Below are 144,179 nucleotides of genomic sequence, written 5' to 3' on the forward strand. Positions count from 1 at the left end.
TTGCTTAGTAATCATGTCCAGGTATGAGCAAAGAGGGTCTAAGAGAGTATGAATTTTTGAATACACCTCTTTGGACAGTGGTATGTATCCTTTGGATGTAATTATAATTATGAAGCAAGGGTACTGGCCGGTGAGTAGAAGGGACCTTACCGAATATGAGCGTGGTTTGGTAAGGATTTCCTATGGATGGGATGGTGAAGCAAAATTAGAGGAGTTTTGATTTAAACTCAAAGGAAACAATCCCCTAATGGATGCCTCTAATTTGATTATGAAGTATGTTTTAAAATAAGCACCAATAGAATAAGAACTTATTATTAGTGTTTAAACCTAGAGTGATGACCAGTTTTTGACTAATGAGATTAGGGAAAAATGATACAAGGCAAGACGAATCTCTAAAGCTCAATTCTGTGCAATGGACAAAAGTATGCTTAAACTTGTGATTTTCACGTTAGCATGGGTCAAGCATTTTGAGTTAAATACCTTGTCCAATTGAAAGTGGATAAAGTGTCTTAGTATAACAAGATAGTTTAGTGAGTGTGTATACTAAGAATTTCATTTTAAGTAACAATCACTTCCCAATCCTACAGTCATCACAACCTCTTTAACCTAAGCCTAGTAACTAAGGAAACATTTAATAAAGTAATATTAATTTAAATCCATTTTTCCTTAGGACCTACGGGGTTTGCTTTCATGATAAGCCATATCATTTTCTTATCTAAGCCACGGGCATCTCCAAATGAACAATTAAGTTTAGTGTGCCTCTTTCTTTTGTAGTGTAAGCAAGTTATGTATGTGCGTGACAGAGTATGCTTTCTGATTTTATGTTTGCTTGAAGAAGCATGATTGTGGGATTTATAATATGAACCCTTTTTGAAAAATTTATTTCTTTTGAATCTTAAGGGTTTATTATGATTATTCTTTTCATTTTTAATTTCGAGTGTTATGCAAGAATAATCATTTATTTCTTTCTCTAAGCAGATGATTTTCAAAATCTTCTTAACCTTTCTCTTCTCAAGGATAGCATGATAATCTTTTAATTCTTTTAATTGTATAGCTATCCCCTTATGCTCAATTTTCAAAAATGATTTCTGCTTAGATATCTTAACTAGAAATTTATTCATTTTCAATAAAGTCTTTTCTAGTTTTTCAAATGACAACATGCTTTTATTATCCAATTCAGCACATGATTCATCATAAGAATTAACTCAATAATTTTCATATAAATCATTGCATGCATGTTCAACAGGACTATCACAAATATTCTCAGATGATTCATCATACGATATGTTGCAATGCTTTTCACAGGAATCATCATATGCGTCATTAACAATATTATCAACAGATGATTCAACATGAGACACAACACAACATTCAGAATAAGAATCATCAATCGAGCTAGGGTGAGAATCATATACCTCATCGCTGATTACTAGCTTATGATTTACCTTATTTTCCTAGGTCTCTCCATATCTCTTATCCAACTCAACCCATATCTCCTGTGCACTACTACATGCCACAATTTCATGAAGAATATTAGTATCTAAAGCACAGTACAATAAATCTATGTAATGTGAATTTGCATGCATTAAATTTATATCATTTTTTACTCGCATACAAATTTCCTTATCAATCACCTGTCGGACCCCCCAATTCATAGATTTTACAAATATGCTCATTCGAATTTTCCAATGGGTGTAATTTACACCACAAAACAAAGGAGGACTGGAAGGTGACTGTCCTTCATCGAATGGGGATACACCAAATCGAGCCATTGCGATCCTTTTGCAAAAACGTTTAAGTCTAGTGCAATGAGGCTTTGATACCAATTGTTAACTTTGGTGTATTCTCAAGAAGGGGGGGGGGATGAATTGAAATTTTAAAATTTATTCCTAAGTTAAACAAAATGTTAGCAGAATATTACAACCTGGGGTCAGTCTATGCAATCCCAAATGCGCAGATTAATATAATATACGAAAATTTAAACTATACGCATCATTCACAATAAAGCATACACGTGCAGTAAATAAATTGCAGAAATGTAAAGAACACGCACGATATGTTATCGGGGTTCGGCCAACTGTGCCTACGTCCCCGCCTCTAGCTCCCAAGTCTAAGGATTCCACTAATGACTCACTTAACAAGTGGAACGACACCTAATATAACCAGATAAATTAGCACAGGGCTGACCTCAACTTTTACAAACTCTCCTTGCGAGGCGGAGAAGGCCCTAGGTCAAATTCACAGGGCTGACCCCAACCTGATCCTTCCGAGCTAGATCAAACCCCTTCAAGCCATGCCTGGAAATGCAAAAGTATTTATCACAATCAACTGGTACAGTGATTAAACTTTTATGTAAAGCAGATATGTACCCAATTACGCACAAATAATAATCAATCCACACCAAACATGTAAGAACTGTAAGCTCAGTGGTGTATATGTGCAATTCTATACTCAACAAGATATGATTGCTAATATACTCAAGAGTGTTCTAATCAAGCTATTTCTTTGAAACAAATCATGACAAATCTCAATAATGAATCATAGTTTCAAAGATGCTCCAACAAAAATGTTTTCTTCAATGAAATATGCTTAAGAGTTGTTTGAAAGAATAATATAGTTTGTTATAAATATTTTGCACACAAAAGAATAAGCCCAAATGAGTATTGCAATGATAATGCAAACTCACTTAACTCTATGATTTTTCCTAACCAAAGATTTATCAAATGAAATCAGGGGAAAAATCAAGCTAAACCCTCAATATGAAAATCACAAGCACAAGAGCAAGTGAAGGTTTTTAGCAAGATGGAATAATTAATAAAACACTCACACAACTATATTTCTCAAAAGAATGGATATATTATGAGTGTATGGGCTTGGAATGAACAAATAGGGTTTTGGAAATTTGAGAGATTTTTTATCTAATCCTATTTGCTAATCCTCACTTAATCTTGGCAAATGAACCCCTATATACGGAAAAGGGTAAATTATGACTGTTAGGGGACACATAGGGTATTCTTAATTTTGTTTAAAAAGGTTTAGCAAAATTAACCCTGTTTACTTGATTTTAACCCCGGTAAGAAATAATTTTACCCGCAAGATTCGGGTGGTTGAACCGAGGTTTGGTCGCCCGAATAGACTCATCTTGAAAAAGCCATTTTAAACAGTTTGGTCGCTCGTGTGAAGGTTTGGTAGCCCGAACAAAAGTCAGTATCATTTTGTTTGATAGTTCGGGTGCCCGGCTCACATTTCGTTAACCGAACTAGGCACTTCGGTTGCCCGACCCTTTTTTGAACGTCAATGTTCGGTCGCCCGAGTAGTTGAAAAGTGCTCTGAGAAGCGTTCGAGTGCCCGAGGAAGATACGTTCAAAATAGGTTCGGGTGCTCAAATACCAAGTCAACATGTTGATTGGTTCGGTCACCCGATTCGCTGTACACGACATGGGTTCGGTCGCCCAAACCCTCTCATCTTTTCCCATTGAGTTCATTTTAGCCTTATTTTGATTCCCTTGATTATAATAAGTGATCTAGGGGACTTTGTGCACTAAGTGTTGGGACCTAGGGTCTTTTCTAAGGCCTTTTAAAGTACGCCAAAAAAGCTGGCATCGGTTGAACTTCGGTCGATCGAAGGGTGTTCCCTAAAGTCTCTATGGTCTTTGAGCTTTAGTTCCTACATGCATGTCATGCGTTAATTATTACAAACCGTTCCTATGTTACTATTACAGACCCAACTTATACAAAATATAAATTATAATGAATCTCCATGGTCTTTAGACTTTGAGTCTTCATGTGCCATTAGTTGACCTACTAATTATATACCTACGCACAAACTCGAAAGTCATCAAATACTAAGAGTATTTGTCATTATCAAAACCGGGTATAACCTATCAGGTCAACACATGTATTTATGAAAATAGCACCACTAAAGAGAATCATGAGGTTTGGGAAGCAGGGTAAGTTGAGCCCTAAGTTTATTGGTCAATTTGAGATACTCGAGAAGATTGGGTCAGTTGTCTATCGGTTAGCTCTATCACCATCTCTATTCAGGATTCATGACGTATTTCATGTTTCCATGTTAAGGAATACGTCCCAGATCCTTCCTATATTATCAGCTATGCAGAATTGGAACTCGACGATGTTTTAGCATATGAGGAAACTCCAGTACAGATCTTAGATAGGAAAGAGCAAGAATTGCGCAGTAAAAAGATACCACTAGTAAAAGTTCTATGGTGGAATCACACGATAGAATAAGCTTCTTGGGAGCTTGAAGATGAAATTAGACGGAAATACCCCCACTTGTTTAGTGAACTACAACAGTGGTGTATGAGTTAAAATAATAATGATTTTATTTTGTTTAGTACAATGTTATTGTAATTTAGAGTATAAGATAGGTAATATTTTGGTTTTGGTAGAATTTTATTTTATAATTGCAATCTCCTAGAACTACTTATGTAACCACAGTATTCCTCCGCATAAGTGAGGATAAATAATAAAATAAGTAGACTGTTTTGCCTTTAAGGGATGATGAGTTGTATGAGTAGTAAATTTCAAGGATGAAATTTTATAAGGAGTGGAGAATGTAATGACCCGAAAAATAATGGTATTTAAATAATAAAGAGAGAAGACAATAGAAATAATAAAATAGGGCGGCAGCAAACTTCGTCGACGAGGGTGTGCTTTGTCGACGAAAAGATACCAAGAGGCTATTTTTCAAGTTCTGAATTTCGCCGACGAGGAGATAGCATTCGTCGACGAACCTCCTTCTTAACCTCATTGATGAGATGACGTGGTTCGTCGATGAAGCTCAGAGTATAAATAGTGCAAACCTTGGATTTTTACGCAGAAAAATCAGCAGAAACTATCTCTCTCTCCTCTCTACAGTTTCTCCCTCGTGTCACTTCGATTTCAGCTCCATGAGCCGTCGAATCGACGATTTGAGGCCACCATGACACTCCTAGGAAAGTTCTCTCCAAGTCTGTCGGAGCGGATCGTTGGTGGGACGAAATTGAATTTCATCCCAGATTCAGGATAAGACCTTTTATTCAAAATTAGACTTTCCAGCAGTTGTAGGAAATGTAGTAGACATGAAGATAATGATATTTTGTTCTGGGAAATGTTGCTTTCAGGGTGTTGAGTGGGGAACCCTACGGGTATAGGACCCATCACGATAGGGGATTTTCACTGGAAGCAGGTAAGGGAAATATGTTATGCTAGGCAATTCTATTATGATTTAGTAGAAATCATATGTTTTTAGCAAATTATTATTCAAACCATATATACAATTTTCAGAGCCTGATAATATTGATATCTAGTTGTGTGACATGAGTTTAATATTATATCAGTACAGGGTTTATATAATTTTCATAATACCATGATTTACAGTATGCGTATAAAAACTTGTATTTTACAGTATTTTCAGATTACTATGATATACAAACCTCAGAACCATAACATTTAGTTACTACAGTTAATCAAATATTTCAGTTATTTAGTTATGTAGATATCCCAGATATTCAGTTATTACAGTTTATTTGGATCAATTTATATAATATTATGGTTATTTCAGTTGTTACAAATCATGGTAAAAGTGGTATTTTAGAAAAATCAGTTATATATATATAGTATCAGACCCTGATGGACCATATTTAGCCAGTAGAGCACGGTACCGTAACTATATACAGTTTAGAGTGCAACCACATATTCAGATAATATGTGGTATTCAGAGTCAATTGTGCCTATGTTGTGGATAGGCTCCCTATTAAATATGGGTTGAGGGGGCTAATTTGACTGTCGGAGTATAGTGATTTGTCCTGGTAGGCCAGCCAGTTATAGATCCCGCTTATGAGCCGCACAACCCTGTCATGAGGAGTTAAATCATGACATACAGTTATCCATTAAAGGAAGTTTTCCAATTATTATATGTACATACAGTTTTACAAAAATAGGCAATATACTTATGTATATTAGAAGTATTATGAATAGAAACCTCAAAAGACAGATATGTTAAGCAATGTGGATAAAGGTGGTGTTATATATTATTTGTACTTGTATTTTCAGATTCAGTTATCCATGATTATATGAAATCAGATTTGTATAAAAATGTAACTCATTTGCCACACACTAGCAATAGCATGTTTCATCTTACTAATCGTTGACTCATCCCAATAAATTGACATCTTTCAGGTGACCCAGTTAGGCAAGCAGATCAGGCTTGTAGGTAGAGAGGCTACAGTGCTGCCCTGTCAGTGGAGTGAGTATTTTTAGGAGATTATCTTTGTATAACTCTAGTTTCAGTTAAGGGTATTTTGGAGGGCAGTTGTTTATGTATATCTTAGGAATACTCTTGCACTTTGGTATTGTACTGTATATATGTGATTGTGGATTTATGTGAATTCAGCTTCTCGCTGCTTAAGCCGTAGTTGAATTTAAATTAGCAGGTATCAGAGTAGTGTAAACTTCAGTTTATATGTAAATAAATAAATAAAAACTACAAAATGTAGCTTAGGTCGTTACAGTTGTCTTCCAGAACCATGTTAACCCCATATCCTTCGTCTCCTTAAGGAATGTAGATTGGTTTCAAACTTACGCAAAATAGAAAGAAGAAAATAAGAAAACAATTTACTAAACACAGTTCAGATTCAATTTCTTGGGTTTTTGAGAATTTATGACGAAATTAAAACAAGCAAAACCTAAACTAAAGACATAACATGCTTAAATAGAAAAATAACTACCATGCAATTAAACAAATGAGCAAATTATGCCAACCCAGTACACTCCATTCAATCATTCAAATAAATAGTACGCGATTAAACAAGCAAATTACTCAACTCTTTAGACATTCAAATAACGAACTAAGACAGAAGACTTTATTAATCTCATAAGCATTCAACAATTAGATAAACTTAAACAATGGCCTAAACAAAAATAGACTACACCTAAACAAAACCTTAAACAAAAACAAACTCAACATAAATAAAATATTTAAACAAAAATTAACTACACTTAAATAAGGTCTTAAGCAAAAATAAACTAACTTAAACAAAGTCTTAAACTCAACCAAATGCTAAATAAAATAAACACACATTGAAATGAGCTTAAATGAAAATTAATCCAACAATAATAAGTTTCATTAAATATTTAAATGACATTGAAGTTTAAAAAAAATAATTAATTAGAGTAACAAGAGAACAAGAGAGAGAGTGAGAGAACTAAAACAAAAATTAAGCTAATAAAAAAAAAGTTTCTTCAACAATAAAATAAACTTAACACATTACTTAAACAAACATTTAATTCCAATATTAACTTTAAATAAAAGCAAAGTAAACTCAACAATAAAATACACAAAACAAATATTAAATTAACACAAGGTAAGAGAGAGAGAGAGAGAGAGAGAGAGAGAGAGAGAGAGAGAGATGAAATAGCCGTGAGGTAAGCCTTCTTGCAATTGCCTCTGTGTGGCGCAGCTCCTAAGAACTCTCCTACAGTTGCCTTGGAAAGAGACCTCCTAAAGCACACCTAAACCCTAGACTCCTCCTTTTTTTTTATTTTTTATTTTTTATTAAAAGCCCTATTCTCCCTTTTCCATAATAGCCCCCTACGGCCTTTTTGTTTCCCCCCAAGATAGCTCTTGTTTTTGAAACCCAGCGCACGACTGTCCTTTATGTTTGCATGCATGACCCATGCAAAAGCATGGGCCTCTTCACGTAAATACACGACCCAACTCACGAGACCCTCCTTCATGCACAACCCATCTTCCTCTCTTAGTGCATGGCTTGGCTTCCTCTCACATAGTTGCTCTCCTCCCATCCAAAACTCTCTTCTTTTCTTTTTCTTTTTCTTTATTCCAGCGCATCCCTGCCCCTATGTAACCCTACGACTTACCTTCCTTTTTGCATAGGCCTTATGTGCATGACCCATGCATGAAGCTCACGACTTCTCTCTTCAATTCCTCTTCATGGGCTATCTCACAGCCATTCTAGAAACATCCCAGCTTCCCCTTTGCATGCATGGCCCATGCATGAATGGGCCTCACGTGCTCCTCGCACATGCACGGTTGCCTTCTTCTTTTCCTTCATATATATGTTTTTTATTTTTGTTTCTCCTTTGAATTTCCAAAAAGGCCCTGCAATAATTAAGTACAAAAACTCGTAAATTTACAACAAAGATAGGATAAAAATTCAAATATTGTAAATTGAGGTGAATGTTTAAATACTGAACATAATTAGGTATTTAATCAAAATTGTAACACTTAATTAATGCATTTAAATACTTAATTATGCAACTTTGACGCGTAATCACATGCCCCAACTAACATTTTTCTAGTCTTTAGCAAATAACATGAATGCGTTCAAACTAGGGGAGTAGCAACCATAATTTTAGTATTTTGTTTTTTAAATCACGTGCTATGAAAGATGCTTAATGAGTTTAGGAACACAAGAAACAGATTAACCCAAGTTAAGTATCAACTAAGAGATTATATACCATTTAATAAATCAACCGAGGTAATAAAGCTAGAATTCCAGATTGACTGTCAATAGACATTAACAGCTTCAATCACAACAGTTAATTTGAGACAACCGCACTGTCTTACTCTAATTAAGAATCATTGTAGTGGCGGATTTCACACTATTACACTTTAAAGACACCCACTTTTAATTAATTAGGACACCAGTAGTAGGTAGCTGTTTCCAGTACATGAATGTACAATGGTGACTTTCACGCTACTACACTTTAAAAGGCACCCACTTTCTTATTTAGTTAGGACCCCAAGAATAGGTAGCCCTTTCCAATACACAATTGTTTCCCTTTTTTTAATTCTTTTTTGTTCTTTTTATCTTTTTTTCTTCTTTTCTTTTTGCAATTGATCCCTGGCTTGTTTCTTATTTTCACATGCTTCAAGTTTTTTTCCTAAACCATTAGGATATGGTTCATTAGAGTCTCAAACAATTGAAGTATACATCAACCAAAACGATCTAAGGTAGTCTTTCTAATTCTTCTGACATGTGTAGTGTGTGTTTAGCAAAACTTTCAGCATCCTTTCCTTGGTTGAAACTAAGTGAAATGGATAAAGTTCTCTTTTGATTTAAACTCTGATTTGCACTACATCCTACATATTTCATGTCCTCAAAAAGAAAAGAAAAAAAATTAGCATGAAACATTCACAAATAAGGAATTTAGCATGCTTTGAGGTCAATACCAGTACTTTCAAAAGAAGGACCAAACTGACATGCAAAGATCATATGCAAATATCACATTAAAACTCATTAGATGGAAGTACTCAATTGCACATTCAAATTCTCTCCCCCCAACTAAAATATAACATTGTCCACAATGTGAAAGCATAAAGGAAATGGAAAAGAAGTGTTCGGGTGAAGCAAACCAATAGAAAAACAATAGAAAATCACAACCAACAATTGCAATATAAAAATAAAATAAAGATGCAAATAATAATAATAAATAAAACAAAAATAAAAATAAAGACAATAAAAGAGAAAGATCAGAGGACTCCCCTGGGGTCTTGTAGAAGCAAAACCTCTTTATGTGGATCGAAGGGAGTCATAAATGGCTTGAGACGTTGTCCACTGACTGTGAAGCTATGGCCATTTTTTAGATTTGCAATGTCTACCGCTCCATGATAATGGACCTCTTTAATGATGTACGAGCCACCCCATCGGGACTTCAGTTTCCTAGGAAAAAGAAGTAGTCTATAATTATAGAGAAGCACTTGTTGATTAGGGAGAAGTTGTTTGTCTTTAATTTTCTTGTCATGTAGCAACTTCATTCGCTCCTTTGTTAAGTGGGCATTGTTGTAGGCTTCTCTCCTGGATTCTTCAAGCTCACAAATTTGCAACTTTCTTAAACCTTTGACATCGTCAAGTGAAAAGTTAATCTATTTTATAGTGCATAAAGCACGATGTTGACTTTCAACAGGTAAATGACAAGTCTTACCATAAATTAACCTGTAAGGAGACATCCCTAAATTAGTCTTGAAGGTAGTTCTATAAGTCCAGAGTGCATCAACCAATTTTTTTGACCAATCCTTTCAATTAGGACGAACCGTCTTCTCAAGTATGATCTTAATCTCTCTATTGGCCAACTTCGCTTAACAATTAGTTTGAGGGTGATGTGGAGTAGAAACCTTGTGGGTCATTCCAAATTTTTGCATAAGTTTTTCAAAAGGTTTATAACAAAAATGCAACCCTCCATCACTAATAATCACCTTGGGCATGCCAAAACATGCAAACAAGTGTTTAAGAAATTGGATGACAACCCTATGATCATTTGTCCTACAAGGTATGACTTCCACCCATCTTGACACATAATCTATACCAACTAAAATGAAGGAATTCCTAAAGGAGTTCGAGAAGGGTCGCATAAAGTCAATTCCCTAACAATCAAAGATTTCTAGAGTTAAAATAGGGGAAAGAGACATTTCATTCTTTGCTATAATTTTTCCAAGTATCTAGCAAGGCTCACAGGTTTTGCAAAAATATTCAACATCTTTAAGCATAGTAGGCCAGTAGAGTCCACTTTGCAAAATTTTTGAAACAATTTTCTTTGCGGCAAAGTGGCCTCCACATGCTCCGCTATGACAAAAATGCATCATAGAGGTAAACTCCTCATTAGGCACACATTGACGCACCAACTAATCAGAACAATATTTAAACAAATAAGGATTCTCGAAATAATAATGTCGTACCTCTGCAAGAAACTTATGTTTGTCTTGAGCTGCACAATGCTCTGGAATTTGGTCGATGACAAGGTGATTCACAATATACGCCAACCAAGGAGCGTGTGACACTGTAAAAAGATGCTCGTAAGGAAAATCATCACTTAAGGGAGGAAAAGATAAAGACATATCAAGTAGCTACAAACAAGAAAGATGATCAATTACAACATTTTCAACTCCCTTTTTGTCTCGAATGGTAATGTCAAACTCTTGAAGAAGGAGAATCCATCGAATCGATCTGGCCTTAGCATCCTTCCACTTGCTTCACCACCTCCTTCATGGTGGGATTTAATCTCCGATGTGCATCACGAGTTGGTCTCACGTGTCCTTCCAGAAAAATGTTGTGGGTACAGATTGAAGGGTCAATACCCTTGACGTATGTGATAGTCCAGCTTATTGCTCCTCGATGCTGTCTTAGTACCTGTAATAACTCAATTTCCTGCTTCGAAGTAAGATGAGAGGAAATGACCACCGAGAATGTGCCCTCAGCTGGGCCTAGAAAAACATACTTCAAGTCCTCAGGTAGTGGCTTTAACTTAAGTGCAGGGACTTCTTCTTCTAATGACTTCATGCCTTTCAGTAAGTCAAGAGCTTCAAAAGTTGGCTTACGCTAACTAATTATGTAACTTGCATCTAATAATTGAGGGGAACCATCTATCTCTGTGAATTGTTCATCTGATTCTATCAAATCTCTAGACAAAGAAACTGTCTCATAAAAAACATCAAGCTGCTCGGAAGAGTCATTCTCGAATGCACTATTAGAATCAAGTGCCGATAACAGCTCTGAAATGTCAAAGTCATCTATCAAATCAACTGCATGTACCTCTGAGTCACCGCAACCACTCGGCTTCTTGCAGGTATTGGACACATTCATCTCCAATGTCATATTCCCGAATGTGAGCTTCAGTAGTCTACTCTGACAATTGATAAACACATTAGAGGTAGCAAGGAATGGATGTCCAAGAATGACGGGTGCCTGGTAAATGGTGGAGATTGGATGTTGCATATCCAAAACGACAAAGTCCACTAGATAATAAAATTTTTCCACCTAAACCAACACATCTTCAATAATACCCCGTGGAACCTGTACTGATCTTTCAGCCAACTATAGCATCATAGAGGTCTTCTTTAGCTTACCCAAACCCAACTCCTCATACATCGAGAATGGTAGCAAGTTCACACTACTCCTCAAATCAAGTAGAGCTCTCCCAATGTGAGATTCACTGATCATAATGGAAATAGTGAGAGAACTAGGATCCTTGAGCTTTTGAGGAGTTTTACTTAATATTAATGTGCTAACTTGCTCTGTCAAAGAAGTCTTCTTCTTTACATATAGTTTCCTCTTCACTGTGCACAGATCCTTTAAAAATTTTGCATACGAAGGAACCTATTGTATGACATCTAAAAGCGTAATATTAATCTTCACTTGCTTGAAGATTTCTTAAATTTTAGTGTGATATTTGTTCTTCTGACCAGCTGTCAACCTTTGAGGATAAGGTACCACAGGTCGGTACTCCTTACTAGTCTTGGCCTCCATATGGACTGACTTATTCAATTCTAGGCTTGCTTCCTATGATTTTTCTTTGCCTTCATCTGTCTTAGTTGCAACTTCAGAAGTCAGGACAACTATTTGCCTCTCAGGTCGAGAAACTTCTTTTCCACTTCTTAGAGTAATAATGACCATCGTTGTCTCAATAGAATCACTCCTTACCTGTTGTTGTTGATGATATACTTAAGAATTAGGCTAAAGCTGTGTCGGAAATTTCCCTTTCTTAAGGGTACTCAATGTTATGCCCATCTTATTAATGGTGCCCTAGAACTCATTTATGGCCTAAGTGTTTTGACTAATAGTTGTGACCTGAATATGCATGAATTGATGAAGTGTATTGGCTATCTGTGCCATACTATCATCAAAAGACTTCTTCAGTGGAGCGGGTGTTACATTAGATTGAAATCTTGGAGGTGAATAGTGCTGAGAAATCTGATGTGATTGATACTGATGTTGAGAAGCAACCGGATGATATATCGGCTGCGAAGGTGGTGCATAAGACTAAAAAGGTTGCTGAAATTGCAAAGAAATTTTTACCAGACTGATCATTCCTCCATGAAAAATTTGGGTGACTCCTCCATTCCGGATTATAAGTGTTCGAGAAAGGCTGATTTGGTGCTCTGTTAACCCAATTTGCTGATTGCATCTAATTAGACCTAATCTCCTATAACAGTGGCATAATTGGACAATCCTAAGTCTTATGGCTAGAATCGGTGCAAAGAAAACACACCTCCACTAGTTTCATAGCTTTCACATTCTCTAATTCCATAATCTCTACCCTCCTAACCAAAGCAACAATACGAGCCTAGACATCAGTTTCCTCTTTGACTTCATGTTTACCTCCACCACCAATTGCTCTAAGAGGTTGTACTGCTAATTGTGCCCGATCAAATCATGTATTCCATTTTTGTGCAATTTCAGTTAGGTAATAAAAAAATGATAGTGCCTAATCCGGTTCATTGTTAAAGAATTCCCCATTGCACATGGTTTCAACAAACTGCTTGCATTCAGGAGTGAGAGTGGTATAAAAATAGTTGACCAGCCTCCAAGACTCAAACCCATGATGTGGACAAATGTTTATCAGCTCATTGAACCTTTCCCAACAAGTTTGGAAAGTCTCATCACCTTTCTGCATAAACTGATTGATTTGATCTTGTAGAAACTGGGTTCTCTAAAAAGGAAAAAAAATTATGTAAGAACTCACACTGCGTATCAGTCCAACTAAAAATAGAGTTAGGCCTCAAAGAATTAAACTAGATCTTCGCTTTATCCTTTAAAGAGAAATGAAATAAACGAAGCTTAATATACTCATCAGTTCCAGTTCTAGTAATGAAAGTAGTGCAAGCCAACTCAAAATTTGTCAAGTACTAGCAAGGACTCTCAAAATCCATTCCGTGGAACTGAGGTATCACTTACAACATCTCATGCTTAATTGTGAAATTAGGCGCATCATTAGGTATAGCAATGCAAGATGATGTAGTGGTTTGTGTAGGCTGCATAAAATCTTTAAGAGTGCGTGGTGCAGCTGTAGCCATAGTTTCTTCAAAAATCTCTTCCATAAAAAGATTGTATAAATCAAGTTCAGAATCCTCACTTATAAAAGAAACAGAAGAACTATCTGACTCTGTGTTGTGTGTGTCACTACTAGTACTGAGTGAAATTTGTATAATCTATTTGAAATGTTTCTGACCCAAGGCATCAAACATCAATCCAAATAGTAGTCATTCACCAACACAATAGAGAACACACAAAAATGACAAAGATAAAGCTACTCATGAATTTTTTTTATTCTTTTGTTTTTTTAGATTATAAGAAAAATCAAAATAAAGGGAAAAACACTAGTTTGAAACTAAATCTGACAATTCCTCGGCAATGACGCTAAAAACTTGACTCATTCTAAAAATAAGCAGTGCAAAGGCTATCTCAAGTATAGAAGTTCTGTCATGTAATAATTAACCCAAAAGGCCAGATCGTCTCCTTAGGAAATGCAAATTGGTTTCAAACTCGCACAAAATAGAAAGAAGAAAATAAGAAAACAATTTACTGAACACAGTTCAGATTCAATTTCTGGGGTTGTTGAGAATTTGTGACAAAATTAGAACAAGCGAAACTTAAACAAAAAACATAACATGCTTAAACAGAAAAATAACTACCATGCAATTAAACAAATGAGCCAACTATGCCAACCCAATACAATCCATTCAATCATTCAAATAAATAGTACGAGATTAAACAAGCAAATTAACCAACTCTTTAAACATTCAAATAAGGAACTAAGACAGACGACTTCATTAATCTCATAAGCATTCAACAATTAGATAAACTTAAACAATGGCCTAAACAAAAATAGACTACACCTAAACACAGCCTTAAACAAAAACAAACTCAACGCAAATAAAGTCTTTAAACAAAAATTAACTACACTTAAACAATGTCTTAAGCAAAAATAAACTAACTTAAACAAAGTCTTAAACTCAACCAAATGCTAAATAAAATAAACACACATTGAAATGAGCTTAAATGAAAATAATCCAACAATAATAAGTTTCATTAAATATTAAAATGACATTGAAGTTTAAACAAACTAATTAATTAGAGTAATAAGAGAACAAGAGAGAGAGTGAGAGAACTAAAACAAAAATTAAGCTAATAAAAAAAAAGGTTCTTCAACAATAAAATAAACTTAACACATTACTTAAACAAACATTTAATTCCAACATTAACTTTAAATAAAAGTAAAGTAAACTCAACAATAAAATACTCAAAACAAAGACCTTCCTTAATGCACAGCCCGACTTCCTCTCTCAGTGCATGGCCCGACTTCTTCCCACGCACGCCCACGTGCTCCTTTTTTTTCATTTATGGCATGAGACTCTTTTGCTTTTCATGTGCATGGCTGCCAGCACAGCAGCAGCTCACGTCTACTCTCCTCCCATCCAAAACTCTCTTTTTTCTTTTTCTTTATTCTAGTGCATCCTCGCCCCTATGTAACCCTATGGCTTAGCTTCCTTTTTGCATTGGACTTACGTGCATGGCCCATGCATGAAGCTCACAACTTCCGTTAGCTTTGGTGTATTCCTAAGAGGGGGGTGAATTGAAATTTTAAAATTTATCTCATAGGTTAAACGAGATAGCCGTATAATACAACCTAGGGTCTTTCTATGCAATTCCAAATATGCCGATAAATATAATATACAAAAATTTAAATCATATGCATCATTTACACCATAACATACACGTGCGGTAATTATAAAGTGCGAAAATATGAATAGACACACGATATGTTGTCAGGGTTCAGTCAACTGTGCCTACGTCCCCGCCTCTAGCTCGCAAGCTCAAGGATTCTACTAAAGCTCACTTAACGAGTGGAGCAGCACCGGTTACAACCAGGTCAATTCAAGGGGCTAATCTCAACCAACACGCCTTACCAGGATGGCGCACCTAACTTTCCTAACCGGGTTTAAGCCAATTTGGGACTATTCAATAGGGCTAGTCTCCCTCTTCAGGCCCACGTCTGGAATACTACATATTTAAAATTTTAAGTACAAACAAACACTTCTTACATAAGCTAATATGTACCACTATACACAATATAATCAATGCACTACCAAAAGATAGGATTTGATAAGCTCAGTGTAGTCTAAGTGTCTACTCTCAAATAATTATGCAAATATTGCAATCAGTATGTAAGAGTGTAAATGATATCATCTTTGTGTCAAAAAATGATTTCAATCACAATGCACAAACAAATATCACAAGCACACTTCAAATATCTCAGCAAATAATTTTTCTCAATATAAACCACAAGAAATATTCAAAAATGGTTTGTAAAATATTTATTTGATCTTTGTAATAAAATGATAATCTCAATCAAAAGGTATGACAACAAAGATCTTCAACACGCTAACAAATATCTCAAAATATTTTTCTCAAGATAAATCACAAAAGATATTTGAAATCGGTTTGTAAAATAGTATTTATCTTTAAGCACATTTCAAATACCTTCAACAAATATTTTTCTCATAATAAACCACAAAAGATATTTGAAATCGATTTGTAAAATATTATTTCACAACCAAAATACAATATGAACTCTTAAGTATTGCAATGAAAATGCAAAATTCAGAAACCCTAAGAAGTTTTTCTATAGAAGGCTTATTTACGAAGCCCCTTGGAAAAATTAGAAGCTTACTCTCAAAGAAAAATTAATCTCAATCAAAACAAACAAGTGAGGGTTTAAGTTTGGTGAGATGAACACAAGAGCACTCTCACTAAGTGGTATTTGCAATATAGATGAATAAGAATGGAAGTATATAGCTTGAATATGAAATATAGGCTTTTTGAGACTCAGAGGATATTTACTAATTATTTTGTTAATCTCATACTAATTTTTCCAAATGAGGGGGTATATATAGAGTTCCCTAAAAATATAACTATTCAAGACATGTAGGGTATTATTAGGATTGTTTAAAAACATTTTAACACCATTAATCCTGTTTAAAAAATTTAACTGCAGTTAAAAATAATGTCCAACCCTGAGAGCACCGGTCGACCAGACTTGAAGTTCGATTGACCAAGTAACTAAGTTCAGTCGACCGTGGAGAGTTTGAACTGAGAGTTCAGTTGACTTGACTTAGTGTCTTAAGGGCAATTTTCCATTTCCACGCGGTTTGGTCAACCAGGTGATTTTGAACAATAAAGTCAGTCGACCAATGCATTGGATTCTCCCATGTGTGGGTTTGGTCGACTAGGGTGTTGCCCATTTAAATTTGGTCAGTCGATCGAGGAGTCAAATGTGGGAGTTCGGTCGATCAAGTCATATGAGCTTGGTACAGTACGGTCGACTGAGCTATGGTCAAAATGTTGACCACTTGAGCAGTTCGGTCGACCAACAGATTTACACTATGAAAGTTAGATCGACTGAACATGCAAAAAATGCATTTCGATTCCAACTCCCTTATACATTCACCCTATTCATATGATGTTTATTTTTAATGCAATAGACAACTTTTTCATGCAGATTTGTGGGTCCTAAGGTCAGTCTAAGGTATTTGAGAATTAACCCCAAAAATCTGGCGTCGGTTAACCTTCAGTTGACCGAAGGGTGTTCCCTAAGGTCCATCTATGGTCTTGAGCTTATCCATCCTACCATGCAGGTAAGACATTAATTATTACAGACCATATTCTTATGTTACTATTACAGACCCAAATAAAGGATTAAAGTACAATACAACATGAAATAATTTTCAGGGTCTTCAGGTCTTTACTTCATGTGTCATGTGCGTGCACCATATGATACTTCCAATTGGTCCTGCACACAAACTCATCAACTATTAAATATTAGAGTATTTTTCATAATCAAAACGGCATATGACCAATAAGGTCAACAACTTCCCTCTTCAGTGCCTCTTCATGGGCTATCTCACTGCCATTCTAGAAACAGCTCAGCTTCCTCTTTGCATGCATGGCCCATGCATGAATGGGCCTCACGTGGTCCTTTCAAATGCAACCTTCTTATTTTCCTTCACACATTTTTTATTTATTTATTTTTGTTTCTCCTTTGAATTTCCAAAAAGTTGTTAAGGAGCTGCAACTGGATGATATATCGATTACGGAGACGATGCATAAGATTGAGGAACTTGTTGATACCGTGAGGTTGATGGACCGGGCTGATCTTTCCTCCATGAGAGGTTTGGATGATTCCTCCATCTTGGATTGAAAGTGTTCGAGAACGGTTGATTATGAGTTTTGTTGACCCAATTCACCGATGGCACCTGATCAAATCTACTCTCCTGCCATACTGGTAGTAAATGACAATCCTGTCTATGGTTTGAGGTCTCACAGATAGAGCAATCATCAACTTTCAAAACCTTCAAGCTTTTCCATAACCTCCAGTTTCTTAGATAACGCAACAACAAGAGCTTGTAAACTAGGTTCCTTTTTGACCTCGTATCTGCCTCCACCACTGATCGCTCTGATAGGTTGTGCTTCTATTAGTGCCCGTTCATGACGTGTGCTCCATTGTTGGGCACCCTCAGCTAAATAATCGAAGAATGATAAAGCCTTATCTGATTCCTTGTTGAAGAACTCCCCGTTGCACACTGTCTAGACAAACTGTTTACATGCAGGGGTTAGAGTAGTATAAAAATAATTCACTAACCTCCAAGATTCGAATCCGTGAGATGGACATATGTTCATCAGGTCCTTGAATCTCTCCCAGCATGCCCGGAATGTCTCGTCACCTTTTTGCATGAACTGACTGATCTGCTTCTGTAGGTACTGAGTTCTCTAAAAAGGGAAAAACTTATGTAAGAACTCGCGCTGCATTTCAGCCCATCTAGTAATAGAGTTAGGTCACAGAGAATTAAACCATATTTTTGCCTTATCTCTCAATGAAAAGGGAAATAAGCGAAGTTTGATATATTTATCAGTTCTAGCCCTATTAATGAAAGTGGTGTAGACCAACACAAAATCTGTCAAGTGTTGGTACGGACTCTTAGAATCCATCTCGTGAAACTGGGGTATCTTAGATAACATGTCATGCTTAATGTTGAAGTTTGGTGCATCTTGTGGTAACACAATACAGGAAGGTGTGGATGTGCATGTAGGCTATAGAAAATCCTGAAATGTACGAGGTGTAGGTGCAGTCATGACTTCCTCAAAGAATTGGTCAAACAGATTGCTCAAATCAATTTTATAATCACTCGTAAAAGTAATAGGAGAACAATCAGATTCTGTGCTCTATGTGTCACTACTGATACTAGATGAAATTCTAAATAGTATTTGAGTTATCTTGAATCCAGGGCCTCAAACATTAATGTAATAGTAGAAATCCACTAATACAGCAGCAAACAAGCATGATCAATTTTTCTTTTTTCAAAATTTTAAATTTTTTTTATTTTTTTTATTTTTTATTTTTTTAATTAATGAAAAATCAAAAATAATTGGAAAAAGACAAAATTTGAAATTAAAACTGGCAATCCCCAACAACGGCGCCAAAAACTTAACTCACTCTAAAAATGACTAGCTCGGAAGTTATCCCAAATATAGGAGTTATGTCGTGTAATAAATAGCCCAAGGATCAGATCGTCTCCTTAGGGAATGTGCTTAAATTCCAAATTTTACACATTTCCAATCGAAAATAAAAAGTCACTGAACTCAGTTTAGATTCAGGTTCTTGGATTGTTTGAGGTTTTCTTTAACAAATTAAAATAACGTGCAATTTAAACTCTAACCTAACACGCACTAAATTAAATAACGAGAAACGAAAATCCTACATTTAAAATTCCGAACCAAACAAGAATTGAAACACGCTTGAACTTTGGGATAAAAACTAAAGGCGATAACTTTCCTACTTAATTAAAACATGCAAGAATGAAAACGCAATTAATCACAAATTTAAATAACACTAATTTAAGTGCAATTAAGAACTTAAACAAGAATCCGAGACTTCAAGAAATAAACCATAAACAAAACACTAAAAAAATCGGACTTTAATAAGATCAAACTCAAACTAAATCAAACTCACCAAAATTTTTATTTTAAGGAAGACAATTAATATAGATCCTAAAGAAAATATTTTTCTTTTTGTATTTATTCTCCTTTGTTTTTTTTAAGAAATCAAACCGAACATAGTCAAACAAAAATTAATTCAAGCAAACAAAAAACAAAACAACTTTAATCTAAAGATAATACTAAATAAGAAAAATAAATAAATTAAAGTGACTTAAATAAAAATATCTCAATATACAATCCAAAATAGAAAAACACTTAACAATATTTAAAGAAAGTATAAAAGATGAAGAGAACAGAGAGAGAGAGAGAGAGAGAGAGAGAGAGAGAGAGAGAGAGAGAGAGAGAGAGAGAGTTATTTTGAAGCTTGCTGCAGCTGGCCGTGTGTGCTTCGAGTTGGAGGTCTTAGCAACAGCAGGAACTCTCGGCAGGGCTAGCAGCAGGGACTCTCGGAAGGACTAGCATCAAGGATTGAGAAAGCTGGCTGGAGTAGAGAGCAGCAGAAGGAGTCTTCTCGGGTAGATAAGGAATGGATGCAACACAGGAGCAAGGGGAGGAAGGGAAGAAGGAGAGGGAGAGGAAGAAGGAAAAGGAGGAGCTCTCGGCTATTGCCGGCAAGAGAAGGAGACAAGGAAGAAGAAAAGGAAGGGAAATAAGAAAAGAAAAAGAGAGGAAGAGGGTGAAACATCGGCGCTGAAGGAAAAAAAAAAAAAAGAAAATATATAGGAAGAGGAGGGAAGCCCTATGCACGGTTTGGAGAGGACCCGGCTGCATGGCCGGGTTAAATCACCTTCTTCTTTTTTTCTTTGCTTCTTGTTTCCTTCTTCTTGCATTCCTATGAACAAGGCCAAAATTGACTATCCTAGAGCTTGTATCTCTCAAAGCTCGAAACACAAAAGTCGTAGATAATTTTCTCATCTTTCTTTAGAATTTTGAAGCGTCTCGATCGGAGCTCGGATGGGAAATTTATGTGCGAATTACAAACTAACTCTGATTTTAGCTCTCGATAATTTCCCTGCGGTAAAAATATGTCAAAAATTCATAAATTTCTTAATAAAACCTAAATATTACAAATAAGAAACTGTGTTAAAATATTAAGAGTAATTAGGTATTTAATTAAAAATATAAGCCCCAATGCGTGAATTAAACCACCTAATTACGTAGTTTAAGCGCGTAATCAATATATATATATATATATATATATATATATATATATATATTGTAGCTAAAAGTTGAAATCCTAAGACAATTCTTATTTGATAACAGTGAAAATTATGAAGGGACTGTGTGGATGTATGTATATTGTTGATCCACGCAAATTCATTATTTTTTCTTCTCTATTTTAATTTTTTAATAATTTTTGTATTTGTTGTGTGTTTGTGCACATAACCTTATGGCATAATTTCTTAACAATTGGTGTCAAAGCATTACGTTCATGCTAGGTTTTCTAGGGTTTGCATTTAGATCACAGTATGGATGAGTAGGGTGAAGTCCCAATTTGTGCGTCTGGGCGCATAACCTTTTGTTTATTCAACAAAAGATTTACAGGGCTTTAACAAGAGAAAACCCAAAGAATATGGATTAAGATGATTAGATGGAACTAGAACAGATTGCCTTCAATACTATCCAATTTTGGTTAATTAGCAAATTCTGTCATACTCGTGTGATGGAGGAGAAAATTGTCAATGTTTTATGGATAAAATTGGAGAGCCTATATATGTCAAAGAGCAATACTTACAAATTTCTTTTGAAGAAGTCGTTATTTCTTCCTAAGTGTAGGGATCTAAATCAGCCTATAAATCAATTTAAATAGACGCTCAGCAATTTGCTTAAACTGGACATGAGGATCGAAGATGAAGATAAAGCGTTAATATTGTTATCCTCTCTTCTTTCTTCATTTGAACTCTTGGTTACAACACTACTCAATGGGAAACCCACTCCAAGGTATGAATATGGTTCATTTGATGATAGTGGCAAATTGCGCAGGGACTCCGTAGGCGTAGGCACATTGTTGAATCATATAAATTCGTTATTCTTCTTCTCTCTTTTAATTTTCTCTACTTTTTGTTTTTTTGCTCTACGTGTGTGTGTGTGCGTGCATAGTATTAGGCCGTGATTTCTTAGCAGTTTCCATACTCAGGAGTGAAATTCTCTATATTATTATTATTATTACTGTTAAATCTAGGATAGAGTTCTCTGCATAGTACACAAGGCAAGTAAGAGAAGAAATGTCCTACCAACTGCTGAAACTGCTGCATTGTTTGAGAACAACATGACAGCATGACTTTCCAGAAACAAATTCATATGTATTGAGTTATATATTCAACTAAGCAAGCCTTATTGAGAAAAGGTGTAACAAAAAGCCTATGCATGTTTTAGTGCTTTAACTTTTTGGATGATTCAAACAAACATATTTTCCTTGACCATGCATACATTCTGTGGTGAATGGAAGATAGTCCACATGTCAGTACCCCAAATCACCAGCTCTGCTGCCTCGTGAATTTTAGTTATTTTATAAATGAGACATTACAATTTAACATGGCTTTTGGGTTTTTTTTTCATCATAAGACAGAAGATATGTATCATGTGGCGCATTAATCAGTATAGATATCAAAACAACAAAATTATAATCAACATAAACTCCTCTAATGAAAAACCTTATTTTGGTAATTAGTTATCTTCCTGTAATCGTAGTTATGGTGACCTCATTTATCGAGCATTTGCTGTTGCCTTGTGATGGGAGATCATAGTCTGAAGAACTTTGGAAAGAAAATGTTGGTTGCTTTGGCTGTGAAAGTTCTGAATCACCACTTAGCATAAGAACTACAGCCGACATGGTTGGCCTGTCCACAGCATGGTCCTGAACACATAGAAGGGCAACATGTATGCATCTAGCTGCTTCTGAAGAGGAGTTCGTATCAGCCAATGCTTGATCCACTAGGTCTAATTCCCTGTGTTCACTCCATAACTGCCATGCCTAAAAGTATTAACCCTGCATCATCAGTACGATTCTGTATCCAATAGAGAATACAAAGGAATGATCGAAGCATTTGAATTTGGGATTAAGGTGGGACTTCACTCACATGACCAAGAATGCTTATATGCTGCTCATTATAATAGAAGCCAGTATTCTTCTTGCTGCTAACAATCTCTAATAGCAAGATTCCATAACTAAAGACATCAGATTTCTCAGAAAATATTCCTCCCATAGCATATTCAGGGGACATGTAGCCACTGCATTGGATTAAGATATGATTAAGACTAATGCTTGAATTCTATGAAGACACAAAAGTTATAATCGATGCTTTGATGCAAAGGGCTAAAACTATTATATCCAAAGTTACAACACTTATGGCAATTCACATGCCAAGGGATGGAAAATATTTCTAGAAAAGAGAGCATACATGTTAAGATGGAAAACGAAGCAAGTCAAATGATGATATCATAGACAGAATTCTACATAGCATAGTCTCATAGTCCAGGGAGGTTAAAGAGAGAACTAAGACAATCAAGAATCAACCTCAACATCTCTAACTTTCTATAATCTATTATTGGTCAATATATTCCATGCATTACACAATTTAGTATTTTTCTCTTCTTTACAGCACAGTAGCATGTTTTTTGCCGAAATAAGAGAAAACTTGGAAACTTGTTCATTATATGCTCCAACTGTGTGCATAATTTATTCCCAGATAAAATGAAAAGTTTCCCCAGTTAAAATATATAGTGGAAGAAAATTAAGTATTTTCATGAACAGAAGGTCCACATTGTATTTCATGTTGTCATTTTAGTGAAAAGGGAAAATTTTTTTTAGCAGAAACAGCAGTTTATAAAACAAAAGGAAAGGATGCTTACAATGTTCCTACAACCCTATCAGTATTTGCTAGATCTTGAGTCCTTCGAAAAATTCGTGCCAATCCAAAGTCTGAAATTTTAGGGTCCATATGTTCATCCAAAAGAATATTGCTTGCCTTCAAATCACGGTGAATGACTCTTAAACAAGAATCGCGATGGAGATAAAGAAGTCCTCGAGCTATTCCCTGGATAATATTGAAGCGTTTGGCCCAGTCAAGCTGCATTCTTTTGGTTGGATCTAGTGGAAACAATCAACAGCGGCCCAAGAAACAACGTTAGTTCTAATATGCATATATTGCTAATTGACTAGTTATAGGTACATATAGTTATATAACTTCCATTGCAGCTTAGTAAAGTGTTTTGTGTAACTAATATAATATTACGACTACTACATTGGTGCTATGAGCTTACAGAACTACCATCTTGTGATGCTTTGGGTTCTTGACAGTAGCATCATATATTTTCTTTGATGAATGAAAACACCCTTATTGATAGGGGTGGGCAAGAAAAACCGAAAGCATAACTAAACAGAAAAACCGAATTAAAAAATCGGTTTACCATTTTTTTTTTTTTTCGGTTCGATTTTTGTTCGGAGTTCTTAATTTTTTTGGTTATCAGTTCGGCTCTGACCACAATAACGGAACCAAACCACTATTGCTATAAATATACATATTATATATAATATCATATAAATTTTTAATAATTTAAATTGAAAAGTTGTATTAATCTAATATTCATGTGTTAAATTTTATTTTAAATATTTTAAATTTACATGTTGATTATCATGAAAGAAAATATATTATTTTTAGTGATTTTAAAATTTAAATTATACTTAAAGGGTCGGTGTAGTTAACCATTGGCTATTGGTCTAAAATGCAGTTAACCGAATTTTGATTAACCGTTTTAAATGGTTTAGTTTCGATTCACATTTTCTAACAAATTGAAACTTCGTTTCGATTGATGGTTTGGGGGTAATGATTCAGTTAACCGAACTATACTCACCCCTACTTTTTGATACAAAATTCCACGGCACAGACACACACATTTGGCCTTATACACAATCTTCAGTCCGGAGTTTTTGCTATATATATAAAGTAGCCAATACTTTGCTCAGGTAATTGGGAGTAGCATTTTCTTTTATCTTCCCTCTATTATATGAAATCCATTTTGTTCATGATAAATGGGACAGAAAAAAAAACCACATGCATGAGGCGGAGTATAAAGCATCACATGGCTATCAATTCCATGTTCGTCATATGAAGGAGATGCATGCTTGGGTGCAACTTAATGGGATTGAATATAGGTTGCAAATAATGCAGGATAATTAGTTGAGTGTGTTGTAGCTGGAGACAGGAGAGCCAGAAGTTGGAGATGCGTGATGAGTTGGAACACGGTTTGCAATTAATCCACATTTATCCCATGATTGTAAACCTCCCATTTGTGATTGATTATGTTTAATTGTGATTAAATATTAATTTAACTATCAGCCCTATAAATAGAGGGCTGAGGAATGTAATAGGTACAAGTGAGAAACTCAAAGAGCAGAGAGGAAAAAAGAGGAGGAAGAGAGGGAGAGAGAGAGTGAGAATTGTAATTTTTCGAGAAATAGTGAATTTGTGGTGTGTGCTCCACGCACGTATATCAATATTGACCGAACCACATTAGATTTTTGGTGTCACATCTTTCTGGTTACTCACAAGTTCCTAACAAGTGGTATCAAAGCCCAGTTGGCATAGGAAAGCCAGATCAAAAGTGATCCCAAAATCAGAGCTCTGTCTAGTGGATCGAAACTAAGTTTTGAGGCCACCATCATATTCAGCTCGTCGATACGAAGAGAACCGTGTAAGTCGGAGCTTGAACGAAGTCCAGACGAAGGCTTACGCGCCTTGCCGGAGCAAGAAGTTTCGACACGCTCCGATGACCAGCTCCTCACACGCCGCACGCGTTGCACGCGTCTTCTTCTCTTAGACCACCTCGACCCAACCCAGGGGAAACCCGACCTGATCCGCATACAGTCTCACACGGGGTCAATTCGAGAACCGGTCCCCCGACCAAGATCCGACCCACCGCCTCAGCGCCACGTCAGTTGCCACGTCATTCGGTGGACCCCATTGCCACGTCAGCAGGTGGACCCCACCCCCATGTCAGTAGGTAGACCCTACTGCCACGTCAGTTGCCACGTCAGCATAGTTGACCATTTGACCAGGTTTGACCTAAAACTTTGACTGAGCCTTTTGGAATCGTTTTGGGTTCGTTTTTTTAGCGACTTGAACCATTTCTAGGGTGTTCGATCATTCCAGATCTAACCGTGCTATCCATTTGAGTTAATTCCATCTCTAGATTAGCAAATCGAGATGTCAAATAAAAAGAGCTCAAAAATCAAAATATTTAATGGCAACAATTTCGATTTCTGGAAGATGCAGATAGAAGATTATTTGTTTGGGAAGGAATTACACTTACCGTTGAAGGGTAAGCCAGCATCCATGAATGAGGACGAGTGGGAGTTGCTTGATCAAAAAGCCCTCGAAACCATCAGAATGACGTTGTCAAAATCTATGACATTCAATATCAAGCATATAACATCACCAAGTCTCTAATGGATGCGCTCTCTAATATGTACGAGCAGCTTTCAGCCGCAAACAAGGTACATCTTATGAAAAGACTATTTACAATGAGCATGTCTGCAGGTGAAAGTTTCAGCAGACATTTGAATAATTTCAACGAGTTGTCGGATCAACTCGCCTCAGTCGGGATAACGTTTGATAATGAGATTCAGGCCCTATTGATTCTTAGTCAGTTGCTTGAAAGTTGGAATGGTGTTGTTACTGCCATCAGTAGCTTTGCAGGAAAATCTAAGCTTGTATACAAATGAGGTCATCACCATGATTTTGACGGAGGAAATAAGAATGCAGTCGAACCATGACTCCACTTCGAGTTCAGCCTTGAACATGGAGAGTCGAGGCAGAGGAAACATGCATGGACAATCAAACAACTACGGTAGATCTAGACCTAGGCGGTCTAAATCCAAAAATCCTAGAGGTACTCAAGCCACAGGTTCCCAAAGTACAAAATTTATTGAGTGCTAGAACTGTGGAAAAATCGGTCATTACAAGAACCAGTGTAGAAGTCAGAAGAAAGAATACGAGACAAGGGCAAAGACAGAAGTAAATATTGCTTCCGAAAATGATGAGATGTTGATCTGTTCTTTGGAGAGCAAGCAGGAGTCTTGGGTCTTAGACTCCAAAGCCTCATTTCATGCCACTTGCTGCAGAGATTACCTAAAGGAGTACATACTGGGTAATTTTGGTAAGGTGTACTTTGGCAACGATCAACCTTACGACATAACCAGCAAGGGAGTTGTGAAGATCAATATAAAAGGGTCAGTATGGAAGCTGAAGGATATCAAATATATTTCAGACCTGAGAAAGAATTTGATCTCAGTTGGTCAGCTGGCAGATGAGGGATACACGATGAAATTCATTGGCGATGAATGGAAAGTTTCAAAGGGTGTATTAATGATTGTGCGAGGTAAGAAAAACGAAACACTTTTTCTAACCTCTAATACCTCCATGTCTATTTCAGTTGCTGCAAGAAATAACGACAGCAACATCTGGCACCAACGACTCGGTCACATGAGCGAGAAGGGACTCAAGGTGATGCACTCAAAGGGAAAATTGAGTGGTCTATAGTCAGTGTAGATTGACATGTGTGAGGATTGTATAGTCGGGAAAGAGAAGAGGGTCAGTTTCCAGTAAACACATATGCCCCAAAGAAGAAGAGATTAGAACTAGTCCACTCAGAATGTGTCACAATAACAGAATGCCGAGAATCCTCAGGTGAAGGAACCTGTGGAGTAGATCGTCGCACCACCGTCTCATACTCCAGCTCCGGAGCTTAGGAGATCTACTCGATCTCATCTACCAAACAGAAGGTATATTGATTACTTACTTCCTACAGATGGAGGAGAGCCCGAATGCTATGATGAAGCATGACAGGTGGCAGATACGAGTAAGTGGAAGCTTGCAATGAAGGATGAGATGAAATCCCTCACCTCCAACAGAACTTTGGAAGTAGCTGAGTTGCCCAAAGGCCTTCACAACAAGTGGGTGTACAAAATCAAAAAGGAGCATGATGACTCCAAAAGGTACAAGCATCGATTGGTAGTCAAAGGCTTTGAACAGAAGGAAGGGATTGACTACACCGACATCTTTGCACCAGTTGTAAAGCTGACAGCCATCAGATTAGTTCGCAGGAATCGAGTAGACACGAAGGTGGTGACTACAGAGAAACTGAAGTTGTGTTCAATTTCAGTTGGTCTTCATGCCTGAAGACATATTTTAAGTACATAATTTATTCATGATACTGATTGAGGAGGCGTCAGAAGTCTCTATCTCCAAGTGGGAGATTGTTGTAGCTGGAGACAGGAGAGCTAGAAGTTGGAGACGCGTGATGAGTTGGAATGCGGTTTGCACTAATCCCTATTTATCCCATGATTGTAAACCTCCCGTTTGTGAGTGATTATGTTTAATTGTGATTAAATATTGATTTAAATATCAGCCCTATAAATAGAGGGCTGAGGAATGTAATAGGTACAAGTGAGAAGCTCAGAGAGCAGAGAGGAAGAAAGAGGAGGAAGAGAGGGAGAGAGAGAGAGAGAGAGTGAGAATCGTAATTTTCCAGCGAATAGTGAATTTGTGGTGTGTGCTCCGTGGACGTAGGTCGATATTGACCGAACCACGTTAAATTTTTGGTGTCACATTTGGTTGCTCACAGGTTCCTAACAGAGTGAAAATCAAGCTATACAAGAAACTAAAAGAAAAAAATGCCAAAGTCAAACTAACCGAAAAGGAAAGTATCCAAGCTCTTGTTTGGCATGTATTCATAAATCAGTAACTTCTCTTCTCCTCCAATGCAGCATCCCAATAGCCGAACTAGATTTCTGTGTTGGAGTTTGGAGATCAATATGATTTCAGTCTTGAACTCTTCAAAGCCTTGTACTGAGCTGCTGGAAAGTCTTTTCACTGCAACTTCCCTCCCATTTTTCAGCTTTCCCTGTACATAGCCGACCCAACACTGTCACTGTGCAGCTGCATGTGTATGTGCAGACAGTATATTAGAAAGAGAAGTTAATGTACTTGTAATTACCTTATAAACGGGTCCAAATCCCCCTTCCCCAAGTTTGTTTGCCATGCTGAAGTTGGCCGTAGCTACTAAAATTTGGTCCATGTCAATCACTGGTAGCTCTGTCACATCTTTTCGTTCTATGTTACATCCTTGTGGGCGGTCTCTTAAAGAGTCAGGGTTGTAAAATAAATTGATGTCTTCCATGCTTCTTACCTTTTTCCCTGATGTTAGAGATTGAAGCATAGAACAAGGATAGTTACTCTCACCAGACCAGCCAGATTAGTAGGGCTTGACCCTAAAAAAGCTTTACAATAATACCATAGTTTCAATCGACCCTTACTTTTTTCTTGTATTGAATTGACCCCTATCAGAACGAAATTCACTTTTGCAGCTTAAGAACACAACAGATTTATAGAATTCCAAAACTTTTTACATTGATTTCTCTTAATTTTTTACCTTGATTTCTCAAAATCTCAGTGAAGAGTCCTTGTTACCTTTTCCACCAAGTAGGCCTACAGCAGTGGTATTTTGTTTCCACTTACGCAAGCCATACACCAAGGCAACCAAGATGATGAAACTAGAAACAGCTGCCACAATGAAGATGAGTTTTGCTCGGTTTTTTCTGCCTGAAAAATATTTGTTCAAGGTAATATTTAAATTAGAATTAAAATGTTTTCATGAAAAAATCAACACTTAAGACCCGTTGCCCAAAGTTCTAATCCCAAAATTTTGTTACCTAGTTCTGAATATGCAAGCCGGAGGTAAAGATCTTCTGCAGCAGATGAAAACTCCTGAATGTCCATAAGGTCGCTGGTCCAAATCATACAACCAATTCCAGCCACAAAAGCATAAGCTGTGCACGAGCAGTTATTCAAGCACCAAAGACTGCAAGCCTCAGCATCCTCAGGCAGCATATAATTTTCAAAAAGATCTGGCAGTATCATCCTACTCAACTTCCAGAATCCATCCATTCTACCTCTACCTGAGGCTAAGCTAGTTTTCATATTTTGGTCACAAAACAATTCAGTTCGCCTCACGCACCCACCAGTCCAGTTCCCATTGCTCCACTCCGTGCTCGACTTTGGTTTGAATCCTTTCAAGCACTTACAAATTGGCAACTCATTTTTATTGCAAACTCCATAAGGTCCACACATTCCATAAACATCACATGGACTCTGGGGTGTCTCCCAATGAACCTCAAATTCCTTCCTGTCTTCCTCCCACTGTGATATCTGCAGATATCCTGATGCTGATAAGAACATAATACGAATATGAGAGCTTCCCAATGCATCGAAGGTGAAATATTCAGTTCCTTCTCGAGTATCTGATACAAGGCGAAATCCATTCTGATATATCGCATCCATTTCCGGCATCCCAATGAACTTCAATCCATTCCATGGCCCACCTCTCCAGAAAAGTGTTGTTCCATTCCAAATGAAAGGTTGTGGTGGTACCTGAAGTTTAGTTCCTAGGAGAAAGTTTCCTGGTGATGGATCATCTTCACATTTCCAAGAAGTCAAGAACTGTTTCTGGCCAGTTCTAGTGTTCATCCCTAACATCATGCCCGGAAGAAAAGTGTCACAAGGATTTTTCATGCTCTCCCACAGTTTTTCCTTTGAAACAGTATCTTCAATGACTAAGTTCCCATTGTCTAAGAGGACTGCAACCTGTTTATTAGACAGAACCGGGACGATGCTGGTTGACCAGACTGTGTTGAGCTTGCCATCCATAAGCCTCAAATTTCCATCCACACCCATTGTTAGACTTGTAGAGGAGTCTGCAGCTGCCAGTGGCTTCTCCCTGTTTGCCACCCAAACAACTTTGCTCGTTGAGGTTTTCTTGTACCAAATCCCCACATATAGTTTACTAGAATTACCAGGACTGAAGAAGCCTAATTCAAAGACTTCGCCGACAGATACAAGAGTTTGTCCCTTGGAGATGTTTTGGGATGTAATCAAGGTATCCATTGCTGTGCAATATTGAGATGGAAATGGAATCAAGATGTACAAGAGGACAGTGGATGTAACGAGAGTGCTAGTAATGATTGATACATCCATTTAAAAATGAAAACGGGGTTCATAAGGTGGAGGAGGATGAAATCGTATATTGGTTTTTCAAAGTTCCTGATTCTAACTGCTGCTGGAACCCTTTTCTTGGAAATTTGCATTTTGATGTTTGAAGATTATAAAAAATCAATTTTGTTTTATTTGCATCACCTAAGCCTCCAATTTAAAAAATTCCATTGTTGAAAAGTTCTCTTTGTTCATCCAAAGAAATTGACAAACTAAATTCGTGGGCATGACAGTACGTCTCATCTAATCTGATTAAATTTATAAAAGGATAAATTACACAAATTACATGAGGGAGTCCTAAAGTTTCAATATAAAATTAAAAGGTTCTGCTATATTTAAAACTTCAAGGGCTGCAATTCTACACAACTTGAAAAACTTGTGTTATAATTTACCTTTTGTTAAATACTATATACCCGAGATTTACATTCCATGAAAAATTTATATAGTGCTGATAACACGAAAACCTCCACTGTCCTTCACTAGACAGATTAAAAAAAAAAAGACTACTCGTTTGAAAATAACGTTACTTTTTTTTATTGTTAGCATGCATGTTCTGGAGCCTATTTTTTATTAAGGGGAAGATGATAAAATAATGGTAATATTCATTTAAAGTCAAAACTCAAGATCAAAGACTGATCCTCCAGAATGCAGTGTTGACTTGTGCACTATTTTGGGGATCATCTGAAGAAATTTGAGAACCCTGTACCATAAAATGTGAAAAGAAAGTCATACAATGTGAATTAAGCAGCAATCTTAGGTTATGTTTTGTTCGTGCAATATCTATTTCTAAGCATATAATTGAATAAGTGAAAATAAAATAAAATTTATGACGGCATACTGGATATAATAATTTACTAGAAAGTCACTCATGCGGAAAGGTTTCACTATATCTAACTTTGATGAGTGAATAAACGATGATGCATTATCATTTGTTTTATGATGAAAACATCTTTTCTTTTGTAAGCTATGAAATTATTATACTATAAGACTTCATTTGGAACTTGAAAAATATTAGGGAGAAGAAAGGAAAATAAGAAGGAATCTATTTTTTCATATTTGGTTATCGAGGAAAGTAAGAAATTTTTTTTTTTTTTTTAAATGCTCCAAATTAATTAACAAAAATTTCATTTTACACATCATTAATTGATATTTCTTATTTTCTTATTATACTAAAATAAATTTTTATTTTATTTTATTTTTTTTTTTTGGATTACGCACCGGGTATTCACGTGTCCGTTTTACGGTACACGTGACTAATCCTGCGCCCCTTGAAGTTGACCCCACAAATCCAAAGGGAAGGTAAATTCAGGAGTCCAGGGACGGAAATGAGTCCAGGAGGGTTTGAACACCTGATCTCGTGAAAGGCACTCCTGCAACCCGCACTACCACCTGAACCACACCTTTTATTTTTAATAGCATTTGATATGGAGATGCAGCTCTCATGGCAAGCCTAGAACAATATTGGGGGCTTAAGTCTGTTTCTAAAAGAAAATTAGCTAGGGAGAAGAGAGAATAATTTTTGTGAATTTTGTAGTAATACATAAAAAATTGATCTTCTCATTTGAGCAAACAAAAATATCCATGTCCCATCCTACTGGTTATGTAAACTTTTTTTTTTTTATCACACTATACAATTTTGGTGAATGTCTTTGTTAAAGTGTTGTGTAAATTGGAAGACCTAATAGTTATGGTAAGTCTCTCACTCTATTTATATTTCCTGCCAAGTACATCAGAAAGACCATAATACCTTTGATTGTTAGTTATTGAACATAGGTAACCTACTAAATAACTAATAATCAATAACAATCTCAACTTAGAACATAGATATCATATGCTCCTAACTTGTTACAAACCTATTTAACCAAACTATCCAAAATTTTAATTAACACATTGATCAGCAAGTTGGTGTTTGGATTTTGACATGATCAGAGGCAAAGTGAATAACATATTGATTATCACACATATATTCCACTTGACTAAGAATGTGGAAAACAAAGTTCTTCTGATATGTTCTTTAGCCAAATCAATTCATACATATTGTGTGCTGTGGCCCTATATTCTAAATAAGCACTTGATTGGGTCACAACAATTTTTATATATTACTCTTCCAAGATTCTAGGTCGCCGCCAACAAAAACACAATACCTTGTTAAGTAACATAGGTATTGTGTAACCTAGAATACAAGTGTGATCCCAATCCTAGTACAATAAATATCTTCCCGATGCACCTTTAAAATATTGCAAGATATGAACGATAGCATCTCATGGCACATTCAAGGAGAATCTAAAAATTGGCTTATTACACTTGCTACAAAAAGATATGTTAGGTCATGTGAATGTAAGGTAGTTTTAACTATCTAACAAGCCTCTACATGCATAACATGTATCTGTATATAGGTGTATTATTACATTGCCCATGCTTATCTAAAAGATCTAGAACATACGTCCTTTATCACAAAATGGTTTCCATGCCACATCTAGATACTTCTATATATATATATCCTATAAGGATTTCAACAAAACGAAATCTTTAGTATGAAAGAGAAGCCATTTTAGACTTTGGATACCCTCTCAATAATCACAATGTCATATGTGTCGCAACCTCCTTGAGAAGGGTCCGGAATGGTGAGGGATAACAATATTGATGATTTGTTGGAGTTGTCATTGACCTGTTATTTTCTTAAGTGCGATTAGTTCACCTAATTAGTACTTGTTAATTTATATTTAGACTAATCCTAAGACAAAGAAACCAGTAGTCTCGATTTGATTTTACCAAATTTGCGATCAGGAGTATAGTTATGTGAGGGGATGGTATTAGCATCGCTTACACACCCGTTTTATGAATGGTACCTAACTATGGATTATCCCAATTTGAATCATATGGTCCTCAATAAAACTCTTAAACAAGTCCAATAAATATTGAAATTTTAAAAGAAAATGCAAAAATAACTGCGATTTAGGAATGTCTAAAAAGACCTCCAAAGGAAGGGATCTTATTAGACAAATCCCTGTCATAATTGATTTATATGAGGTATCATTGGGACGCACATGTGCAATCACACACACAATATGATGTATACAAGTATTAAATATATAAAAAGATCAAGCAAATGCATAAATTCTGGGAAGTGCTTGGATTGGAACTTATAGGATTTGTGGGAAGAACTTATGCTAGCATTAAGAAGCATACAGTTCAAAGTGGAACATGTTTACAGGGAGGTGAATAAAAGTGCATATTTCTTTGCCAAACAGGGTGAATCTGGTATTTCTCGATTATATAGTTGCCAAGATGATCTTCCTCAGCAAGTCAGGGGAATGATTCGATTGGACTTGTTGGGTTTTCCTTCTTTGCGCTCATGATGTTTTGTGTTAATTCACTTTTAGTGGTTTAGTTTCTTAGTTTTTTGGTTGCTGGTGTTTGGTTTTTTGGTTTGGTTTATGTTAGTTAAGTTAGTTTTAGGGTCTTGGAATTTTGTTTTTACTATCCCAAGTCTCAAAATTGTAACCACGGTTTTCCTCTGCCATAAGTAAGGGGTTTTCTAATAAAGTTTAGGAGATGCCGCCCTCTTTTACCAAAAAAAAAGCACAATTGCATAAAATTCAAGAAAAAAGGATTTTCAAAACATTCCTAGACTTTCAACGATATGGTGCATAGAAGTCATGGGATGGGGCTGTCACGTGTCAACCACGTGAGGTGACAAAGGAAACAACCAAGTAATTTTATTTTTTATTTTTTATTTTTGAAATTAGGAAATAACACGTGGTAGAGGGTGATGGGTGCAAGGAGCTAGAAACAGATCACTACTACGCAGCAATCCAGCTATCCACCCCTCGAACGCACAGTCCTAGTGATACCACGTGTCACCGTCCAACCTATGTCCCATTAACTTTTTTTTAAGGATCAAATGGAGAATTAGGTCAATACTCAAATTGATATTGCTCAATTTTACATAAATTAATTCCAATTTTTCAATTCAAACATATTCTAAAATTTTGCTAATTGATTTTGTCATATAATTCTCCCTATTTCTTAACCATTATGCAGCATTTGCTTAATCAAACCCAATTTTAATAAAAAAGACCATAATCACATACATACATGAGAATTGAGGGTTCTACCTCTTAAACTTTTCCCTCTCTAGCCACTGTCTTCATCAGCAAAGCTCTCCCTTCTTCAGATTCTTCTTCTCTGATTTTTCCTTTAATCTTTTCTCTTTGCTAATTCTCAGTAACTCCCAGTTGCTCCTCTTTCTTTTCCCACTTCGCAGAGCCTTGTCTCACCTTTTAAATCTCTTAATCTCACCTTTAGCATTTCTTTTCTCAATATCAATTTTCTTATCCCCCTCCATTCCTTCTTACGAAGTTCCTATTTGTAGGCCAATGAGGAAGCAAGGAAGGACCCTGATTATTAATTGATTAATTGATTTGATTGATTGATTTTTTTTTTATTTTTTTATTTATTCATTAATATATACAATAGGCTTGCAATTTCAAAAATAGCCCAACATGAACTTTGTGCTGGTACAAGCCAAAAAAATTACCCAGCATGGGTTTTGTGCTGGTACAAGCTAAAAAATGCAAAAAAAAAAAAAAAAAAAAAGGGCCCACATTTAGGCCTCCTAATCAAATGCCACCAACTGAAAATTCTTCTTCTTTTGTGTGTACAAGTGCGAGACTTTGAGAGGCTGGCCCCATGAAGCGCCAAGGCCATTGAGGCTATTTTTTTTCTTTCTTTTCTTTTTTCTATGTATTTATTATTTATTTATTTTATTTTTAATTTTTTGACTACACTAATGAAAAAAAACATTACAAAATAATCTATTACATACATGTTTGAATAGGGTAATGAGAATAAGCAAAATGAGAGACCGCACCTAGGAGAAGACCTTAAAGGGCATCAAAATTTAAAACAAAAAAAATATAAATTTTACTAAAGCCTCAAACAAAATGAGATGTCTACAGCTACCCTTCTTTATTGGTTTGTTGTCTAAGATGATAGGAAGACATGTCTCTTAGCATCCTATAGTATCACACCAATAAAGATAGAAGACACAAGTTTTGGATCGAACGTTATATAGTAAAATCTAGCAATAGAGAATGTGTGGACTTACAAAGGTGTATAGAATCTAGTTCAATTCAACAAGCTTACAGTGTAAAGTGTAAATTGTCCTACTTTATAAAGAGAACACTATCTTGGATTTGGGAACTATGTCACGTGCCTTCAAGGTACAACTTAGTAAAACGACTACTCGAATTTGGAAACTAATGTCACATGCCTCCGAATTAGATTAGCCAATATAATTTGAAAACAACTACTTAAATTTAGGAACTAATGTCACATGCCTCCGAAGTAGGCAAACCACCATAACTTGAAAACGACTACTCAAATTTGGGAACTAATGCAACATGCCTCTAGGAAAAAAAAACCATCACAATTTGAAAACATCTACTCAGATTTGGGAACTAATGTCACATGCCTCTTAAGTACAAAAATCATCACAACTTGAAAACAACTACCCAGATTTGGGAACTAATGCCACATGCCTCCGAGGTAGACAAACCATCACAACTTGAAAACAAATATTCGGATTTGGGTACTAATGTCATATGCCTCTAAAGTAGAAAACCTATCACAACTTGAAAACGACTACTCGAATTTGAGAACTAATGTCACATGCCTCTGAAGTAGACAAACCATCTTAATAAACTTGAAAACAAATACCCGAATTTAAGAATAAGTGTCACATGCCTCTAACGTGAACAAACCATCACAACTTGAAAACAACTACCTAGACTTGGGAACTAATACCACATGCCCCCTAAGTTGACAAACCATCATAACATGAAAATGACTACCCAAATTTTGGAACCAATGTCATATGCCTCCAAAGTAGAGAAATAAGATTTAAGAAAAAAATTACTCAGATTACAAAGAATCGGTCCCTATAACCTAAGTAGAACGCAAATCATTTCAATCTACAAAAGACAATGAATTGAAGATATGATAAGTGAAATAAACACTATTCACAAAATCTATGAAAGAAATTTGTATGATATGAACATTATAATGCATGAAGTGAGGACACATCTTAAATTTTCTTATGCAATGATAAAATTGTACAGAATGCATATGGAATATTTCTTATCACTGTTGATGCTACATATACAATGCATGAAGATGCACAAATCTCCTATTCAGGAATGTTCGTGAACCAATATTCAATCAACAAGTGAGATTTTGAAAAAATGTTTTCTGTATCTCTTTTTTGCCTTAATAGTCTTTGAATTCCAATCTGTCAATTATGCCCCTATTAAAAACTTTTAGGGAAACTATGCTCTTGAGCAGAAGATATCACTAGTGTTGTTTGATTTGACTATCTCTAGCTCTTGGCTTTTACAAATATGTCAAAACTTGGCATTACATCTATCCTGGGCTACTTGGAACCAAGTTACTTAAGTTTAAAGCTTAACATGTTAGTCTCAAGAATGCTGATTAGTCGATACTTCCTTGAACTTTTTTGGATGTTGCAACCCTTTAGGGACTGTATTGTTTAAATAATTTTGAAGCTAAATAAACAAGCATACAATCAGATAACACAATCTCATTAGGAATATGAATGAAATCTTCAAACTTGTTTTATTTGTCTTGTTTCCGTGCTTGCTTTGCAAGGGATTGCGTTACTAGTACTTTGATGTTGTGCAACCTTGATGCCAACTTAGATAATCAAATCAATAAGCAAACACCTCTAATTTTCCCCTACTCCAAACTCACTGATAATCTCCATTTTTTTTCTTATAGGAAAAAAGCAGAATCGGGACTGTCCACTTGTTGTACATGCTCCTTCATTATTCGAGCTAGATTTTTGGTTACCACAAAAGTTATTTTGGTTCTTCCCAGTAGCTTTGCAATTGGATGAATTTGCAAGTACATTCTTCCCTCTATCCCATAATTCCCTTTAACTCCTTTTTTTTCCTAGGAGCCCTTTGTTGCCATTTCTGGTTTTCAATAAAGGTTGGCACAGTCTAGGCAATGCCCTTTTGGGTTTTCAATGTCTAAACCAATTGGGCTTCCACTATAAATTTGATGCTTACTTCGGGTGTTTTAATTAGTATTTCAACCTCAAGGTGGACTTTAAGGCACATGATGAAACATAGTCTAATGTATAGGTTTCCAAAAGAATAGGGAAACTAAAGATTAAAAATCCTTCCCCAAAATGGTATTTCTATCCCTAGAGGAGCCAAAAGTTGACTAACCTTGTTCTTTTTAAACTATCCACCTATGCACCTCATTAGGATCAGGTCCTATCGTAGTTCAAACTTTATTGATCTTGGCAATTCATTTGAGGTAATGGCAATTACCAATCAAGTTAGGACTTCCCTTTTGGACCATAATGTATGCTAGGGGTATAGGCTAAAAAAGAAAAAAGATTTAATAAGGCCTAAAGTCATAAATTTTGTTAGGGTAACATTAATCGAGGATCACCTATGAAGTATGCCTCTGATCCTTCCATCCTATTCTCATTTTTCTTTTTTTCTTTTTTTGTTATATTACTAAATATTTTTTTAAGGGATCTTGGTTCCCTTTTTCCATTTGGGCTCTCCCCTATTTTCTTTCTTGGAATTCTCTTGGGGCTTAATATTAATTTTCTTACAACTGCCCTAATATTTGGGGGGGCGGTGATCTCTGACGCTGTATTCAAGAAATAAATTTAAATTTACATTCTTAACAAGCCTTGTAATGAGCCGAAAAATAATGGTATTTAAATAATAAAGAGAGAGAGAGAGAGAGAGAGAGAGAGAGAGAGAGAGAGAGAGAGAGAGAAATGGAATCAGTAACAGAAGGCAGTAGATTTCGTCAACGAACGCGTCAAGAATTTCCAAGGTTCGTTGACAAATACAGGAATTCGTCGACGAATGTCTTCAGGATCTCGTCGACGAGGTCTCGTTTCATTTATGAGAAAATACCGAGAGACGGATTTGGGTTACTCTGAATTTCGTCGATGAAGGGTAGGGTTCGTCGACGAATTTACTAAAGGACTCGTTGACGAGGTGACGTGTCTCGTCGACGAATCTAACCCTATAAGTTGTAAAAAATTGAATTTTTATCACATTTTCAGGCTTCTCTCTCTCCTCTCTCTCTCTCTCTCTCTCTCTCTCTCTCTCTCTCTCTTATAGACTCTCTCCCTTCTCTCTTTGATTTCGGCCCCGCCAGTCGCCGGATCGATGATCCGAAGCCACCACGATGCTCTTGGCGAAGTTTTCTACAAGTTTACCGAAGCGGATTGTTGGTGAAACGAAGTTGGATTTCATCCCAAATTCAAGGTAAGACATTTTAGTCCATTTTTAGCCTTATGATAGTTATAGGAAATGATGTAGGTGAAGAAATACTGATATTTTGTTATGGCAAACATTATTTTCAGGGTATTATGTAGGAGGCCCTGCGGGTGTTAGGCCAATATACCATAGGGGCTTTCAATAGACAGGTAAGGGAAATATGTTATGCTAAGTTATTTGAGAATGTTTTCAGTATAAAATTATAGATATTCCGCCAGAGTATTGTTTACAGTAGAGATTTATACAGTTTATCAAATATGATTAATATGTGTTAAAATTACCGTGTGGCTTGAGAATATAGATATAGTATAAAAACATGTTTTACAGTATTTTTCAGAGATGTGTTTTACATAATATACAGATAGTGAATGTATTTTTCAGTAATTACAGAATACCATGATTATACAGTTGATACAGATACAGTTTACAGTACCATGATATATAGTTTTATAGTTTATTACAGAAACACAATTGATATAAATATAGTTTTCTACAGCGTCATGGTTTATACAGTTATTACAGAATCATGGTAAAACAGATAGTGGTATATAGAGATGTATTATATAGTATCAGACCCTGTTGGACCATATAGTTTACGGAGCACAATACTGTAGCTACATACAAGTTATAGAGTGCAACCACCTATTCAGATAATACGTGGTATAAAGGTCAATCGCATAGAGCCCACGAGTGGACATGCTCCCCATCAGATATGAGTTGAGGAGGGCTGATTAGACTATGGAGTATAGTGATTTATTCCTGGTTAGCCAGCCAAGGTAAATCCCGCCTACGGGCCGCACAACCCTGTCATAAGGGGTTAAATCATAATACACAGTTATCCACAGAGAAGTTTACAGTTATTATTATGTTTATACAGCTTTACAGAAATAGAAAAGATATACATATACTAGCAGTATTTTGAATAGAAACCTAAAGTATAAAAATGTTAAGCAACAAGTAAAATATGAAGATTATATTTCTAGTATTGTGCTTTACAGATTCAGTGATACATGACTATACAGTAATAGATTTTCTTAGTATTGTAACTCAATTGCCACACACTAGTAATAGCATATTTTGTCTTACTGAACTTTGGTTCATCCCAGTGTTGAATTATTTTTCAAGTGAGCCAGTTGGGCGAGCATACCAGGCTCGCAGATAGAGAGGTCACAGTACTACCCTGTTAGAGAGAGTGAGTATCTTTTGTGAGTATTTTCGTATAGCCCTCACCGGTTGAGGATATTGGGGGAACAGTTAAATATGTGTATTTTGGGAAACCTCTTAGCACTCTGGTATTGTATTGTATATAATTATGTATGGATATGTTTATTTGATTTCCACTTCTTCCTACTTAGGTTAATGATTGGGTTTTCCCAGTATGATATCAGAGCATGTTAAATATCGTAGTGTATATATATATATAACCCAATTAAATAGCAGGTCGTTACAAGGCTGGCAAAAGATTTCTTTTTATTTTTTTTCTTTTAGGTAACAAAAAGATGACCTACCATCCTTTCAGTGATAACCATTGCCTCAAATGAATTGTTTGTGGCAATGCACTATTTGGTTCTTTTGGATATACTGGTCGACAAAAGATGGTCACCCATCATTTGATCAAAATACAATCATTACACCCATGAGCCACTAACCGCAATTAAAAGATTAAAAAGGCAAGAAACCTTGCTCATTGATTTCATCAAAAGGTACACATTACATCATGCATAATTTTTTTTTTTTTTTTACAATATCTGAATTGATAGAATGTAGCAGGTCATCTCCATCCATATTGGCTAACAATAGCGCTCCTACGGAGAATGCTTCTTTACAACACAAAGCCCTTCATAATTAAGAGTCTATTTCTCATAAGTATTATTATGGATTGGCAAAATCTTATTTAGGACTAGTTCTCCTCCTTAAAACTATCGAGGATGCAACAAACCCAAATTGACTATCGAAGTGGGACCTTTACTAGGCACCATTTGTTTTCCCTCAACATTTTTAATATTTCAAGAGGTAAGTGCACCTCTTCTTTTTTATGCTTCTGCCTCATTGACTGGATTCTTAAAGCTAATTATTGGCTCTAGGTCTTTTGTACTGGTAAATCCATTCCATGCATCCCTGCATGAAACACAAGAAAAACAAAACAAGACTTGACAAAAGTGACAGGTAAAGGATGATGTAATGAGATGAGACAAATATACTGAAATGCGTTTATATCATTCACATTCAAAATGATCTAAACAGAAAGAGTTTATAGGGCACTACCCTGTTTTGAAAAGAAAAGGATGAGGAACTTCATAAATATTTCAGAATTACATTGATCCTACCACCACTATGTACTCAAGCTCATGCAATTATTCAATTTAATACCTGCCGAGGTGGGGTAGACCCAATTTTCCACCATTTTTTCTATGACAGTTCGACCTAACACTGAAATTGACAATCAGTCAATCTTCCAACCCAACATAGAATTCTACCAAGCGAGCATCCATTAAGTTTTGTAAAATTTTTTGGAATGTGCTGCATTTCTGCACTAAAAGACTAGTCTTTCTTGACAACAACAACAATGGGATCTTGCACCACAAAGTGCCCCTTCTATCAACATTCCTAGTTGGTGAAATTCTTCAACGACTTCATCCAGTGAGGTTCAGACTTGCTCTATCCTTCCTCTCCTATCTTCATTATTTTTCTTTCTTATGGCATTTACAGTAGCCCCTCCAAGGTTGGGCAGTGGACTACCATGCACATTGGGTTCCTTTTCATTGTCAAAAGCCAACCACTCTACATCCCTGAAAGCTTACACTTTGTATTTAAAGGACCAACAATTTGTAATCAAATGGCCTAACACCCCAATATGATATTCACATTAGGCATCAGGGTCATGCCCACTCAGGTATGAAACTTGGTATCGGGGTATCTAGCTGACCTTTCATCAATTGTGGGAACAATTATGCATAAGTTATTGAGATGGGCTGAATTTCTATTCTCCATGTATTTTTTGGAACTCTTCTTTCTAAGGCTTGAACATTCTGCGGCCTAGGAGTTAACAACAAATCCAAAGAAATTATCTGTGGTTGTGCCGTATGTTGGGCTACAATATTTACTATGGGGTTGAATAATGTTGTTAATCTAGGTGCAATCCCAAGAGGGGGGGGGGGGAGGGGATGAATTGGGTATTTAAAAATATTTCTGTGATGACCCAAATATATATATGATTAAAGCACAATAATAATAAAGTAATAAAAATGGTCATTAAGTTAATATTAATACAGAAGTGTTTTTCTGTAGAATCCTTGATTCCATGTTTGATGCTTAAGAAAGACCTTGTCTTAGCAAGTGCTCAAAGACCATTGCGGCTCAGTTGCTCCCTAGAGGTCGGCCTGGTCAATATGGAATTTCATAAGATAAATAGGATAGACACTGTTTGTACACGTAAATAAGTACATATACATAAAATAGTATTTTGACAGGCATAATTTATAGAAATACCTACTAAGATAATAATAATATAGGTATCATATGTGGGGCCCACATGAGTCCCGAAGTTGTGTGGAGGTTTACATAAGTCTCGAAACTGTGTAGGGCTCATAAAATCGTATGAGGATTATTGGAGTTACGTAGGATCCATTTGGATCTCGAAATTGTGTGGGGCCCACATGAGTTTTCAAAATTCAAATTTAATTCTTATTCAAAAATAAATAATAAAATAAATAAATACTAAAAATAGTTTAAAAGTAATAACAATGATAATAATAATGATAATAATGATTAAGAAAAATAATAAAATAATAAAATAATAAAATAATTAATTAACTAATTGATTAATTAATTAGGTAAGTAATTAATTAAAAATTTATTTAATGGGAATGATGGCAAACACTCCCACATGACCTTCATCCCTATCCTATACTCAACCTATACCTTGCCCATTCTTTAATTTTAAAAAAATTATAATTTCACACATCTCCCCACACTTTTATAAATTTCATTTCTTTCCCAAAATTTTCCTATAAATAGGAAGCTCTCAACCTTCATTTTTGACAACAATTTTTCCAAGGAAGAGAAGGATTAGTGAGTGAAAGAATTTAAAGTGGAGAGGGAATTTTTAAGTATGTTCTCACTCACCCACTCTTTCCGATCTCATTTCTTAAAAATAGTTATTGTGTTTGTAGCACAAGATAAAAGAAAAAGGTAAGTAAATTTGATTATGTTAGTTTTTTTTTTTTTAATTTAAAATTCATACCCGAGTTTATTTTATAAGTAAATTTCAATTATGTTAGTTAGTTCCATAAAATTTCCATGAGTTTATTTTTACATATATTTAATTATACTAGTTTTATCTTTAATATACTTGCATTTATTTTTGGGTTAAGAAATGTTCTAATCCCCTCGGGTAAATTTTCAGCATTTCTTCCTATTAAAAAAAAAATTATATATATTTTTAATACAAAAATTGTATCACATGAGTTTATTTTTACGTTGCATTATTCATGAAAATATGAGTAAAAATGAGATTTTTACGAGATTATTTTAAATTGTATAAATTATAATAAGATGGTTTTAAAACCCCTTATGGGAAAGTAAGTTCAAAGTTACAGATACTCGGTACGGCAACTTAAAGTTTAAACGGATCAGAGTGCACCCACACAGTTTACAGAGTAGTTATCTATTTTAGTGGATTTCTCCTGAGTGCACACCTGGTTCCGGACTAGGACTTAATAAGGAAAATCTCACTTAAAGTTTACGTACGTTGATTTAGTTTGGTCGGCCAGCCAGCTAAGTCCAGTCTTTGGACCACACAACCCAGTCATGGGGGTAAACATGACTTACGACAAATAGGCCTAAGCGTGGTTTTTACAATATATGTTTATACATATTTAATCACGTGTATAGAATTATTAATGAGTTGAAGGAAAAGTATAAGTTTATATGAAAAGGGCAATTCTTGTGCCTAAATGACGATTTAAATGAAACGTATAAGGAAAATTTTATGTATGTATATAGTTAAATATTTTTATAGTTTTAAAGTTAATAGTTTAATTTAACGGTCACAGTATATGGTTATTAAATTTTATTGTTATAGTTGATGAAAAAAGTTTTACGCAGAAATTTTTAGATTTACATTTATTTTAGAAGAAATTTTGAAGTTATAGTATTAAATATTATTTTATGAAATTTTTAAAAGCTCATTTTGGCCACACACTAATAATAATCTTATTTACTTACTGAGTGTCGTCTCACCCCAATCATATTTCTATATTTCAGATAACTCTGAAGGACATATCAGAAATCGGGCTTAGCAAGCATGCGGGTGGGGATAGAAAAATAAAGATTGATTAAAAATACTAGTATGATGTCAGATATTTATGCTTGTGTAATTTTTCTTCTTTTAAAATAAATGATTGTAATATGGATAATTAGCGCTCTGGTTTAATAATAATTGAGTTTATTTACTTCTGTTGTAAATCAATGGTATAAAGTAAATATCCCAGACCCTTCGGGGTTGGGGTGTTACAATTTCGGTCTCTTAATCCCTAATTTAAAAATCTAACAATACAAGCACAAATTTGGATATATACCGATTCCAGTATTATACAACTTAATTGATTTATTCAATGGATATCTCAATTAATTCAGTATTACCCAAATATTCTCACGTATTTTAGATATTCATATATATCAATATTTAAAACATGCACAGCAGATATAATATGAATATAAGTGCGGAAATATAAATAGAGTTAGAGAGAGAGCACAAACACAATATTTTTAACGAGGTTAGGCCAAACCCGGCCTACATCCTCGCCTTGGGCAAAAACACCCAAGGATTCAACTAATCTAATCCTTAAACCCAGGTAGGGCTTCTCGTTACAAACTCACTGCTTACAAGAGGAACAACTTCCTCCTACTCCACTGCTTACAAGAGGCACAATTTCCTCCTACTTAGCTGCTTACAAGAGACATAACTTCCTCCTTCCTGATTCACAACCTGAACCGTCAGTGTAATAGAGTGATAAAATTCCTGAACACTCAGATGCTTCTCAAACAAGCTAATGAGTACAATAAAAATCCTAACACATTCACAATATATAATTTGAAGCTCAATGGAGTGTATGTGATGTGTTCAATAAAATTTTTTGCAATATCAAATGTATGATCTTTGTACAAAAATATATATGACAAGTTTGCTCCAAAGATCTAAACCAAATATATGATCTTTGTATATAAAAATTCTCAAAAATCTAAACCCAATGCAATATTTCTCCAAAAAATTATTTTTCAAATAATATGTGTGCTGGAGATTTAGGGTTTGCTCTTACATAACATTTGCAAAGATAATAGGATATGAAATCTTTGAATAAAAAATATGAACATGAGTCCTTCAAAAATCTAAGCTCTAGAATAAACTTTTCCCAAAAGATTTATCAAACAACGAATATATGAAAAGCTAGGGTTCTTGCTCTCAATAAAATATTAAATAAAAATATGAGAGAACAAAAGAATTTTACAATGAAGATTAAATGCCTAATTATAAAACATTGTATACAAACCTCAATATCAAAACGTGCTTTGTAAGATGTGGGTGTGAAATGCTCTTGAAAAGTTGCGAGAGTGCATGAAATATGTATGAACGTGATAGAGTGTTGGCAATGTATGCAAAAGTTGCTTAACTTCTTGTTATCTGCTAAAATTAGGGTTCTAGGTTGAAATATATAGGCAATCTCCCATCCGGATGCTTTCTGACAGTTGAATTAAAAAAGATATTTTTAATTAAACAAAATCCATTCGTTTCAATGCTGGAGCATCGTTTTACCCGATGGACTTGTCGACGAGTGCACACATTCGTGTTGACCTAACAAGGTCTTTCAATTGGTTTTGGTGATAACAGAAATAGGATGATTTAACTTGAAAATGTTGAGTTTTGGTGTTTCAGGAAATATGGATCAAGTGTGGTTCAAAGCAAACTTCAAATATAGCTCAAGTATGGTGTAAGAGAAGATCAAGTATAAGTCAAGTATGAAGACAATTTTTCTATGATCCAAAGAGAGTTTAACATATTTAAAGCTCAAGCAAATTATTCAAAGAATCCCAAGAGCAATGAGAAACTCAAGCATGATGGCTTAGGAAACATATTTGTAAGTATTTCAAAAGCCAAAATATCATTTGAAATATGTTTTTGAAGCTTTTTCAAGAGTTTATAAAGATTTAAGGACCTATTTAAGAGTATTGAATTAAGTTTTATAAAAATAATAAGAGAGCAAATTAGTTTTTAAAAGAAAGATATTTATAAAACAGGATTTTTAAAGGCTCAGATGACTGAACTTTTCAGTTCAGATGACTGAACTTTAAGTTCATACATCTGAGGAATTACTTTAGACGTTTGAAGATTAAGTTTAGACGTCTGAAGAATTAATGGAACAAGACAGAAAGTTGCAGTAGCAGTTCAAACGTTTGAACTTGCGATTTTAGACATCTAAACTCGGACTTCAGACATCTGAACCCAGACTTCAGACATCTAACCCTGTATTTAGTTCTGTTTTAAAGGGGATTCAAGAACATCAGACGTCTGACCTCGAATCCTCAAATGTCTAAACACTGTTCAATGGGCAAAAATTTTAAAACTCTTATTTTTAAATTATAGACGTTTGAACCCCAACTTTTCTAACAACTCGAGAAATTCTTTAAGAAAACTCTTGCAACAAGGAAACCTACTTGGAAGCCTATAAATACATGGTTCTTGTGAATCAAAAATTATCCCAAGCATTGAAATTCTCTCAAAGCTCTCTTGCTCTCAAAATTTCTTTTAATCAATCTCTTGCAAAGCTGAAAGTATTATTGTTCTGATATTTTTTCATCAAATTCTGAAGAATTACTGATTTCCATCTAGAGAAAAGGATTTTGGTGAATTCTTTGAAAAGCTTCAAAAGTTTATTTCATTCTTGATATTTTATCTTTTGAAGTACATAGTTTTGATTTGTACTAATCAGCTATTTGTGTGAGCTTCTGTACACCAGATTTTGATATTTCTCTTGTAGATTTTGGACGATTCTAGGTTGTTGGAACGTTGACCAAACAAGGGTAGATTGTTTGGAGAAGGCGGACTCTAGCCTTGATCAAAGGAGTAGTTGTAAACAGGTTTTGTTCCACCCGGTAACAGAACTGTTATAGTGGAACCCTTCGGTGTTTTGCCAAGGGCGAGGACGTAGGCTGTGTTGAAGTCGAACCTCGTAAAAAATCTTGTGTCTTTCTCTCTATTTTACATACTATACTTGCTGTGTTGTATGATTTAAAAGTGCAGGTCACAGGTTCCAAAGAGAAAGAAACAAAGACTCTTGGTATTTATAAAGTACGTTTCGATTAAACATTTGTGGCAACCCAAAAGGAAGTACGTTGGTTAATCTGCGGAAATCTTGATCATGAGAAGTGTATACTAAAAGCTTATTCAAAGAAGGTGATAAACATTCATAGGGAAATCAACAAAAGCAAAATTATTCTTGATTGAGTGATTGAATTATTTTAGCTTTATTGATTGTCTTGTTCATTTAAATTACAAGTATTCTAAAGTGTGATTATCAGTTATCTGTTGTTCTTTCTTTAGTATCTTAAGAAAAAGATTAAAAATTATCAAAATTAAAAAGATTTCAATTCACCCCCCCCCCCCTCTTGGGAAGCTATTCCTAATTTCAATTGGTATCAGAGTCTAGTTATAGAAATTCCTAACAAGAAACTATAAAAAGATCTAATGGCAAATATTGGAGTAGCACCCTTTGGTGAAGGCCAATCCTCAACCCGTCCACCAATCTTTTGTGGACACAATTATACCTTTTGGAAAAAGAGAATGGAAATATATCTCCAACACATGGATTGGAAAGCTTGGGAAGTAGTTATGGATGGAAATCTTATCCCTACTAAAATAGTTGATGGAAAACATATTCCAAAAGAAAAGAAAGATATGACTGACCTAGACTATAAAATGCTTCAAATAAATGCAAGTGCTATAAATGCGTTATATTGTGCATTAGATGCTAAAGAGTTTAACCGAGTCATGGCCTGCAAAACAGTTAAGGAGATTTGTGATAAACTAGAAGTAACTTGTGAAGGAACCATTGATGTTAGAGATAACAGGATAGACATGTTAACGAGTGAATACGAAGCATTAAAAATGAATTCTGATGAAACGATATCAAGCATGTACACTAGATTTACTCACATAATAAAATCCTTAAGTGCCTTAGGAAAAACCTATACTACATATGAAATTATCAAAAAAATTCTAAGAGGCAGACCCTCTATTTGGCAACCAAAGGCCACAGCCATCACGGAAGGTAGAAACTTAAAGACTACTTCCTTGGATGAATTTATAGGTTCACTTCTCACATATGAAATGACATTGAAAGAAAGAAATCCTGAACCAAAGCATAAAAGATCCTTAGCTCTAAAATCATCTAGCCATAGCACTAGTGAAGAAGAAAGCGAAACAAGTGACTTAGATCAAGATGAGTTGGCTTTAATTATTAAGAGACTAGGAAAATTCTATAGGATAAATAAAAGGTTTCCTAGAAAATTTAATAAAAAGAAAACTGAAAAAGGAGAGACAAGTAGGAAAGAAAGTAAAGGTAAGAATGAATTACCAATTTGTTATCATTGCAAAAAGTCAGGGCATATCAAACCGGACTGTCCATTATTCAAGAAAGACAAGAAGAAAAAGAAGGAAGCAATGAAAGCTACTTAGGATGACTCAAGCTCCAGTGAAATTGAAATTGAATTAAGTGAACAAAAGATGGTGAATATATGCTTTATGGCGAACAATGAAGAGGTAAACTCTTACTATTCTTCAACCGAATCTCAAAACGAGTCTTGTGATGAGTCATGTGATAGCTTGCCTTCTTATAAGGAATTACAAACTGAATTATTCTCACTTTATAAAAGATTTATAAAAGTGTCTAAAAGAAATATAACTTTGAAAGATCAAAATCAAGAATTAATAAAGCAACTTGAATCATTCAAAGCTACTGAAGAAGAAAGAAATACTCATATTAAGAAGTTGGAAGAAGAAGTAAAAATAGAAAAACAAGAGTTAAATAAAACCCATAAAAATGACTTGAATAAAAAAAATTTAGAAATAAATGAACTCAAAAAGATAGTTGAGGATAAAGAAAAGATTGTCTATAATTTTACTAAAGGTAAAGAAAACTTTGAAAAAATGATTGGATAGCAAAGGCTTCATGGAAACAAAGAAGGAATAGGATACAATGGTAAAGCAAATAAAAGGAATAAAAAGTTATACATGGAATATTTTGTTAAGGAAGCTAAGTTTTATGCTAGCACTTCGTCAAATAACAAACATGAACACACCACTTGCTATATGTGCAAGACTAAAGGTCATGTGATGTTCAATTGTCCATTAAAGAGAGAATATGTTAAAGTTCAAGGAGAATGGAAAACAAATAGTGGAACCAACAACAAAACAAAGAAAGTCAAAAGAATTTGGGTTCCAAAAACTAACACATAGTGTCCCTCATTGTAGGTTTGTCTTAGGACAACAACGACAGCGGACAAATGGTACTTGGACAGCGGATGCTCAAGGCATATGACCGGTGACAAGACCAAGTTCATTACTTTAAAACAAATGGATGGGGGATACGTTACTTTTGGTGACAATGCCAAAGGTAAAATTGTTGGTATCGAAAAAATCGGTAAAAAACCTTTACTCACTATAGATAATGTGTTATTAGTGGAAGGACTAAAACGTAATCTTTTAAGTATTAGTCAACTAAGTGATAAAGGATTCGAAGTAATTTTCATGAAAGAAAAATGTGTTATCCAAAATCCTAAAAATAAAGAATCTTTGTTTATGGCTCATAGGATAAATAATGTCTATTGCATAAATCTTGAGAAATTAGCAAATCAAAACATAACTTGTTTAACAGTTATGAATGAAGTAAGCTGGTTATGGCATAGGAAATTAGGTTATGCTAGTATAAACCTACTATCCAAATTATCTAAGAAAAATCTTGTAAAAGGACTACCAAATACTAAGTATATAAAAGACAAGATGTGTGATGCATGTCAAAAGGGAAAACAAGTAAAAACCAGTTTTAAGAAGAAAAAATACATATCCACCAAAAGACCTCTAGAACTCTTGCATCTAGACTTATTTGGTCAAACTAGAACCTTAAGCTTAGGTGGAAAACAATATGCTTTTGTTATTGTAGATGATTATTCAAGATTCACTTGGGTAATCTTTTTAACAAACAAAGATGAAGCTTGTAACCAATTAATAACCTTATGTAAGAAATTACAAAATGAGAAAGGTTACAATGTAACAAGTTTTAGAAGTGATCAAGGAAGAGAGTTTAAAAATAAGAAAGTTGATAAATTTTGTAATAAACATGGAATAACTCATAATTTTTCAGCACCTAGAACTCCACAACAAAATGGAGTTGTTGAAAGGAAAAATAGAATTTTACAAGAAATGGCAAGAACAATGCTAAATGAAAATAATTTGCCTAAATATTTTTGGGCAGAGGCTGTAAATACTACATGTTATATTGTAAATAGGGTATCAATAAAATCAAAAATAGATAAAACACCATATGAACTTTGGAAAGATAGAAAACCTAATATTTCCTACTTTCATGTATTTGGTTGTAAATGCTTTATATTAAATACTAAAGATGATCTAGGAAAGTTTGATGCAAAGTCAGATGAAGGTATCTTCTTAGGTTATTCTACAATTAGTAAAGCTTATAGGATTTATAATAAAAGAACTTCTACGATCATGGAATCAATTCATATAACTTTTGATGAAACAAATGGTTATAACATCAAAGATATGAATGATGAAAAAGAAGTTATGTCTCAAAAAGAAAAAGACCTTGAAATAAAAGAAGAAAAGGATAATGATGCTTTAAATGAAAACTTTATAGAAAATTTGAATCTTCCTATAGAGTGGAAATACGACAAAAATCATCCAAAAGAACAAATACTTGGTGAAACATCAAAAGAGATAACAACTAGAACTTCACTAAAAAATATTTGTAATCATTATGCCTTTTTATCTCAAGATGAACCAAAAAATATTGAAGATGCTTTAAATGATGATTCATGGATTATAGCTATGCAAGAGGAATTAAATCAATTCGAAAGAAGTCAAGTATGTGAACTTATACCAAAACCCAAAGATAAATCAATTATAGGAACTAAATGGGTGTTTAGGAATAAGAAGGATGAAAATGAAGTTGTTGTAAGAAATAAAGCTAGACTAGTGGCACAAGGGTATAATCAAGAAGAAGGAATTAATTATGATGAAACTTTTGCACCTGTGGCAAGGATGGAGGCTATTAGGATGCTTTTAGCCTATGTTGCCCATAAGGATTTTAAGTTATATCAAATGGATGTAAATAGTGCATTTTTAAATGGATATATAAATGAAAAAGTGTATGTTAAACAACCTCCAGGTTTTGAAAATTCTAAAAATTCAAACCATATATTCAAATTGACAAAAGCTCTTTTATGGTTTGAAACAAGCTCCAAGAGCTTGGTATGAGAGGTTAAGTAAATTTTTACTTAAAAATGAATTTACAAGAGGAAAAGTTGATAGTACCCTATTCATTAATCCAAAAACAAAGATATGCTAATAGTTCAAATATATGTGGATGATATTATATTTGGAGCAACAAATGAAGATCTACGTAAAGAATTTGCCACATATATGCAAACAAAATTTGAGATGATTATGATGGGGGAGTTAAATTATTTTCTAGGACTACAAATAAAGCAAGCTAAAAATGGAACTTTCATAAATCAAACTAAGTACATCAAGGATATGCTTAAAAAGTTTGACATGGAACAAAGTAAACCTATAGGAACTCCTATGAGTACAACTACAAGTATTGATAGAGATGAAAAAGGAAAACAAGTAGACATCACACACTATAGAGGAATTATTGGTAGCTTACTATATTTAACTGCTAGTAGGTCGGATAATATGTTTAGTGTGCGTATGTGTGCAAGATTTCAATCAGCTCCCAAGGAATCACACTTAACAGCCGTCAAGAGAATTCTTAGGTACTTGGTAGGATCACTTGATTTAGGGTTATGGTATCCAAAGGACACGGATTTTAATATGATAAGTTATTCAGATGTCGATTATGCCGGTTGTAAGATTGATAGAAAAAGTACAAGTGGCACATGTCACTTTCTAGGACAATCATTGGTGTCATGGTTTTCAAAGAAACAAAATTCTATAACTTTATCAACCGTTGAAGCTGAATATGTGGCAGCAGGAAGTTGTTGTGCACAAATCCTATATATGAAACAACAATTAAAGGATTTTAATTTAGAATATAAAACAATTCCAATAAAGTGTGATAATACAAGTGCCATAAATATATCTAAAAATCCAATTTCACACTCAAGAACTAAGCATATAGACATAAGACATCATTTTTTGAGAGATCATGTTCAAAAGGACGATATAATTCTTGAATTTATAAATACAAGTGATCAATGGGCTGATATTTTTACAAAACCTCTAAGTGAAGAAAGATTTATACATATTAGGAGGGAACTTGGGTTAATCCACAGCAGAGAAGTATATTAGTAGTAAAATTTCAGAATTTATATGCACTTCAGACGTCTAATGTTCACACCCTAGATGTCTGAACACTGTCGTAGAAGAGTTCAGATGACTGAACCTAGGACTTCTGACATCTGAACTCATACTGACTTTTAAAACTTTTAGGTTTTTAAAACTTCAGACGTCTGTACTTATCTTCAGACATCTGAAGTCGCGGGATTTATATATTTTCAGCGCACTAAACCCTAACTTCAGACTTTTGAAGTTCCTTGCTTCATTCATCTGAACTTCAAACTCTTCATCTTCCCTCACTTTCTCTTCATTCCGAAACTTCTATCCTACTCATATTCATCACACGAAACTTAGGGTTACTGAAACTTTGTGTCTTCATGCCTCGAATCAAGCAGACTGTGAACAAAGGTCCTTCATCAGGGAGGGAAACCCAAAATATTGATAAATGGTTAATTTCTCCTCGAGCTCAACTCCGTTATCAAAATTCTTTGAGCTTTGTAGAACCAATCTTAGGTAAAGTCTTGGATGTATCATTCTTTGTCACTGAATTTTCATATATCCTTACATTGTTTCGTGATATTTGATGATTTGATTTTATCACTCAACAACCCAAGGGTTGTTTTCCTCATTTAGTGAAAATTTTCTATGCCAATATGCAATATGAAGATGGGATTTTCTCTTCAGAAGTTAAAGGAAAGAAAATACTACTGAATTCTGAAATATTATCTCCCATTCTCAAAATTACTCCAGGAGAGTTTAATTGTCCTATGTTTGCTCAATCTTGGATCCTTGAACAAGGTTTTACTCCTAAAGCTTTTCTTCCATTAATCATGACAAATGAACCTGTCTATTTTGCACATCCTCCATTGTACAAGCAACTGAATTTAAAAGGCCATATTCTCCATAAACTAGTTTCAACCAATATCATACCAAAACAAGGCTCTTTTGATCTTTCTTATATCGAATGCTTTGTTCTTTGGTGTTTGCTTAAAGGCAAGAAACTAGACTTGGCTAGTTTAATTGTTAGGTGGATGTGGACCAAGCTAGAATCAAATCGAGTTATTCTTCCTTATGGAAGAATTCTCACTCTTCTCTTTACTCACCTTAACATTACCAATATTTCTGAGTTTTTCATAAAAATAACCCGATATGATCTTTTTAATGAAACTTCTCTCAAGAAAATGGGATATGATAAGGGACGTTATGGATGGTATTTGAAAGCTGCAAGGACTACACATGCACCACCTGCATCTGCAGTAGCTTCAGCTTCAGCCTCAGCCTGTGCTCCAGTATCAACAGTTGCTCAATCTTCTTCCACACAAGAACTTGGCTCATCTCCAGAAGCACCTTCTTGGTTCTTATCCTTTCAACAAGATTTCTCTAGTTTCTCTTCTGAAGTACGCATTGGTCTTCAGAATATCAAAGAAAAGGTCACATCACTTGACAAACAGGTCACTCATATAGAAAAATATCATGCCAAAACCACTAAGAGCAGTGATCCCATGGACATTAGCTCTGTTCCTCAGAGTGGAGATGATGATGATGGTGATGATAATGATGATGATGCTTCTGTAGAAAAAGAAGGAAATTCTGAAGATGAAGGTGATGAAGAAAATACTGAAGAAGAAGGGACTCACGAAGAAGGAGGAGGAGAAGAAGAGAAAGGAGATGGTTCTGAAGAAGAAGACTAGGAAAGCTAGATGTTCTCTAGTTTAGGTTTCTATGTAACTTTTTGTTTACAAGAATCACACCTTATGTATCTTAAATTATCTGTACTCTTGCTAAAATGTAACTTTTTGGTGTATGGATCATATATATATATATATATATATATATATATATATATATATATATTTGGAGAATGAATTTTGATGGTTCTTTATCATTGTCTTACTCTTTTTTATTAATGACAAAGGGGGAGAAAGAGTACTTGTGCTTAGTAAAGATAAAGTAAAAGTACATGATTATGTAAAAGTACATGAACTTGAACAAGGGGGAAAAAGAGCATTTAGTAAAGATAAAGTAAAAGAACATGTGAACTTGAAAAATGATACTTTTAGGCTAAATAGATAAATGCTATATATGAATGAACTGCAACATATATGTGAATTTGATCTTGATGATCCAAGTGTGAACTTGATTTTGAATATATGTGAATTCACATAAGAACTTGGTTCTTGGTTATATAGGAATTACATGGATATATGAACTATATGAACATAAAATTTTCTATGGATTATAGCAAGGGGGAGTTTTTATATATATATATATATATATATGGCTTGCTTGTTAATGGTCATAGTAAGGGGGAGTAATTCATTTTACATAAATCTTTTATCTTTACTCCTTGTTTGTTATCATCAAAAAGGGAGAGATTATTGACCTAACAAGATCTTTCAATTGGTTTTGGTGATAACAAACAAAGGATGATTTAACTTGAAAAGGTTGAGTTTTGGTGTTTCAGGAAATATGGATCAAGTGTGGTTCAAAGCAAACTTTAAATATAGCTCAAGTATGGTGTAAGAGAAGATCAAGTATAAGTCAAGTATGAAGACAATTTTTCAATGATCCAAAGAGAGTTTAACATATTTGAAGCTCAAGCAAATTATTCAAAGAATCTCAAGAGCAATGAGAAACTCAAGCATGATGACTTAGAAAGCATATTTGTAAGTAATTCAAAAGCCAAAATATCATTTGAAATATGTTTTTGAAGCTTTTTCAAGAGTTTATAAAGATTTAAGGACCTATTTAAGAGTATTGAATTAAGTTTTATAAAAATAATAAGAGAGCAAATTAGTTTTTAAAAGAAAGATATTTATAAAACAGGATTTTTAAAGGCTCAGATGACTGAACTTTTCAGTTCAGATGACTGAAGTAGAGACTTCAGATGACTGAACTTTAAGTTCATACATCTGAAGAATTACTTTAGACGTCTAAAGATTAAGTGTAGACGTCTGAAGAATTAATGGAACAAGACAGAAAGTTGCAATAGCAGTTCAGACGTCTGGACTTGCGATTTCAGACATCTAAACCCAGACTTTAGACGTCTGAATCCAGACTTCAGACATTTGACCCTGTATTTAGTTCTGTTTTAAAGGGGATTTAGGAACTTCAGGCGTCTGACCTTGAATTCTTAGACGTCTGAACACTGTTCAAAGGGCAAAAATTTTAAAACTCTTATTTTTAAATTATAACCGTTTGAACCCCAAATTTTCTAACAACTTGGGAAACTCTTTAAGGAAACTCTTGCAATAAGGAAGCCTACTTCGAAGCCTATAAATACATGGTTCTTGTGAATCAAAAATTATCCCAAGCATTAAAATTCTCTCAAAGCTCTCTTGCTCTCAAAATTTCTTTTGATAAACTCTTGCAAAGCTGAAAGTATTGTTGTTCTGATATTTTTTCATCAAAAACTGAAGAATTACTGATTTCTCATCTAGAGAAAAGGATTTTGATGAATTCTTTGAAAAGCTTCAAAAGTTTATTTCATTTTTGATATTTTATCTTTTGAAGTACATAGTTTTGATTTGTACTAATCTGCTATTTGTGTGAGCTTCTCTTGTACACCAGATTTTGATATTTCTCTTGTAGATTTTGGACGATTCCAGGCTGTTGGAACGTTGACCAAACAAGGGGATATTGTTTGGAGAAGGCGGGCTCTAGCCTTGATCAAAGGAGTGGTTGTAAACAGGTTTTGTTCCACCCGGTAACAGAACTGTTATAGTGGAATCTTTCGGTGTTTTGCCAAGGGCGAGGACGTAGGCTGTGTTAAAGCCGAGCCTCGTAAAAAATCTTGTGTCTTTCTCTCTATTTTACATACTATACTTGCTGTGTTGTATGATTTAAAAGTGCAGGTCACAAGTTTCAAAGAGAAAGAAACAAAGACTCTTGGTATTTAGAAAGTACGTTTCGATTAACCGTTTGCGGAAACCCAAAAGGGAGTACGTTGGTTAATCTGCAGAAATCTTGATCAAGAGAAGTGCATACTAAAAGTTTATTCAAAGAAGGTGATAAACATTCATAGGGAAATCAAGAAAAGAAAAATTATTCTTGATTAAGTGATTGAATTATTTTAGCTTTATTGATTGTCTTGTTCATTTAAATTACAAGTATTCTAAAGTGTGATTGTCAATTATCTATTATGCTTTCTTTAGTATCTTAAGAGAAAGATTAAAAATTATCAAAATTGAAAAGATTCCAATTCACTCCCCCTCTTGGGAAGCTATTCCTAATTTCATTCGTCAACGAGTGTTCAACACTCGTTCAGCGACGAAACCAGGGGATTCGTCGACGAGGCACTGACTGAAATTATTGAGGACTTAAATTGGATGAAGACGCAAGATAAGGACTGGGCAGAGAAAGTAGGCTAGAATTTGGAAGGCTAGGTAAAGGAAGAGACTCATCAAGTTCGGTAAGGCTCGAGGAATCAAAATAGTATGATGTAGACTCAAAGAATGCAGCATCAACACAGACAAAAAAAGAAAAGAAAAAAGGTGTAAAGTAGGTTGTAGCATCACTATCCCTTTTGAGTACAAAAGTAGCCTACAAAAATATGTTCCATGGCGTTAGGATTGAAGTTAATTCATTTTGGACGTAACTAATGGACAAATGAAACCCATAAATCTACATGGAGGAAGTGTGAACAAAGAACCCTTGGGAAAAGAACAAAATACGGTATTTCAGTACCAAGGAAAGGAAAACATTCTATTAATAAGTGAGCAAGCAATAAGCACACATCACCCCAAAAATTTTTTTGAAATATTAATGATATTATAGGATATGAGTGGCTTTGTTAATATGTTTGCTTTTTCACTTTGAAAATCCACTTTCTTATGAGTGTAGGCTCAAGATTATTGGTGGATTGTACTGAAGTTAATCCCATAGGTGATGAATTGGTTATCGAAGTAGTCCTTAGCATTATTATTAAAAAGTATTCTGGCAAGTACATCACATAAGACCTTGTTTCATAATAGAATGCATAAAATATATTGAATAACTTAGAATAATCTCTCATTAAATAGAGCCAAGTCATCAAAAATCAGTCATTGACAAATGTAATAAAATATATAATCCACAACTTTGATGTGATACAACTAGGACCCTACAACATTGGAATGAACTAACATGAAAAAGGCTAGCCACCCATTTATGGAGTTGGCAAGCAAACAGAAAACAAAGGTGCTTTGTCAACTTACGAGACTTGCACTCAGTAATTTATAATAGGAGTTAGCTATTTTCTATTGACTTTTTGAGTCCAATCTCTGGTTTTGATGCTAATGAAACACAAAGATCTTATGTGTGCATTTAGTTTGTGAGCAAGTTTACAATACATCACACACATGAGAGTAAATTTATGGAAGCCTAAGGAACTTAAAGATCATACTCCTAGAACATTCTATGAGAAAATGAAGAGTAAAAGAAGAAGACTTGTTTGTGCTTCATTTGTAATTGCATTTATTATATTTGGGTATTTAATATTATGGTATATAATATTTGCATCTGCATGCATGATATGAATGAGCTCAAATGACCATAGCTTGATCATAGGGGACCATAGGACCTTAGGTTCGGTCAACCAATGTCGAATTTTTGGGACTAATTATAAAGCTCAAAGACCATAGATTGACTTTAGGTCCCCAAACATCACGTGACAAGGCCCCTATAACTTAGAAATTACAATTATGTGAACATGGGTGACTTTAAATGTCAATCAGGACTTAAATGCACACTTTTAGTGTGTTCGGTCGACTAAACCCCAACCTTCATAGAAGCTTTGGTCGACAGAACCTGCTAGGGTCAAATGTTGACCATTCGGTTGACCGAACCTAAACTTATATAGACTTTCGGTCTACCGAACCTTCTAGGGTCAAATGTTGACCATTTGGTCAACCATTTTTAAAATGAACTAGCATTGCTCGGTTGACTAAATTGGCGCGTGGCTGATTCCCAATGCTCTGGTTGATTGAACCTCTAGTTAAAATTTGACCTGATTGACTGAAAACTCTCGGGTTGCCAATTTTTACTGAGGTAAAACAAGGGTTATTTTTTATTAACCTTACTCAAACATTTTCTAAAATCCCTAATATGTTCCTGACAGTCAGATTTTCTAAGGAGTCTATATATACCCCCTCCATTACTCATTTTTAACAATCAGATTAGTGAGAAAAATTCTCCTAAAATTTTTTATCTTCAAAAGCTTTATTGTACATACTTTCTTATACTCTTTTATTTGAAAATCATTTTGAAGAGAGAGTTTGATTAATTCCTTTACTTCTTTCACTTGCAAGTTCTTTGCATTTGAAGGTTGTTGAATAGGAACATTTATTTTTGGGTATTCGGTTTTATAAAGCATTATACTCTCACTTGTGTTTATTTGTTGAAAACCTTTTGAAAGTGAGCTTATAAGTTTCTACACATATTTTCTTGGTAAATAATCTTTGGAGAAACACTTTTTGATTTGGAAACCTTTTTGCACATAGATTTCAAACGCTTGTATTCTTGTTTGTGCAAGATCATTTGAAAAGCATAAACCCTAAGTTCTCCTGTATTTTCTTTGAAAAACATTTTTGGAAAAATAGCTATTAAGGGTTTAAATCTTCGAGGTACTTATCATATACATCTTACTCAAAGATTGAGAAATTTATTTTTTGTGAAAATATCACTTGAGCTTACTTCATATCATATGTGAGTGCATTAGTTGATTGTGCATAGTGGTACATATCTGCTTGTATTAGAAGCAATCTGGTTGTATGAAATATTTTATTTGAACATTTGTTGTATTTCCCGACGTATGATCGGAAGAGGGAGACTAGCCCTATGAATAATCCCAGACTGGTTCAGACTAGGTTAAGAGAATTAGGTGAATCATCCTGGTAAGGTGTTGTATAAGGTGCCGCTCCACCCATTAAGTGAGTCATAGTGGAATCTTTTTTCTTGTGAGCTTGAGGCAGAGACGTAGGCAGTATTAGCCGAACCCCGATAACATATTTTGTGTCGACTCTCTATTTTATTTTCGCACTTTAAATTTCAACACATGTATGTTTTATGTTTGATTGGTGTACATGTGTTTAATTATTTGATTATTTGATTGGGTTTATGATTACATAGAAAGACCCTAAGTTTGTGTAATATTGTTTGTGGAATTTGAATTGACCTAAGAAAATTTTAAATACCCAATTCACCCCCCTCTTGGGAATACACCAATTCCAACATTTTCATTTTTCTAACAAAAGATGTTTGACTAATTGTGGACTTGAAGTGGAGTGCAGCAACAATGCGCAACATGCAAGCAATAGAAGGGGAAAGTGGTTTAGAGTAGTAGAGTCCACCAACCTTATGTCCTTTTCCTATTCCCCCTAACTGTAGAAGATGGGTAGCTCAAGAAAGCTTTTTAGAATACTAGAGGATAGGCGAAAAAATAGTTGTACTTATCATATGGTTAGGATCAATAAAATTGATGGCCTAAGGAATAATGTGAGAGATACTAAATGAGATGCAAGTTGTAGGATCACCTTTTGGTAACATGCTTGTTGTTGTAGTGATGGACCCAAGTTTTTTTTCCAATAGGGGAATAAACATATATAGACAAAAAAATAAATATATAATTTTTAATATTTCTCTAGGTAAGTAATTAAAGAACACATACATTATCATTTAACATTAGTAATAGATGCTTTAAATAACACCATTTACCATAAAATCTCAATCTTTCATGTTTGTTGCTTTTAAAATAAGGATAACTATTTTCAATGGGGGCATCTCCTCAATTTATCAGAAAAATCTATTTATTTTCAAAATTTGAGTGGGGCACCTACCCCTACTCACATATATGTAAGTTTGCCACTGCTTGTTGGACAACTTGATGAAACTCGAATGTTACTCTTCCGAGACACATATGGTGCATTGTTTGCCTATGATTGAACAAATAGGTTTGGAATATGTGGTGACTGATAAAGGGGAACATACTTTTGGGGTTGATGGACTCTGTCCCACCACCCTCAAAACCAACCAATGAACAAGATAGAAAACATTGGAACAAAACACAAACATGAACAAGATAGAAAACATTGGAACAAAACACAAACACAAAATACAAATCTGCAACAACCCTCACCTGTGATGAACAACCTCCAACAACATTAACAAAGTCTCATCAGTGAAGAAGATTAGATATTTGGGCAAAAAATCCAAGATCTAGAACTTCAATTTTAGGATAAAAAACAAAGTTTAATGAAGCATCATGCATTGGCTTTTGTAATGATTAGTGGGATCTAACTATTTGTAAAGTGATTTGAAGACATACACTAGTCAGCTAGAAGATATATATTAAATGAATGTTATGATCCCTAACAATTAGAATAATAATCGACTGAGAATGTTTATAAGTATCTGAAAAAGGAAGCTTAATGAAGCTTCATGCATCGGTGTAATCATTAGTGGGATCTAACTATTTTATAAAGTGATTTGAAGGTTTGCACCAGTTAACAAGAGGTATCTTTCATAGGAATATTGTGATCCCTAATGATTAGAGTAATAATTGACTAAGAATATGTATAAGTAGCCATGCAATATTTGCATGAAAACAAAAAAGCTCGACACACACAAAATCTAGAGCTAATAGACTATTAATTTGATCTTTGTGCCTCTTTATCTCTATCTTTCTCTCTTTTTCCTATTATCTCTACCTTTCTCCTAAACTCCACCTTTACTCCCTAGCATTCTAATTTAAGTCCATTCACCTCTATTTATTTATTTATTTATTTTTTGCCATCCCATGACTCCTATATTTTAGCTATTTAATTACTTATTTCCTAACTTTGTAAGGCATCCCTAGCATTGTTGGGTACTCCATACCTCTAAGGTGGATAGGCATAAGATCCCAAAATTCAGCTTCTCCATATCACCTTGCCAGCTTAATCTAAAAAGTATTAGATTAATTTTCATTAACTACTAACTTTTAACACATTAAAGAGTACCTTGAATTTTAAAAACAATATTTACAATTTTGGGACTATTTGATATCACTATAAAAAATTATGAAAATGAATCAAAATCTAAATCTAAAACTCAAGCACTAACAACTTGTTTGGTTAATATTTCTAACTAAAACAAGTTAAATATTTGATGGAGCAAATGCTCATTTTTGTCTTTCAATCAAAAAAAGATTTAAAAATTATGATGAAAATAATAAAAGTGCAAAAGAATACATATCTAAAATATTTATAATAAAATATTATTATAATTATTTTACTTAATTATCATATTTTATAATGCACTTTATATGAACAAGAAAGTACACGAAAATTGAAATATAATTAAAGAATTATCTTTAACGGCTTTTATTATTTAAAAAAAAAATTGAAACATTTTATGAATATTTTATTTTAATTATATTTTAAATTTTAATTAAAAATTATGTGTAATATGAATGATTTAATTTATAAAATATGTGTAGAAGTGTTAAAATATTCTAACATTATGTATCTAAATAATTAAAAATCATAAAAATTTAATTTTAAACTAACAATACGATCAAACACATTTTTAAAATAGGCCTTCTCTATTCGTTCCTCTACGCTCCAGCCTTCACCCCAACAAATCCTAGAGTAAGGTTGCCATCCCAAAAATCTCTTTTTAACTCTACCATCACAACGGGCTAGAATCATCGTCTCTGCTTGTTTTCCATCGAAGTGTTCCATCTCTTCCCATGGAAACTCCTAGCCTGAACCCATAGCCCCCGCCATCACCGGCGTAGAATGGATCAGAGCTTAACAGTAAGAAAAGGAAAACAAAGTCCGACCAGTGACTGAACTGCTGCATTGTTCAAATCTTCAAGGACATGATATCATGACTTTCCACAAGCAGGTTCATATTTATTGCGCTATATATATTAAACTGGGTAGACCTTATCGGGAAGAGCTGTTCATAAAAATTTAGGGATATTTTGGTGCTTTTTTAATTTTTTAGATGATTCATGCTAACATCTTTTCCTTGACCGTGCACACATTTTATGGTGAATGAAAGATATTCTCATATTCCACATGTTGGCATCCCAAATAATCTCTGCTCTGCTGTCATGAATTTCGCTATTTTGTTAATGAATCGGCATAAACTCCCTTTATGGGAAGCCTTAATATGGTAATCTGTTGGGATTTGAGAAGTCTATTGTGGGACTGTTATAGATGAATGAGCACCAATTTCACCAAAAAGCTTAAGGCTTTTGGATCTTCAGTCCAACCATATATATAATCACCCATGTTCTATTCTATTTTTCGAATGTAGGACAAATTGAAAAGTGAAATTCTCAACAATCTTCCCTTCACATGTGAGTTTCAAAGACTCCACCTTGAATGGAAGTTATTACTTGATCAATTTTATGTCATGCAACCAACTAGGAGCCACTATTCTACCATGAGAAAGAACATAAAATCATGGGAGTCCCACTCATTTGTTGGGGATTTAGGAGCAACAATCACACCACAAATAAAATAAACAAGAAAAATGAATGCCAAGATTTAACATGGTTCGTCCCAAATTGACCTGCGTCCACGGAACACACCGATCTTCACTAAAATGGAGAAAATACAAGAGGAGGAGGAGACAACTGCACTCCACTCAACTCAACTCACTCTTTCTCACACCTCTCTCTCTCTCTCTCTCTCTCTCCTTCAACTCAATTATACACTCACATTTTACACGCACACACATCTCCATTTATATAACCATGAATGGAATGGATAGAAATGGTAGGTGGTAATGAGATTGGTGGAGGTGGCTAGTACCGACACTAAGCTCAACAATGCACTGACGCCACTACAGCTCAACAAAGCTGACACTGTCTCCATTATAACTCATCAATCTCCCACTTTGAGACGGAGACACCATCTCAACCAATATATAGGTAAATGATGTGCTCAAATTTGTCTTCAAGCATGAAGACCAACTAAAGTTGAGCACAATTTCATCTTCTCTATAGTCACGACCTTTGTCAACATGTTTGTTGGTTTCCTGCCAACTTGGATTTTTTTTTAAGTGCCAGCACTCCGTCCTTTAGTAGAGATCTGACGAAGTGATAACAAAGTCCAATGTGTTTGGTTCTGAAATGAAATGCAGAGTTCTTTGTTAGATGTATTACACTCTGACTGTTGCTGTGTAAAACATTTCTCACCTGCTCTATTCCGAGCTTTGTCAACAAACTTTGAAGCCAAATCATCTTTTTGTTGGCTTCTGTCACCGTTACGTGCTTAACTTCTATAGTGGAGACAATCTTTTGTATTTGTGACATCCAACTAATAGCTGTTGTGCCAACAGTGAACACATATTTGATGGTGCTTCTGCGGTGATCAACTTCACTAGCAAAATTGGCATCAACATACCCTTGAATTTTAAAATCTCCTTTGTTGAAACATAGACACTTATCAATAGTGCCATGTAGGTACCTCAAGATCCACTTCACTGCTTCCCAGTGAGTCTTCCTTGGATTTGACATGAACCTGCTGACAACTTCCATTGCTTGGCCAATGTCTGGTCTGGTACAAACCATGATGTACATGAGACTTCCAATGGTTAAGGCGTAAGGTACCTTAGCCATGAAGTCATTCTCTTCATTTGTCTAGTGATCCTGATTCTTGGAAAGGCGGAAGTGACTGGCCAATTTTGTATTTATTGCTTTAGTGCTGCTCATGTTGAATCTTTGTAAAATACGACTAATATACTACGACTAAGATAACCGCAACGTTCCCTATTGCTTATCTCTAGATATCCGCATCTTAAGTATCTACTTTGCTGAACCCAAGTCCCTCATGTCAAACTTCTCTGACAATTGGAACTTCAATTTTCTAGATCTCTTTTATATTTGGTCCTGCGACTAGCATGTCATCGACATATAGCAATAGAATAATAAAACTAGACTGATACCTCTTGAAGTAGTAGCAGTGGTCAATACTGTACTTCTGAAAATCTTTCCTGCTCATAAAGCCGTCAAATTTTTGGTACCATTGTCTGGGAGCTTGTTTGAGATCGTACAAGCTCTTCTTCAATCTATGCACAAGATTCTCTTTACCTTTCACTGAGAGTCCTTCTGGTTGGTGCATGTAAATCTCCTCATCTAGATCACCGTGAAGAAATGTAGTCTTCACATCCAACTGCTCGAGATGTAGGTCTTCCAAGGCAACAATGCTAAAGATTGATATGATGGTTGTTAGCTTCACAATTGGTGCAAAGATGTCGATGTAGTCGATTCCTTCCTTCTGTTCAAAGCCTTGGATTACCAACTGGGCCTTGTAGCTCCTGGAGCTATCATGCTCCTCTTTGATCTTGTACACCCATTTGTTGTGAAGAGCCTTCTTATCTTTGGGTAACTTAGCTAGTTTTCACGTTTTGTTGGAGGTAAGGGACTTCTCATCCTTCATCGCAAGCTCCCACTTGCTCGAATCTCCTGCCTGACATGCTTCATTATAGCATTTGGGTTCTCCTCCATCTGTAAGAAGTAAACAATCCAAATACCTTTTATTTGGTACATGGAGTCGAGAAGATCTCCTAAGCTCTGGAGTTGGAGTAGGAGGCGGTGGTGCGACGATCTACTCCACAGGTTCTTCTACTTGAGGATTCTTGGCGTTTTGCTGTTGTGTCTCCTCCACCTGAGGATTCTTGGTGTTTTGCTGTTGTCTCTCGAAACCTTCTAGGACATCATCCAAGTCTACTTAGGTTGTTTCATTCTGAACTGGTTCTGTGGGTTCTGTTTTGTGTCTGTCCTTGTACATCACTTTTTCATTGAAGATCAGGTCCTTGCTTCTGATTACCTTCTTGTTTTCATTGTCCAAGCGAGACCCATACTCATCTTCACTATAGCCGATGAAGGTGCATTTCTGGGACTTTGGATCAAGCTTGTTTCTGAAATGATTACTAATACGCACATATGAAACACAACCAAAAACTTTCAAATGTGAACGTTTCACCTCTTTTCCGCTCCATTCTTCTTCTGGTAGTCTGTGGTCTAATGGTATTGATGGACTCTTGTTGATCAAGTATGTTGCTGTGTTGACTGCCTCTGTCCAGAACTGTTTTGGTAGGTCTGACTGCATATGCATGCTTTTTGCTCTTTCGGTCAACAATTGGTTCATCCGCTTGGCTACGCCGTTATGCAGGGACATATCTGACATAGTTCTTTCTATCTTGATGTCATGGTCATAGTAGAATTTCTTGTTTTCACCACCGTTGTCGGTTCTCAGCTTCTTGATTTTTAACTCAGTTTCATTTTCAATCATTACTTTCCATATCTTGAAAGCATCAAAGACATTTGTTTTATATTTTAGGATGCAAACTCATACCTTCCGAGAATGATCGTCAATAAATGTCACGAAATAATTCCTTTCGCTTGTGGATGAGATGGTCGTCGGTCCCCATACGTTTGAATGGACTAGTTCAAGTCTCTCCTTCTTTGGGGTACGGGTGTATGTTTAGAAATTGATCCTCTTCTGTTTTTCGAGTATGTAATCCTCGCACATGTTAATCTCTACTGACCGTAGATCACTCAATTTTCCCTTGGAGGTCACATAAAGTATTCTGCTTTTCTTACCTCGTGTAATCATCAGTGCATCCTTTGATATCTTCTATTCATTACCAATGAATGTTGTGGTGTATTCCTCATCTGCTAGTTGTCCAACTGAGATCGAGTTCTTTCTTAGGTCTGGAATATATCTGACATCGTTCAGCTTCCATACAGACCTGTTCTTCTTGATCTTCACAATTCCTTTGCCTAATATGTTGCAAGTTTGATCATTGCCAAGGTATACTTTACCGAAATCACCTGGTGTATACTCCTCTAGGCAATCTTTACTGCAAGTAGCGTGAAATGAGGCTCCAAAATTTAAGACCCAAGACTCCTTCTTGCTCTCCAAAGAGTATATCAACATATCACCTTTTTATGAAGCGACGTTTGCTTCTGTCGTCGCCTTATATTCTTTCCTTGCACCTTTGCACTGATTTCTGTAGTGCGCGATCTTTCCACAGTTCCAGCATTCAATATTCTTTGTGCTCTAGGAACCTTTGGGATTTCTAGATCTGGACTGCCTGATTCTAGATTTGTCGCGATTTTTTGGTCTCCCATGCCCGCTACCTTTCCATGAATCTTTTCCTCGGCTTTCCATGTTCAAGGCTAAACTTGAAGTGGAAGTATTGTTTGACTGCATCCTGATCTCTTCCGTCAAAATCATGCTAATGACCTTGTCATACTTCTGCTTTGATTTTCGTGTGGAGCTACTGATCGCAATAATGATATCTTTCCAACTCTCAGGCAACCGACTGAGAATCAGTAAGACTTGAATTTCACTATTAAACGTGATTCAACTGAGGCGAGTTGATCTGACAACATGTTGAAATTGTTAAGATGTTTACTAAAACTTTCACCTGCTGGCATGTGCATGGTGAACAACTTTTTCATTAATTGTACCTTATTGGCGGTTGCTCGTACATATTGGAAAGTGCATCCATCAGTGATTTGTTGGTTGTCATGTGCTCGATGTTGAAAGCAATAGACTTTGCTAGCGTCATCCTCACAGCTCCGAGAGCCTTTTGGTCAAGCAATTCCCACTCGTCCTCCCTCATGGATTTTGGCTTTCCCTTTAGTGGTAAGTGCAACTCCTTACCAAACAAGTAGTCCTTAATTTGCATCTTCCAGAAACCGAAGTTGGTGTCGTCAAACATTTTGATCTTTGAGCTCTTTTCGTTTGACATCTCAATTCGCTTATCTAGAGATGGAATCAGGTCAAATGGACAGCACAGTTGGATCTCGGAACGACCAAAAGCCTTGGAAATGGTTCGACTCGTTCGAAAAACAGACCTGAAGTGGCTTCGAAAAGTCTGGTCAAACTTTTTGGTCAACAGTCTATTAAATTTAATGGAATATCCTCTTTTTAACGGAATATGCCGTTACCGTTACTAACGCTGTTTGCTGATGTGGCAAAGTGGGGCCCAAATGATGATGTGGTATATGATGTCTTAGTTGACGTGGCAAAGTGGTTCTTGGGTGATGACGTGGCAGCTGACTAGATGACATGTGGCGGTGACGCGAGGGCGCGTGAGGTGGCGGCTGATGGGGACACATTGACGCAGGAGAGAGGTGTCAAGCTAACGTTAGCTTTGTCTTCAAGTTGTAGCAGGCGCGTGAGGTGCATCCGTGGGCTGCTTGGCGTGTGGGGGCGCATGAGGTCACGTGCCGATGACTTGGTGGCGCGTGAAGGCACGTGGCGATGATGGCGGCTGCTGGAAGCGTGTGTGGGTGCATGTGGGCTCGTGGAGCCTCCTTTTTGAACTTCGATTCGCTTCGCTGGCTTCGTTTAGTTGAGAGGAACACCCTAGTGTGCTCAAAACTTGATTTTGAGCTACTTGAATTTCTGGGTGGCGGCAATTTTGCTTCAATCTGACTCTGATACCAATTGTTGGGGATTTAGGAGAGCAACAATCACACCACAAATAAAATAAACAAGCAAAATGAATGCCAAGATTTAACGTGGTTCGGCCCAAATTTATCTTCGTCCACGGAGCACACCGTTCTTCACTAAAATTGGGAGAAAATACAAGAGGAGGAAGAGGCAACTGCACTCCACTCAACTCAACTCACTCTTTCTCACACCCCTCTCTCTCTCACCTTCAACTCAATTATACACTCACATTTTACACGCACACATATTTCCATTTATATAGCCATGAATGGAATGGATAGAAATGGTAGGTGGTAATGGGATGGATAGAAATGGTAGGTGGTAATGGGATTGGTGGAGGTGGCTGGTACCGACACTACTGCTCAACAATGCACCGACACCACTACAACTCAACAAAGCTGGCACCATCTCCATTACAACTCATCATCATTTACGGGATTAGCATCCGTAGGATCTACCACTGTGTTCCTATAAGATCAACATTCATAGAAACGCATGTATGAACACTTGAGTTGAAATCGAATTGTTGGCTTTGATACCACTTGTTAGGATTTGGTGAGCCGTGTATATAAGCATCTATCTTTCATTCTATTTATCCAGTGTAGGACAAACTTACAAGTGAATTTCTCAATATAATCAACTAGAAAAACTTTACGTATTTATTGGTTGATTAATTTATAAGAAGATAGAGATGATACAATGTTTGTTTCAATATTTTGGAATAAATATGAAGCAAGAGAAAATAAAACAACAACAAAACCAAGCCTTAGTCCCACTAAGTCGGGTCGGCTATATGAATCCTTTTCCACCAATTTATGCGATCATGGACCATTTCTTTTGATAGATTTAAGGATATTAAATCCTTACTCACTATCGCCTCTCAAGTTATTTTAGGTCTACCCCTACCCTTTCTACCGCCCTCCACAGTAATTAAGTCACTCTTCCTCATAGGTGCACTATTTGGCCTACGTTGCAAGTGCCCATACCATCTGAGTCGTCCCTCCTTTATCTTATAGGAGTTACACCTAACTTATCATGAATATGTTCATTCATTAATTTATCTTTCAATGTTATACCACTCATCCATCTAAGAAGCAAGAGGAAAAAAAAAAAAATAACGCTTTTGGAAACAACAATGCCCATGTCCTCAAACACCAACCTGTCCAACTAAACTGATTGACTCAAGCTCGAAAGAAAAAACCGAGATATTCACCCTGTCAGACCAAACTCAAGAAACCAAACTCATCCAACCAAATTGGATGGCACAAATCTCTTGGAACATCATTCAGACCCACCATTTGGTGTAAATCTTATGTTATTTTCAAGAATCAACATAAGATCCCTAAATAGAAAACCTTAAGATGGTAATCAACTTAAAAAAAAGTATTCTTGTTTTGGGGTTTGATTAATTTAAGCCAAAAAATTATAAGAAGTTGATGACATGTTTTTTGTTTCAATATTTTAGAACAAATATGAAGTCAGAGAAAAAAAAAGTCTGGTCCTGGCAACAACAATACCCATGATTTGAAAGACCAACTTGCCCAGCTTAGCCAATGGACTCAAACTTGAAAGATTCCTTGTCCAACCCAAACCTAGGTGATTAACCCATTCAACCAAACTGGTCGGGCCATACCTCTTGGACTTTCATTTAGATCCGCCATATGTTGAGCCAACAATTAACTAACTCAGTTTTAAATTAAGTATATAAATAGATACATTATCTCTCTGCTATCACTGAGATGGTGACCTCATTTACGGAGCATTTTCTGTTGTGTTGTGGTTAGAGATCAGTGTCTGACGAACTCTGGAAGGAAAATGATGGTTGCTTTGGCTGAGGGAGTTCTTATTCACTACTTAGCATGAGAACTACAGTAGACATGGTTGGCCTGTCCACCGCATGGTCCCGAACACAAAGAAGGCCAACATATATGCATCTTGCTGCTTCTGTATAGGAAAAAGTATCAGCCAACGCTTGATCCACTAGGTCTAATTCCCTGTATTCACACCATAACTCTCCATGCCTAGAAATAATTCTGCATTTTCAGTGTGATATTTGTTAACACCAAAGGAGTCCATGGGTAGGCTTGACACACATGAGTGAGCACCAACTTGACCCAAAAGTTTAAGCCTATCGGGTTTTGGGCCCAACTATGTATATATGCACCCATCTTCCACTCAATTTTTCTAATGTGGGACAAATTCCCAAATAGAATTCTCAACAATCTCCCCCTCACTCGTGAGTTCCAACTGCTCCCCCTTAAACGGAAACCGTCTTCCTTATAGGTGTAACCCCAATTCCCCAATAGTTCTCAAGTGGGCCTTACCACTAGCGTCTTACATGCCTCGAATTGCATTTCACGTGCCTCGGAACCAATCCTACCTCCCACGTCTTGACGCTATTCGGATCCATCCCAGGCCTAAATGATCCTTATTGGTCTCGGTCACACACTTGGTCCTGCAACTGTTAGCACGTCAGGAGAATTAACTTCACATCTCGACTTTTTACGATGTCGCTCACCTAGAGTTATGAACCATCGGCTCTGATACCACTTGTTAACACTGGAGGAGTCCATAGGTAGGCTTGACACAAATGAGTGAGCACCAACTTGACCCAAAAGCTTAAGCTTATCGGGTCTTGGACCCAATCATGTATATGAGCACCCATCATCCACTCAATTTTTCAATGTGGGACAAACTCACCAAGTGGAATTCTCTACAATATTGTACCCAATAGAGAATGCAAAAGAATGCCGAAACATTTGAACTGCAGATAAATTTGAGATTTCGCTTACATAACCAAGAAGGTTTAGATGGCGTTCATGTGAATTGAAGCTGGTATTCTTCTTGCTGCTAACAACCTCTAGTAGCTAGGTTCCAAAACTAAAGACATCCGATTTCTCAGAAAATATTCTTCTCATGGCATATTCAGGAGACATATAGCTGTTGCATTTGATTAGAATATGATGACAACCAGTGCTTGAATACTATGATGATATAACACTTTTAATTATTAGTTTGGAGAAAGAAGCAAAATTTACATCAAAAGTTAAAAACTTTTGACAATTCACATTCCAGAGGGTTGGCAGTGATACCAAATTGACACTATGTGTTACGATGGAGGTTGAAGCAAGTTGAATGATATTTAGAGTCACAAGATTTCTACACATCGTAGTCTCATACTCCACCCAGGCTGCAATAGACAACTAGGACAAGACTCTGCACTCAAGAAGCAGCCTCAACATCTCTATCTTCTATGACCCCTTGCTTCTTTCTGCCTGAAAATTGTTTGTTTCAAAAAGGTAATATTTAAAATAGAATTTAAATTTACACTAGCGCTGTTCCTAAACTTCTAATGCAAATTTATTGTTACCTAGTTCTGAATATGCAAGCCGGAGGTAAAGATCTTACCCATCAGATGAAAACTCCTGAATGTCCAATAGGTCTCTGTTCCAAACCATACACCCAATTCCAGCGACAAAAGCATATGCAGTGCAGGAACAGTTATTCAAGCTCCAAAGTCTGCAAGCTTCTGTATGCTCAGGCAGCATATAATTTTCAGAATGGTCTGGCAGTTTCATCCGGCTCAACTTGCAGAATCCATCCATTCTATCTCTATCAGAGGCTAAGCAAGTATTCATATTCTTGTACAAAACATTCAGCTCGCCTCATGCACCCACTAGTCCAGTTCCCATTGTTCCACTCTATGCTTGACTTCGGCTCAAAGCCTTTCAAACATGCACAAATTGGTAAGTCATTTTTATTGCAAATTCCATAAGGTCCACACCTTCCATACATATCACATGGCCTCTGGGGCATCTCCCAATAAACATGAAATTTCCTCCTCCCTTTCTCCCACGGCAATATCTGCAGCGATCCTGATGCTGATATGAACACAATAACAATGTAAGAGCTTCCCAATGCTTTGAAGGTGAAATATTCAGTTCCTTGCGGAGTATCCAACACAAGGCAAAATCCATTCTGATATATTATGGCCAAATCCAGCATTCCAATGAACTTCAGTCCATTCCAAGGCCCACCTCTCCAGAAAATTGTCGTTCCATTCCAAATAAAAGGTTGTGGTGGTACCTGCATCATAGTTCCTAGGACGAAGTTTCCTGATGATGGGTCATCTTCACTTTTCCAGGATGTCAAAAACTGTTTCTGGCCAGTTTTAGTGTTCATCCCTATCATCATGCCCGGAAGAAAAGTGTCACAAGGACTATTCATGCTCTCCCATAGTTTTTCCTTTAAGACTGTATCTTCAATGACAAAATTTCCATTGTTGAAGAGTACTGCTGCCAGTTTGTTTGACAGAACTCGAACAATGCTGGCTGACCAGACTCTGTTGAGCTTGCCATCCATAAGCCTCAAATTTCGATCCATTCTCATTGTTAGACTTGCAGAAGTGTCTGCAGCTGCCAGTGGCTTCTCCCTATTTGCTACCCACACAACTTTATTTGCTGCAATTTTTTTTTGTACCATATCCTGACATACAATTTTCTAGAATTGCCTGGACTGATGCCCAGTCCAGAGATTTCGCTGGCAGAAAGGAGAGTTTGTCCGAGTGATGTTTTGGGATGGAATTAAGGTATTCATTGCAGTGCAATAATGTGATGGAAATGGAGTCAAATGCACAAGAGGAATGTGGATGCAATGAGAGTGCTAGTTATGATCGATGTGCCCATTTGAAAGATGAAATGATGTTCACATTAGGAGGGTGAGAGATTGGGGGTCATGTATCAGTGTTTATGCTGGCTGAGTCGAGAATGTAACCTTTTCTTTTCTTCTTTTCCGTTTTTTTAACCCTGTTCGTGGAAATGTGCATTTTGACGAGTTTGGCTTGGGAAATTAATCTTATCACAGATCAATTTTTTTTGGTAGGTATTAATTAAACATCCAAACAATTGCATTGTTGAAACATTCTCGTTATTATAGCTGTCCAATGAAATTCGCTGAACTAAATTCATGAAGTTTGTTTTCCCCGGCCATGACAGTATGTGTCATAAAATTGGATTAGTTTTTTAAGTATAAATTATATGACAAGTCGTATAGTTTCAATGGGTTCTGAACAGTGATATGGTGAGATCTCAGGGACTTTTAAGTAGCTTCAGTATGAAACTTTAAGTGCAACTTTATAAATTAGACTATTGCCGTTGTTTTACATTTCAAGAAAATTTTAAAGGCTGCTAATAACATGAAGCCTCCACTGCCTTTCACTAAACAAACAAAAAGAAATTGGTTTGTAGTTAATTTTTTATTGTCAGCATTTCTGGAACCTGATATTTTTGTTGTTGGACAAGTGATAAAAAATGCTTACATTATTTGAAAGTCAAAATTCAAAATTCAAAATCAAGGCAAATCTTAGGTACAGAACCTCAAGAATGCAGTGTTGACCTGTCTGATATTTTTGGAATCCTCTGAAGAAGTTTGCCCACCCTATCCTCCCAATGTGAATGTAAATTCATGCAATGTGAATAAATTGGTTCACGGACTCTCTATTCTTTACGTTGAGAGTAAAATAGAAATTATACAAGAATATAATAATTTCTAATAAAGTACCTAATGTGAAAGCTTGCATTATTGTATCTAACATGAAATAGGATAGAAATATATATTTTCTATGATACAACTTTATAATAATTATTTTTTATTTATTTTATGTTGTGGCACAGATTCTTGTGGTGAAATTTGGTAACATTCCCCATCTTCCATACATGAACCATATGCATGCATTGAGTCACTCCATGGGTGCAAAATTCTATAAACCTCTTTATTTTTATTATTTTACTTGTCATTCTACTCATAGTCCATTCTATTCCAACATACCAAACATTAGCCCAATGTTTGGTAACTCAATAATGGAATTGAACATTGAATTCAGATTTTGGATTTGGGTATGGGTAAATTTATACTAATATAGTATAAAATTGTATTGAGTTTCTTTCAAAACCACACAAATCCAAATCCAAGCCTCAAAATCTATCTCGAAACATGACCTTATATAATATGTAGAAAATTGAAAAGCAAGTTGTCTTTTTTTTTTTTTAATTAAAAAACATTATTTTGAAATTCTAGAAAAAAAAAAATTTAAACTGTTATGCACAACTAAATAAACTCTTTGTTTTCTACCTCTCTAAGATGAATCTTAAAAAAACTAAAAATAAAACTGAAACTTCATAATTTTTTAGAAAATATAAAAATTAAAAATGAAAACAATTTTTAGCCAAAAAATTATGAGAACGTATTTAGATGACACCAAATTTATTTAATATTTAAAAACAAGTGTGAAGCCCATGATGGAGTAAAGGACACCCAAAAAATAAAAAAATAAAAAAATCCTGGTTGTGTTGTGGGTATATAGATACATTATCTCCCTGCAATCATAGAGATGGCGACCTAATTTGTGGAGCATTTGCTGTTCTGTTGTGGTGGGAGATGATGGTCTGATGACCTTCGGAAAGAAAATGCTGGGTTCTTTGGCTGTGGAACTTCTGAATGACCACTTAGCCTGAGAACTACAGCCAACATGGTTGGCCTGTCCACAGCATTTTCTGGAGCACAAAGAAGGCCAACATGTATGCATCTAGCTGCTTCTGAATAGGAATATGTATCAGCCAAGGTCTGATCCACGAGGTCTAATTCTCTGTATTCACTCCATAATTGCCATGCCTAAAAATAATCCTGCATTGTTAGGATGATACTGTATCCAATAGAGAAAACAGAAAAATGATTGAAACATTTGAATTCCAGATTAACGTGAGACTTCACTTACATGACCAAGAAAGTTTTGATGGTGTTCATGAGAATAGAAGCTAGTATTCTTCTTGCTGCTAACAATCTCTTGTAGCAAGATTCCAAAAATGAACACATCAGATTTCTCAGAGAATACTCCTCCCACGGCATATTCAGGAGACATATAGCTGCTGCATTCGATTAGAACATCATTACGAATAGTGTTCAAATACTATGATGATATAACTCTTCTAATTGTTCATTTGAAGAAAGAAGGCTAAAAATTTACATCTAAAGTTACAACTTATGACAATTCACAAGCCACAAGATAGAAAATGATTCCAAATAGATTGTACGTGTTAAGATGGAGGATGAAGCAAGTCAAATGATCTGAGTCACAAGATTTCTACACATCATAGTTTCACAATCCACCTATGTTGCGACAGACAACTAGGACAAAATTCTGAACTGAAGTATCACCCTCAACATCTGTATCGTTCTATAGTCAATTATAGGTGAATAAATTCTTTGAATTACGTCATTTAATTTTTTTCTCTTTTCTAGAACAAGTTTTATGCCTTTTTATGTTTTTTTATTTTTATTTATTTATTTATTTTTTAAAGAAAACTATTAGAATAGAAGAAAACTTGGAAGCCTTCTCATTATCTGCTCCAATACTAAACATTTTATAAGAAACTTTTTGTGACCCAGATCAAATATACGGAGGAAGATGAGATATTTTTCTAAGAAGGTCCACATTGTGTTTTAAGGGGCAATTTTGGTGAAATAAAGGAGTGAGCAGAAGTATCAGTGCACTTAATATAGGGAAAGGAAGCTTACAATGTTCATACAACTCTATCAGTATTTGCTAGATCTTGAGTCCTTCGAACAATTTGTGCCAATCCGAAGTCTGAAATTTTTGGATCCAATCATCCAAAAGAACATTGCTTGCCTTCAAATCTCGGTGAATAACCCGTAAACAAGAATCATGATTGAGGTAAGAAGTCCTCTAGCAATACCCTGAATAATCTTGAAGCTTTTGGGCCAATCAAGCTACAACCTTTTTGTTGGATCTAATGGAAACAAACATAGAAAAAAATACAAGTAACAAGATTAGTTCTAAGGGATTATCATTAATCAACTAGTTTGAACATACTAGTTATATAGCCTTCATTGCTACCTAGTGAACCACACTAACAAATATGATGTTGCGACCATATAACTACTACCTTGTGCTGCTTGACAATATCATTTTTTTTTTCTTAGAGGTTTTATGATAAGTAGAAATAAGACAGAATATATGAAATGTAATTTTAGTAATGATAGGAGGAATATTGGAGATAAAGTTAAACTGGATGATGAAGAAATAAATAGCACTTGTAGATTTTGATACCTTGGATCTATTATGCAACTCTATTATGCATAGAGTTAAAGCAGTTTGGGTAAAATGGAGAAGTGCTTCAAGTGTGCCCTGTGATTGTAGAATACCCCTTAAAATTGAAAGAAAAGTTTTATAAGATAGCTATAAGACCAGCTATGCTATATGGATTGGAATGTTGGCCGACGAAGAAACATAATATTCAAAAAGTAAAAGTTGCCGAGATGAGAATGTTTAGATGGATGAGTGGTATAACATTGAAAGATAAATTAAGGAATGAACATATTTGTGGTAAGTTAGGTGTAGCTCCTATAGAAGATAAGATAAGGAAGAGACGATTCAGATGGTATGGACACTTGCAACGTGCCAGAAGAGTGAGTTAGTTACTGTGGGAGACAGTAGAAGGGGTAGACCTAAAATAACCCGAGAGGAGATAGTGAGTAAGGATTTAATATCCCTTAATCTGTAAAAAAAAATGGTCCATGATCGTATAAATTGGCGGAAAATGATTTATATAGCCAACCCCACCTAGTGGGACTTTAAGGCTTGGTTTTGTTGTTGTATGGAAGAAAACTTCCCTTGATGTTACAAAATACCATGCATACAATATCTGGTCTAAACATTTTTTTTTAATTACACAAAAAATCCAAAATTCTCTATTCTTAAGTAATTGGGAGTAGCGTTTTGTATTTTCTTTGCTCCTTATATGAAATCCATTGTCCATGATAAAGGCCAGTAAAAAAAAAACATCCCAATGCATGCTCACTCATGGGCAGAGTATTGAGGAACCACTCAACCCAAAAGCATCATATTGATATTAGTTCATATGTTCGACATACAAAGGAGATGCATGCTTGGGAGCAGCTTAAGGGGATTATCCAACATAGAATGTGGTCAGTGTAATCTAGAATAACTACATATACATATTAATTAGCAAAGGAAAAATTCAAGCTCTATGAGAACTAGAAAGAAGTGCAAAAATAAAACCAACTAAAGAGGAAAGTATCTAAGCTATTGTTTGGCATGTATTCATATGTTTGACATATGGAGGAGATGCATGCTTGGCAGTAGCTTAAGGGGATTATCCATCATAGAACATGGTCAGCGTAATCTAGAATAACTACATGTATAGATTAATTAGTGAAGTAAAAAGATTCAAGCTACATGAAAACTAGGAAGAAGTGCAAAAATAAAACCAACCAAAGAGGAAAGTATCCAAGCTCTTGTTTGGCATGTATTCATAAATTAGTAACTTTTCCTCCCCTTCAATGCCGCATCTCAAGAGCCTAACAAGATTTCTGTGTTGGAGTTCGGAGATCAGTATGATTTCAGTTTTGAACTCTTCAAAACCTTGCACTGAGCTACTGGAAAGTCTTTCCACTGTGATTTCCTTCCCATTTTTCAGTTTTCCTTGTACGCAGCCCACTGAAAACTGCAACTATAACTGCGGGTTATATTTTTGCATACGATGTATTAGAAAGAGAAGCTAATGTACATGTAATTACCTTATAAACTGGTCCAATCCCCCTTTCCCGAGCTTGTTTGTTGTGCTGAAGTTGTCTGTAGCTCCTAAAATTTTGTCCATGTCAATCATGGGTAGCTCTGCTTGATCTTTTTTGCTATATGTAGTTTCTACGTTCACTTCCTTGTGGACTGTCTCGTAAAAGATCACTGTTGTAAGACAAATCAATGTCCTCTTGCTTGTCAATCTTTTTCCTGAATTTAGAGATTGTATTATGAAACAAAGGGGAATTATTCTTGCCAGACCGATCAGATTAGTAGGGTTTGACAACGAAAAACTCTTTTCAATTATACTGTCATTCGAAATGCAAGTTAAGAAATACAATAGATTTAGAACATGCCAAAATTTTTTATGTTGATTTCTCATTTCCAGCTTGCAAGAATGTTATCTTCATCTAACATTTTGGTACCTTCATCTAATCTTTTGTTTCTATTTGTGCAAACCATAAAATAAGGCAACACTCTGACAATGAAGATGAGTTTTGTTCCTTGCTTCTTTCTGCCTAGAAAATGTTTTAAAAATGTCATATTTAAAGTAGAATGTGATTTTGACTTTTAAAAATCCAACAGTAACACCGCTCTCCCTAGGGTTTTAATGCAAAAATTATTGTTACATAGTTCTGAATATACAAATCGAAGGTAGAGATCTTCTCCATCAAATGAAAACTCCTGAATGTCCATAAGGTCTCTGGTCCAAAGCATACACCCAATTCCAGCAACAAAAGCATATGCAGTGCAGGAACAGTTATTCAAGCACCAAGGTCTGCAATCCTCAGCAACCTCAGGAAGAGGATAATTTTCTGAAAGATCTGGCAATTTCATCCCTCTCAACTTCCAGAATCCATCAATTCTGTCTCTACCAGAGGCTAAGCTAGTATTTACATTCTTGTCACAATATAATTCAGTTCGCCTGATGCACCCACCAGCCCAGTTCCCATTGCTCCATTCTGTGCTTAACTTTGGCTCAAAGCCTTTCAAACAGTTACAAATTGGTGACTCATTTTTATTGCAGTCTCCATAAGGTCCACACATTCCATAAACATCGCACGGACACTGGGGTGTCCACCAAATAACATCAAACTCTTTCCTGTCCTCCTCCCACCGTAATATCTGCAGCGATCCTGATGCAGATATGAACATGATACCTATATTAGAGCTTCCAATGCATTAAAAGTGAAATATTCAGTTCCTTGAGTATCTGATACAAGGCAAAATCTGTTCTGATATATTATATCCAAATCCGGCATCCCAATGAACTTCAGTCCATTCCATGGCCCACCTCTCCAGGAAAACGTTGTTCCCTTCCGAATGAAAGGCTGGGGTGGTACCTGCATTGTGGTTCCTGGGATGAAGTTTCCTGGTGATGGATCATATTCACTTTTCCAGGAAGTCAATAACTGTTTCTGGCCAGTTTTAGCGTTCATCCCTAACTTCATGCCAAGAAGAAAAGTGTCACAAGGATTGTTCATGCTCTCCCATAGTTTTTCCTTCTTGACAGTATCTTCAATGACTATGTTTCCATTGTCGAAGAGCACTGCAGCCAGTTTATTTGACAGAACCCAAACAACATTGGTTGACCACACTGTGTTGAGGTTGCCACCCATAAGCCTCAAATTTCCATCCACACCCATTGTTAGACTTACAGGAGTCTGCAGCTGCCAGTGGTTTCTCCTGTTTGCTACCCACACAACTTGTTGAGATTTTCTTGTACCAGATACCCACATACAATTTACTAGAATTGCCTGGACTAAAAGAATCCAGTTCAAAGATTTCCCTGGCAGATATGAGAGTTCGTCAGATGCTTTGGGATGTAATCAAGTTACCCATTGCAGTGCAATATCTTGATGGAAATTGAATCAAGATGGGCAAGAGGAATATGGATGCAGTGAGAGTTTTGGTAGTGATTGATACTCCCATTTGAAAAAAGAATATATTGTTCATGAAGAAGATGACAGATTTGGGGTCAAATATCAGTGCTCATGGTTCCTGGTTCCAACTCCTCGTGGCTATCAGTCAAGAATGTAGCATTTTTGTTTTGGAACCCTTTCCGTTGAAATGTGCATTATGAGGAGTTTGAGCTAAGAAATTACGCTTATCGGAAACCAGTGTTTTTTTTGGTGGGTACTGACTAACATCCAATCTAGATCATTGCATTGCTGAAATATTCTCTTTGTTTATAGCCAACCAAAGAAATTGACTAATCTAAATTCATGAAGACTGTTTCCCTTGGGTGTCTCATCAAATTGCATTAGTTTTTTAAATGATAAAATATACTGTAAGTCTTAAAGTTTCAACGAAGTATGAAGCTTCACTCCCTAAGTATGAAACTCTAACAATGAAATTTTTGAAGTAGAATTTTCAGGAAGTGAAGAGTAACTTATGGTATAAAGTACCATTTTTTGTCCTCTGGCTAGCTATGGTACAAACTACTTATTGTTAAATACCATACAATAGAAGAAACAAATAGATAAAACCAAAAATTATATAGTGATAATAACATGAAAGCCCCCGGCGTGTCCTTTGCTAAACAAATGAAAAAAAGTTGCTCATTTAAAAATAACAGTTAATATATTTTTTTTCAGCATTTTCTTGATTCTGATTTTTTTTTTTATTGCGGGAGAAATGATAAAAAAAAAAAAAATGCTTATATTACTTGAAAGTCAATATTCAGAACTCAAAACTCAAAATAAAAGACTGATAATCTTAGGTAGGAATGCAATGTTGACCTGTCCAGTGTTTTGGGAATCCTCTGAAGTAAGACTAACATAATGTAAATGCAAAGTCGTACAATGTGAATACAATGGGAATCCACAGAATATCTATCTATTCTTAAGGTGAAAATGAAATAAAAATTATGGGAAAGAGTATAATAATTATTTCATAATAACTGTTATTTAGAAGTAATTAGTCTTTATTTATTTTATGTTGTGGCTTATAGAGTAAATTTCCATGAGTTCTACACAAGAACCATTTGCGTGCTGTGAGTTGCATTATTAACTTCTTTGCGATGAAGAATGAAACGGAGTGATCCTTATAACTTTATATATCCACTAAAATTTATTTGGTAAACAAGAATGTAATGGAATAGAGTAGAATTGGTCCATATGTTGACATCTCATTTTGTCCGGGGCTTGTATAGCCTATTTGGGTCTTTTTATTAGTTCATTTTTTTTTTTTTACTTTCATACACAATTGTGTAAATTCATTAATTCAATAAAATGAGAAACTATAGAAAAAAAGAAAAAAATTGAATATATTACAAATAAAAAGGGTAGCTCGGTGTATAGAGTTCCTGCATATACGGGATCCGAGGAAGGGGCGGACCACAATGGGTTTGTAGTACGCAGCCTTACCTTGCATTTTTGCAAAAGACTGTTTCCACGTCTCGAACCCGTAATCTCAAGGTCACATAGCAACAACCTTACTATTGCACATAAGCTCCCCTTTTTGAATACATTAAAAATAAAAAATAAAAAAAAGAAGAAGAAAAAGAACGGAGAAAATCCAGTGGGCTAGCATCTTTAAACTTGCAAGCACAAAAGGAAAAGAAGAAGAAGAAGAAGAAATTGGACATGTGAGATTGCATAATTAACATGTGGGCAAAATTAGAGTTTAATGCAGAGTAAATTTGATGGAATGGTTTTACTAGATCTATAAATAGTGAACTTTAGAAGGGTAACAGACAGACAAACGGAGAGAAAAAAGAGAAGAATGGCTCATTGGGGAAAAATTAGAGAAAAGTCTTCGATACCAAGGGTGTAAGGAAAAAGGGAAAACTAAGAGATTTTGAGCTTTAGAGTATTTAGAATAAAAAATTGATGACTTACCTAAGAAAGAATTGAAGATTGAAAGGTTCAAGTGTAGAGGCTGGAAAAATGGTTTGGTAATAAAGAATTAGAAGAGTTCGTGCAAGGATAAAAGCGCAATTTTGCAGACAAAAAATCCGAAATTAGGATTTTGTAATTTAAGTCTGAATTTAAATGAAATCTCTAAGTAGAATTCGATTTTGGTTCCAAAGGAATTCTTCAAAAATACTCCCAATAAGGCTAGGTACTGAGTCCAGGTTTGAAAGCCTAGATCTGAAATTTGGATCCATGTTAAATCCCTAAGACTTGTTGAATGTTGCCACGTGGCAAATGATGTCAGCTATAGTAAAAAAAATATAAAAGAATAAAATACCAGTGCCACGTGTTGTCATCCCTAGTTGACGTGTGGTAGTCCTTTCCCCAACGGAGTCGACCTAAGTTGATTCGTTGACTCGGTTCAGACCTGTTCAACTGGTCTGACCCGTCCCGAGTCGCCTGTATCATTTTCTTTAATTTAAAAATAGAGAAAAATAGTAAAAATTAGAAAAAAAAATCATAAAAATGTTAAGAAATTAGGAAAAAATAAATAAATAAAATATTTGAGTTGTTTTGACTCAGATAAAAAAAATGGAAAATTAAAAATACTAAAATAAATAAAATGAGAAAAAATCTTCAAAAATCCTAGAGAATTGTAGAAAAATGTTTAAAATTTTTCATAAAATTCTTTAAAAAATTTGAAAAACCTGGAAATGTTTTAAAGACTCTTTTTGCTCAAATTTGATGATTTATTATATATATATATATATATATATATATATATATATATACAGGTTTTCTATTTTGGTGTATGACCGTTCCAATGATTAAATAAAGGGTAAAAGAGGTGTTTCATATCTCACTTATATTAGTTTTGAGTAGGGGTTTTTCCAATAAGATTCATTCCTTTAGAGGTTGTATTAGACATTCCTAAATGCAGATTGAAACTACTAGTTCTTTGACCCAAAATCAGTTTAGAAACTAATTAACAAGTAGTAATTAGGCAAACTAATCGCACCGAGGAAAATAACAAGTTAGTGACAACTCTATTGAACTTTTATTATTTTTATTATTATTATTATTATTATTATTATTATTTTTTTTTTTGGATTACTTACTGGGTATCCACGCATCCATTTTACGATCCACGTGACTAATCGTGCGCGCCTTGAAGTTGACCCCACAACTCCAAAAAGAGGGTAAATTCAGGAGTTCAGGGGTGGAAACGAGCCCAAGAGGGTTTGAACACCTGACCTCGTGAGAGGTACTCTTGCAGCCCACACTACCACCCAAACCACACCCTGGGGGTGAACTTTTATTATTATTATTATTATTATCCCTCACCATTATGGAACTTCTTTGGGACGTTGTGACAACTTAAAGACTTTGCGGGGGAAAAGAGCTGAGAGCCGAGCTGTTAAATAATCATGAATTATCCCAAATATGAATTTAATGGTTCTTTTGATTACTCCATGATATTTTACATGTAAATATGAATAATTATTATGTACTTGTGAATATTTTATTTGTGTATATAGCTTTTACATGTATGTTGTGGATGAATGGATAAGTATGCACATGGTGTGGTGATGTGTTGAAATTGGGGGAATAGACTTTTAAATTTATGTGAGCATATACACTTTCACGAGCTCTATACCTAGACTTTACCCTTTTAGCAATAGATAGGGGTGTAGTACCATTAACTTTTGTGAGATAAGTTGTTTAGAAGCACACAAATTGTTATGCTCAGTTTGTACTTTGTCCAAGCCCATTGAGTAAGGATAGTGGACATTCTAGGAACTTATTGTTGATAGGAAACCACACATATCTGACTTTTGTTTGCTCCCTTCGGATAGAGCCTCGAAGAAAACCTGTAAGCAATAGATCCACCTGGGGTCAGTATAGGAGCTTCATCATTCTATGGTTATACTGTGATGCTGATGATCTCTTGAGCCAGAACTCCCTGCATTCTGAACATTGTATTCTCTACCTTGAGTCTCTAGCTCCACCTACACCACATCACATACTCATTGCTACTGCAATTTTCTGATACTTGTTTCTCTTGTTCCTGAATACATTGCAAAAATGGTTTTCTTATTAAAAACCATATCTCTATTGTCACTATCTTATTTGTCTTCGGATCCTAGAGTTTGAAGCCTTTCACCCCTTTCTGATACCCTAGAAATATACATTGTATATGCTTCACATCAAGTTTCGATCTCTCCTTACTAGAATCATGCATGTAGGCTAAACATCCAAATACTCTCAAACTAGAGTAGTCTACTGCGCTGCATGTCCACTCCTCCTTTGCTACTTTCCCATCTAGTGCTGCTTTTGGTGACCTATTAATCAAGAAACATGTCATATTCACTACCTCTACCCTGGAAGTTCTGTGTAAGCCCTGCATTCAACCTGAGACACCGAGCTATTTCAGCTATTGTTCTGTTAATCCTTTCTGCTATACCTTTTTGTTGTGGTGTCTTGCGTATTGTGAAGTGTCTCTTAATCCTATGTTGTTCATACAACTCAACGAAGAACTTTGAATGTGTACTTATTACCATTGTTGGGCCTGAGACATTTGATCTTTCTTTCTATTTGGTTTTCCACTTCAGCTTTTCACAACTTGAACTTGGCAAATGTCTCTAACTTGTGCCGCATAAAGTACACTCAGACCTTTCGCGAGTAATTATCAATAAAACTCATGAAATATATATGTCCTCCCCGTGATGCTACCCTTAATGGCCCCCAAACATCTGTACGAACATAGTCTAGAATTCCCTCCATCTTGTGTGTGGCTATCTTGAACTGTACCGTATTATGGTTCCCAAGAACACAATACTCGTAGAAATTCAGTTTGCATATTTTGACACCCTTTAATAGATTCTTCTTATGAAGCTCCATCATCCCACATTCATCCATATGACTTAACCGCATATGTCACAAGACTGTACTATCTTACTCAGACTCTACAGCTGCAGCTCCACCTACAGCTATGGCGCCTAACAGTGTATAGATATTTCCTGCTAATTGCTGCCCCTTCATCATTATTAAGACACCTTTACTCACTTTCATTACTCCACTTGTAGACTTGTAAACCAATTACAATATAAAGTGCCAAATGAAATTAGATTCTTCCTTAAATCTAGTATATGCATAACATTACACAATGTTCTAACAAAACTATCAAACATTTTAATTATGATATTCCTTATTTCAACAATTTTGCATGATGCATCATTACCCATCTGAACAGAATCAGAATTTACTAACCTGAACGTATTGAACCAATCTTTATTGGGTGTCATCTGATAGGAACATACCGAAACCAAAATCCAAGAATTTGTGAAATGATCTAAATCGGATGAAACAGAAAGCATAACTTCGTTATCATTCTTTGAGCCTTCTTCTTCCACTGCATTCGCAGATTTTGATGGACCCTCTTTATTCTCTGTATTCCCCTTCTTTCTCTCTAGACACTCTTGTTTTATATGCCCCCTTTTCCTGCATTTAAAACATCGTATGTCATTCTTCTTCCTGGAATTGGATTGAGATTTATTGTTACATGGTCCGCTTCGAAACTTGCTTCTCCCACGTTCCTCGTTACCCCTCACCACAAGTCCTTCACCTTGTAAATTCTTATCGCTAGCTTTCTTTGTCTGATGAAAACCTAAAAGAGCACTTGTGTTCTCCTCCAATTTGAAAATTTCTTTTCTCCACATCAGAGTTGTAACTAAATTTTCATACGTAGGAAAAGCAAGTAAGAAATTCAGTAACATCAACGCCTTGTCTTCGTCTTCGAACTTCACATCAACACGTTTCAAATCATTGATGATCTGGTGGAACACGTTGATGTGCTCGTTCAAATCCGAACCCTTTGACATATTAAGACTATACAGTTTCTTTTTAAGATAGAGCTTCTTCATCAACGACTTAGACATATACCAAATTTCCAGTTTCAGCCAAACTGCCACCGGTGATTCCTCATCCATGATGTGATACATCATGCCATTAGCCAGTGAAAGCCTGAAAGTTGTCACAACCTTCGCTTCCAGTTCTTTCCAACTAATGTCGTCTATGCCTTCCAGCTACTTTCCTTATAGCACATTCACCATGCCCTCCTGCACTAACAAATCTTTGATGACCCTCTTCTGCCATAATTTAAAATTTCCATATTCGTCAAACTTGACCCTGTCGAACTTCGCAGAAGAAATCCCAACCATTGTAACTTGGCTCTGATACCAATTGTTGTGCAATGAAACGCTTGCAGTGCAATGCATCAATCAATTTGAATAATACGGAAACACACAGAAATATGAAAGCAAAAAAAGAAGAAGAAGAAGGATTTAACATGATTCGGTAGAATGCCTACGTCCATAGGAGCAAACGGTGGTTGAAATTCACTATCATGCAAAAATAGGGTTGCATCATTGTATTTATGGTAACCCTAGATGTACAAAGTGATTAGAAAATTCCCCAAATACTCATATATCAAAATGTGAAGGATTTGCCCCCGCATTCCCAACCTATTGATCTTCTTAGTTTAAATTTCAAAAACAATGCCGAACGAAATCATTGACGGTTTTCCTTTACTAGAAGAAACTGTTGATGTACCTATGTCAAACCGTCAACAGTTTTCTCCCTAATTAGCTACTGGAAGAAGCTGTCGAGGTGTTTATGAAAATCATCGATGGTTTTTCTTTAGACCAGCTTCCTTGTTTTCTTCAGCTTGCTCTCTTTGTACATGGATTCCACTCGATATGAGCCAACACTAATTTTTATTTTTTATTTTTTATTGGAAAGAAAGTTAATTATGTTATTAGTTGTCACTTGTTTATGAATGACATGGTAGATTTAGCATTAAAACTAAAACACTATTATTTATCTATATTTTATAAAATTTTATGGACTATATTTCTTTTGCATGAAAAGTGTAATATTATTATTTATCTATATCTTATAAAATTTTATAGTAAGGACAAAAAGTTAAAATATATTTAAAATAATCATTTGATTAAATAATTTTATAGATATATGAAAACTAAATAAACCCAATAATTTGTTATGAATAAAAAAATTAGCTTAGTAGCTCTGTAACATTTTCTATTTTATAAAATATAAACATTTCAATGCACAGTCAATGAATCTGCCAAAGCTACTAATTAATTAACGCTTAAAAAGCTTAATTCTTTTTATTAAATAATTAGATTAACAATACGGTTTTTTTTTTTGTGTAATTTTTAACCATGAATTTCATTGTAAGTTGTTTTGGGAAGAAAAAATAATGAAGGATTTTTTCTATAAGTAATTTTTATTTGAAGGGAAATTACTCAATTATGAACTTATTTCATTTATTTTGAAAAAAAAATAAAATATTTTACTTATGTAATTTATTGTATATACGGTCATTACTCTAATAATTTCTTCCCCCAAATCTATTTCAATTTGCAAACTCAACCCGAAGCTGATAGTTTATTTTTGAAAGTTTTGTGTTGGCGTTTTGTGCAAAAAATGGCTGTACGTTATAAAACAGAAGCTTTTATCCGTTTAGGGGTAGGAAAATGCTTGGCACGCCCACAGCGCAGGGAGCGCACTTTCCCATGCAACTTCCTGGAAAGCAGAAGAAGAAAATGCCACCATTTTAATGAACAAATTTCAAAATCCCCACCCTTCTCCAAAACGCTTCCCTTCTGTACCTTCCTAGTCTTCCCCACACCCCCTTCCTCCACCCTTACCCAACCCTTCTCTCTCTTCCCAGCTTTAATATCAGCCATCTCCCTCTATTTAAATCCCACAAAGCTTGCTCACTTGGTTACTACGAGGTGATATACTTATACATATATACAGAGATTTAATTTTAATGGCGGGAGCGGCGAGCAAGGTGGTGTTCGAGGATTATTTTCCGGCGATGGTGGAGAAGATGGGGGCGGAGGGGTTCATGAAGGAGCTGTGCAAGGGGTTTCGCCTGCTGATGGACGGCGACAAGGAGGTGATCACCTTCGAGAGCCTGAAGCGTAACTCGGCGGTGCTGGGGATGGAGGGCACCACCGAGGACCAGCTCCGGTGCATGCTCCGGGAAGGCGACCTGGACGGCGACGGCGCTCTCTCCCAGATGGAGTTCTGCATTCTCATGCTCCGGCTGAGCCCCGGGTTGATGGACGGCTCCAGGAAGTGGTTGGAAGAAGCTCTCTCCAGTGCTTAATTAATTGGCCAGCTCTGTGTTCTTTACTTTTATTTTTTTGTTCTGGTAATTGGGAGTATTTCTATCTCCTTCAATCTCCGGCTCGATTTAATTTAATCTTCTGTGATGAATTGCATCTCGCTTTGATTATTTCGGTATATGATTTCCAGGACCGGCTTTTTACAATATGGGGTTTTAGGGGAATGATTTAATTAGAGCATCTTAATATTTTATTTAATTTTTATTTTTATTTAAAATTAATTTTCCTTATTTTTTGAGATATAAAATTACTAATTAAAGTTTTATATTTAAGATTACATTGAGATTGAAAAAGAAATTAAATTACATTTATTTTACTTTTTAAAATATAATTTCATTTACTTTTCAGATAATGAGAAAGTTGGAAAGAAATGACATCATAAATAATGTTAACATTAAAAAAAAATTGGAGGCCCAACTTTTGAGATAGTGGAAAAATCAATCTATGGGAAGAGATGATATCATAAATAATGTTAATATTAAAAAAAAAAATTGAGAGCCTAAACTTTTGAGATAATGGGAAAATCAATGTATGGGAAAAGATGACATCATAAATAATGTTAATATTAAAAAAATTTTTAAGATTCCCAAAAATTTTGAGACTCTAGGCAAAGTGCTCAATGGCCTTATGGTCAGGCCGACACTATTGATTCCACATGTTCTTTGTTTTTTTTTGGTTTAGTGGTTAGGTTCTTATGTAATAATATTCCATGTCTTAATGTTCTAAAATTAATCCACATTGTGCTATTGTTATATATGTACTTTACATTTATTTGTGTCCCCTTTAAAAAATTTTCAATACATATATATATATATATATATATATATTTATTAAGAAAAAAAATAATTAAGTAAATTGCCCCGAGTAGACATTATGTTAGGTATGAACTATGAGTTGTACAATGGAATTTAAATGCAGCAAACAATGAAGAATGTATATGGAACACACGCAGTATGTCTGAAATCAAAACTTAACAACACAAAATTTACGTGGTTCGACAAAACCTACATCCATAAGAGCAATTGACAAACATTTTTACTATGAGAATGTAAAAGAACACAATACAATACAATACAATACAATACAATGATCTTCTACCCTCATAATATGCCTATAATGGTATATTTATAAACACTTTGGAGGCTTCCCTCCAAACACCCAACCATATTAACGTTCACATTTACATTTTGAAATCTGCCTCACTGTCCCAAGAAAATCAGTCGATCGATTACTGCTGTTCCTCTGCACAAGTGATTTCAAATATTTTTTCTTTCTTGGTTTATGCACTCCATCAAGTATATGAGCCAAAAAAATACAACAATCTCTACCTTAATAAGTATACACCCCTTAATTAGGAGAATTTGAAAACATATCTCATTGCTCCACCTTGACCTTGGAACATTAGGTTGGGTTCGTCTCCCTTCTAGCACTTGGAGACATGAAGTAAGTTCAAGCAGTGTTTGAACTTTTCAATAGTAACCGGTTTTTTCAAAATGTCCGCTTTTTTTTTTTAGATGTGTGAACCTTCTCCAATACAAGTTTACATGAAATAATCAATTCCCAGACCCTGTGGAACCTTACACCAATATGCTTGGTTCTAGCATGGTACACTTTATTCTTCGCTAAGTAAATAGTGCTTTGGCTGTCACAACGTAGCACAACCCCATTTTGTTGTATACCCAGCTCTTTGACCAAATCAGTAAGCCATAAAGTTTCTTTTGCAGTTTCGACAACCACCATATATTTAGATTTAGTTGTAGATAATGCCACCAAGGATTGTACCATGAACCTTCAACATATAGGTCCTTCCATAAGGGTAAAGATATAACCCGTTGTGGACTTTCTGTCATCCATATCCTCGGCATAATCAACATCAACACACTCCACAACTGATGGACTATCCAATTGCTTGCCGAACATGATGCTATAACTAGAAGTACCCCGTAATTATCTAAAAATCCATTTGACGGTTTCTAAGTGTTGTCTACCTGGATTGAAAAGAAACTTACTCATTACACTCACTGCATGTGCTAAGTCTAGTCTTGTACACATCATGACATACATTTAACTCCCCACGACACTAGCATAGGGGACCTTTGACATATTCAGTGTATCATCATCCGTACTTGGTCATTCAACAGTAGATAATTTAAAATGACTCGTTAGAGGTGTACATACTAGTTTAGTATCAACTATGCGGAACCTTTCCAACATCTTCTCCACATAACCGCCTTGAGATAACCATAACGCCCTTGCAGTTCTGTCTCGACGAATCTCTATCTCAAGTATCTTCTTAACTGGACCAAGCTCTTTCATGTCAAACTCTTTATGCAACAGATCATTTAATTGATTTACCTCAGTTAAATCTTTCGCAGCTATTAACATGTCATCGACATACAACAATAAGAAAATAAGAGAACCATCAATAAGCTTATTCACATACACACAACAGTCATACTCACATCTTCTGTAACAAATCTTGATCATATAGATATCAAATCTTTTATACCATTGCCTTGGAGACTGTTTCAACCCGTAAAGAGATTTTTTCAACTTGCAAACTAAGTGTTCTTTCCCTGGTTCACTGAATCCCTCCGGTTGTACCATATAAATTTGTAGCTCCAAGTCACCATGGAAAAATATCGTCTTTACATCTATTTGTTCCAAATGCAGATCATAATGAGTTACTAACCCCAACACCATCCTGATGGAAGTGTTTCGGATTATAGGTGAAAAGATTTCATCATAATCTATTCCCTTTTTCTGTGAGTACCCTTTTGCTATTAACCGTGCTTTGAATTTCTCTCTTTCCTTTTCTGAAATTGCTTTCTTCTTCCTATATACCCATTTGTAGCCTATCACCCTCTTTCCATCTGGAAGCTCCACCAACTCCCAAGTTTAATTCTTAAGCAGCGATTCCATTTCCTTAATCATAGCATCCATCCACTTACTTTTCTCCTGACCGTGCACTACCTCTTGAAATGTAGTTGGATCATTGCAACTAGTAATGAAAGCATAAAATACTAACTTTTTAAACCCATACCTTGGCAGTGGTTTGATAGTGCGTCTGGATCTCCATATAGGAGTATTGTCGACTTACTGGTTTCCCAAGTTAGAACTCTCTACAACCGTAGGACCAAGATCATTGTCATTGCCTTGAGTTTCTAACTCCACATGCACAACATGTTCATCTCTGCTCCAGTTTTTTGGCTCCTGTTTCTCTTCATCAATTTATTGAGTATGCTTCACCATAGTTTTCTCATCGAAAACTACATCTCTACTGATTACCATCTTGTTTGTCATTGGATCCCATAACCCTTCACACCCTTTTGATATCCTAAAAAGATGCAACATATAGACTTTGCGTCAAGTTTCGATCTCTGCTCACTAGACACGTGAACATAGGCTGGACAACCGAATACCTTCAATCCGGAATAGTCTACTACGTTTCCCATCCATACCTCTTCAACCACTTTCCCATCTAGTGATGCCCTTGGTGATCGGTTTACCAAGAAGCAAGCCATACTATCTGTTTCGGCCAAAAAGTTCTTTGATAGCCCTACATAAAGCCTGAAACACTGAGCTCTTTCAGCTAGAGTTTGGTTCATCCTTTAAGTCACACCATTTTGCTGAGGTATCCGACGAACAGTGAAATGTCGCTTAATGCCCTGCTGCTCACAAAACTCCATGAACCTATAATCAAAATACTCGGTCGCATTGTCTGACCTAAGACATTTGATTCTCCTCCCCGTCTATTTTTTCACTTCAGTTTTCCACAACTTAAACCTGAAAAATGTATCAGAGTTTTGCCTCATGAGGTATACCCAAACTTTCCGTGAGTAGTTATCAACAAAACTCACATAATAAACATGTCCACCTCTTGATGCTACTTTAACCAACCCCCAAACATTAGAATGTATGTAATCAAGAATATCTTTTGTCTTATGAATAGTTGATTTGAATTTTGTTGTATTTTGTTTCCCAAGAATACAAATCTTACAAAAATTCAGCTTACATGTTTTCATACCTTTCAAGAGTTTCCTCTTGTGAAGTTTTTTCATACCACATTCACCCATATGCCCAAACCGCTTATGCCACAAAATGGTTTCATCAAATTCAATATCTTTGGCTGCAGCTTCGCCCATAACAGTAGTTCCTTGTAGTGTATAATTATTTCCATCTAACTTTAGCTCTTTTATAACCATCAGATTTCCTTTCCACACTTTCATAACTGCATATTTGGACTGGTGATTGAATCCATTACTATCCAAAGTGCCAAGTGAGATGAGACTCTTTCGTAGGTCCGATATGTGTCTTATATTACTCAAGGTTCTCACAACACCATCAAACATTTTAATTCTAACACTTTTAATGCCAATGATTTTACAAGAGACATCATTGTCCCCATAAGAATTAAACCTAAATTTACCAACATGTAAGTGTTGAACCACTCCTTGTTTGGAGTCATATGGTAAGAACATGCCAAATCTAGAATCTATGAGTCCGTGAGGCGATTTGACTCCGAGGAAACTAAAAGTACATCACCATCACTACAAACTAAATTTCCTTCTTGAACTACATTGGCTAATTTTGAAGTCCTTTCATACTTTTCAACATTTCCTTTCTTCCAATTCGGACACTCCGGTTTAATGTGCCCCTTTTTACCACACTTATAACACTGGATATCTTTTTTCTTCTTGGATTGAGTTTGAGATTTTTGACTCAATTCATTTATGAATTTTCCTTTCCCACAATTATATTTACCTTACACCACAAGTCCTTCTCCATGTGAATTTTCATCGCAGATTTTTAGCCTTTGATGAAAACTCATCGAGACACTTGTCACCTCTTCCAAGTTTAGGGTATCTTTCCCCCATGTAAGAGGGATAGCTAAATTTTCATACATGTAAGTCACTAGCAAAGAATTCAGTAGCATCAACGCCTTATCATCACCTTCAAACTTCACATCAACATGCATTAAATCACTTATGATTTGATTAAATGCGTTGATGTGTTGATTTAAGGTTGAACCATCAACCATCTTAAGCCAATTAAGACACTGCTTAAGGAAAAATTTGTTAATAAGAGATTTGGACATGTATTGGCTTTCAAGGTTTTGCCAAACAGCCGCAGGAGAATCTTCCTCCATGACATGATAGAGTACTTTGTCTGCCAAATGTAATCGTATTGTAGCAACAATCTTTGCCTCTAATTCTCTCAAATTAGTCTCATCCATAGCTTTCGGTTGAACACCGTACAAGGTCTTCACTATCACTTGCTACACTAGTAAATTTTTCACTCTCCTCTACCATAAATCAAAGTTTCTGGTTTTGTCAAATTTGACAACATCAAACTTTACAAATAAAGTGCCCGATGCGATAACAACAATGCTCTAATACCAATTTTTGTGTCTATGAATTGCACAACAAATTTAAACGCAGCAAACAATGAATAACATATATGGAACACACACACACACACACACACACACACACACACACACACACACACACACACACAGAGTATATCTGAAAGCAAAACTTAACAATGCAAAGATTTATATGGTTCGGCAAAAGCTACATCCATAGGAGCAATTGGAAAAGGTTTTAACTATGAGAATGTCGAAGAATATAATAAAAACAGTATAATGATCTTCCATACTCAGAATATATCCAGAATGGTATATTTATAAAAACTTAGGAGGCTTCCCTCCAAACACCCAACCTTATTAGTTGGCTGCCTTGAGCAAATCAGTCGACTAATTCAGAGAGAATGTAATTGTCTGCATTCTGGTTGACTGATTTGGCCAATCAATCGACTGATTGCTGTTGCTCATCTGCACAAGTAATTTCAAATATTTTTCTTTCCTTGTTTATCCACTCTATCAAGTATATGATCCATGAAAACACAACACATTAGCAAGGTGGACTAGAAAATAAAAACTACCAAATATGATGGTTCGGTTAAATTGATCATAATCTTATTAAATTTTAAATTGTAAAAATTATATATTACACAAGTACCTGATCATTGAGTTAGTAGCAGGGTTAAGCACCTTGTAGTTAAAATCGAGTTAAATCGGTCCCAAAATAATACTAATTCACTTACAAATTAAGTATTTATGTAATATTTAATAAGATTACTCAATAGTTTAATATTTTAAAGTTAGTCCACATTGTGTCGACATGTCACATTTTATACACGACCAATCAAACTCTTAGATTTGGAATAATTAATTGTAATGAAAAGTTTGACTCAAATAAATAAGCATGAATTGAAAATTATTCGAAATTTAAAGATTTAATTAGTTGCATGTCTAGAATGTGACGTGCTCAGGAAAATAGTCTAACCTAATAAATTCTCGAAATGGTCGCTGTATATGGCTAAGGGCATGCCTTCCCGAAAATAACAAATACGTTACATTTATATGTGATTCATAATTTGGATGTTCGATTTGACAGCTCGCTCTAAAACTTGCCTTTATGGCTAGGCTAATCAAGGGGTAACTTATTTATTAAGTTAATGGATCATTTATGGTTAACCTAAATTTCAATATTCAAGCATTTTGGCTGTATGATACCTTATTATTATTATTATTATTATTATTATTATTATTATAATATTAGCTGTATGATGGTCCTGTTAGTCCAAATTAAATAGGTCTCCCAGCAATCAATTTCCAATTAATTTCCTCAATAACTAAAGTGGAATTGCCAGCGGATTGATCCATCAGCATTAATGGGCATACAATTCCTCTCACGGCAGAAGAACTTGCATATATAAGATAATGCCAAGAAATTGTTTTGTTAATTCCCGCTTGGTTTGGAAGTGAAAGTTGCTTCGATATTTCGCCCCAAAAAACGGTGGAAGTGTGAAATGAAACCATTCTATTTCAGGTGTATGAGTTCAATGAGTTGAATTTGGGTCCTTTAATTCCCACCAGGGTTTTGGAAGTGAAAATTGCTTCGTTATTTCGCCCCATAGAATGGTGGAAATGTGAAATGAATCCATTCAATTTGAGGTGTATGAGTTCAAGGAGTTGAATTTGGGTTTTGGGGGGGGGGGGGGGGGGGGGGGGGGTGGTGGTGCGTGCGTGTTGTGGTGAGGAATTTACGCGGGTGCTAGAAAGCAAGCTCTCACCGATTGACAAGCAAACTTCTTTTCGGCTTTTGACATCTCAAATTTGGAAAAAAGGGTTTTGATGTTTGCTTTTTGGGTCTTGGGTTTCTTTGAAATTTGAGAAAATTGCATGAAAGAGGCTTAGTTACAAGGGAAAGGAATGTAATGAAAATTTAAATGTAGGACCCAAACCCAGAAAAGAAAAGAATATAAATAAAAGAAGAGAGAAACAAAGGAAATGAAAGGAAAAAGAGGAAATTAGTTTGACATAAGATCAAACCGTCGACGGTTTCAGGGAGTCTCAGGAAAATCGTCGACAGCTAAAACTATCGAAAGTAATTATTAGCCAAACCATCGACGGTTTGTAAAGTACAGAGAAAATCGTCTACGGTTTTCCTCTCTTGGCTTGCCGACTCACTTTCGGTGGTCGGTTCGGAAGCTAGGGTTTTGGTTCTTCAAGGGTTTTAGGCAGATTTTTCTAGGAAATAGGTAAGGAGATTGAATTATGTCATATTTTTCTTTTTATTAAAAGTGAATCGATTAAACTGTTTGTATGTATATGTTACATGGTATTAATGGTTGTTTCGAAAAAAATGGGCTTCATAAATATAAGAATATTTTACGGTGATTTTTTAATGATTTGAACGGTTGGAATTGTGAGTTATGTTATTATACACGTATTTTGTGAAGGAATCAAAGAAAAAGGGGTGACTGTCTTCATTTTCCATATGTATAACCATATATGTATTTTCTAAGCAAATTAATCCATGGAGACGATCGAGCCCAGCTTTTTCACCAAAGCATAAGATGAAATGTTTTCTCGGTTAGGTTAAGTGACTATGACTTAATACTCAAATCGTGTGGTATGGGAGTAATCCATTTGGTTTTGTTTCATAATTAAATCTGAGTATTTTATGGTATCGTACTATGGAAATATGATTTATACTGTTTGACGGAAATATTGGACTTGTTTGTGGAAAATATTGGAGATGTGATATGACGACTGTATGCTGAGTTTTGATATGACAACTGTATGCTGGGTTTCGATATGAGGACAGATTTTATATGAGATGACAATAGTGAGAATATATTATATTTTTTATTACTTAAATTACATGATATGATTTAAGAACCCTAAGGACCGGTTGTATTGTGAGCACAGTACTGTTGTTAGTGAGTTGTTTGGCCAGGTGCAACCACATTGTAGTGGAAGTGTAGGTGGCCTCAGCTGGTTGGTCTCCGAAGTGTTGTTGTACCTTCCCTAGAGTCTGAACCAGGAAGTGGTAAGGCAATCGGACCTACAGATGAGCTTGTAGATGTCTACAGACGTACTTGCAGAATGTTACTTTGACTTTGTTGGGGTTCATCACCCAGGTTAAGTCCAGCCTATAGGTCGCATAACTCGTCATGGGGGTTAAACATGTCCTTTGTCCAACAGGGGGTGTCTTCTACGCATATATGTGAATTTATGTAAACGGTATTACCCATTCATTGAACTGGTTTATATTGTGGAAGTAAATGTGTATTTGCAACTATATAGGCGTGAGTACAAATTACAAATGCTTATTTTGGTTAAAGAAAGAAATGTATGTTTCCTGCATATACTAAAACTCATGTTGGTCAAACACTGATAACAACTTAATCCATCTTACTCAGAGGTGTCTCACCCCAATGATCATTTTACTTTTCAGGAAATACCAGAGATCGAGCATAGCGAGCTAAGGGACGAGGTTTGGTTATTTTAGTTGTAGTAAGTGGCTTGTATGGACCGAGTTGTTTTCTTTCGTTTATGTTGATTTGTAATATTAACGCTTGGAGACCCTTGTGTATGATGGTAGTTTAGAACTCTGGTAATGTATTTGAGGTGCTTTAATTAATTCCGATGTGGTTATATAATGATTGTGGTATCAGGAAATCATATTTTATTAAAGTAGCATCTCGGGGCCCACTTTTGGGTTCGGGGGCATTACAGGTGGTATCAGAACCTAGATTGTTAGGTTCTGTAGACTTTGATAGTTGATGATTACCAGAGTATAAGTTGAGATAAGATAATGATAAGAGTGGGTAGGTTAGGTTGAGTTTTGGTCAGGAAGCATGGAGGCGGAGATCCCTTAACGGTCTTTTGTGTTTTTCCTGGAACGACGGTTTCAGGAAAATCACGGTAAATCCATCGATGGTTTCGTTTCTGGGTTGAGAGATTGGAACTTGAAAACTTAAGTTGGAACGTTAGGTTGGTTGGGTATGTGTGTAGTGCTGGTGTTGTGATTAGAGGCCGACACTTTGAAATGACTAAGTGTATACAAGCAAAGGGGTAGTAGGGGTTTGCAGGGGCCAAACCATCGATGATTTTCTGGGGGAAATATAAAAACTGTCGACGGTTTTGTGGCAGGACTGTGTGAATGAATCTTAAACTAAGAACTCATATGTTATATTAGTTTCTTCGTTCAATACTTGCACCAAACATGATAAGTGTGTAAATTATAAGTTTGTTTCTATCCTATCTTTATGATGGATCCAAGGGGAAAGAACATTGATGCCAGAGGGGATATACATGTGGAGACTTCCAGTGATGAGGATATAGATACCTCAGTGGTACTACGGGGTTTAGCACGGCAGATTAGGAAGGAGATCTGGCGAGACTCTAGAGGACAAACTCAACCACTGGTAGATTAGGGCTGCACCATTGAGCAGTTCACCCGGATGAGTACGTCGACGTTTGTAGGTGGAGCGGACTCGATCACGATTGAGTATTGGGTTTAGGAGTTGAAGAGCTTCTAGCTGTTCTGCATTGCACCGATGAGCAGAGGGTGCAATATGCTACTTTTAAATTGGTTGGGGAGGCTAAACGATGGTGGAATGTGGTAAAGCCGGTGGAGGAACAGCAGTCAGGACCTGCGGTTATTACCTGGAGCCATTTTAGGGAGATTTTCTTCGACAGGTATTTCCCCACTGCCACTCAGGAAGCTAAAGCAGAGGAATTTCTAAATTTGACTCAGGGGCCCTTGATCGTACAGCAATATGCGGCCAAGTTTGTGGAGTTATCTTGTTTCGCCCTATACATGGTCTCAGATGAGTCGAAGAAGGTTTGTAGGTTTGAGAGAGGTCTGAGGCAGGGAATACGCGTGCAAGTGGTGGCGTTTTTGGTCCAGAGTTTCGCTGAGCTGGTGGACAAGGCCATGACAGTGTATGCTAGTATACAGGAGTTGTTAGATAAAGGGTTCATTAGGCCCAGCGTATCTTCGTTGGGAGCCCCCATGTTGTTTGTTAAGAAGAAGGATGACTTAATGAGAATGTGCATCGACTATAGGGAGATAAATAAAGTGACGGTAAAGAACAAGTACCCGCTACCACGTATTGACGACTTGTTTGACCAACTTCAAGGGACACAGGTCTTCTCAAAGATTGATCTCCGATCAGGGTATCATCAGGTGCGAGTTAAGTTAGAGGATGTACCAAAGACTGCTTTCCATACTCGGTATGACCATTATGAATTTTTGGTTATGCCATTCGGACTGACAAATGCGCCTGCTGCATTTATGTAACTGATGAATAGAGTTTTCCATCTGTACCTGGATCAATTCGTGGTTGTATTCATTGATGACATATTAGTGTATTCGAAGAGTCCTGACGAACACGAGTGTTGACCTAATAAGGTCTTTCAATTGGTTTTGGTGATAACAAATAAAGGATGATTTAACTTGAAAATGTTGAGTTTTGGTGTTTCAAGAAATATGGATCAAGTGTGGTTCAAATTAAACTTCAAATATAGCTCAAGTATGGTGTAAGAGAAGATCAAGTATAAGTCAAGTATGAAGACAAATTTTCAATGATCCAAAGAGAGTCTAACATATTTGAAGCTCAAGCAAATTATTCAAAGAATCTCAAGAGCAATGAGAACTCAAGCATGATGGCTTAGGAAACATATTTATAAGTATTTCAAAAGCCAAAATATCATTTGAAATATGTTTTGAAGCTTTTTCAAGAGTTTATAAAGATTTAAGGACCTATTTAAGAGTATTGAATTAAGTTTTATAAAGATAATAAGAGAGCAAATTAGTTTTTAAAAGAAAGATATTTATAAAACAGGATTTTTAAAGGCTCAAATGACTGAACTTTTAAGTTCAGATGACTAAAGTAGAGACTTCAGATGACTAAACTTTAAGTTTAGACATCTGAAGAATTACTTTAGACGTCTGAAGAATTAATGAAACAAGACAGAAAGTTGGAGTAGCAGTTCAGACGTTTGAACTTGCGATTTCAGACACCTGAACCCAGACTTCAGACTTCTGAACCCAGACTTCAGACATCTGACCCTGTATTTAGTTCTGTTTTAAAGGGGATTCAGGAACTTCAGACGTTTGACATCGAATCCTTAGACGTCTGAACACTGTTCAATGGGCAAAAATTTTAAAACTCTTATTTTTAACTTATAGCCGTTTGAATCCAAAATTTTCTAACAACTTGGGAAACTTTTTAAGGAAACTCTTGCAACAAGGAAACCTACTTGGAAGCCTATAAATACATGGTTTTTGTGAATCAAAAAATTATCCCAAGCATTGAAATTCTCTGAAAGCTCTCTTGCTCTCAAAATCTCTTTTGATCAATCTCTTGCAAAGTTGAAAGTACTGTTATTCTGATATTTTTGTTCATCAAATCCTGAAGAATTACTGATTTCTCATTTGGAGAAAAGGATTTTAGTGAATTATTTATTTCATTCTTGATATTTTATCTTTTGAATTACATAGTTTTGATTTGTACTAATCTGCTCTTTGTGTGAGCTTCTCTTGTACACCAGATTTTGATATTTCTCTTATAGATTTTGGACGATTCCAGGCCGTTGGACATTGACCAAACAAGGGCATATTGTTTGGAGAAGGCGGACTCTAGCCTTGATCAAAGGAGTGGTTGTAAATAGGCGTTGTTCCACCCGGTAATGGAACTGTTATAGTGGAACCCTTCGGTGTTTTGCCAAGGGCGAGGACGTAGGCTGTGTTGAAGCCGAACCTTGTAAAAAATCTTGTGTCTTTCTCTTTATTTTACATACTATACTTGTTGTGTTGTATGATTTAAAAATACAGGTCACAGGTTCCAAAGAGAAAGAAACAAAGACTCTTGGTATTTAGAAAGTACGTTTCGATTAATCGTTTGCGGAAACCCAAAAGGGAGTACGTTGGTTAATCTGCGGAAATCTTGATCAAGAGAAGCGCATACTAAAAGATTATTCAAAGAAGGTGATAAACATTCACAGGGAAATTAACAAAGGCAAAATTATTCTTGATTGAGTGATTGAATTATTTTAGTTTTATTGATTGTCTTGTTCATTTAAATTACAAGTATTCTAAAGTGTGATTATCAGTTATCTGTTGTGCTTTCTTTAGTATCTTAAGAAAAAGATTAAAAATTATCAAAATTAAAAGATTCCAATTCACCCCCCCTCTTGGGAAGCTATTCCTAATTTCAACGAAGATCATTTGAGGATGATACTTTAGGTGTTGAAGGAAAAGTAGGTTGTATGCTAAATTTAAGAAGTATGAGTTCTAGCAAGAATGGGTGGCATTTCTCGAGCATGTGATATTCAGGAGTGGTCTTTCCATGGATTCGAGCAAAATTGAGGCAGTAATGAACTAGGTAAGACCAAAAAAAGTTCATGAAGTTAGGAGCTTTGTGGGTTTGGCAGGATATTACCGCCGGTTCGTAGAAAGTTTTTCTGAGCTATTAGGCCCTCTGACGAAGTTAACCAGGAAGAATGTGAGATATGAATGGATAGATGAGTGTGAACTGAGTTTCTAGGAGCTTAAGTAGTGACTTGTCACTGTGCCGGTGCTGACAATCCCTTCAGGGCAAGGGAGTTTTGTAATTTATAGCAATGCGTCCCTGAAAGGGTTCGGATGTGTATTGATGCAATGGGGACAGGTTATTGCATATGCTTCTCGGCAACTCAAGGAGTATGAGAATAATTATCCCATGCATGACTTAGAGCTGGTAGTAGTAATTTTTGCATTAAAAATCTGGAGGCACTACCTATATGATGAAAGGTGTGAGATCTTCACAAATCATAAAAGCCTTAAGTACATTTTCATGTAGAAAGAGTTAAACATGAGACAGAGGAGATGACTTGAGTTGAAAAAGGACTATGATTGTACTATCAGCTATCACTTAGGGAAAGCTAATGTGGTAGCTAATGCTTTAAGTCGGAAGTCAGTGAATGCGTCAGTTTCGGCAGTGGTGGCCTAACATCAAATTAGGATAGACCTGGAGATTGTTGGTGTGGAATTTGTAGCAGGGAATCACCAGGTATTAATTTATAGTCTGGTTGTTCAATTGACCTTACAAGAAAGAATTAAAGTCGCTTAAATGAAAGACACGGAATTGATGAAAATCATGGAGAAAGTACAGAGTGGGTTAGAAATAGGTTTCAATATCTTAGATGACGAAGTTTTGAGGTTTTTCACCCAGCTATGTGTGCCTGAGGATGTAGAGATTAAAAGGATAATTCTGGAGGAGGCTCATCGCTCTCTCTATACTGTACATTTAGAAAGCACAAAGACGTATAAGGATTTATGAGAATCCTTCTGATGAGGCAATATGAAGAGGGAGATTGGCCAGTTTGTGGAACAATATTTAACATGCTAGCAAGTGAAAGAAGAGCATCAGAGGACGGCGGGACCACTGCAACCACTTTGTATTCCTAAGTAGAAGTGGGAGCATATCTCTATGGACTTCATAATGGGGTTGCCTTCGGTGTTGCATGGACAAAATGTTATATGGGTAATAGTGGATCGTCTGACTAAGACTGCACACTTTGTTCCTATTAAAGTCAGTTACTCTATGAATAGGCTGGTAAAGCTATATGTATAGGAGATAGTCTGACTTCATGGCATCCCGGTATCCATAGTGTTTGATTAAGATCTACGGTTCACCTCTCGGTTCTAGAAAAGTTTGTAGGAAGCCTTGGGATTTAAACTTACTTTTAGTACCGCATTTCACCCACAAATTGATGGGCAATCGGAGCGAATGATTAAGATATTAGAGGATACGCTGCGGCCTTGTGTGCTACATTTTGGAGGTAGTTGGATCCAGTTTTTGCCACTGGTGGAGTTTGCTTACAATAATAGCTATCAGACTAGTATCGAGATGGTACTATATGAAACTTTGTATGGTCGTAGGTGCCGATCTCCGCTGTATTGGGACGCGGTTAGTGAACGATAGATTTTGGGGCCATAACTCATACAACAAACTTCCGAGAAGATCAAACTCATCAGGGATAGGATTAGGACAGCTCAGAATCGGCAGAAGAGTTATGCCGATACTCACCGACGAGAGCTAGAGTTTGAGGTGGGGGATAGGATATTTCTGAGGATTGCTCAGATGAAGGGAATTATGAGGTTGGAAAGAAGGGCAAGTTGAGCCCTAAGTATATTGAACCATTCGAGATTCTGGAGAAGGTTGGTCCAATTGCCTACATAGTGGCATTACCCCTAGCTTTGTCTAGGATTCATGAGGTCTTTCACGTGTCAATGTTAAGAAAGTACATTCCAGATCCTTTGCACGTGATAGACTATGAATTCTTGGAAGTCGGAGATACCTTATCATATGAGGAGGTATCAGTCCAGATTTTAGATCGAAAAATACAAGAACTGCATGCTAAGGAAACACCGTTAGTGAAAGTGCTATGGCAGAATCATGCAGTTGAGGAGGCTTCTTGGAAACTGGAGAGGAAATACATCGGAAGTATCCACAGTTATTCGATGAGATCAGACGTTAAATAGGTAAGTAAACTGTTAGGTAAGAGTTGAGTTGTGAATGTGTTTTGTGTAGGTGGTTTAGGTAAGTATTTGGTGGAGGTAAGTCTTTACATTTCAAGTTGTGTTTTGAGTGCCTTGGGAAGATTTTGATTGACTACTTGTACTCTCCCAAGGACTGTTATTGTAACCTCGATATTCATTCACCATATGTGAGGGTAGTTAATAAATTTGGGATGTAGCTGCTATGTGGGTGGCGACCGACTCTTCGATAAGACTTAGTTATTATCTAAAGGAAGCTTGAGAGGGTGAGATCAGAAATAGTTAGCAAATTTCGAGGACAAAATTCTTATAAGGGGGGAGGGGGGAGATTGTAGGGACTCGAGCTAGGAAAAAAAAATAATATAAATAAAAGAAGAGAGAAATAAAGGAAATGAAAGGAAAAGAGGAAATTGGTTTGGCAAAGGACCAAACTATCAATGATGTTAGGGAATCTCAGGAAAATCGTCGATGGCTAAAACTACCGAGGGAAATTATTAGCCAAACTATCGACGATTTTGTAAAGCACAAGGAAAACCGTCGACGATTTTGTAAAGCATAGGGAAAACCGTCAACGGTTTTCCTTTGGGCTGACCTTACTTATGGGCTAAGCTAACTTTTATTTCATAACTTAAAATTTTTTTCTCTCTCTTTCTCTCTAAAGTAGTTTTTGGGACTCTCTCTCTTTACTTTCACTCTCTCATGACTCTCTTTCTCCCATAGGCTCACCCGGAGTTCGTTATTGATTCTTGATTGTCTTCCTCTCCTCTCTCATCTTGCTGACTCACTTTTGGCAGTTGGTTCAGAAGCTAGGGTTTCACATCTTCAAGGGTTTTAGGCAGATTTTTCTAGGAAACGGGTAGGGGAATTAAGTATGTCAGGTTTTTATTAAAAGTGAACCAATTAAACTATTTGTATGTATATGTTACATGGTATTAATGGTTATTTCGAAATCCATCCGTTCAAAAATGGACTTCATAAATGTGGGAATATTTTATGGTGATTTTTGAATGATTCGAATTATTGAAATTGTGAGTTATGTTATTATACACGTATTTTGTGAAGGAATCAAAGAAAAAAGGGTGACCATCTTCGTTTTCCATATGTATAGCCATATATGTATTTTCTAAGAAAATTAATCCATGGAGACGATCGAGCCTGGTTTTTTCACCAAAGCATAAGATGAAATGTTTTTTCGGTTAGGTAAAGTGACTATGACTTAATACTCAAATCGTGTGGCATGAGAATAATCCATTTGGTTTTGTTTCATAATTGAATCTGAATATTTTATGGTATCCTACTGTGGAAATATGATTTATACCGTTTGACAGAAATACTGGAATTGTTTGTGGAAAATATTGGAGATGTGATATAATGACTGTATGCCGAGTTTTTATATGACGGTTGTATGTCGGATTTTGATATGATGACAAGTTTTATATGAGATGACAACAGTGAGAATATATTACAGTTTTTATTACTTAAATTACATGATATGATTTAAGAACCTTGAGGATCGGTTGTATTATGAGCATGGTACCGTTGCTAGTGAGTTGTTTGGTCAGGTGCAACCACACTGTAGTGGAAGTGTAGGTGGTTTCAGCTGGTTGGCATGCGAAGTGTTGTTCTACCTACCGTGGAGTACGAACCAAGAAGTGGTAAGGAAATCAGACCAGCAGATGAGCTTGCAAATGCCTGCACACGTACTTGTAGAAGGTTACTTTGACTTTGTTTGAGTTGATCACCTAGGCTAAGTCCAGCCTACGGGCTACACAACCCGTCATGGGGGTTAAACATATCATTTATCCAATAGGGGGTGTTTTCTACGCATATATGTGAATTTATGTAAACTGTGTTACCTATTCATTGAACTGGTTTATATTGTGGAAGTGAATGTTTATTTTCAACTGTATGGACGTGAGTACAAATTACAAATGCTATTTTTTGTTAAAGAAAGAAATGAATGTTTCCTGCATATACTAAAACTCATGTTGGGCACACACTAATAACAACTTAATTCGTCTTAGTGAGAGGTGTCTCACCCCAATGATCATTTTACTTTTCTGGAAACAGTAGGGATCGAGCTTAGTGAGCTAAGGGACGAGGTTTGGTTATTTTAGCTGTAGTAAGTGGCTTGTATGGACCGAGTTGTTTTCTTTCGTTTATGTTCGTTTGTAATATTAACGCTTGGAGGCCCCTGTATATGATCGTAGTCTAGAACTCTAGTAATGTATTTTACGTGGTTTAATTAATTCCATTGTGGTTATATAATGATTGTGGTATCAGGAATACAAATTTTATTAAAGTAGCACCCCGGGTCTCACTTTTGGGTTCAGGGGCGTTACATTAATTGGAGAGTGTGATGAAATTAAGAGAGAAATTCGAATGTGTTTCTCCCACTTTCATTCAATTCCTTCATGCCAAACATGTAGTCAAGATTGATTTAGTCTCACTCTCATAGAGCACTCTCCTTTCAATTCCTCCCATGTGACCAAACAAGCAACAAGCAAAGGATTTCACTAGTTTCTATTATTTTTGTTATTGTTGTTTTTTTTTTCTTTTTAATTTTTAGATTATACTCTCTAGCATATGCATCACATTTGTTCAAATCATCTTTCACAAAAATAAATTAGAAAAAATAGCAAAGAAAAACTTAAACAAAACTCTAAGCTCGATCCCATCATTTTACCTCAACAAACAACATAAATAAGTTCGATCACAATAACAATGAAAACTAGAGTATTTGCAAGCAGTTTTTACCTGCTTGAACTGGAATTATAGGAGATCGTTGGTGGTAGTCATACTAAGTGAACTAAGGTTAAAGAATTGAACAACTGGAAAGTGACCCACTAAAGCATTTGTATGTGTAGGCAATAATAGTAGAAGACAAGCTATTACAATATATTAAGGATGCAAAAACACTCATTCTATATTTGAAGAAGCCTTAGATTTGAATAAAATAAAATATAAAATTATATTAAAATTTGTCTAAATTCATCCAAATTCAAACCAAAGGTTTGAAAACCATACTACCAAACATAGTACCAAGGATGTGTCTAGACTTTACTTGATCAGCGAGACCTAGGGGGAGGACGTTGATCCGTAAGTTTGGTGTCGCACTAGGGGGTCCGAAGGGCTTGTTGGTGGCTAGTGTTCCTATGTACTAAAAAAAAAAAAAAAGGGATGTGTGAGATTCCTTATCAACTCTATTAGAAAGTACAAATGACGCAAAAAAATGAGCTTCTGTGAATCTTGCAAAAGAGCGTGATGGTAAGTCAATATTTTACAATATATAAATCTTTTTTTCTGTGAAGAAAATTTAAAATTAGACCTTGAAAATAAAATTTCAGATAAGAATAACAAAATTTATTAATTACAATCTTAGGGAAAAATATGATGGTTTCATCATCATCACTTATGAATGAGAACCAACTCTGCAAAGTTGGAAAATGTATTAGCCAATCAAGCGGTTTTGAGCAAACAAATATCTTGAGTATTAGTAAAGGATGAGGAGGAAAGAATAAAGTAGCTATGAGAACAAAGGTTGGAAAGTCAAATTAAGAAAGATACAAGAAGATTGGAAAAATAGGCTAGATGGGAGGGGTTCTCATTAAAGGGAGTTTAACAAAATCATGATAAAAAAGAAAATAAGGAGAAGAAATGTCGGCAGCAAAATAATAAATGTTAAAACTATGGCGAAAGATTACACTTCTCTTAAGATTGTTGGCACAAACAAGCAAAAGAGAATGTCATAACATCTATATAGAGTAAAGAAGAATGGGATCTCAAACCATCCTTCGCAATAATGAAAAAAAATATGCATATATATATATATATATGCATATATATATATAAGCGAAGTTATAAACTAATTAATAACAATAATCGTTGGATAATAGATTTTGTTTGTTCCAACCTTCACTACAAAAATATGTCCTTTTTAGTGACGAAAGTATTAGTGACCAATAAAAAACTATCACTAATAATGTATTTATAGTAACAAAAAAAAACATAATTCTTCACTAATAGTTTTAGTAGCAAAGAAAAACAGGTGCGTCACTAATAAAGACCCAACAGTGACAAATAAAAGTTCGTCACTAATTTTTTTTTGGCCTAATCATGACACCAACATATTAGTAACGGTTTTATTAGTTAATAGTGACGAAATGAATTGGTTACTATTAATGTTTTAGTGCAAATATTTCGTTCGTCACTATTAAAACATTTAATGACAATTTGTTTCCATCACTAATATTTTTATGTATTTTATATTAATAAATATTTAGCGAATACCTGTAGTGACAGTTTGGAACCATCACTACTAGCATCTTTAGTGACGAAATGTATATTCGTCGCTACTAGTTTTGTCAATAGTAATTAATTACTTAGTTCAGTGTGTATTAGTAGTGACGGTTCCAAAACCAGATTTTTTAGTGATAGTTATTTTGGTCAATATTGGTAGACTTGTGGTGATGGTTCTAGAACTGTAACTGTTGGTTTCCCATATTGCTAAATGAATAGAAAACATATATATATATATATATATATATATATATATATATATTGAGACTTTTTAGTAATGAATTTTAGATTGGTCACTACTAGCATAACTATGGTGATGAATTTGGAACCGTCACTATAATAGTTTCCACTATTTATCGACCAAATCAAAGCATATATATAGACTCTTTAGTGATGAATTTATATTGGTCACTACTATGAGGCTTATACTGATGACTCCAATCCATCACTATTAGTTCCTTTATTTTTAAATAAAATTTAAACAAATTTGTAAATGTTTTATTGATGCTTCTAAACTGTCACTATTAATAAACATGAATTTCTATTTTAATTTAATTTATGTTTGGACTCTTTAGTAACCAATTTATATTGGTCCTTACTAGCATATCTGTAATGAAGGTTTTGGAACTGTCACTACTAGTTTCCCATATTATTGAAGAAAGTTAAAACAAATTTTTGCACTTTTAGTGATGCTTGTCACTATTAATTAACATAAATATTTAAGTTTATGGTTTGTAGTGACGGTTCTAGACTGTTAGCTTTACTATAATCCCAAGAGGGGGGTGAATTGGTATTTTAAAATATAATCTCATAGGTCAATCTACTAGCAACAGTATTACACAAGCCTAAGGTCGATCTAGTGCGTATAAAATAAATCAATATATATATATATATATATATATTGTGACGCCCCGATTTTCGTACAATTTTTTTAAAATCAATAATAAATAAATATTCATTCGTCAACAATAACATCCATAAATCGGCCACATCAACCACCATATTACCATTCATATGACCCGACCCGCTTTGGGTACCAGGTTAAAAATTATTTCATTATACAACCTAACAGCGGAAGACAATATATACATGTCAGTCAGAATACAATACCTAGAGTATCAACATACATCTATATACATCACCATAACAGACTAAAAAACAATTCAACTTTAGGGGAATTATACCTCCCCTAGTCCAGAAACTCACCCTGTGTGTTAGGGTCCCAGCTCTATATGATCACAGAGCTTTATCGCCTGGCCTATCCCTGTTCCCTAAAAAATTTAGATAATTTGGGTGAGACACATCTCAGTAAGAAGGAATAAATTATTTATAGTGTGTGGTCATATGAGTTCAGTTATAGCACAATTTGTTTTTCAAACCAACATTTCATTTGAGAAAATACACTGATATACACATTCTCCTAATCATATAGATATACACACAAGCTTTTATAAGCTTTAAAATCATTTCTCAAATTCAATGATTTTCAATACATAATTATCAGCGAAGTTCCTGAAAATAGGGAAGATTACCCGCCCATACAGGTAGCTTCCCTCTGTCCTAACACGTGATGCAGCCAGGTATGACCACATTTGATACTTATCAGGATACTCACCTTACTTAGTAAACCCTCAGGCGAAGAGTTTCACTTCGCCTCAATTATTTATATTATTAACTCACACAGTTCTATTTCTCAATTTTATCATTCTCTGTTTCTCAATTTCTATTCTTTCTCATTTTAGTCAATTTTATCATTCTTTCACTTTCCGGGTAATGAGTATCCTTGGTATTTAATACCAACATCGTGTCTATAACTCATGGCTACCCTGAGGATCATTCTTTCCATGTCATGCTTCACCCCATAGTCAACGTTGTGCGGCCCGAAGGCTAGATCTAATGGCGGTTGGCCGACCTGGTTAGTACGATTGGCCGGCCTATAGCTCTGATCCAAACTCAAGGGGCCCAACAATCTTACAAAATGGCACAGTCGACTGTCATGCCACACGCTCTAAGAGTCTGTGTGATTGCACTACACCACTACCAACGGTACCGTGCTCAATATCATAACCATCCATCAGGGTTCACTACCCCATACACGCAATCATTATGCGGTATTGACATTTCATCAATCATATTTCAGTATATTTCAATTCAGTTCAATATAAATATTCTCATCATTTTCTATGCACATTCTATCATCTCATAATAGTATATATCATATTTCACGTATTTCTATATTTCCCAAAATACTCATATCAGTAATTTGTACAAACTCATTTTTCATGCAAATAATTTCTACTCTCATATAAATACCATATTTCATTATTTTCCACTATTCACGTCAATCATTCTCATTTCAACATTTTCTCAGAAAATACTTATCGTTATATTTCACATTTTTCAATATATGTCATATGTCACAGTTTTCATCTAATATTCATAATATATTAATTTCACACCCAAAATGCCACAATTTAATATTACTCAAATGCCACACAATTTATCTAATATTTATATCATAAGAATTTTCAGACAAAATACCATATGCTCATTTTCACACATTAATTCACGGAATAATTCTAAAAATATTGTTATAAATTATTCCCCTTACCTAACTCACTGAGAGTCTCGTTAACACCCAAATCTTACGCCCTTGGCTCTCAAAACTCAAATCATGCAATTTGCATTTTCCCTAGATTAATTGACTCATTTCCCCAAAATAATACCCATCTAACCTTCCCTAAACTCCATATACCCCAAATCAACATTTAAACTAATATTTGACCCTCCTACTTAATTTTTCGAATTATGCCTGCGGGTTCCAAAATTACACCTGCAGCGCTCACCCGGGTCCTAAATTTTGAAAATCCTACTTCAACCTCAGATGCTCAATATTCTAGCATTTTTAAATCAACCCTAATTAATTAAAATTAAGCCCCTTAATAACCCCCTTATCCCAAATTTGAGATTTTACCGACGACGACCCTACGAGAAATCCATCTCGTTAGACTTGTAGAGAATCATCCCTAATTTCTCGTGGTGGTGTCTGATCGTCAATCAGACTTATAATTTTCAAGAAATTGAGAAAAAAAGTATAAATTAGATTACCTCAAGAGATATGCCTACGTCGCTCCTACCATTGATCCGCTCCAGTAGAAATGACGGCAGTAGAGAATGGACTCCAGCGGTATCTTCCGATTTTTGATCGGGCGAGAACCCGTCACGGAACTAAGGAGAGAGCGAGAGAGAATGAGGAGAGAGAGAGTGTGTCCTGTGCACAAAAGCAGAATAGAAGAAGAAAATAAGGAGGGGAAAAGGGGGGGGGGGAGCGTCAGAACTCTGAATTTCAAAATCATCGTGAAGCTTCTTTGAAGCTTCAGAAATGATTAATAATAATAATAATAATTAATATTAATAATAATATATTTTATTAATAAAAATAATAAATAAATTTTAATTATTATTATTTTTTCTTTTTTTATAAATTTGATTAATTAATTAATTAATTAATTATTTTTGGAAATCACTCCACTAATCTTGTTTAACCCTTTTTGGGGTTATCACACACACACACACACACATATATATATATATATATATATATATATATATATATATACAGCGGAAATTAAACTGCAAAAGAGACTTAATTAAGCATACACAATAAAGCAGCTAATAGAGACAACACCAGAAATGTTATCGAGGTTCGGAAAATTGCCTATGTCCCCACCTTGGCTCACAAGCACAAGGATTACACTGTAGACTTACTTAACGGGTGGAGCGGCACCTAAATACAATCAAGTCAATTAGCATAGGGCTGACATCAACCTACATAACCAATCCTTTCGGGTTGGATTACCGCCCTCTAAGGCCATGCCTGGAATACAAAATTATTTCAATACAAATCGAGTACGGTGATTATGCTTCTCAATCAAGCAGATATGTACCAATGACAATCAATCAAATGCACATCAACAATAAAGGAATTGTAAGCTCGATGATGTGATTATGTGCAAACAACACTCAGTAATGTATAATCTCAAATATGCACAAGAGTGTTCAAGCAAGCTATTCTTCAAAACAAGATATGATAAATCTCAATATTATATTAGAGTTTCAAAGATGCTGGTAAGAATATTCAAACAAACTGAAAAGTATTTTCCTCAATATAATAAGCACAAGAGTTGTTTGAAATCAATCTTGTAAAATATTTTGCACACAAAAATATTTTACAAGATTGATTTCAAACAACTCTTGTGCTAAGGGATCTTGCAATATCAAGGCAAAGACCCCAAAGCCAATAAGTTTTCTCACACAAGATTTATTTGTTCAAATTAGTGGGAAAAACTCTAGCCTAACTCTCAAGATAAAAATCAACCAATACACACTTCAAATGAGAGTTATGAGCTATTTAGAAAGGAGCACAAACAATTTAAATAGCCTCAGTAGGCTTGAACAATCAAGGAATATGGAGTGGGAGAGTACTTGGAACTAGTATAAGCAATATAGGATTCAAAATATTTAGAGAGTTTTGGCTGAATGATTCTTGCTAATCCTCTTTAATCAAGACAAATGAATAAGTATATATAGCCAAGAGGGGAAAATTAGCCATTGGGGACACTCTAGTAATTTTAAAATTTGTTTTAATTATGTTTAAAACATTAACTCCTCTTTTAACCTTAATTACCTGCGGTAAAATTAAGCCAACCCGAGACTTTCGGTCGACCGAGTGCAAGGTTTGGTTGCCCGAACAGAGAAAATGGAAAAAGCAGGTTTTTCATGTTCGGGTGCCCGAATATATATATTTGGGTGGCTAAACCAAGCAATTTTCCAAATTACTCGAGGTTCAGCTTCTCGAAGCTATTTTGAACATAAATGTTCGGTTGCCTGTTCCTGAGTTCAGTAGCCCAAACTCCTTAGTTCGATAGCCTGAAGCTATTTTGAACGTAAATGTTCGGTAGCCCGAACTGTTGGGAAAAGTTCGAATAGGATTTCGGTCGACCGAGGAAGATGTGCTTTTTTGAGTTCGGTCGCTCGAAGTCAAGTCAACGTGCTGACTTTTCCACGGTTTGGTGGATTGAAGCAAATATACTTGCTAGGTTTGGTCGCCCGAAACCTCATGGTTTTTGGACTAAGGTCCTACATTCACGTGTAGTCAAGTGTGAGGACTTAAGGGTCGTTTTAGGGTCATTTGAGCTTACAATTACCTATATGCATGACATGCAGAAATTATTATAGACCCATTTGAAATTAATATAGACCCAATAATTGTAACGACCTGCTTATTTACCATTTTTTTTCCATAATAATATTCTATATAATAACCCTGGCAAAATATAGTCAACCTGGTAAATCATAATCCACCTGGACCTAAGGGTACCAAGGGTATACCTGAAATACAATACTGACACCTAAGCAAGAGGAGACGTAATAACATATACATATCAAATTACCATTTAACACAATACCGGAGTTTACTACATCCCTCATATGATTACACACAACCCAAAATATCCAAAAACAAGTCCTAGGGTCGTCACCCAAAAATTTGTCTGACCCTAGCAAAAGACTTACCCTTCAAATAGGGTAGAACAACTGAATCCTAACGTTGCGGAGCTCTATTCGCTTTTCTATCTGGGGCTCTTGAAATTTTTATATAATTTGGGATAAGACACCTCTCAGTAAGGGAAATAAACTAATATCAGTGTGTGGTGACATGTGTATTTTCGTGTTAAACATATAACAGTACATAAACATACTTGTTAAACTGTCTGTATCATAGTTAAAAGAAACATGTTTTATCATATCATGGTATAACATACTGAATTTCTATACACATAAATCATGTCATATAACTATACATAGAAAACATCCTGGATCGTTAGCTGGCTCGTGTCATGTCTTACCCCCACATGACTGGGTTGTGCGGCCTGAAGGCGGAACCTAGTAATGGCTGGCCGACCACGTTAGATCAACATAAGTCTGTAAGTATGATGGGTCTACCCCTCCTAGTCTGGACACCAAAGGGACGCCTACCCTACAATAAACCACATTGACTGCCAATCTCCCACTGCCCTGTACGACAAGCGATAACACTAACATAAACATGATTATGATCATATAGCTACGGTACCGTATTTTGTGAAAGCCAAAATCAAGCCAATCAAATTCTGATAATATATAACATATTCCCAAATAATGATACATGGCTATTTTAAAATCATATCTGTCATGTTAATATTTTTATACATCTTTACATAACATATCATATAAAATTTACGGCCCTTGCTCCGGTATTTTGTATTTTGTAAATCACACCCCTTACGCCGGTTTTGCATATCATAAAAGCCTTCGGCCCTTACGCCGGTATTTCTTATAAAACCCCGATTCGTACGCCGACATATTGTATACAATTCTCGTCCCTTACGCTGACATATCATATAAAATCCTCGGCCTCTACGTCGACATATCATATAAAATCCTCGGCCCTTACGCTAACATATCATATAAAATCCTTAATTTGAAAAATCCTTGTATCGTTTTATCATTTTCTTGTAAGCAGCAATAACATACCTATTTTGTAAACATAATATTTTCTTATCATAATTTCGATGGTAAAAATTACTCATGCCACGCAAAAGAGATAATAATCTTATTTATGATATTATACATGAAATCCTTATTTCTAATCAACATCATTATTTTCTACATAATTCTACAATATATATTTATCTGAAATTAAATGCTATAAAATAATAAATACATTTTCATAAAATCCTAACTTAGTTTATCCATTTACCTGACTTCTGGAAAGCCCTTAAAATCACTAGTCCTACACCCGCTAAGTTCCCCGTTTAACACCTTGAAAACAACATTGTCTTGAATAAAACTTCAATATTTCTTTGAGTACATTTTCTACAACTGTAGGAGAGTCAAATACTAAATAAAAATTCTTACCCTGAATTTGGGATGGAGTGCAAGTTAACCCCCACCAACGATCCACTCCAGCAGACTTAAAGAGAAACTTCCTAGGAGTGTCATGGCGGCCTCGGATCGCTGAACCGGCAAGAGACCGGCCCAAAATCTTAGAGAGAAGGGAAAGGGGATGAACAAGAGAGAGAGAGAGAGAGAGAGAGAGAGAGAGAGAGAGAGAGAGAGAGAGAGAGAGAGGGTTTTTACGTGATTTCTGCAGAAAAATCGAGTTTAGGCTATTTATACACCTGCACTCATCGACGAGCCACGTCACTTCGTCGACGAGGTTAGAAGGAAGTTTGTCGACGAATGCTCATTCCTCATTGAAGAAATTCAGAGTTGAAAATGGTCTCTCGGTAACTTATCATCGACGAGACACGTGTCCCCGTCGATGATCCCAATAAGCCACTTCGTCGACGAACTCAAGTACCACATCCCCTTTCTGCACATGATTACAAATGAAATGATATCTAATCTCAATATGTTTAGTTTGTGAATGTGAGATATGTTTTCTAGAAATATTAATTACACTAGTATTATCACATTTAATGGGAACCGTGTCATAGTACAATCCAAAATTCGTAAGTTGTTGTTTCATATAGAGCGTTTGAGCACAATAACTTCTAGCCACAATATATTATGCTTTGGTTGTGGATAAAGAAATTGAGTCCTATTTCTTGGAGAACCAAGAAACCAGAGATTGTCCTAAATAGTGACAAGTCTAGCTAGTACTCTTCCTATCAACCTTACTATTTGCAAAGTCAGCATCAGTATAATTAACAATCTCAAATGTCGTATGCTTAGGGTACCATAAGCCTAAATCTATAGTTCCAACTGCGTACCTAAGAATTCTTTTGACTACTAATAGATAAGACTCCTTAGGATTGGCCTCAAACCTAACACACATGCACACACTAAACATGATATCAGGTCGACTAGCTGTAAGGTATAGGAGACTACAAATCATGTCACAATATAATTTCACATCTACAGGGATTCCTTACTTATCTTTTTCATGTTTGATGGAAGAACTCATAGGACTACCAAGAATTTTACCATCTTCCATATTAAATCTCTTTAGCAAGTCCCTGACATATTTTGATTGGCAAATGAAAGTTCCATATTTAGCCTATTTAATTTGCAGTCCTAGGAAGAAACTCAGTTCACCCATCATGCTCATTTCGAATTCACTTTGCATGCATTTGGAAAACTTATTACACAAATCATCATTAGTGTCTCCAAAAATAATATCATTGACATAAATTTGAACAAGGAACATATCATCATTTTTAGATTGATGAAAAGTATAGTGTCAATTTTTCCACGGGTAAACCCATTTTCTAATAGAAAATCACTAACCCTCTCATACCAAGTTCTAAGAGCTTGTTTCAATCCATACAAAACTTTGGACAACCGGTATACATGATTAGGATATTTATGATTTTCAAAACCGGGTGGCTGTTCTACATACACTTCTTCATTAATGCAGCCATTTAGAAATGCGCTTGTAAAATCCATTGTTTCAATCCATACAAGGCTTTGGACAACCGGTATACATGATCAGGATATTTTTTATGATTTTCAAAACTAGGTGGTTGTTCTATATACACTTCTTCATTAATGTAGTCATTTAGAAATGCGTTTTTAATGTCCATTTGATACAATTTAAAGTTCTTAAAAGCAGTATAAGCAAGCAACATATGAATGACTTCCATTCTAACTACATGAGCATAGGTTTCTTCAAAATCCATCCCTTCTTCCTAATTATATCCCTGGGCAACTAGTCTAGCTTTGTTCCTAGTTACTACCCCATTCTCATTCTTCTTGTTTCTATACACCCATTTAGTTTCAATAATAGTATGATCATTAGGCCTAGGAACTAGGGTTCACACTTTACTTCTCTCAAATTGTTTAAGCTCTTCCTACATAGATATTACTCAAGACTCATCTTCTATGACTTCCTTAATATTTTTGGGCTCTTCTTGGGATAAGAAAGCAAAGTGACTCACTAGGTTTCTTAAGGAGGACTGGGCAGCTACACCACGTGAAGGTTCACCTATAATTTGATCTAAAAGATGGTTTCTAATGTATTTCTAATTCCTAGGTAGTTCTTGAACCTCACTTTCAACTTTATCATTTTCAATTGGTTTATCATTGCTTCTAAATTGATGTCCACATTATTTTCAATAGGAAGCTTATCTAAACCTGTTCTAATATCAATATCATCTTCATCATTTCTTTTAGAAAATGGATTAGATTCATCAAACACAACATGAATGGATTCAATAACAGTTAGTGTTCATTTATTGAAAACTCTATATGCTTTACTATTAAGTGAATAGCCTAGGAAAATACATTCATCAGATTTAGAGTCAAATTTCCCTAGATGTTCATTATCTCTAAGTACAAATCATTTACAACCAAAAACATGAAAATAAGAAATATTAGGTCTATGGTCGTTCCACAATTCATATGGAGTCTTATTAAGTGAAGACCTGATTAACACTCTATTCATGACATAACATGCAGTATTCACAGCTTCTGCCCAAAAATAGTTGGGTAATTTATGTTTATTAAGCATTGTCCTACCCATTTCTTGCAATGACCTATTCTTTCTTTCTACAACACCATTTTGTTGTAGGGTTTTAGGTGCAGAAAAATTATGTGAAATGGCCTCTAAGTAACAATAATTTTCTATGCCATCATTTTTGAATTTAGTTCCTCTGTCACTTCTTATATGTGTGATTTTATAGCTTTTTTTTATTCTGAATTCTTCTACATAATTTCGTGAAATGTTCACATGATTCATCTTTATGAGAAAGGCATAACACCCATGTGAACCTAGAATAATCATCCACAATAACAAAAGCATACAATTTACCACCTAAACTTTGAACTTAATATAATATGGGTCTGTAATAGTAACTAGGGATATGGTTTGTAATAATTACCTGCATATCATACATATAGGATATATGGTAAGCTTATTAAGACCCTAGTATGACTCTAGGTCCCAACACTCATGCACATATATCATACAAAATTGAGGAGTGTTAAAAATGCATTAAAATTGAATATTACTGTGGAGTTTGAGAGAGCTCGGGTGACCGAACCCCAGGAGTTCAAAACTCCTCAGGCGCCCAAACTGTTGAGAAGTCAACAGTTGACCTAGCTTTTGAGCAATGGAACAATTTTTGTGCACATCTTCCACGGGCCCTCGAACCCTCTGAAAGGGACCCCTCACCAACTTGAGCTCCCGAGGAAACTAGTTCAAAAATGGCCCGGGTGACTGAATATCTGAGTTCGGGCTATTGAACCTATAACTGAGCACACGAACCTACGAAAAAAATGCTAATAACTTTTGTTTGGGCTACCATACCAAAACTCGGGCGACCGAACCATTTTTAATGCTTTTTAAAAATGTTTCTGTCCGGGCGACTGAACCTCGGTTCAGCCACTCAAACCCTGCCAGGTTAAAATTATTTTAATTGAGGTAAATATTGGTTAATGAGGGTTAATACTTGCTAAACACTTTGGAATTTTTCTAAAAATACGTAATAGGTCTCAAACAGTTATAATTTTTACCTTATCTATAAATATAGGCTCATTTGTGAGGATTAACAATTAATTAGCAAATATCATTAGCCAAGAATCATCTCTTTTACAAATACTCTTATTGTCCAAATACTCTCAAATTTCCATTCCCTTGATACATTCTGAGATTGTGAGAGCTTATAGAGCGTGCTTGTGATTGTTAGATAGTGCTAAAACTCCTATTTGTTTGTGTGATTATTGATATTATTTTTGGAGAGTTTGGCTTAGTTTTATTCCACTGATTTCATATTACAAATCTTTGTTGGGATAGACTAGCAAGGTTAGGGAACTTTGCATAGTTGTTGCAAGACTTCCATAGCTTTGATTTTTGTTGTGCAAAAATATTTTCAATAAGCCAAAATATATTTCAAACTAATAGTGTGCTTATATCATTGAAGAAAATTTTCTTGAGTTAGTTTGAATATCTGATTGATATCTTTAGAATCTTGATTAGCTATTGAAACTTGCTTTGCCTAGTTTCAAAGATGTTGCTTATATTGAACACTCTTGAGCATTCCATTGATTATACCCTATTGAGTGTTGTTTGTACATTTTTTTACATCACTGAGCTTATACTATATCCATATTATTGATGTGTATGTGATTGTGCATATTGGGTAGATATCTTCTTTACATGAAAGCATAATTACTGTACCATTCTTATTGAGAAAAATATTGTTGTATTCCAGGCGTGGCCTGAGGAGGCGGTAATCCAGTCCGGTAAGGATTGTGTATAAAGGTTGAGGTTAGTCCTGTGCTAATTGACCTGATTGTTTAGGTGCCGCTCCACCCGCATAAGTGAGCATTATAGTGGTAATCTTTGTGCTTATTAGCCAAGACGGGGACGTAGGCAATTTACTGAACCTCGATAACACTTCTGGGTGTCACTTACTTTTTACTGCTTTCTGGTGCATGCTTGGTTGATTAAATTGTACTATTTAATTTCTGCTACATATTGCAATTGATTTATTTTACTTGCACAAGATTGACTTTAGGGTTGTGAAAATACTGTTGTTAGGATATTGAGCTAGGCCATCAGTTTTACAATACCAATTCACCCCCCTCTTGGGATCACTGTAAAGCTAACAGTTTGCAATCCCTCCAAAGCATGGTTGACGAAAATCCACACGCTATCTGATATATGTGTTTGCACTCTGATATGAAATAACTACGGTACCATGCTCTACTGACTGAATATGACTGAACTGATTCATTAGGGATCTGATACTGTATAATAATATTCTATATATATATATATATATATATATATATATATATATTACTATTTTACCATGATTATGATATAACTGAAATAACCATAACATTATAATAACTGATCTGAATAAATTGTATAATCTGAATATATGAATAATCTGAATGTTATGGTTCTGAAATATGTATATCATGGTATTCTGAAAATTTCTATAAAATATCTTTCTATATGTAATATGTGAAATATCTGTCTGTATATATATAAATACTGTAAATCATGATATTCTAAAAGAAAATTGTATGAATTTTGAACTGTTCCTATATTAATTCATGCCACACAATTAAGTAAATAAAAACCCCTGTACTGAAATCTATATTTTCTGATGATAACGATAATTTATACTCTGTAGAATTTACCCTAAAAAACATATATATTATTCATATAATTTCTAAAATTCCTAGCATAACATATTTCTCATACCTGACAAAATAAGCCCGTCTACTAATTCTAACTCATATCCACAGTGTTCATAATTCCATAATCCTGAAATTATACATATACATATTTTATTGTTAATTAACTAAATTCCTAGAATAATTTTCATACTCACATTTCCTGAATTCATAAACTATTTATCACCTTACCCAGGCTCCTGAAAACATCCACTAAAAATTCTTCGTCTGCCTGCCGTGTATACAACAATTCTGAATTTTACAAAATCCTAATTTCTCAATTTAATCTTATAAATACATTCACATCTAGACCTATACCTTAAATAAATTAATAATCAATCTGTTGATTTAGGTGTATTCCCAAGAGGGTGGGGGGGGGGGGGTGAATTGGGTATTTTAAAATTCTTTGAAACTATTTACCAATTAATCCCTATTTCTATATTTAACTAATAAATGGCAGAGATTTGAAGTTGATTTATATACTTCCTTTTTACCCAATTAAGTGTGTGTGAAGTTATTCAACATATATACGCAAGTTAGATATTGAAATGCAATGCGGAAAATAAAAAGATAGGGAAAAGAGAATGCAAACATGATTTTACGAGATTCAGCCAACCCCGCCTACATCCTCGCCTTGAGCAACCCACTCAAGGATTCCACTATAATCCTTGCTCCTTAAATTGGGACAGAGCTTCCCTTACAATCCGTTGCCTAGAAGAGGTACAACTTCCTCTTAATCCGCTGTTTACATAAGATACAACTCTCTCCTTAAATTCGGTTCACAACCCGAACCGTTATTACAATGAAATAAAATATATGCAAAACACTCAATGTTGCTTCTAACAAAGCTAGTGAGTACAATTTATATTCTTACTACATAATTATATGATGAAACTTGAAACTCAGAATGTATGTAACGATATGATCGTTATATGCAAGAGTATGATTCACTAACTCTCCCTTTTATCAAATCTCCCAAAAATGTTTATGTAAATCAATGCTTTGAAGAACTTAGGTTAAATCTTTGAATACAAAAAAAGCTTTGAAGATTGCAAAGATTTGAAACACACTTTATCAAAACAATATTTTCTCTCAAGTGTATATGGATAACCTTTAGACTTTTCAATCAAGTGGATTTTGAAATATTAAAAATATCAAGTCTTTGAATGAAAATCTCACTTGAATAAAAAATATCTAATCAATAATAAAAGCTTTTCTCAAGTGGTAATCTTATCAAAATGATTTAATATATATTCACACTCAAGATCAACCTCTTCTCAAATATTTAAAAATGGATTTTGCAATGCCAAGCTATTTGAAAAATGAATATCAACAAGTAGATCAGTATATATATATATATGACGAACTCTATGAGACTAACTCTTAACAAGTAGTGTGATTTACCAAACCTCAATATCAAAAAGACTTGTATAATAATCACAAGAAAACCTTTTGAGGATGTAAGTAGCCTTAGCTCAGATGTGTAGTGTAAGATTTGAAATCCCAATCACAACCTCAGTAGTGTGATCTCCCAAGCTGTGCTAATATGCTCAATCGTATTGCCAAGCTCTGATTTTCTTCTTCTTGTAGTTAAGTCTTATCGTTGTTCTTGTTCTTGTTGATCTTAGTTTATGCACTAGGGTTTAGATGTTCAATATATAGGTATCTTGCCCTTAGGATAGATCTCAACCATTGGATCAAGAAATATCTTGCGAGTTCTCTTATTAAAAATTAAATTTTTAAGTTTTCCCACAAGTTTAGACGACTGAAATCAAAGGTCCAGACGACTGAAGTTCCTTAGAGTTTTAAAAAATTAACTTGGACATAGGATCAGACGACTGAAGTTTGGGGTTTAGATGATTGAAGTGTCGGGTTCAAACGACTGAAGTCTGAGTTCAGTCTTCTGAAGTGCTTCTGCCAGGTTCTGTGTTTCATGATTAATTATTCAGACGACTGAACTTAATCTTCGATCTTCTGAAGAAATTCTTTAGATGACTGAGGTTATCTTCGGTCTTCTAAAGTGGCAACTTCAGGAGACTGACCGTTGACTTTGGTCATCTGAAGTTCCTATTTCCTGAAATTTTTCTTTATATTTTGAAAAATTGCTTTGTTCTCTTTCTTGGCTCTTTTATAAAAATATTTTTTGGGGTTTTAAAAATATTTCTAAGTTCATGAATGTCCCCTAATGATGTACATGAAATGCATGAGTCCTAAGGTCATTCTAGATTATGATTTGAGCCTTAAATTAAATCATATGAAAATGTAAATATATGAGTTTTAAGTACCTATTCCCATGACGCTCTTGAACTTGGTGTTTGCATCTTCATTCTTATACTCTTTGAGTTCCATGGATCTTGCCAAGATATGTATGCTTTATTCTTTATGGCTTCCATGAGTTGTTATCCTTTTGTGCATGCTTAATATAGTTTCTGTTCACAATTACAATGTACAGATCAAATACCAAGTGATTTGTCATTATCAAAATCGGATTGGACTCATAGAGTCAACCATCTCTTCCTTTTTGATGATGACAAATACACGAGTAAAAGTATAGAATAAAATGGGTTATGTCTAACAAGACTCCCCCTCAAATAAAGCATCAAATATTCAGCAAATGAAAATATGTTCATGTTCATACACACTTTGTTTAGCCTGATTCCAAATGAAATATGCTCATGTTCATACACAAGTTGTTTAACTTGATTCTTCTCCTATAGCCTAATTGTTCTCCCCCGTTACACAACTAGTGTTGCTAACAATTTTTTCTATTCTCCTCCTTTACGCAATTAGTTTTGTCAACAAATTTTTACTCTTGATTTTTCCACAATTTTACTTTTTGTTCTTGATTTTTCTAACAAATTTAAATTTTTGCTCCCGATTTTTCTCCCCCTTTTGACATCGACAAAAAGGTATATAATAATAATGCATGAGTGGACATAGGCTTATGCTCTTCTCCCATTTGAAATCTTAAAGTTTTAAACTTGTTCAACCATCAGATTTGACCAAAAAAAAAAAATTTACTTCTCATTCTTTTGACATCAACCATTCCCCTTGCTAATGCATAAATCTGTATTGTGGAATGTAAATTACATTGTGAACATACATAGTGTGCCAAATTTCAAAGATTATGTGAGGATACCAAATGTTAATTAATGTGATACCAAATTTTTACATCTTAAAAATGCAATACGGAATGAGAATAAATTAGCTGACTATGATATTTTTTAACAAATTATGAATGTTAAGTGACGTTGCTCCCCCTGAATTATGTTATCTAATGTAATTTTAGGCAACCTCTCGACTATGTATTGGGCCTAATTCACGCCTAATTTGGATAAAGCTATCCTCCGCAAGCGGTTTCGTGAATATGTTTGCCCATTGTTCATTCGTGCATACAAACTCAAGTGTCACATCTCCTTTTTGCACATGATCACGAAGAAAATAATGTCGTATCTCTATATGCTTAGTTCGTGAATGTAATATGAGATTCTTTGAGATGTTTATTGCACTCGTATTTTCGCATCTTATAGGAATTGTTTCATAACTTAATCCAAAATTTGTCAGTTGTTGCTTCATGTATAGCGTTTGAGTACAACAACTACCTGCCGCTATGTATTCAGCCTTAACTGTGGAAAGAGTAACTAAAATTTTCTTTTTAAAAAATCAAGAGACTAATGAATGTCCTAAAAAATGACAAGTACCACTTGTGCTCTTCCTATCCACTTTGCTACCAGAAAAATCAGCATCTGAATAGCTGATAATCTCAAAAGATGTATACTTAGGATACCATAACGCAAGTTCAATGGTTCCTATCAGGTATCTAAGTATTTGTTTGACAGCTAACAAATGTTACTCTTTTGGTGCTGCCTGAAATCTTGTGCACAAACATACGCTAAACATTATATTAGGTATACTGGCAGTCAGATATAATAAGCTTCCAATCATTCCACGATAAAGCTTAACATCTACTGGTATACCTTGTTTATTTTTGTCTAATTTCAATGAAGTGCTCATAGGTGTACCTAATATTTTTCCATCTTCCATATTAAACTTTTTGAGTAGATCTCTAATATACTTCGATTGATTTATAAAGATTTCATGTTTTACTTATTTGATTTGAAGTCTTAGGAAGAAATTTAGTTCACCCATCATGCTTATCTCAAATTCATTTTGCATAGTATTAGCAAATTCATTACACAATTCTTGATTTGTAACTCCAAATATGATGTCATCTACATATACTTGGACTAGAAGAATGTCATCTTTCTTAGCCTTTATGAATAAAGTTGTATCTATCTTTCCTCTGATAAATCCATTTTCTAATAGAAAACTGCTTAGCCTCTCATACTAAGCTCTAGGAACTTGCTTTAAATCGTACATGGCTTTTGTCAGTCTATAAATGTGATATGGATTCTTATGATTTTCAAAACCTGGGGATTGTTCTACATATACTTCTTTACTCATGTAGCCGTTTAAAAATGCGCTTTTGACATTCATTTGATATACCTTGAAATCCTTAAAAGCTGCATAGGCTAAAAGCATTCGAATGACTTCCATTCTAGCTACAGGTGCAAAGGTTTCTTCAAAATCTATACCTTCTTTCTGGTTATATCCCCGAGTTACTAGTCTTGCCTTATTTCTCACAACTATCCCATGTTCATCTTTCTTATTCTTATATATCCATTTTGTTCTAATGATTGACTTATCCTCAGGTCTAGGAACTAATCATATCTATACTTTGTTTCTCTCAAACTGGTTTAACTTTTCTTGCATGGATAACACCCAAGATTCATCCTCAATTGCCTCACTCAAATTTCTTGGTTCTTCTTGAGATAGAAAGGCAAAATGACTAATCATATTCCTAAGTGAGGATCATGTGGCTACTCCACATAATGGTTCACCTATTATTTGATCAATGGGATGATTTTTTATGTACTTCCATTCTCTAAGTGGTTCATTAACCTCATTTTCAATTTGATTAGTTTTAGTGGATGGTTCTTTAGTTTCACTTTCTTTCCTAAATCATCTTTAATGGATAGTTCTTCAAATTCCTTGTTTATTTCAATTTCATCTTCATCAGTTCTTTTGGAGAAGGGATTTGACTCATCAAACACTACATGAATAGATTCTATAACCATTAATGTTCGTTTGTTATATACTCTGTAGGCTTTACTATCTAAGACATACCCTAGTGTTAGCCTAACAAAGCTTTCACCTCTTGTTTTGATGATAACAAATAAAAGGTTTTAATATCATTATGTGTTTAAGAAATGATGGTTTTAGGCAACTTAGAAAGCCAAATTAAACAAAGCTTCAAAAGATCATCAACAAGCTTAAAAGTACGTGACGTGTCATGAAGTGATAAAAAAGGGAAGCTCAAAGACATCTGAAGATGGAATGAACTCAAAGCTTCAAGATGACCAAGAAGTTTTCAAAGAACAAGAAGTGTTTAATTTGTTAGGAAATCTTCATGTAAGTAATTCAAGGTAAAAATATCATTATGAATGAAATGAAGCTCATTAGGGGACATAAATGGACTCAGAGACTTTATTTGAAAATCCCGGGAAATATATTTCAAAAGTAAGAAAGCAAGGAAGCCAAATATCTTTGAAAAAGAAAGAAGGAGACTGTTTTTGTTTTGTCCAGGCAACCGAGGTGTAATCCTCAGGCGACCGAGGATTTTGTTGAAGAAAATTAAAACAGGCAGTGTGTCTTCAGGCGCTTGACCCTGTAACTTCAGGCGATCAAGGTTGCACTTTAGGCAACCAAAGTACGGCAATGGGCACATATTTTAAACTTCTAATTTTCAAATTTAATTGACTTGTTCCCCAATCTTTTTAGAAACTTGGAGGGCATTCCAAGTAAACTTGGGCAGCACGAAAGTGAATGTTTTTCAAGTCTATAAATACATGTTTTATGATCTTCACAACTACACCAAACATTGAACATTCTTTCAAAATCTCTCTTACTCAAAGTTCTTGCTATCTGCTCTAGGTGCTGAATTGCTGCGAATTTCTTAGGAAATTTCTGAGCTTTTACATCTTCTCTGAAGTATTTGAATTAAGTTCTTGATCCTCATCAAAGAGAAATAAACTGGTGATATTTACATTGAGCTTCTTACTTCATTTTTTTGGTATTTTGAAATTGAAATATATTAGTTTTTAAAGTGTACTAATCAGCTCTTTGTGTGAGCATTATTTGTACGCATCTGTTTGATTTATTTCTTGTAGATTGACGATTCCAAGGATTGTTTGGATCGTTGGCTAAGCAAGGGGATATTGCTTAGAGAGGCGAGCTCTAGCCTAGTTAAGGAGTGATCGAACGAGGGGATATTGTTTGGAGAAGGCAGGCTCTAGCCTTAACCAAGGAGTGTTGTAAAGGTATTGTTCCGCCTGTCAAAGGAACAGGTTTAATGAATCCTTTGTTGGTTTTCCAAAGGTAAGGACGTAGGCTGGGTATAAGCCGAACCTTGTAAAAATATTCATCTCACTTTTTCTTTCCTTACTCTTTATTTTCAGTACATATATAATTGCGTTGATGGTTTAATTGATAAACATACAAACTACGTGATTTGGAAGTTAAATAAACTTAAGGTTCAATTTTGATTTGGGATTGCGGAAACCGAAAGGGAGTACGTTGGTTAAACCTTACTTTGCAAAAACCATACGAGAGTACGTTACTTGGTTAAACACCCAAAGATAAATTTACCAAGAGTTTACTTGAATTCTAAATATTTGGAAAGAGTGATTGGATTTTATATTGAACATCATATTGTAGAAGCAAATTCATTAATATAGGGTTTGATTCAAATTCACTATAGGGCTACAAACCAAACAAAAATTGAAAGTTAAATTGTTTAAAGTTTGATATTGATTGGAGTGAGTTTATATTCCAAGAGTACTGAATCTTGAATGCTTTCATCAATCTAAATAGTGTTGCGGTTATTTTAATCTTGACTTGGTTGTCTTGCTTTTCAATTGTGTTTGATTGGTTTGGATAGTGTGGTTGAAGATTGGATGTTTAAATAGTTGTGTTGTTGATTGTATAAAAGAAATCAAGTTATTGCGTGTTTGACAAATTAAAAAAACAAGTCAAAGAATTGGTTAAACAATAAAAGAAGTTAAGTATTCTTAAAAGGAATTAAAAGAAAGTTTTTTTTTAAAAAAAAAATCCCAATTCACCCCCCTCTTGGGAAGCTATCCTAATTTCACCTAGGAATGTACCTTCATCTGATTTCACATCAAAGTTTCCTAAATGTTCATTGTCTCTAAGCACAAAAAATTTACAGCCAAAGACATGAAAATAGGATATGTTTGGTCTATGGTCATTTCATAACTAGTACGGAGTCTTATTAAGTGATGGTCTAATCAGGACTCTATTTAGAACATAGCAGGTGGTATTCACTGCCTCAGCCCAGAAATACTTAGGTAATTTATGTTCGTTAAGCATAGTTCTGGCAATTTCTTGTATAGACCTATTCTTCCTTTCAATTACACCATTTTGTTGTGGTGTTCTAGGGGCCGGAAAATTATGAGTTTTTCCTAATGAATTACAGTAGTGTTCCATGCTTTGATTTTTAAATTCTCTACCCCTATCACTTCGAATTTTAGTGATAGTATATCCCTTTTCATTTTGGATTTTCTTGCACAAGTTTATGAATTGTTCACACGCTTCATCTTTGTGACTTAAGAATAGTACCCATGTACATCTTGAAAAGTCATCAACTATGACAAATGCGTATAATTTGCCTCCTAAACTCTTAATTGAGTTTGGACCAAATAAATCTAAGTGTAGAATTTGAAGTGGCCTAATAGTGGAGATTTTTTTCTTCTTCTTAATGCTTGTTCTTGCTTGTTTTCCTAGTTGACAAGCCTCACAAATTTTATCTTTGAAGAATTTTGTCTTAGACAATCCCTTAACTAGTTTAGATATTAAGTCCATGTTTGTGTGTCCTAGTCTCCTATGCCAAATCCAGCTATATTCATTCATAGCAGAAAAGCATGTCACATTCTGTGAGGTTAAGTTATCAACACTAGTGGTATATACGTTTTCATGACGTTTAGCAGTGAACAATATCTTGTTATCAGTTTTGTATTCAACAATGTAATTGTCATGTTCAAAAGACACTTTGTAACTTTTATCACACAGTTGACTTATACTCAATAAGTTGTGCTTTAAACCATCAACCAGTAAAACATCATCTATAATTAATGACGAATCATTACCAACTTTACCTATACCTGTGATCCTTCCCTTAGTATTATCTCCAAAAGTGACAAATCCTTCATCCTTGGGTATGATGGAAGTGAACTTCGCTTCATCCCGGTCATGTGACGTGAACATCCACTATCCATATACCATTTGTCTTTTAAGGATGATGATATTAAGCATATCTGCAAGGCACAATTAGTTAACTAGCTTTGGTATCTAGATTTTCTTGGGTCCATGGGGGTTAGTACTAGATTCTCCTTTGACCTTTCATACTTTCTTAATTTTGACATCTTTATTTTTGAAAGGACAGTCAAATTTTATGTGACCCAACCTCTTACATTTAAACATGTAATATTTCTATGATAATCCTTAGTTGGAACATATGATTTTGACTCTCGTACAAAATATCTCATGTAAAGATGTCTTTTCTTTAGATTTTCTTTCCCATTAAAACCAAGACCTTCCTTTTCTAGAGAATTTCTTTGAGCTCCTAGGAGTTTTTCAAAATTATTTTGTCCTTCAGTAAATTTACAAATAATTTCAGATTTATCTTTCAAATTCTTTTCTAACTAATTAATTTTCAATTCTTTGTCTTTCATAAGGGATGTATGAGATTCAATTTGGCGTTCAACTAAACTTGAAAGTTCTTTGACTTTACTTTTCAAATCAGAAATTTTCTTTGTTTTCTTCTCAAGCATTTTAATAGAGTACAAGAATTCTTGTTTCAGTTCATCATATGAAAGTATGTCATTCTCATTTTTAGAATTACTAGAATAACAAGAAGATGATGAGAATGAAGCTTGTACCTCAAGGTCATCATGTGCCATTAAACACAGATTGACAATCTCGTCATCACTGGATTCAGATTCTGAACAGCTTGTGTTGTGCATATCCTAACCGACTTTCAACACCTTCTTCTTTTTCTTGGAGGCTTTCACTAGTTTGGGACACTCGGGCTTGATGTGTCCAACTTCTTTGCAGTTGTAGCATGTTGGTGGATCTTCCTTCTTTTTCTTCATGCTTGACTCTCCTCTCTCTGATTTTGAGTTCTAGAATTTTCTGTTGAACTTCTTATTCTTCTTCAAGAACTTTCCTAACTTCTTTGTTAGTAAGGTCATGTCGTCATCTGATTCTAAATCACTTTCCTTACTAGAGCAGTGAGATGATGTCTTAAGCGCTGTGGCTTTCTTTGTTTTACTTTGCTCATTCTTCCTCTCATTTATTGCCAACTCGTAGGTGATAAGCGATCCAATGAGTTTGTCAACCGACATCTCCTTGAGATTTCTCCCTTCTGCTATTGTTGTAGCTTTCGCTTACCAAAATGGAGGTAATCCTTTGAGTATTTTCCTGATCAACTCATAAGTAGGGTAAGTTTTACCAAGAGCGTTTAAAGAATTTGTGATGTGTGTGAATCTAGTGTACATGGATTGAATAAATTCATTTGCAGTCATCTTAAATGCTTCATATTCACTGGTGAGCATGTCTATCCTACTATCTTTTGCATCCTTAGTGCATTCATATGTAACTTCTAATTTTTCCCAAATTTCTTTAGCAGAGTTACATGTCATTACCCTATTAAATTCATTTACATCTAATGAACAAAAAAGTAAGTTCATTGCAGTAGCATTTATTTGTACCGATTTCCAGTCTTCTTCAGTATATTCATCTTCAGTTTTAGGTACATTTACCTTATCAATTACTTTCATGGGAACATGTTTTCCCTTAGTAACTATTTTCTATACCTTCTAATCTACGTTTAACAAGTGTATCCAATAGGTGTAATTTATACTACAGAAAATTAGTGGTCTAATGGAGGAGTGTCCCTCACCGAATGGAGTTACACCGATGTGATCTTTTTACAAAAGAACTATTAAGTCTATGTAAACCCGCTCTAATACCAAATGTTGATTTAGGTGTAATCCCAAGAGAGGTGGGTGAATTGGGTATTTTAAAATTCTTTGAAACTATTTACCAATTAATCCCTATTTCTATATTTAACTAATTAATGGCAGAGATTTGAAGTTTATTTAAATTACTATATCAATGACTTCCTTTTTACCCAATTAAGTGTGTGAAGTTATTCAACATATACAAGCAAGCTAGATATTGAAATGCAAGGCGAAAAATAAAAAGATAAGGGAAGAGAGAATGCAAATGCGATTTTTCGAGGTTCAACCAACTAGGCCTACGTCCTCGCCTTGAGCAACCCACTTAAGGATTCCACTATAATCCTTACTCCTTAAATTGGGACGGAACTTCCTTTACAATCCGCTGCTTACAAGAGGTACAACTTCCTCCTAATCTGTTGCTTACATGAGATACAACTCTCTCCTCAAACCCGGTTCACAACCCGAACCGTGATTACAATGAAATATCAAATATATGCAAAACACTCAATGTTGCTTCTAACAAAGCTAGTGAGTACAATTTAAATTCTTACTACATAATTATATGATGAAATTTGTAGCTCAGAATGTATGTAACGATATGATCGTTATATGCAAAAGTATGATTCACTAACTCTCCCTTTTATCAAAACTCCCAAAAATATTTATGTAAGTTAATGCTTTGGAGAACTTAAGTTAAATTTTTGAATACAAAAAAAACTTTGAAGATTGCAAAGATTTGAAACACACTTTGTCAAAAAAATATTTCTCTCAAGTGTATATAGATAACCTTTAGACTTTTCAATCAAGTGGATTTTGAAATATTAAAAATATCAAGTCTTTGAATGAAAATCTCACTTGAATCAAAAATATCTAATCAATAATAAAAACTTTTCTCAAGTAGTAATCTTATCAAAATGATTTAATATATATTCACACTCAAGATCAACCTCTTATCAAATATTCAAAAATGGATTTTGCAATGCCAAGCTATTTGAAAAATGAATATCAACAAGTAGATCAGTATATATATATATGAAGAACTCTATGAGACTAACTCTTAACAAGTAGTGTGATTTACCAAACCTCAATATCAAAATGACTTGTACAATAATCACAAGAAAACCTTTTGAGGATGTAAGTAGCCTTAGCTCAGATGTGTAGTGTAAGATTTGAAATCCTAATCACAACCTCAGTAGTGTGATCTCCAAAGCCGTGCTAGTATGCTCAATCGTATTGCCAAGCTCTGAATTTCTTCTTCTTGTAGTTAATCATTGTTCTTGTTCTTGTTGATCTTAGCTTACGCATTAGGGTCTAGATGTTCAATATATAGGTATCTTGCCCTTAGGATAGATCTCAACCGTTGGATCAAGAAATATCTTGCGAGTTCTCTTATTAAAAATTAAATTTTTAAGTTTTCACGCAAGTTTAGACGACTGAGGTCAAAGGCCCAGATGACTGAAGTTCCTTAGAGCTTCAAAAAATTAACCTAGATATAGGGTCAGACGATTGAAGTTTGGGTTCAGGTGATTGAAGTTTGAGTTCAGTCTTCTAAGGTGCTTCTGTTAGGTTCTATGTTTCACCATTAATTCTTCAGACGACTGAGTTTAATCTTCGGTCTTCTGAAGAAATTCTTCAAACGATTGAGGTTATCTTTAGTCTTCTTAAGTGGTAACTTCAGGCGACTAGCCGTTGATTTCAATCGTATGAAGTTCCTATTTCCTGAATTTTTTCTTTATATTTTGAAAAATTGCTTTACTCTCTTTCTTGGCTCTTTTATAAAAATATTTTTCGGGGTTTTAAAAATATTTCTAAGTCCATGAATGTCTCCTAATGATGTACATGAAATGCATGAGTCCTAAGGTCATTCTAGATTATGATTTGAGCCTCAAATTAAATCATATGAAAATGTAAATATATGAGTTCTAAGTACCCATTCCCATGATGCTCTTGAACTTGATGCTTGCATCTTCATTCTTGTACTCTTTGAGTTCCATGGATCTTGCCAAGATATGTATGCTTTATTCTTTATCACTTCCATGACTTGTTATCTTTCTTTACATGCTGAATATAGTTTATATTCACAATCTCAATGCACAGATCAAATACTAAGTGATTTGTCATTATCAAAAACGGATTGGACTCATAGAGTCAACACAATCCAAAAATACCCAAATAATACCCTTATCTCAATTTTGGGATGGTGCTCCAAAACCCCAAATTGAAATTCTACTCCGCCTACGTTGAAGAGAATCTTCCCAAGAACCCCGTGGTGGTTCTTCATCGTCAAAAAAAGGCCTATTGGAGCAGAAATTGTAGAGAGAAGGGAGAGGGATCGTGGGTTTCTAAAGAGAGAGAGAGAGAGAGAGAGAGAGAGAGAGAGAGAGTAATTTAATTTAATTTCTTAAAATAAGCTATCGGTTATTTATAAGTTCAGCTTTGCGACCAAAAGTCATTGATGATTTTCTTGGTTTCTCAAGCAACCGTCGTCGGTTTTCTATTAACCAGTTCCAAAATTACCATTTTACCTTTACCCGGTCGCAGTTAAAACCCAAAATCGTCGCTGGTTTTCTGGCTCCTTCAGAAAACCATCGCCAGTTTTCTCTTGCCTTAGCCAAAAATCCATTTTTCCATTTTCTTTTATTATTTTATTTTCCGAGTCACTACATTGGGTGTCCAGCCTATGCGTACATTCCGAGTGAGGAGAGATCTAAGCTTGATGCAGAGTCTAAACGGTGCATCTGTCTAGGATATAGAAAAGGTTTGAAAGGGTTCAAGTTATGGGATCCAGTGGCAAACAAGGTGGTGATCAATAGGGACCTGATTTTTTAAGAGAAAGCCATTTTGTGGTGTAACAAAGAAATAGATGCTAGAAAATCGCAGCAGCAATGAATATGCGATTCAAGTGGAGTTAGAGGCTCAAGGCAAACATGTAGGGAGTCCTAGCCGGAGAGATTAGATAGCGGTGTAGGCGGAGTTAGAAACTTAGGGTAGAGATGACATAGAGATTTCTAGCTCAAATAATGAGCAACCGTATTAGAGGATAGTTGTAGATAGACCCCGACGCGTTGTCATGCCACCCCCAAGATACGAATTTTACGATCTCGTGTCTTATGTACTTACACCAGTAGCGGGGAATCCTACTACCTATCAGGAGGTGATGCATAGCCAGGAGAAGGGTAGTTGGATAAGCGCTATGGTGAAGGAGATAGAGTCATTGCATAAAACTAGACGTGGGACTTGGTGGAGCTTTTATATGGGAAGTGGGCAATTGGACGCAAATGGGTATACAGGAAAAAGGAAGCAGATTGTTGGGATTGATATATTCCCAAGAGGTGGGGTGAATTGGGTATTAAAAAATTTCATCGTAGGTGTAACTAATCCAACAATAGCATACCACAACCTAGGGTTTGTCTAGAACATACACCAATTTAATATATAAACTATTGAGCAAATATTTAAACAAATAGATCAATCTCAGTATTACCAATCATTCAATGTATATAAATAGTATAATTAGAGTAATGAAAAATATCATATAGGTGCGGAAAATAAATTGTACATAAATAAAGCTGACACTAGATATGATATCGGAGTTCGACCAATACTACCTACGTCCTCGCCTCAAGCTAATAAGGAAGAGGATTCCACTAATGCTCACTTAACGAGTGGAGCGACACCGATTACAACACCTTACAGGATGGTGCACCTAGTTTTTCTAATCGGGTCTGAACTAGTCCAGTGCTCTCCTAACTAAGTCAGAGCAACTCAAGACTATTCACAGGGCTAGTCTCCCTCTTCCGACCACGCGTCGGGAATATAACGATATTCAAATAAAATATTTTTCGTACAACCAAGGTGCTTCTAAAAAGCAGATGTGTACAACAATAAGCACAATGCCCTCACGCATGATATGAAATGAAGCTCAATGTGAGTATGAGTATTTCCCAAAATGATTTTGTTATCTTTGAAAATAATGTATATGATAAGCACTTCAAAGATTCAATCCTAATATAATTTTTCTCCCAAAAAAATTTCTCAAATAATAATAGGAGAACTTAAGATATTAGCTTTCAAATAATTTTTGCCCAACATTAAACTAATATGATCTTTGATAAAAATAAAGTATGAAATATATGCTTTTCAAAGATCTCAAAAACCCCCAAATAATATCTCCCATATATATTGTTGAAAAAATAAAGTGCTGGAGATTTAGGATTTTAAGCTCAAAAATATTTTTGCAATAAAGACGGGTGAGTTTTTGGAATCTTGCAATCGATGTGCAAGAATCTCAAGTTAAGACAAGTTTTCTCCAAGAAAATTTATCAATAACACTAATGGAGAGAAAACTTAAAATCAACTCTCATAGAATTTTGAAATGAAATATATGAGAGAGTAGATGTTTTTGATATGAAAAAATCAATGCCCAAAGTGAATGCTCTCTTAATAAAAATTGAATGGAATGTGTAAAGAGAGTATAAAAAATTTAAGGCTAAAAAATATTTAGGAGGATTTTCTAATCTAAACTCATACTTAAAAATGATTTATGAGGGGCTATTTATAAACCTCTTGTAAAATATGACCGTTTGGGACACAAGAAGAATTTTAGAAAAAAGTTTGATTAAGTTTAATTAAAATTAACCCCTGTTTAATGCGGTAAAACTTGGCCAACTCGAGAGGTTTGGTCGACCGAGGCTAAGGCCAATTGTCCGAACACTCACAAAGAATTTGAAGCTTAAAACTAGTTCGGTCGGCTGAGGGAAGGGTTCGGTTGGCGAGCCAGGTGATTTCTTGAGCCTTCGTGCTTTCAGTCACCCGAAGAAAGGTTTAGTTTGCTGAACTTTGAATTTCGATCGACTGAAGTAATTTTGACCCAAAGGTTCGGTCGACTAAGGGCGATAGAAAAAGGTCACTTTCAAGGTTTAGTCGACCGTGGAAGATTAGTTCAAAGATGGGTCGGTCGACCGAGATAAGTCAAATATTTGACTTTCACCCATTCGATCGACCAAAACATTTATAATGCAAATCGGTCGGTCGTCCGAGACTTAGTCAAACTTTTGACTTTCTGGCCTACGATTTGTTTGGTCGACTAAGCTAATTTATACTAGAAGGGTTCGGTCGGTCACACTTTTAAATTAAGCCCAAAAATCTAACGTCGATTGACCGAAGTCTTTGCAAACCCTATTTTTGACCTTAAGTTATTTTAAAAACCTTTGTATGAGTTTTAGCTTTTAAGAAAATAGTTGAGTTTAGGTTGGGTTCCCTAAGGTCAGGTTTGGATCCCTATGGTCAGACTATGGTCATTATGAGCTTGCCAATCCATACCATGCATGACATGCAATTATCATAGACCAAAACCAAAAATGCATTTACAATATAAATATGTGTCTTTAAACTCTTTATGAAATTTGCCATATGATGTGAGCTTTAAGTCCTGTATGATCTTCATTTCCTTTCCTTATATGTGTGTTTGAAATAAAGATTCGTTCACATACTGAGTATACACATAAGTTACTGGTGTTTTGTTAGCATCAAAACAGAGATCGAACTAAAAAAGTCAACATAGATCGTGAAAAGGAAAGAGAGAAGTACAAGACGCGCTTGGTAGCGAAGGGGTACTCGCAAAGGAAGGGAGTATATTATGATGAAATCTTTTCCCCCGTGGTTAGGCAAACTTCCATCAGGGTAGTGTTGGGGCTGGTGGCGCAACATGATCTACATTTGGAGTAGATGGGCGTAAAGACAACATTCCTTTATGGTGACTCGGAGGAGCTGTTTTACATGACACAACAAGAAGGCTTCAGGCAACCTGGGCAGGAGCATTTAGTTTTCAAACTGAACAAGTCACTCTACGGGCTAAAGTAGTCTCCGAGGCAGTGGTACAAGAGGTTCGACACCTATATGACACAGATTGACTACAGAAGGCGTGAGTATGATTGCTGCATCTATGTGAGGGAACTTGTGGACGAATTTCTCATTTTTATACTGCTCTACGTAGATGATATGCTGATTGCTGCTAAAGACATGACCGAAGTAAATCGGTTGAAGATTCAGTTGGGAAAAGAGTTCAGCATAAAAGACTTGGGTGCAGCCAAGAGAAATACTTGGCATGGATATTTGCAGTGACAGAGCTACATGGAGACTATGGTTATCTCAGAGCCTTTGTGTGGAGAAGGTGTTGGCAAGGTTTAGCATGGTCAATGCTAAATTGGTGAGCACGCCATTGGCGAGTCATTTTAGGTTGTCTACCACCCAATGCCAAAGTACGAACGATGAGGTTTGAGATATGTCAAGGGTCCCTTATGCTAGCACAGTGGGGAGTCTAACGTATGTCATGGTGTGTGTAAGGCCGGACCTGGCACATGCTGTCAGCGTGATGAGCAAGTTCTTCTCGAATTAGAGTCGACAACACTAGGATGCTGAGAAGTGGATTCTCAGGTACTTGAGGGGTACGACCAGATATGGCATAGAGTTCAGAGCACAACAGAGTGATCCAACAGTGGTGGGGTACGTGGATGCTGACTGCACATGAGACCTAGATGACAGAAGGTCTACCACGGAGCACATATTTACCTTTGTGGGGAGGAGCCATTTGTTGGAGGTATATGGTACAATCGCTCATGGTGTTGTCTACTACCAATTTGGAGTACATGGTAGTGCCTGAGGCTGCCAAAGGAAGTGTTGTGGCTTACGGGGTTGGTTAGAGAGCTGGGTGTCCAGCAAGGTGGAGTTCGGCTACAGTGTGATAGCCAGAGTGCCAGTTACTTGGCAAAGAATCAGGTGTACCATGCGAGGACGAAGCACATTGATGTGTGGTATCACAGGATCAGGGAACTAATTTGTTTAGGGAACTTCTCCTCGAGAAGGTCCATACATCTAATAATGCGGCAGATATGCTGATGAAGCCGGTCACGACGGGCAAGTTCAAGCATTGCTTGGACTTGATCAATGTCTCTAAGTGCTAAAGGGGAGACATACCCAATCTACAGGTCCGAGAGGAGCAGCATTTGTGCTTTTAGATTTCCAAGGTGGTGAATATTCGCCAAGGTGGTGATTATTGGAGATGTGGCTTATATTCTGAGCGAATCACATATACCAGAGAAAGATACGTGAAGCGAGAGACAATTGCATAAGAGGAGTTTATAGCACTAAGGGCAAACCATCGACTGATTGGGTCAAATCGTCGACGGTTTCAGGAAGTACGCAGGAGGTTATTTTCTCAGCACCAAACAATCAGCTGTTTGACCTAAATAGTCGACTGTTTCTGTTGGCGTTGATTACGTGATTAGAATTCTGAGGCTTGTAGGTTGGGCTTATCTAGAGGATTTTTATCTGGGGAATCACTATAGATGTAGTTTAGGTTTACTAAAACTCTTATATAGGCATTGGGTTCATACTTAAACACTATTATAACCCAAAGATGTAAGCTTTGACATTATTCATAGTGAAAAACGAAGTGCTGCTCCCGTAGACGTAGGCTATTGCCAAACCACGTATATCTTGTGTGTTCTAGTTGTGTTTTGATTGTTCTTATTATTATTTGATTGCTTCTTTAGTATATTTCATCATCGAGTGATTGCATTAGTGAGTGTTGAGTGATTCGTGATTGAATGTGTGCTTCTGCTGCGCGTGTTCAAGTTGGACGAAATACCAACACTATGGGAAAGGGTAGTTGAACAAAGATTAAGGTTAGAAACGAAAGTCTCAGAAAATCAATTTTGTTTTATGTTTGGGAGATCTACCATAGAAGCTGTATATCTTTTAAGAAGATTAATGGAAAAGTTTAGGGAAAAGAAAAGGGACTTGCATATCATATTTATTGACCTAGAGAAAGCATATGATAGGATACCTAGGGACGTTTTATGGTGGGTTTTAGATAAAAAAAAAAAAAAGGTATATGTAGTAGTTATATTGATGTCATTAAAGATATATACGATGGAGTAATGACTAGTGTAAGGACTATAAATGGAGAAACTAGAGAATTTTCAAACACCATGGGTGTATATTAAGGAATTGTTTTGAGCCTTTATCTTTTGCTTTAGTGATGGACCAACTGACTAAGAGTATTCAAAAGGAGGTTCTATGGTGTATGTTGTTTGCAGATGATATTGTATTAATTGATGAAACTAGGGACGAAGTAGAGGTTGAGTTAGAATTATGGAGAGATGCTTAAGAATCTAGAGGCTTTAGGATAAGTAGAAATAAGACAGAATATATGAAATGTAATTTTAGTAATGGTAGAAGGAATATTGGAGTCAAAGTTAAACTTGATGATGATAAAAAAAAAAAAGCACTTGTAGATTTCGATACTTTTGATCTATTATGCAAGTTGAAGGAGAAATTGAAAATGATGTAATGCATAGAGTTAAAGCAGGTTGGGTAAAATAGAGAAGTGCTTCAAGTGTGCTATGTGATCGTAGAATACCACTAAAATTAAAAAGGAAGTTTTATGGGATAGCTATAAGACTAGCTATGCTCTATGGATAAGAATGTTGGGCGACAAAGAAAAAGAATATCTAAAAAGTAAAAGTTACCGAGATGAGAATGCTTAGATGAATGAATGGTATAACATTGAAAGATAAATTAACGAATGAAATATTCATGATAAGTTAAGTGTAGCTCCTATAGAAGATAAGATAAGGAGGGACGACTCAAATGGTATGAACACATGTAACGTAGGTCACATAGTGCGCCAATGAGGAAAAGTGAGTTAGTTACCATGGGGGGTAGTAAAAGGGGTAGGGGTAGACCTAAAATAACTAGGGAGGAGATAGTGAGTAAGAATTTAATATCTTTGAATCTGTCAAAAGAAATGGTACAAAATCACATAAATTGGTGAAAAATTATTCATATAACCGATCCCACCTAGTGGATCTTAAGGCTTGGTTTTGTTGTTGTTGTTGTAAGATTAATAAATCTTCAACTGGACTAAGTTAATGTATAATGACAAAATCGATTCTAATTAATAAGATGTAACCCATCACTTTACTCTTTTGAATCGTAAACTATCTTGGTTGTTATTTAATTATTGTTATGGATATTGCTTGATATGTCAAATTTTTTTATTATCCAGTACACTATGATTGCATCATGCAGCAGTGCAATTTAAGAAAACAGAGCACCCACATAAGCCAGACCAATATGGCTTCTTCCGATTTCATTAATTGCATTATCTCCAAGAATGGACATACATTTAGATTAACTGTCACAGTTTATGATACTATCAGTTTATGATGCTTTTTGGTTCTTCAGAGTTCGGACCGGCCCTCACTCGCTGGGACACATTTGTAAGGAGTTTAAATACAAAATTATCCATGTTTACCAGCTAATTACAGGGTATATATATATATATTCTAAAATCCCACCAGGCACCACAAAAGATCAATCTTGCAAAAAAAAAAAACACTTCTTACTTTAATTCATTTGAATCGACCTCCTTTCTTATCAAACTCCTCCACTATTAATGTCACTTCCTTTCCTTGCCCAATATTTTTTCCTACCGAGTTAAAAAATATTCTTTATTCATCATTTTTCTAAAAGCTTCTCGGATGGTAAATAAAATTCCAGGAGTAGAATATGAGAACAAACAAGGGAAGACGAGCAAAGCACAGGAGATAGGATGTAAGTGTCATCTTCCAACAATGACTGTAACTGTTACATTATTCGAGGATATAAAATCATGACCTTCTGGACACAAATCCATATCTATGGACCTCATCATTGAAGAAAACGTGGGTTGCTTGGGAAGTGGCAAAGTTGCAGCTTCGCTCTCCAGCATCAGTAACACGGATGACATTGTCGGTCTATTAGCAGCAGAGTCTTGCACACACAGCAGCCCCACATGCATGCATCTCCTGACTTCACTTTGAGAACATGAGCCTCCCAGGGATTGATCAACAAAATCCATTATTCTACCTTCATTCCATAGATGCCATGCCTGAAACCAGTTCCACATTTTACATTTTATCGTTGCAGCCCCTATTTAATTGCTCAAAGAGAAAACGATTTTCACTAACAGTAAGTTCAGGACAGGAAAATACACACTTACATATCCAACAAGGCTTGAGATGTCCTGTGAACGGAAGCTAGAGTTCCTCCTGCCGCTTAAAATCTCTAGTAGTAGTATCCCAAAACTATAGACATCAGACTTTACAGAAAACAGACCTTCCATTGCATATTCCGGAGACATATAGCCGCTGCATTTGTTAGTCAAATCAAATTAAAACAAGTTGGTCATATGGGACTAGAGATGAATCACTATATAAACGTCTATGAATGTAATTCATACTATGTGCCAACAACTCGGCTTGTATTTGCTTCATTTTGGTTCCCTCCAAAAATTTTTGCCATGCCGAAGTCCGAAATTTTTGGGTTCATCTCCTCATCCAACAAAATGTTGCTTGCCTTTAGATCTCTATGAATTATTCTAAGTCTTGAATCTCGGTGAAGATAAAGGAGCCCTCGAGCAATCCCCTCAATAATTGTGTAGCGTTTCCTCCAGTCTAGTTGTGCTTGCTTGGCTGGATCTGGAATTTTGTTCATTAAAAGAATTGCAAACAAATATTAGTATGCAGCATACAGGTCCATAGAAGCAAGAAAATGGAGTTATCAGAGTTAAAAATAACAAACCAAAAATAAAGCAATCCAAGCTTTTGTTGGGCAAGTATTCATAAATTAGCATCTTTTCTTCCCCTTGAATACAGCAGCCTAGAAGTCTCACAAGATTTCTGTGTTGTAACTTGGCAATTAGTATAATCTCATTCTTGAACTCCTCCAAGCCTTGCCCAGACCATTTTGAGAGCCTCTTCACAGCTATTTGCTCTCCTCCAGGTAGCTTCCCCTGGGAAACAGATAAAAAAAATATTTCATCATTTGATCCTACAACTGAACTTCTTTGACTTTCTGCAGTTTTTCACAAAAAAAATCCACCTTGTAAACAGGACCAAACCCCCCTTGTCCGAGTTTGTTTTCATGAGAAAAATAATTTGTAGCTATTGATACACAGTCGAAATTGAACAATGGTAATTCTGGTCCATTCCGTTGCCTCCCTTCTCCAATAAGGTCACCTGGTCCAGAAAATTGATTGGAAAAATCTTTACTTCCGCTTGAATCAAATATTTGTCTTAAGCTGTTCGTCTGGGATGTATTTGAGGACACTGGAGGGAGAGAAATCACGAATTAATGAAAAAGTTGAGGACACAATACAAGCTATTATTACAATTTTAAAGATATGGTGTGCTCATTCACCTTTCAATTTTTCTTTGAGCTTCCACACCAGCCAAGTACATGCGATTACGAATATTGTTCCAGCAACTGCAATTGTAATTATAACAAAATCGGACACTATTCTCTTGCTGCCTACATTGAAGATAAAATAAACTTAATCGCGTTGCCAAAAATCAGCAGACCCGCACAAGCATATTGAGAGGAAGTTCAAAACATGCTTTTGTTTCTTTATTTCTTTCTTTTGTTTTTGTTTTTTTTAATAAATAAATAAATAAAAATGTAAAGTTCATTAATAAAAGAAAAGAGTACAGCTCAAGACTATACAAACCAGCTAGAGCTCAATAGGAAAAACCATCAAGCCCAAGCTCAACATGTAAAAGGGGAAACAATGCTACAACCACACAAAAATGATAAGAGAGGAGCACTGTGCCACATAAAAGCCACAAATACAGTAGAAGGAGAAGATTCAAAAGTTGCAGAGATTGAAACCAAACCTGCTAGACTCCAGTGTGCAGTAATCTGTTGGATCCTAGTTTTATTGTTTGGTTTCTGATAAGCAAACCATCCTTGCTAATTTTGCTCAGATCATCAAATGAAAAATGATGGAAAATAATATAATGATTGTCAATAAGAATCAAGTGCTTTCTTTCTCCTTATGAGTTTTTGATATTCAGAAATGTAAGGCGAATGGCAGGCAAAAGCTAATGGGAGTCCAATAATGGCAGCCTCTAATTGTACGAACTTCTTTTGAGATTCTTGTTTGTCGTAAGTTTTTATCCCCTATACATTATTTAATTATATTTAATCATCTGATAAGGATCTGGTTTACATACAAGCAATGTTATCAAAAAGGATGAAACAGAAAAGAGCGAAAAAAGCAAGGCAACTGAATGAGCGGACCCTGCATGCGCGGGAGCTTTGTGCACCGGGCTGTCCTTTTTTGTTTTTTTTCAACTGAATGAAGAATAAAAGAGAGTCAAAAAGTCACACTGCATTTAAAAAAATATTGATTCTAGCTAGAGTTGAAACTCAGATTAAAGATGTTTAACAAACAAAGAGAAATGGCTAAAATCCTCCTTAACAATATGGGGGAGATAACGTCTTGTATATATAGAAAATTACACTTGTTTGTTCCTATAAAATAGGAAAGAATCAAAATAAAAATATTCAAAATATATTTACATATATCTACAACTATCTCAATCGGATATTGTGGAACTGTATATCTACAGTTATATTAATCGGATATTGTGGAACCAAAATTGATTTAGCTTCGATTCTCCCTTATCACTCCACTACAAGGTGAGCGTGGCAAAAGGGATAACGCTGAGCTTGCTTCGAAAGAGAAAAAACTGAGGCTTGGTGACACCTTTGGTCAATGAATCGGCAAGCTGCAAATGTGAGGGGATGAAATCAATTTTCAAAGTGCCATTAGCAACAAGTTCACGAACAAAATGGTAGTCGATCGCAATATGTTTTGACCGAGGGCGAGTAATCAGATTGATTGCCATAAAAATTGCACTTTGATTGTCACAAAGAATTTTGGGTGGTGCTGAGAGTGTAACACGAAGGTCCTGAAGCAATTGAGTAATCCAGGAAATATCCGCAATTGCAACGGCTAAGGAGCGATATTCTGCTTCGGCACTTGAACGAGAGACAGTGCTTTGTCTCTTAGAGGACCAAGAGACTAAATTGGCGCCAAAAAAGATAGCATAGCCTGTAGTGGAGTGGCGTGTATCAGGACATCCAGCCCAATCTGCATCGGAGTAGGCAAGAAGATCACGATTGGACTGTTTATGGAGTTGTAGTCCATGATGAGGAGTGCCTTTTACATAACGCCAAATACGTTTGAGTGCATGAAAGTGGTCCTCGGTGGGAGTGAGCATGAATTGGCAAATAGAATTCACACTGAAGGACAGATTAGGCCTGGTGATGGTCAAGTGCTTAAGAGCATCGACAAGAGAACGAAACATAGTAGAGTCGGAGAACAACTTTCCTTTGGTTGAGAGGTGCTGTTTGACAACAAAAGGTGTAGTGACAGGCTTTGCATCAATCATTGAAGCACACTACAAGAGATCAAGAGCATACTTTTTTGAATGAGAAACAAACCTTTCTCATTAGATTGAACTTCAACACCGAGAAAATAATGAAGATCACCCAAATCCTTCATGGAGAATTCCTTGGAAAGCCAAGGAATAAGGGTTTGAACTATAGAAAGACAACTTCTAGTTATGACCATGTAATAACATAAACAAGTAGATAAACAGTTCCAAGTGAGGAGTGATAGATAAACAATGAGGAATCTTCCTGACTAGAAATAAACCCAGTTTTAAGCAGAAAAGAGCTATAGCGATGAAACCAAGCTCGAGGGGCTTGTTTCAAGCCATAAAGAGCACACCTCAAGCGACACACATGCCAAGGGAACTGTGGATCCGTGTAGCCAGACGGTTGTTCCATGTACACTTCTTCATTGAGAAAACCATGGAGAAAGGCATTTTTAACATCCAACTGATGTAAATGCCATCCAAAAGTAACGACCAAGGACAAAATAATTTTGAACGTAGCTGGGCGCACAACAAGCCTGAAAGTATCACCAAAATCAAGACCATGAATCTGAGAAAATCCTTGAGTGACAAGATGAGCCTTATGGCGCTCAATAGACCCATTAGAGCGAAGTTTGGTTTTGAAAATCCAACGACATCCAACCACATTATGATTTTGAGGACGAGGAACAAGAACCCACATATCATTTTTCTTCAAAGATTGAATTTCATCATCCATAGCCGAGAGCCATTCAGGGTGTTTTGTAGCAAATTTAAAACCCCTAGGCTCTTTGAGAGCAAGAAGTGCCTGAAAAGCTTGAGAAGAAGACAAAACAAACATAGCATGATATAACCTTGGTTTGAATATACCTACTTTACCTCTAGTAATCATCGGGTGGCTGGAAGTGGTCACACGAGGAACCGAAGACACAGGTGGAGGAAGAGGTGAGTCTGGAGCTGTAGAATCCGAGAGGGGTTCCACATGAAAAGGAACCTGGGGATTAGGGGAAGGATCCGAGGATAGATGCGAAGAGTCACTGCAAGGCAAACATGGTGAACTCGAAAACAAATGAGAAGAACCAACATTAGAAGAAGTAAACACACAATCCTGACAATCGGAAAACTGAGTGTAGTCAATGTTGGACTGCAGATTTTGCACAGAGTCACCATGATAGGGAAAATTGTTCTCATAAAACTGCACATGTCGAGAAACATAGACACAATGTGTTTTACAATCTAGGCACCTAAACCCTTTGCGAAGGGTACTGTAACCTAAAAAGACACAATGAGCAAATTTTGGAGACAATTTATTAGGTGAGTAATCTCTCAAATAAGGAAAGCAAAGACACCCAAAAGTGCGAAGCATAGAGTAATCTAGTTGCTTACCAAACAGGAGCTCATAAGGAGTTTTGCCATCAAGTGACAGTGACGGGAGTCGGTTAATGAGGAAGACAGTTGTAGAGAAGGCTTCAACCCACAAAGAGA

General features: G+C 35.5%; 3 protein-coding genes and 1 pseudogene across 4 annotated transcripts in view; 1 reads left to right on the forward strand and 3 right to left on the reverse strand.

Moving 5' to 3' along the window:
- Window positions 1-18,131: 18,131 nt before the first annotated feature.
- LOC131153695 (uncharacterized) lies at window positions 18,132-78,868 on the reverse strand (annotated as a pseudogene).
- Window positions 62,339-96,736, forward strand: LOC131152613 (calcium-binding protein KIC-like). 2 transcript variants are annotated; one of them, XM_058104361.1, is made up of 2 exons: window positions 62,339-62,629; window positions 87,523-88,042. In XM_058104361.1, exon 2 carries the CDS (start codon window positions 87,536-87,538, stop codon window positions 87,875-87,877), a length of 342 nt encoding a protein of 113 aa, XP_057960344.1. In that variant the 5' UTR covers window positions 62,339-62,629; window positions 87,523-87,535; the 3' UTR covers window positions 87,878-88,042. The 2 variants fall into 2 exon arrangements, with proteins under 2 accessions (XP_057960344.1, XP_057960345.1); XM_058104362.1 differs by lacking the exon at window positions 62,339-62,629 and adding an exon at window positions 96,707-96,736 and having other exon boundaries at window positions 87,387-87,922.
- On the reverse strand, window positions 78,982-79,467 carry LOC131153696 (G-type lectin S-receptor-like serine/threonine-protein kinase At1g61500). Its single transcript, XM_058106143.1, has one exon. It carries the CDS (start codon window positions 79,465-79,467, stop codon window positions 78,982-78,984), a length of 486 nt encoding a protein of 161 aa, XP_057962126.1.
- Window positions 96,737-138,915: 42,179 nt separating the features above from the next.
- LOC131154159 (G-type lectin S-receptor-like serine/threonine-protein kinase B120) overlaps window positions 138,916-144,179 on the reverse strand; it is a 9,752-nt gene continuing 4,488 nt past the window's right edge. Inside the window, exons 2-7 of the mRNA XM_058106732.1 lie at window positions 140,674-140,784; window positions 140,356-140,582; window positions 140,056-140,266; window positions 139,715-139,952; window positions 139,475-139,622; window positions 138,916-139,363 (exon numbers count right to left, since the gene is read on the reverse strand). Of these exons, the coding sequence (XP_057962715.1) occupies window positions 139,055-139,363; window positions 139,475-139,622; window positions 139,715-139,952; window positions 140,056-140,266; window positions 140,356-140,582; window positions 140,674-140,784 (1,244 nt within the window). The 3' untranslated portion in view covers window positions 138,916-139,054. The remainder of the gene's footprint in view (window positions 139,364-139,474; window positions 139,623-139,714; window positions 139,953-140,055; window positions 140,267-140,355; window positions 140,583-140,673; window positions 140,785-144,179) is intronic.

The sequence above is a fragment of the Malania oleifera genome, chromosome 4, assembly GCF_029873635.1.
Source record: "Malania oleifera isolate guangnan ecotype guangnan chromosome 4, ASM2987363v1, whole genome shotgun sequence".
Classification (NCBI taxonomy): Eukaryota; Viridiplantae; Streptophyta; class Magnoliopsida; order Santalales; family Ximeniaceae; genus Malania; species Malania oleifera.

Excerpts from the sequence above, each read along its gene's own strand:
- LOC131152613 (XM_058104361.1), top strand. The coding sequence starts at position 87,536 with ATGGCGGGAGCGGCGAGCAAGGTGGTGTTCGAGGATTATTTTCCGGCG.
- LOC131153696 (XM_058106143.1), bottom strand. The coding sequence starts at position 79,467 with ATGGGTGTGGATGGAAATTTGAGGCTTATGGGTGGCAACCTCAACACA.